General features: G+C 47.5%; 3 protein-coding genes and 1 long non-coding RNA gene across 19 annotated transcripts; 1 reads left to right on the forward strand and 3 right to left on the reverse strand.

Moving 5' to 3' along the window:
- Positions 1-2,614: 2,614 nt before the first annotated feature.
- BIN2 (bridging integrator 2) lies at positions 2,615-37,869 on the reverse strand. 3 transcript variants are annotated; one of them, XM_047065578.1, is made up of 13 exons: positions 37,763-37,869; positions 29,129-29,209; positions 18,960-19,014; positions 18,579-18,673; positions 17,904-17,999; positions 16,122-16,229; positions 15,497-15,582; positions 14,037-14,112; positions 12,508-12,590; positions 8,094-8,811; positions 5,572-5,652; positions 3,894-3,965; positions 2,615-3,102 (listed from the first exon to the last, which is right to left on the reverse strand). In XM_047065578.1, exons 1-13 carry the CDS (start codon positions 37,841-37,843, stop codon positions 3,079-3,081), a joined length of 1,656 nt encoding a protein of 551 aa, XP_046921534.1. In that variant the 5' UTR covers positions 37,844-37,869; the 3' UTR covers positions 2,615-3,078. The 3 variants fall into 3 exon arrangements, with proteins under 3 accessions (XP_046921534.1, XP_046921533.1, XP_046921535.1); XM_047065577.1 differs by having other exon boundaries at positions 8,094-8,814; XM_047065579.1 differs by lacking the exons at positions 2,615-3,102; positions 3,894-3,965 and having other exon boundaries at positions 5,572-5,651; positions 8,092-8,814.
- A 569-nt stretch (positions 37,870-38,438) lies between these two features.
- Positions 38,439-52,558, forward strand: LOC124501413 (uncharacterized). 5 transcript variants are annotated; one of them, XR_006959752.1, is made up of 5 exons: positions 38,439-38,547; positions 44,307-44,427; positions 48,476-48,562; positions 51,625-51,741; positions 52,176-52,558. It is a non-coding gene; the product is annotated as an uncharacterized LOC124501413 (long non-coding RNA). The 5 variants fall into 5 exon arrangements; XR_006959751.1 differs by lacking the exon at positions 52,176-52,558 and having other exon boundaries at positions 51,625-51,864; XR_006959749.1 differs by lacking the exons at positions 48,476-48,562; positions 51,625-51,741; positions 52,176-52,558 and adding an exon at positions 47,627-47,666.
- Positions 40,933-63,633, reverse strand: CELA1 (chymotrypsin like elastase 1). 6 transcript variants are annotated; one of them, XM_047065580.1, is made up of 10 exons: positions 61,635-63,633; positions 59,754-60,006; positions 58,353-58,495; positions 57,591-57,673; positions 56,341-56,441; positions 55,341-55,466; positions 54,418-54,554; positions 53,021-53,166; positions 41,883-42,032; positions 40,933-41,090 (listed from the first exon to the last, which is right to left on the reverse strand). In XM_047065580.1, the coding sequence occupies exons 3-10, from the start codon at positions 58,390-58,392 to the stop codon at positions 41,073-41,075; spliced, it is 801 nt and encodes a 266-aa protein (XP_046921536.1). In that variant the 5' UTR covers positions 58,393-58,495; positions 59,754-60,006; positions 61,635-63,633; the 3' UTR covers positions 40,933-41,072. The 6 variants fall into 6 exon arrangements, 3 of the variants coding, with proteins under 3 accessions (XP_046921536.1, XP_046921537.1, XP_046921538.1); XR_006959747.1 differs by lacking the exon at positions 40,933-41,090 and adding an exon at positions 51,439-51,638 and having other exon boundaries at positions 41,950-42,032; XR_006959746.1 differs by lacking the exon at positions 40,933-41,090 and adding an exon at positions 50,400-51,638 and having other exon boundaries at positions 41,958-42,032.
- Positions 63,634-66,224: 2,591 nt separating this feature from the next.
- GALNT6 (polypeptide N-acetylgalactosaminyltransferase 6) lies at positions 66,225-103,158 on the reverse strand. 5 transcript variants are annotated; one of them, XM_047065547.1, is made up of 13 exons: positions 103,051-103,146; positions 102,520-102,600; positions 94,684-94,806; positions 89,332-89,925; positions 87,575-87,747; positions 75,966-76,115; positions 74,675-74,909; positions 72,364-72,481; positions 70,766-70,966; positions 70,128-70,259; positions 69,212-69,313; positions 68,045-68,197; positions 66,225-66,538 (listed from the first exon to the last, which is right to left on the reverse strand). In XM_047065547.1, the coding sequence occupies exons 4-13, from the start codon at positions 89,820-89,822 to the stop codon at positions 66,425-66,427; spliced, it is 1,869 nt and encodes a 622-aa protein (XP_046921503.1). In that variant the 5' UTR covers positions 89,823-89,925; positions 94,684-94,806; positions 102,520-102,600; positions 103,051-103,146; the 3' UTR covers positions 66,225-66,424. The 5 variants fall into 5 exon arrangements, with proteins under 5 accessions (XP_046921503.1, XP_046921501.1, XP_046921504.1 ...); XM_047065545.1 differs by lacking the exon at positions 102,520-102,600 and having other exon boundaries at positions 103,051-103,158; XM_047065548.1 differs by lacking the exons at positions 102,520-102,600; positions 103,051-103,146 and adding an exon at positions 98,634-100,093.
- Between the last annotated feature and the right edge of the window lie 37,911 nt (positions 103,159-141,069).

Genomic DNA, 141,069 nt, shown 5'->3' on the forward strand with positions numbered 1-141,069 from the left:
TGGTCAACAGACCTCAGGGGCATCAGGGCAGGGAATAAGAGATACTCATCTCTGCCCAAGGTATTGGCTTCTAGCCCCTTCTTGTGCTGCTGCCAGGATGGCAGTCTTCTCAATCCCAGTCTTTCCCCTGGACAACTTTACCGTTTTGTAAATCAGGGTAAACGATTTGGTTCCTCGTCGGGACTATCTTGCCTAAATAAGCAAAATTCTTCGTTAATGCCCAGCATACTGGCCCTTTCCCCTGTCTTCCTGGAACCTCCTGTAGGACCATATGCAGATGAAGTGTCCATCTCACAATCTAGTAAATATCTGCACGTCAGTAGTGCCTCTGTGGTACCAGTTACTTTGGGTGCTTCCCCCCGCCTCACCCCCCCCCCCCTTAAGACTATAAGTCCCTAGAAGTCCTCTCTGGCACACCCCTTTCCTAGGCAGGAAAGCCTTGCGGAGAAAAGGCATGAATTGGATTTTGCCAGATGAATGTGGGAGGGGCAATTCCAAGCAGGTCATGGAAGGCCTTGGACAGCTAAGGGCCTGTATTCCCAGCGTCACCCCTGCCGGTAGCCCTGGAGCATCGCTCCTGGTTGTGATTCTGAGTACTGCAGAGATGGGATGCCTTGTAGGAGAGGTGTTAAAATATAGGCAGTAGGGCTCCTACAGGGCGGCATGCAACCTCTTGTCCGTTTTGGCAGGAGCGACCTTTTGAAGGCTTTCAAATAAGACCAGCAGGATTAGCTCTTAGAAAAACAACTCCTAGGGGTGCCTGGGTGGCACCTGGGTGACTTCAGCCAGGTCGCGATCTCGCGGTCCGTGAGTTCGAGCCCCGCGTCAGGCTCTGGGCTGATGGCTCAGAGCCTGGAGCCTGTTTCCGATTCTGTGTCTCCCTCTCTCTCTGCCCCTCCCCCGTTCATGCTCTGTCTCTCTCTGTCCCCCCCCCAAAAAAAAAAAGTTGAGAAAAAAAAAAAAACAACTCCTAAATACAAACACTGATTTCCAGCTCCCCAACAGACGCATTTGCTGGAAGGTCCTGCAAGTTCTCGAGCTCCTTGTAGCCCGTGGTTGTAGGGGACACCCAATAAACCGCGCAGAAAGCATACACTTTGATCAGTTCTGACGTGTGTGGGTACTCATTAAACGATCACAATACCGTGGATGTTTCCATCGCTCTAGAAGTGTCCTTGTGCTTCTTTGTCTTCCATCTTCATTACCACTGCCTCGTCGTCCCACCACCCCCACTGGTCTCCCTGTCATCGTAGACGCTAACCTGCCTCTCCATCAACTGGGCCAGATTCTTTCTCCAGGCAGTCTGAGTCTGGAAAGGACACAGTGGCGGAAGGTGGTGGAGGCTGAGTCCTCCCTAAAGGACAGTCCACACATTCCTGCCACAGACACCCATGGGCTGGCTCTTGTCTTTTCCTGTTCTTTCGGTTCTGTGAGCTGCCTGATATCCCTCCAATGTTGTGTTTTTGTTTTTGGTTTTGTTTTTTTGATGTGGAGCTTGAACTCACAAACTATGCGATCATGACCTGAGCTGAAGTCGGATGCTCAGCTGACTGAGCCACCCAGGCGCCGCCCCTTCCAACGTGTTCTTTATTGCTCAATTGTGGCCGTTTGTTGTTTGCAACCAGAGAACCCGCACGCGGCAACGGCCTTCCTCCGGGGTCACCATTTCAGAGAATGGCACTCCCAAATCCTTGTCTCTCAAGCCTAACCCAGAGTAATTCCTGAAAAACTTCAGTCATGTGTCCTCCTCTAACCCATTGCTAAATCCTGCCCATTCTGCTCCCTGCTTAATATTCTGTCTCTATAAAGTTTTAGCTTCTCCCTCATCATTATTTGTCTAGTACCTAGTACAGTACTTGGTGCAGAGTAGGTACTCAGTAAATGCTTGCTGAATGACTGAATTGTGCCGTTGTCCATAACCCCAGACACAAAAGCAAAGATGTAGGAGTGTGCGTTTTTAGCCTGGCAGGAAGTCGAAGTGAGTTTTTAATGTTTTCACAGAAGTAAATGATAGGACGTGAATCCTGGATTTCGGACTCTAAATTCAATGCTGTTTCCATTATATTATTGTATTTTGCCGGGAGTTCCATTTCTTCTTCCATCCTGCTGAGATGCTTTTTTTTTTTTTTTTAAGTTTATTTATTTTTGAGAGAGAAAAAGAGCATGCAGGCCAGTGGGGGAGAGACAGAGATGGGGACAGAGAGAGAATCCTAAGCAGGCTCCGCAGAGCCCAACGTGGGGCTCAAATTCATGAACTATGAGATCACGACCTGAGCCGAAGTCGGACGCTCAACCAACCGAGCCACCCAGGCGCCCTTCAGATGCTTATTTACGCCAAGGACCACATTGTAAACACTAGACACAGCTCTAAAATGCAACCCCTTTCCAAGGGCATTTGCTTATTAATTGAAAGTGAGAGAGGGCATGCAGTAAAGCGTCTGGATTGAGGAAAGGAACCTGTGCACCCCCCCTCCCCCCGCAGCATTCTGACCAAGCTGGGGGTCAAGGATGGGACTGACGCTTTCTGAACAAGGGGTACATGCAATACGACCTAAGTGGAGAACAGTGTGCTGGGCTGGAACAACTTTGTGTTAAAATAAGGATCCACACACGGTTCGAATGATACTTTTATTTATTGTCTGCAAATCTGTTCTTCTGGCTCGAGGTCTTGCCAATGAGTGGTGAGTCAAAGATTTGTGTGCTGTTCTTTGAGTACGTGTGGTTATGGGTCTCTGTGCGGACGTGTCTGTCTATAGATGCTTTTGCTAATTTATGGTCATCTTCCGCCTACTTTAATTAACATATAAAGTCTTCTTATTCTGACAATGCTAAAGCCTGAGTTAAATACTCCCCGAGTCTAATGGTTTCTTCTCCCAAGCCTGCCTCCCTCCCTCTCCTAAGTCTGCTCCTCAGCCCCCATTAATGCTAGATCTTTAGAGACCATCAGCATTCACACGGGTGGAGAACCTAAAAATGAATGCTAGATCTTAAGTCCCTCTGACCTGTATACCCTTGAGCTGAGGAGCTTCTTGGGGAGGTGTGTGCTGGGGGGGGGGGCTCGGCAGTCCCTCTTCAGAGTTAGTCATTTTGCACTGTAGATACCTGGAGAACAAACAAACGTGATTGGGTTAGATGCCGACCTGCCCTCTCACCAACCACTCCCGGGGAGGAGGGGGTGGAGGAGCTCAGTTTGCTTCTAGCAAATTGTATTTCTTGTAAGGCACTGGGCTGTACCCAGGGAGGCGATGTAAAACTGGTTGCTGGGATTACTGTAAAGACTGGGTGCAGATACTGTTCATCGCATCATTTGCCATCTCTTTACGAGGACTCACAGGGGAAACTTCTTTTCGTCTTAGTAACAAGAGCTGTTGCTCTCTTGAGGAGTGGGCAGCACGAACTAAATGAGCTGGTCATATTTTCCTCTTCTCCTTGGATGTTAGAAAGTGTTGCAACCACCTTTGTGGTCCACCCTGGGTACTTTTATTTTATAGAATGCTTTTTTGTCTTTCCCTAGTTCATGGCTCCATTTTATGTCATGGTTACTAATATACTTCTGAGTATGCTGTGCGTGTGTACGTATTTACCTTTTTGTGTGCCTTTTATATATATCTCAACTCCTTTTTGAAATAAGTTCCCATACAACTAAACACATATTTAGGAGATAAGGCTACGGCAAGAGGTCCAGAGGTTCAAGGTCAAGGGCTGGGAAATGGGCACAGAAACCACAAAGGCCCAGGTTATTCTTGGTTCCTCTGGCTCCCACCTGCCTGACTTTGCCCGGAGGATACTGTTCACTGCTGGCTTCCCCCTGTAGCCGACTGTAACCAAACCTCTGTTCACCCCTAGTGCCCAATCTTCCCACTCATCCCATTCTGTGGATCTGGCCTCCTTACCTCTTCTTGAGGCTCGGGTGCCATGACGTCACTCTCTTCTGGAACTGCGGAGACGTGAAGCTGATCTTGGCTCTACAAAAAGAAGAGTTCTGCTGGTTAAGAGGTGGATCCACCTCCCCAGCCTCTCCCCAGCTTAGAAGGGTCTTCTGTGCGCTACACTTTACAAGGGGCAAGGACAACACAAAGGGCAAACGTACAGTGTTGTTTCACTATGGCCTGAGAGCATCGGGGAAGGCTTTACTGTCATGCTGTGTTACAGATCAAGAGACCCAGATTCAAAGGTGAAATGACAGGGAACCGGGTCTTGGGACTCCCGTTGTCTCCCTGATCAGACCCTGTGTGATCCGTGTGACATGCATCTGTATATAAATCTATGTGGGAATCTAGGAGGGTATAAATGTAGGTCTTTTTTTTTTAATTTTGAACGTTTTATTTATTTTTGAGACAGAGAGAGACAGAGCATGAACGGGGGAGGGGCAGAGAGAGAGGGAGACACAGAATCGGAAGCAGGCACCAGGCTCTGAGCCATCAGCCCAGAGCCCGACGTGGGGCTCGAACTCACGGACCGCGAGATCGTGACCCGAGCCGAAGTCGGACGCTTAACCGACTGAGCCACCCAGGCGCCCCTAAATGTAGGTCTTAAAAACACTACCCACCACTTTTAGACTAACCCTCCTTGAGAATGCACTGCGGCTCTCACGCTGAGATGATCGTCGGCTGTGCCGGTTTGGAAAGGCCAAGTGGTATGATGGTTTCTTTGGGGAAGAGTTCTGGGTTCTGAGATGGGAACCCGAGGTACGGAAAGCCCTGTCCAGGAACTGCTAAGCCAGGGGGAGACCTTGGCATTCTAAGGTTTGGAGTGAATGTATTTTTTTAATTGAAATTTAACCTACACACTATAAAATTCACCCGCTCGAAAAGCAGGACCAACTTCTAACAGTCTGGGACAGCCACTTGGAAGTCTGTGGTTTCTGCTTTCAGGGATCCTTCTTCTTCTTCTTCCCTCCTCCAGTTCCAGGCTGTGAATTACCCCAAAGGTAATACTGCCTCCCAGAAAAGTACTATTCTTTCAGAGACCCTTCATTCTCTCTCAGGCGATTAAGCAAAAATATGCCTCCTTAGCTGAGGACTGAGCAATCCCCCAGGAGAGGCTGGGAGTAAGGAAATACTATAAATCTCAAACATAAGGAGGGGAGGAGCAGGGAGCAGGTTGCGTCCTATATCTCTTTCCCAAGGAGGACAGTGTTACTAGCGCATTCCTCAAAAATAGACAGCATCTCGGCCCCTATAATCGCCCCTCCAATAAGATTACTCCAAAGAGGCAAACCTGTTTTATCCTCCAGAGCCAAAGAGGCCATTCTATTGCTGACCCCATACCAAAATCATGTAATATGTTACAGTCACACTTAAATTGATCTTGGACCTTCCATGCCATTGAATTGCTCTTTGTGGTGCAGACAAGTGAAAAGTGGCTACACTTTACCCATTCAAAATCCCACAGTTAGCCTGCACTTATTCACCGTCCACAAGTCCTGCCTATTTCTCCCAGTCAGCATAGCTTCCTCACACGAGAAGCCAACAAGGGGCAAGTTCTAGATCTTGCCCCGTTAGGACCTTCAGTGCCTCACGTGGATCAAGACCGAGGGCATAAGGGCGCTGACGACTTAGATGTTAGTACCTCAGGGGAGTCAGCGAAGCCCAGCTTCTTGTTCTCTTCCTTGTCTTCTATCTTCTTTGCCTTGTCAGACTCTGAAAAAACCTGTGGATCAAAGCGGACAATGTATGAGGAAGTCCCACGCCTTCACACCCTGGATGCCACCCTGGATGCTTTGTCTGTTAGCTGGTGCCCACAGTACTGGCATGGTGCCTATGTCCAGATACCAGGAGGCTCTCAAGGTAGCCTGGTCAGCCCTCAGTGAGGCACAGGCAGTCACGGGGTGGTGTGAACCGAGGGGCACCGGGAATCTCAGACTCCCAGATATCCACGTGGCTCATGCCCCAGCCTCCTTCATTGCCCAAATGTTTCCTTTGGCCACTCCGTTTAAAACTGCAATTTAGCCGGGGCGCCTGGGTGGCTCAGTCAGTTGAGCGCCTGACTTCGGCTCAGGGCATGATCTCACGGCTCCTGGGTTTGAGCCCCGTGTCGGGTTCTGTTGCTGACAGCCTGGAGCCTGGAGCCTGCTTTGGATTCTGTGTCTCCCTCTCTCTGCTCCTCCCCCACTCATGCTCTGTCTCTCAAAAATAAGTAAACATTAAAATTTTTTTTTAAAAAAACCTCCAGGGGCGCCTGGGTGGCTCAGTCGGTTAAGCGTCTGACTTCGGCTCAGGTCATGATCTCACGGTCTGTGAGTTCGAGCCCCACGTTGGGCTCTGTGCTGACAGCTAGGAGCCTGGAGCCTGCTTCGGATTCTGTGTCTCCCTCTCTCTCTGACCCTCCCCCATTCATGCTCTGTCTCTCTCTGTCTCAAAAATAAACATTTAAAAAATAAATAAAAAATAAATAAAAAATAAAAAAACCTCCAATTTAGCCTTCGCTCCCTGTGCCTTCCCCTACTTAATTTCTCTCTAGATCTCTTATCAACACTAAATTGTAATTTTACTTATTTATCGTTTCTTGCCTATCTCCCTTATTCTCCCTACCCCCAGCCACTAGAATGTAAGATGCAGGAAGGCAGAGAATTTTGTGTTTTGCTCACTGTAATATCCCACCTCCTAGAAGAGTGCCTGGCACATAGCAGGGACTCAGTAAGTAATTATGGAATGAATGAATGAATGAATCTTGGTGCCATCTAGTGAGGTGTCTCACCATAATCTTCTCTATAATGCACCTGACAGGTGATCATATATTCTTAGCTTTCAACAGCAAGGGACGGGGGCTATTTCTCAAGGTGGCCTATCCTATTTTGGTTTTTGGAAGTCCCTGTGCTTCCTTCTCCCTATATTTGAAATGGGTTTTCCATATCATTTTTTAACAGAGCTAATCACTGAATGTTTACCTTATATTGATCCAAAATGTACTTGAAAAAAAAATTACACACAGTTCTGCCCTCAGAAATCTCATAGAACAAGTCAAATCGCTCTTTGATATGATATAGCCTTTCCGTGTCATTTGAATAGAATACAACTTGATTTCCAGATCCTTTACAGAACTGGTCGCTCTCCACAGGTCTCTTTCTCTATTTTAACACAATCCTTTTCTCATCCATATCCTCACCTTTCAAAAGACCATCCCTTTTGCCTTACTTTCCCCTGTGAGTTCCTTCTTCTACGCCTCTCTCATCACAGAAGATGCACCTTGGAAATTTGCAGATGCCATTTTTCTTACTGTAGTCACAAGTATGATGAACTGGAATGAGACCCTCCTCCCTGTCCCTACTAAAAAATGTAAAGCTCAGGGTGCCAGTTGTAGATTCTTTTTCTTTAAAAAAAATTTTTTTTTAATCTTTATTTTTGAGAGAGAGAGAGAGACAGAGTGTGAGCAGGGGAGGAACAGAGAGAGAAGGAGACACAGAATCTGAAGCAGGCTCCAGGCTCTGAGCTGTCAGCACAGAGCCTGACACGGGGCTCGAACCCACAAACTTTGAGATCATGACCTGAGCCGAAGCCGGACCGTTAACCGACTGAGCCACCCAGGAGCCCCGTTGTAGATTCTTTACCTTGGGAACTCCCAGAACTTGGGAGCAAAAGAAAGAAATGAATAAGAATCTGTTCATAACAATAATAATAACATGAGAGATAAGCCCTTTGCAGAAGTCAACCACCCTGAGAGTACAGGTCACTAAATTAGTCGCTATGAATCTGTGAAACGATGCCCAGGACCAAAAAGGTGTCCGAGAATATCCTCGAAACTGTAACCTAATGACAGAAGATCTTATCACCTGGGGCAAGCTGACTGTAGTAAAGGTGATCTACATGGAGGATGTAAAAGGGAATAAAGACTCAACCAGGGGGCGCCTGGGTGGCGCAGTCGGTTGGGCGTCCGACTTCAGCCAGGTCACGATCTCGCGGTCCGTGAGTTCGAGCCCCGCGCCGGGCTCTGGGCTGATGGCTCAGAGCCTGGAGCCTGTTTCCGATTCTGTGTCTCCCTCTCTCTCTGCCCCTCCCCCGTTCATGCTCTGTCTCTCTCTGTCCCAAAAATAAATAAACGTTGAAAAAAAAAAAATTAAAAAAAAAAAAAGACTCAACCAGACCCAATCTCACCTCAGAGGACATCAAGGTAGGGGAAGTACAAAGTTCTTCTGGGTTCAGATTGCCGATGTTCTCCTTTTCTCTGGCCTCAGGAGTTCTTGCTGGCTTCTCTGGTGGCTGGGGGTCAGGAGAAGCCTCCAAGAGGGCCCTAGGACTGGTGGGCGAGCCCTGTTCAGAGGCTGGAGGGCTGGAGGGGAGGTTCCCCAAGGAGTGCCTGGGGCTGGGAGTGGCTCTGGGCGGAGGCGGCCTATTAGGAGGTGCGGAGGTCCTCTGGACAGGGGCTCTCTTCTTCGGTTGTTCGGACCCTTCACTTGAGGTGCGGGTTCGGAGGACCACTTCTGGGGGAGATGAGGGCTGTTCTGAAGGGAGAAGGGGTCCGCCCGGTGATGGAGATGGGGAGCCGGGGAGCGCTTCCTCTTGGGACTTGCCGTCCTCAATGGTGGGAGAGGGCTGGGCCTGGGCGGGGCCGTGGCAAGCTGGCAGAGGCTCTTCCTCCTCGGAGGAGCTAGCTTCAGACTCTTCCACTTCTTCTTCCTGGTCTTTTAAGGGCTCTTTAATCTCAGCATCATCTTCTCGCTGGGCCAGATCAGATGCCAGCTCTTCTTCACTTGCTGAGATGGAGTCCCCTTCATTCTTCAAAGCAAGCGCGGAGGGACTGGTAGGTGAGGTGAGAGGGCTGGAGACTGCCGATGTTCGAACTGGGGAAGAGATGACTAAAGAGCGTCTGCTGCTGCTAAAAAAGTAAGAGCGTTCAGATTCAGAAGAGCTGAGACCTGGAAGCAACCTAAATACCCCCACGTAAATAATGATGCATGCACATCATAAGAAAATAGAACAAAGCCATCTAAGATACGGGAAAGCTTGGGGACGCCAGGGTGGCTCAGTCGGTTGAGCGTCCGACTTCGGGTCAGGTCATGATCTCACGGTTTGTGAGTTCAAGCCCCGCGTCGGGCTCTGTGCTGACAGCTCAGAGCCTGGAGCCTGCTTCCGATTCTGTGTCTCCCTCTCTCTCTGCTCCTCCCCCCACTCATGCTCTGTCTGTCTCTCTCTCCTTCAAAAACATTAAAAAAATTTAAGACATGAGAAAGCTTGTATACTTTGCGATAATGCTTCTGTTATATGGTGCAAAAGAGGCTATAACATGTTATATATATCACGATCTCAATTACGTAAAAAATATATATAAAGAAAGCAAGACTGGAAAGAAACATAGCAAAATGCTGACAGGATGTTTTCTCTGGGGAAAAGATTCACAGGTGATACACAGTTGATTCTTGTGGACTATTTGCAAATTCACCTGGTCCCCAAAATTGATTTGTAACTCCAAAATGAACACTCACGATGCTTTCTTTTGCAGCCAGCCATGGACACGACGCGAGCTTTGAAAAGTGGGTGCCTGAAGGGCACTTTCCCAGCCAAGGTCTAACCAGGCAACCCTCCGCCTGGTTTCAGCTCTTACAACCACAAACATGTCCTTTTTGCCATGTCTCTCACAGTGTGCTTTTCGTTGGTGATTTTGCTGTTAGAATGGCCTCCCAAGTATAGCAGTAAAGTGCTTAGAGCGAGACGACTGTGATGTGCCTCACAAAGGAAAAAATGCCTGTCAGATAAGCTTCCCTCAGGGAGGAGTTATGGTGTTGTGGGCTAGGAGTCAACAACAAGGTGTCTTTCAACAGAAACACACACAAGAAGACAATGTTATGTACTGATTGGCTGATGAAAATGCTAGGAGTGGGGTCTTATGGGAACCTAACTCCGTATCTCCCTTAGGAGTAATGGTTCAGTGTTCACTAATCCAGTGGTCACGGTGACTTTATGGAACACAATGACCATGAATAATGAAAACTGACTCTATGTATTCAGTAGGCCAGACACTGTGCCGAGTGCTTGTATGGCCAACGTCAGCTTGAGTCCTCCTCACCTCAGGGGCCTCCTATGTACTGTCTACAAACTGACTAAGCAACCCACAGATATTTACTCGACAGATACCAATTATGTTGGCACAAGGATGGGAGATGGGAATAGGCAGAGAAAGAGAAAAACTTCGTTCTGGCCTTGTGGCAGTTTCTGATGTGAGATAATAAGCTGAGCGACAGAGGTTATTTCTAACACTGACATTCTAGGGTCAGTAGCTTTAGAGGCCCAGGACATAGCCAGAAAAAAACCACATTTCCCTACGAGGTTCTGGGACATCTTGGTGTCAGTGATAGTAAATTTCAGACAAATGGACCACTACAGAGAATTCTGTCTCTAAATGCTGAGAAATGGAGAAACAGAATTTTTGGAGCAAAAAGGGAATTTGTCTAGGAAATCTACATTGACCCTTTAGTGATGATTTGTAATCACTAAACAAATTGCTGTAACAGATTGCTAAATGGATAATACAAATAACAAATGTGAGCCTGATGCTTCCTTTAAGTCCCAAGATCAGTTTCACCACCTCCTTTAAAAGTCTACCCTGACCATCCCTGCAATGGCAGATACTTACTTCTCTGGAATTCCTACTGGTCTCATTGAGTACTTATGTGTGCAAGCTTATATTGTTCCTTGTCTCCATGGGTACATTTTCTGTCCTTTCAACTTTTGGTAAATCACTTCAGGGAAAGGACAAGTCTCCTATGTCTTTGGGTCTCTAACTCTCAACATAAAACCTTGTACATAGAAAGAATCAAAGGCTCCAGAATGAGAAAGTGATCACATTCTGAGGGACCACTGAACTGCTTATGTCTACCAGCATAAAGAATGTATGAAGGCAATAGACAACACACACACACACACACACACACACACACACACACAAGAAGAAAGTCATAAAATTGAGAAGATATTTGCAATGCATAGCATTAAAGTATTAATATCCAGAACAAACACAAAAAATACCTCCTACAAATCAATTTTAAAAAGGGTAAACAGGGGCACCTGGGTGGCGCAGTCGGTTAAGCATCCGGCTTTCGCTCAGGTCATGATCTCACAGTTTGTGAGTCTGAGTCCCACACTGTGCTTACTGCTATCAGGGCAGAGGCGGCTTCAGGTCCTCTGTCCTGGTCTCTCTGCCCCCTCCCCAGCTCACGCACTCACTCTCACTTTCTCGAAAATAAATACACATTAAAAAAATTTTAAGAAAAAGGTAAGCAATACAAGTGAAAAATGTGAAAACAAGGTTAAACTGGAAAGTCACAGAAAGGAACGTTAAACGGCCAGTAACACGAAAAGATGCTCAAGGTAACCAGCGATTGTGGAGTGTGAATTAAATTGCAAAAATTCCACTTCATACCCATTAGTTTAGAAAACTAAATAGGTCTGACAATGTCATATGTAGCAAGAACATGGAGCACTGGGGGGCTTTTACTACTCCTGGTGAGTTGTAAATTCCAGCAGTCACTTGGGAGAGCCATTTGACAATGACAATCCCTAGCAAGGCTGAAGAAGCCCATGCACAGACTATGACTCAGCAATTCCCCTCCAAATGTACACCCTAAAGAAACTCTTGGTGATACACACAAAGAGAAATGCAAGACGTGTCCGCTGTAACATTATTTGTAATAGCAAGAAACTGGAAAACAACCCAGATGTCTATCAGCAGGAGGACAGAAAAATAAATTGTGGACAGCCACACAACAGCATCCATCACAGTCAGGGGAAAGGAAAGACAAGAGCTGGTAACACGTAGCAACAGGATAAACGAATGTCACAAACGGTATGAAGAGAACAGAAAGAAGTTGCAAAAGAACACGTCAAGTATGATTCCAGTTTATAAAGTTTGAAAACATGCAAAACGGTATTTTCTGTGCGTGCGTGTATGTGTATAAGAAAAGTAAAAAGACATGCATGGGAAAAAGAAATACGAAATTGAAGACAGTGGTCACCTTTGGAGAGGGGGCAGGAAGAGAAAGTGAGTGGGGAAGGGACACCGTGTGCTTCAATAATACATATAATAGCTGATTTCTTAAATCTGGTGGTAACTGTATGGCTATTTATTGTATTATTCTTTTTTTATTGTATTTTTTATACCTTTAGTGATAGCTGAAATATTCCATACAAAAAAAAAAGAATTTATAGGAGGCATAATACAAACAACAAAGTGGGGCGCCTGGGTGGCTCAGTTGGTAAGGGTCTGACTTTCGCTCAGGTCATGATCTCGTGGTTTGTGAGTTTGGGATTCTCTCTCCCTCTCTCTCTGCCCTTCCCTCCCCTCTTCCCCCCGCTCTTTTTCTTGCCTGTGTGTGCACTCGTGCTCTCTTTCTCAAAATAAAAACAAAAAACAAAAAAAACAAAAAACCAAACCCAAACTCTTTACAAAAAACAAGTAACAACCAACATCATGCACATGACCGTGAAGGGAAGGCCAGGATTGGGGATGGAAATGGGAGTGCTGCGAGTGTTCACAGGACAAGGGAAGCAGCCAAGAGTCTCAGAAGTTGCTCACCTTGATACTCCCTTCACCACAAAGACCTTGTTGGAATGTTGCTTCTCCAGTTTGCTCATCACCTCGTAGAGACTGTGGTTCAGCTAGAGCCAGCAAGAGAGACGGTTGCTAGCCAGAGGGAACCTGAGACTGGCATATCCCTTCTCTTCTCCCTTTCAGACAGTTCCCCAGATAAAACCTCCCCACCCTTAACTATAAAACTCCTCCTCATCTCTTTTGCACTAGTGTCCAGGGTCCTGTCCTGCCACCCCTTCTTCCTTGACTTGTCTGTGTCCTAAGTTCTGTCTCTTCCATCAGACTGGCAGCTCCCTCCCTCAAGGCTGGGTCCTTGATGTCTGATGTTTGATTTGAGGTTCTAGCTTCTCTCAGGTAATCCAGGCAATAAAAACCCATTGTAATATTAACGAGGCAAACCATAATTTAGCTCAAGAAACTGCGGACAGGAACATGTGGTTGTGTGCACGAATTCAGTTAGTGTTGTAATAGCAAAGAGTCTTGGAATCCCAGGACTAGAAAAGACCCCATGAGGTCATGTTGTGTGGCTGCCTGTCACTGCATAGGACTGGCCTTCTCCATTCACGCCCAACTACCTGAGAAACCGACCTGTGTTTAAACACCGCCCTCCTTGGGGCGCCTGGGTGGCTCAGTCGGTTGAGTGTCCGACTTCGGCTCAGGTCATAATCTCACAGTCTGTGGGTTCGAGCCCCACGTCGGGCTCTGTGCTGACGGCTCAGAGCCTGGAGCCTGCTTCCGATCCTGTGTCTCCCTCTCTCTCTGCCCCTCCCCCGCTCTCACTTTGTCTCACTCTGTCTCTCAAAAATAAATAAATGTAAAAAAAATAAAAAATAAATTAAAAAAACCACCGTCCTCCTTGCTCCCTAGCAACAGAAGATAAAGATTTCCACAGCCTGGGACTCCTGGCTGGCTCAGTCAGTAGAGCATGTGACTCTTGGTCTTGTGGTCGTGAGTTTGAGTTCTGCATGTGGCACAGTGTTTAAAATAAAAAATAAAGGGGCGCCTGGGTGGCTCAGTCCGTTAAGGGGTTCGTGAGTTCGAGCCCCACATCGGGCTCTCTGCTGACAGCCCAGAGCCTGGAGCCTGCTTCCGATTCTATGTCTCCCCCTCTCTCTGCCCTTCCCCTGCTTGTGTGCGCGTGCTCTCTCTCTCTCTCAAAAATAAACGTTAAAAAAAAATAATAAATAAAATAAATAAAAATAAAAGATTTCACAGCTTGGTTCCCCATGTCAGCTATTCCTTCCAAAGGCCCACCTCCTTTATTCATCTGAAGCTCAAGTTTGGCTGCCATTATTCAGTTGTTAATGGAGATGGGGAGGGGCCTCTGAGGTTGTGTACAGGTGCTTTAACCCAGTTCAACAATGTCAGTCAAGTGCTATTATCTCCTCATGAGAAAAAGGTAAAAACCCGTGCTGCCAATATCAATATTTAATGAGCTTATTTAAGTTAGGGCTACTTTCACATTTCCTAGGAAGACCCACCTAGCTGTCCAAATTCGCCATGATGTTTCTCACCTTGCTCATCTCCCTGTAGAAGACATCCCTCAGGTTGGAGATGTTCTGGAAGATGGTCACGTAACAGCCAATACGACTATCAGGGGCCAAAAAACAAAAACAAGACCACATGCAGGTGAGCGATGGTAAAGGAAGTCTTTGAGATACAAGGGAGGAGCTTAAGCCAACACCAGTGGACACGAAGAGTCCTCAGAGAAAAGCACCCTGCACCCTAGACTCAGGATGTGATCTGGATTTGTCAGGGTGAGGCCAGCAGCACACTGGGCTCTCAGAAGAGTGGGAAGGTCAGGGGAGACACTTATCGGCCCAGCCTGATGCCAAAACATGAGACCTCTAGGTGCGTGAAGCTATCTTGATCCAGGCCCTTTAGGTACTAACGTAGATATGAAAGTACTCTAAAGACTTTTTAAAGTGCTGTAAAAATATAAGGCCATACCATTATAATTATTATCATAAATAATTATTCTTTCTCATTGTGCAATACCTGGGCTTCGATGAAGCCGAAGGCACATTGGCAGAATTCTACCAATGGGGGAATGAAAGTGAGTGAATGGGGGAAATTTACATTTAAAGAAACTGTATGAAATTGCAACGCTATTTAAATTAGGAGTCACATAACTGGTGTCTTAGAATACGTGTAGTGATTAAAAAGGCTCCACCAGGGGCGCCTGGGTGGCTCAGTCAGTTAAGCGGCCGACTTCGGCTCAGGTCATGATCTCGCGGTTCGTGAGTTCGAGCCCCGCATCGGGTTCTGTGCTGACAGCTCGGAGCCTGGAGCCTGCTTCACATTCTGTGTCTCCCTCTCTCTCTGCCCCTTCCCTGCTCATATTCGGTCTCTCTCTGTCTCAAAAATAAATAAACATTAAAAAAAAAAAAAGGCTCCACCATAGAGACTGATATTAAGTGGCAATATAAAATACCGACTACAGCTGCCATTACAGCATATCTCGTGCAATGAAAAGTCAGATACAAAGACAATTTCTACTCAGACGCCTCCTCCCAATGTGGGAGATTTACGTCTACAACATGTTTACCTCCTGTGAAGCAAAGACATCATTAATAGAAATAATCATCCCGGGGCTTAGCGTCTCCATCGAGCCGGATGTTCGTGAGCCAAGCTGGCTTAAGACAGCACACACCGAGGCACGGAACCATATACTCCTGGCTCGCGTGATGACGGCCATCTACTTGCCAAGATCGCTCCTGTCCAAGAAGCACCTTGCCTTTAAACTGGAAAAGCTGGCAGGGCAGGCGTGGTTAGCTCCGTACCGCCTGTGAAGTAAGCAAGGTCTGGGGCGATAAGGCAGCTTGCCTAATGTCACCCAGCAAGGCAGTGGCAGGGCTGAGGCTACACATCCCACTCTTGCACCAGAGCTCAGGTGACACGTTTGGGTTGCCAGGTAACCCCGGGCCTCCAGCGGCCCTGGGGGTCCAGGCCTTTTCTGAAGGTCAATCATTACCTGTGATACAGAGCGGGCAGTTCCTCCAGCAGTTCCTGGTTCAGGTCTTCAAACACACTCTGGGCTTTGTTGAACTCTTCCTCTGCCTAGGGGGTGAAACAGACAGGGCCGTTGCCCTCGGTCCCGGGTCTAAGGCTGGAGAGGCTGTGCCTCCTTGATCCTCTGCAGCTTTTCAGGGACTTCCTGGGAACCGAGCCTCTCTTTCCCCAGACCCGTGCCCTCCCAAGCCATGAGTGTTTGACTATCCTGAGAGCATTGGTGTCAGGGAACACAGGATTTCCTTCAGGACACGCTGGATGCTGGATTTATCGTTTCTTTTTTTTTTAATTTTTTTTCAACGTTTTTATTTATTTTTGGGACAGAGAGAGACAGAGCATGAACGGGGGAGGGGCAGAGAGAGAGGGAGACACAGAATCGGAAACAGGCTCCAGGCTCTGAGCCATCAGCCCAGAGCCTGACGCGGGGCTCGAACTCACAGACCGCGAGACCGTGACCTGGCTGAAGTCGGACGCTTAACCGACTGCGCCACCTAGGCGCCCCCATGGATTTATCGTTTCTTAAACCCAGCCTGGCCCAGCGGGAGGACAGGAAGGTTTTATCAGGTTTTTTTTTTTTTTTTTTTTACCTTGGCAGTCTTGGCCTCATCTTTCTTCTTGGCATTCTGCAACGCCTCCAGGTGGTGTCGGGCACTGTCATAGTCCACAAGTTTCCGACCCCGCTTGGCAATTCTTTCCTAGCCCAGAGGTAGGAGAGAGGCCTCGAGAGTCACTTTTCGGTGGCCAGGATGCAGGTGACAGAGTGTCAAACGCAGAGGCACGATGACTGGCTCCTATTATCGCACTGCACTTTCTAACAGTTTTGTGCCCAAGGGATCTCCCTCGCTCTTTGGAAAGAATGGGAATTCTCGGGGGGGGGGTGGTGCAGAGTAAAGGGAAACCCTACAGAGCATGTGGAAGCCTGCACTAAACATCACTACTTCCTATAAACCCACTAGAATCTGGTTCAGCCTCCAGGAGACATGGCCTTGAGAATCTAACTAAATTCAAAGTCAGGGGTGCTGGGTCTTACTCCCAGTGCTGCCACTTATTAGCCCCGTGATGGAGGGCAAGGCACGTCTCTTTTGGACCATCAGCAGCCTCATCTGCCCCTACGGTGTTATTTGAAAGCTCAAACGCGGACCATAAAGTGCTTTGCAAATCCTGAAGCATAATAAAAATGGTAACTTGTTACGTGCACTGAGAGACCGTCTACTCAGTCTCATCCAAACTACATATTCAATCATGGATTTTATTTTATTTTTAATTTTTTTTAACGTTTTTATTTCTCTTTGAGACAGAGAGAGACAGAGCATGAACGGGGGAGGGTCAGAGAGAGGGAGACACAGAATCTGAAACAGGCTCCAGGCTCTGAGCTGTCAGCACAGAGCCCGACGCGGGGCTCGAACTCACGGACCGCGAGAGCATGACCTGAGCCGAAGTCGGCCGCTTAACCGACTGAGCCACCCAGGCGCCCCTCAATCATGGATTTTCAAAGGACTAGTGATGATCTGGCCCAGCTTCCTACTGAACACGTGGAGCTGCAATATCCCAAATAAGTAGTTTACCAATTTCTGCTGGAACAGAGAATGGACAATTCCCAACTTCACAGCAGATTTCATTTTTTGAAAGCTTGATGACAGACTGAAGTCAGGACCCCTCTAATTTCTCCCTATTAATCTAAAAGCAGTGCAGCACCTGACAGAGTAGATGTTTAATAAATAGGAGTTGGGGCGCCTGGGTGGCTCAGTCGGTTGGGCGGCCGACTTCGGCTCAGGTCATGATCTCGCAGTCCGTGAGTTCGAGCCCTGCGTCGGGCTCTGTGCTGACAGCTCAGAGCCTGGAGCCTGTTTCCGATTCTGTGTCTCCCTCTCTCTGACCCTCCCCCATTCATACTCTGTCTCTCTCTATCTCAAAAATAAATAAACGTTAAAAAAAATTTAATAAATAGGAGTTGAATGAATAAATGAACTCTAACTCTGCTTTCTGGAACAGCTTAGAAGAGGTTGCATCCCTTTTACCTAGCAGACTTCCAAGTATCGGATGTAGTTATCATGACTCCTCCAAGTTTCTTCTTGTCTACAATATACAGATGGGCTGGGTTTTTTTTCCACAAGTAAAAGGGATGCCCTGACCTAGATCTAATTCAAAAACAGCTCCAATCTTCTTCACCCAAATCTAATTCTAAACATGCCCTTCACACAGCTCTAACCTTCCACCTTAACCTCCCATCTGACCCCAGACTTTTAATCCTCTTTCCTGAGCTTCACTCCCGACTGTGGGCTCAAACTCTATGTAGGACGTTTACCCTGTATGTTTTCTAACCTCCAGGGGCCACCCGTGACCCATCCTTGACTCTGCAAACCGATTACCTTGATCTCGCTGAACTGGGCTACGTAGTTTTCCATGGTTCTCACTGCCTGGTCAGCTAATTTCTCTTCGTAGTCTTCCCAAAGGAGATCATTGTTCTGTGAGGGCAGAGGCAGAGGGCAGTGGTGAGGGCCCCACTTCTCAGCAACAACCGCCTACCAGGGGAAAGCCCAAATTCTGCCTGCCACAGACTTCCTTTTTTGGAGCTCTGTATTTAGAATATCACGTTGGGTTCCGGTGAAGAAGTCAGGTGAAGGAACAGCCCTTCCCGAAGGGGCTGCCCTATAAGACACTGGACGTACATTCAGGGATTAAGAACAGGAAGAGATGGTCAGAGTTTTGGACTCTAGAGCTTGGAGGACAGGCAAATTTGGGAGCACAAAACTGCATGAAGTTAACTTTCAAAACCAACCACTTGGGTTTTATGGAGCGGAAACTTCCGTAAGGTTTTAGGAGGGGGAGAAGGGCAACAACGGAGGAATCCGTAGACTAGGGAAAACTTGTTTTGACCTCCATAGTTATTGCTTTTTGCTACCGCCCGTGACCAACGCTACATAAATGAACGATGTGGATTGGCTCCTTTGTTTACCCATTTGCTGGGATACAGAAGCAAAGATGAGGCTGAGATGAGGGCAGGAGTCAGTGCCAGAAGAGGTGTCTAGCCCAAACGCTCTTACCCCTACGATGGCCTTCAGCTCGTCGTGACCGTCCCACTCGTTGCTGTAGATCTCCTGCAGGGTTTCTGACACTCGTTTTGAGCTTTCATGCATCACTGAGAGGAGAGAAGTCACGTCTACCATAAAGTTTCCCCCAAAGTAGGCTGGTATAATCATACGGGTGGACAGGCAAAATCAGTGGGTCTACTTCAGAAGGACGCAGACCAAGAAGGTTTGGGTTATCCGTGAGGAAGGTTTGGGTTATCCGTGAGTTGCTCTTGCTCTGCCCACAAGCCCCAGGACTCAGGGGCAGGCAAGTAAGTGATCAAACGCCTGAGAATGGTTTTCTTTCCGCGCTCAGACTTCTCAGGAGCTCAAATCCCCTGGCTACGCAATACCCACCTTTGACGGCGCTAAGGAAGTTCTTCAGGTCCTTGTAGAGCTTCTGGCCTTCTGCCTGAAAGGGAGAAGTGCTTTCAGTGACTGAACAGATACGTTTGGAAAGACGCCTTAGAGGTCAAAGTTGAAAAGTAGGTTCAAAGCAGACGTCAATCCTGGAATCTGCAAATGTTATAAATGAGCCTCTGTTCTCTTTACCAAGAAGTTGTAGGTTATCTTTTTGGGGGCGATCTTTAAGTTGGGAGATTGTTCCCATGGCACTGGCAGATTTTCTTTCCTCTGTTTGTTCTCCCATCCAGTGAACAAAAGCCTACGCCCCGGGTTCCTCTGCTGGAAATATGTGTCCTCCGTGACCCTGTGGGTTATACCTTCCTCTCTGGGTTAAGTACATTGCTACCATCTTCTTAAGACAGTAGGTCTTCTCCCTCCTGTGCACCCTGACCATTCCTCTCCTCTCCTGATGTCCTTCTCTGCCTTGCCTCACTTTACCCTTCCCTTCCATCAGTCACATGTTTTACACTCTCCTTCAAACAGCCTCATCACTGATTCTCCTCCTGTTCCAACATCAATAGCTTCATCCATAGCTCTATCCATCTACCCAATTCTTTCTTTGTTCCCGTGTCTGAATTCTCATTTATTTATTTTATTTTATTTATTTAAAAAAAATTTTTTTTAACGTTTTTTATTTATTTTTGAGACAGAGAGAGACAGAGCATGAACGGGGGAGGGTCAGAGAGAGAGGGAGACACGGAATCGGAAGCAGGCTCCAGGCTCTGAGCCATCAGCCCAGAGCCCGACGCGGGCCTCGAACTCACAGACCGCGAGATCGTGACCTGAGCTGAAGTCGGACGCTTAACCGACTGAGCCACCCAGGCACCCCTGAATTCTCATTTTTTAAAAATGTTTATTTAATCTTGAGAGAGAGACAGAGACAGAGAGAAAGTGTGTGAGTGAGTGGGGGAGGGGTAGAGAGAGAAAGAGGGACAGAGGATCCAAAGGGATCCAAAGTAGGCTCCGTACTGACAGCAGAGAGCCTGATGTGGGGCTGGAACTCATGAGCCATGGGATCATGACCTAAGCCGAAGTCGGATGCTTAACTGACTGAGCCACCCAGGTGCCCCTGAATTCTCATTTTTTAAGGCTAGGACTCCCAAGCACAGATTAGATCTCCTCCCTATTAAAAAAAAAAAAGGGGGGGGGCGCCTGGGTGGCTCAGTCGGTTAAGCGGCCGACTTGGGCTCAGGTCATGATCTCACGGTCCGTGAGTTCGAGCCCTGCGTCGGGCTCTGTGCTGACAGCTCAGAACCTGGAGCCTGTTTCAGATTCTGTGTCTCCCTCTCTCTGACCCTCCCCTGTTCATGCTCTCTCTCTGTCTCAAAAATAAATAAACGTTAAAAAAAATTAAAAAAAAAAGGGGGGGGAGAAAAGAGAGGAAGGTATCATTTAAGTTTGGAAGTTTTTCTCTCAACCCCACAGGTGACCGACCCACTTCTGTTTTAACTCTGACAAATGTTCATTGAGCCTCTGCTTCTTGAATCCAGCAACCAGAAACTCGTGACTTCTTGCTGAGACTGTGCTTCAATTTAAAATAGCCCTAGGGGCACTTGGGTGGCTCAGTCTGTTAAGCGTCTGACCCTCAATCTCAACTCTGGTCGTGATCTCTCAGTTCGTGAGCTCGAGCCCCGTGTCGAGCTCTACACTGTCGGTGTGGAACCTGCTTGGGAGTCTGTCTCTGCCCTTCCCCCTGCACTGTCTGTCTGTCTGTCTCTCTCTCAAAATAAATAAATAAATTTCAAAAAAAAGGTTCTATTAGAACTTTTGCCCACTGGTCTTAGGCTGGCCTTCTGTATTCAGAGTAGATCTGCTTTCTCTTGCACATATGTTTGAAGACATCTGTCACATACCCCGCACCAAGTCTTCTCTTTCAAAGGCTTCCTCTGTTGTTCCTCATGGTGTTATTTAAAGCTCCTTCCGACTCTGGTCTCTTGCCTCTGTGTGAACTCCAGTTTCTGGGAGTTGAGGCTAGACCATTGACCTCTTGGAGCCTGACTTCAGGAATGTGGGCTTGGACTGAAAGGTGCAGTCCACTTAAGGGGGTTTCCTGGGGCCAGACCTGTGGGTCAGGACAGTGACCTTCACGCCAGCTCAGGTGAAGGGGTATTTAAGTTGTGATGCATTATTATGAAGTATACCCATAAGCTACTTGTGAACTTGCTCATTTATTTTATTTGTTTGTGGTCATCACTAGATAGGCTATTGAGCATACCAAAAGTATAAAACAAATGTATGGGAGGAAAAACTGAAAATTCAGAAAAGTCTAACAACTTAAACTTTTTTTTTTTTTAATCTGTGGAAATCTTTGCAGGAAGGATGATTACTGTGAACACAGCAGAAAATCTAGGTCAACTCGGGGTCAAAGTAAACTGGACTGATTATTTCATCCATCTTTTTGCCTCCAGCGTTTACTTCTAAGCCAGTCCAAACTTAAAAAAAAAATTTTTTTTAGCATTTATTCATTTTTTGAGGGACAGAGAGAGAGCATAAGTGGGGGAGGGGCAGAGAGAGGGGGAGACACAGAATCCAAAGCAGGCTCCAGGCTCTGAGCTGTCAGCACAGAGCCCGATGCGGGGCTTGAACTCATGAAACGCAAGATCACGACCGGAGCCAAAGTCGGATGCTTAACTGACTGAGCCACCCAGGCGCCCCAGCCAGTCCAAACCCTTCACCATACTTCAGGTTGAAAGTCCTGGGAGCTGGGATGCCTTTAAGCATCTGACTTCAGCTCAGGTCATGATCTTGCAGTTTGTGAGTTTCAGCCCCACATCGGGCTCTCTGCTGTCAGCACCGAGCCCACTTTGGATCCTATGTCCCCCTCTCTCTCTGCCCCTTCCCTGCTTGTACTCTCTCTCTCTTAAAAGTAAATAAACATTAAAGAAAAGAAAAGAAGAGAAGAGAAGAGAAGAGAAGAGAAGAGAAAAGAAAAGAAAAGAAAAGAAAAGAAAAGAAAAGAAAAGAAAAGAAAAGTCCTTGGAGCTGAATGCCAGGGCTCTAGGGACATGAACACGCAGTCTCAAGGGCGTCTAAGACACTGTCAGGGAGGTGGGAAAAGAACCTGCATTGTGCGGTATTTCACAGCAAGTGAGGATCAGGAGAACATCAGAGAAATGACCGGGGTGGGGGGTGGTGGGGAGGTGGGTTCAGATGTTATAGAGAGGTTAGAGTGCAGGAACAACTGGTCACAGTAACTGGACTTGGTAACTGGAGGTCACTGGTAATCTTGAGAAAGTGCTTTCAATAGCATGATGGAGACGGTCAGTCAGCCACCAAAATTCAGAAACACTCAGCATTCATCAGGAAGGATGTTTCACTTCCTTCTTGCTTTTTCATTCATGGGAAAAAAGTTGACACAGCCTAAGATGTTAAACGTGCATAAAAGCTTTTAAAGATGGAAATGGTAGGTGGGTGCAAGTTTGAGAGTTTTAAAAATGTGACAGCCAAGGTTTGAAAGAGTTTTGAGGATTATAAAAATTAACAAGGATTTCAAGTTCCTTTTTGAAAGAAAACAAAATGAACTCAACTTTTTACCTCACCATGAAGATTTGGTCTCCAAAGTACATATTGGAGTAACAAAACCTGTTAAACCATCTTGCATAATTTCTTTTTTTTTAAATTTTTTTAAATGTTTATTCATTTTTGAAAGACAGAGACAGAGCACAAGCAGGGATGGGGCAGAGAGAGAGGGGGGACACAAAATCCAAAGCAGGCTGCAGGCTCTGAGCTGTCAGCACAGAGGCCGACGCGGGGCTCGAACCCACGAACTGCGAGATCGTGACCTGAGCCGAAGTCGGACGCTCAATGGACTGAGCCACCCAGGCGCCCCCATCTTGCATAATTTCTACAAATGAAATTCAAATTGGTTTTATCCCATTAGACATTATATGGCCCGACAAATCCGATCAGTAATCAAGGCTACCGTGCGTGACCATGCACTTGTATGTATGCTGTTCAAAACCAGGGGGTTCTACTGATACCAGAGGCCATAAAATGTGAACGCCTTCTGCCTTCCGTGGCACCTCACAAAAGCCTAACTCCCCTTCTGTGCTTTAGGATCAAGCTTCCAGGTCAAAGTTCTTCCTTTAGGCTCTTGCTCTTTCCTTTGAGGAGATGAAGTGTGTGTGTGTGTGTGTGTGTGTGTGTGTGTGTGTGTGTATGGGGGGGAAGCGGTAATGGGAAGTGGGGTAGCGGGACGCCAGTGGGTGTCGTTTTATTTCACTGACCTGTCTGCCCTCCTACCCTGAAATGTCTCCAGGCTGAAGAATCCTAGCCTTCTTCTTCAGGTGTGACTTTTACGGTCTTAGGTTCCTCCCTGTCTGTGAGTCAAAGACTTGCAAGTTATTTCACTTTTCCGGTTCCAGTTTCCTCATCTATAAATGTCGGGTCAGACCATTTCTAGCCCTAAATCTTATCATTTTAGCACTTCCGCTCTCTGAATACCCGGCCAAATTCTTGGCATCACCATAAAGAGTCTGACTCGATCCTTCCAACCCCTATATAAACAGCCCCAGCCCTCAGGTCATGGACCATTCGCTGTGGAAGCTTGTCCTAAACCCTCAGGTAGACAGAGCTGTGTCCTAAGAGACTGCGGTACTGCGGATGGAGAAGAAAGTCCCTGTCCTGGGGCTCTCCACTTGCTGGAGAGAAATGGACTCAGAGAAACCCAAACGCTCAGCACAATAGTAAGTAGCCTGAAGGTCCAGGAGCAAGCTCTAGAAATGCTCCATCTAATGGAGGCCCAGAGGGGAGACGAGAAGCTGGATTGTTGGGTTTGATTTTAAAGGCAATGAATTGGAAGCAGCTGTCACTACCAGAAATAAGAGATTAAAATGCTGCTTGGGGAAAACAATTCTTCCTCTATAATATGTTTTGAAGGGCGGGGGGGAAATGGGGAAGTAAACAAAGCCTTCAAAGAAAACTTACCTATGGAAATTTGATTAGGAACCTGGGCAAGCGGCCAGGCCCTTGAAATCAGGCTGGGAAGTTTGGGAGTGATATTTATTTATTTATAAAAAAATTTTTTACGACGTTTATTCACTTTTGAGAGACAGGGAGAGACAGAGTGCAAGCGGGAGAGGGGCAGAGAGAGAGGGAGACACAGAATCCGAAGCAGGCTCCAGGCTCCGAGCTGTCAGCACAGAGCCCGATGTGGGGCTGGAACTCACGAACCGTGAGATCATGACCTGACCCGAAGTCGGATGTTCAATGGACTGAGCCACCCAGGCGCCCCTGGGAATATTTATTTATTGATAAAAAATATACCTACAAGCTGATTGCGGTAAGGGACTGGGTACATGACCAACTGGTCCAACTTCTGGAATACTTCACTTTCAATCTCCTTGACCTTGTCTTTCCCCCCTCTGTTTGTCTGAGCTATCCGAGGTCCGGTCTCAGAGCTGACTGTATTGTTACTGTCTTTTTCCTTAAACGGTGAATGCCTGAGGGCAGGCGTATTGTCATATTTGTGTTGAAATACCAGGATCTAGCCTAGCATACAGCAGGCTCACTTGTTAAGTGAACTTTTCAGGCAGGCTCAAATACCAGTCACTACGGGTAAATCATTCTCTCAGGAGAAAAGCTTCCCTTATTCCTAATCTACCTCCATTTCCTTTCACAAACAGACCTCCACCCCCCCTTCAAGTGACGTTCAGCTGGTGGGCTCACCCAGGAGATTGAGGGGACTGTCTCATCTGATCCTCTTATTCTTCTAGATGGCCCTTCCTTCATCGCTGACCCTTCCTTCCCACACACCTGCCATTGGTAGATCCAGCCTTTAAGGCCGAGAGGAGGAGAAAGGACCGAGCTACAGAAACCTTTCAACGTGGGTGTTGACTTACTGACTCCTGTTCTCATACTGGGGTTAAAAGCCGAAGGGTAACCTTGATTGAGCAGAGGCCCAGGGAGGCCTCCTCATGCGGTCCTGGGGGAAAAGCACAGGGTTCACGTTTGAATCCTCGCTCTGTAGCCCTTGTGCTTTACCTTGATTAAATCACCTCCGGGGCGCCTGGGTGGCGCAGTCGGTTAAGCATCCGACTTCAGCCAGGTCACGATCTCGCGGTCCGTGAGTTCGAGCCCCGCGTCAGGCTCTGGGCTGATGGCTCAGAGCCTGGAGCCTGTTTCCGATTCTGTGTCTCCCTCTCTCTCTGCCCCTCCCCCGTTCATGCTCTGTCTCTCTCTGTCCCAAAAATAAATAAACGTTGAAAAAAAAAATAAATCCCCTCCCTCTCAGATCCGATTCCCCGCCCTCCGCCCCCCTCCCCCCCAATTCAGACTAAAATCAGTGGTTGCCAAATGCTGTTCTCAGACTGGCTACCACCTCATAATTACCAGAAGCTTAATATACAACATAGACTCTCCAGTTAATGATCAACTATGGCTGTTAGTGTCACATAAAAAAAAAGACAAGAACACGTTATGTGCCTCCAGATGAGAGAATATCCCACCTAGAAAAATATCAAGTATTCCTGCCACCCAAACAAACAAAATCTGAATCTCATCAAACCTCTAAATCTATTCATTTATGGAAAATACAAGAGACAGAGGATCATGTTAAACAGTACCAGGGGGATTCAGTCAGCCTGCAGGAAACTTCAGGAAAACAACCCGGGATCAGCAAGTAAACCGCAAAAAGGGAGGGATTAGAAACCTGCAGATGAAGAGATTTAACTTTAAGGGACTTAAACATGTCCACAAGTTGCTGATTTAAACAAATCAGGGGAGGGGCGCCTGGGTGGTTCGGTCGGTTAAGCGTTCGACTTCGGCTCAGGTCATGATCTCGCGGTCCGTGAGTTCGAGCCCCGCGTCGGGCTCTGTGCTGACTGCTCAGAGCCTGGAGCCTGTTTCAGATTCTGTGTCTCCCTCTCTCTCTGCCTCTTCCCTGTTCATGCTCTGTCTCTTTCTGTCTCAAAAATAAATAAACGTTAAAAAAAATTTTTAAACATATCAGGGGATTAAAAAAATAGGGGAGTGAACATTGGACATTTTGAATTATGAAATTATTGCTGTTTTTTAAAGGTATCACTTAATCTTATGTTTTAGTGGGGTGATTAACCTGAAATATCTGAAAAGATATTTGTATTACGTTGTTAACTGAAAAGGGCAATTATGAAACCATTACAAACAGAATAATCTCACTATTGTGAACCTTATATTTATTTATTCTGGATTTACTTGGCTACCATACACATACATAGCACAGTGACCGTAAGGATATGAAACAACAGTGGTTGTAGCATGGGAGGGTGCAAAATCATGATTTTTTAATTCATGTTTTTCTTGTCCTTTCTGGTTTGTTGTAATGAGTAAACGTCTTATAGAAAAATATTTTTAGGCGTGATAATGGCTTTGTGGTTATATTTTAAAAGAGTCCTTATCTTGGGGGCAACTCAGTGGCTTAGTCAGTTAAGCCTCTGACTCTTGATTTCAGCTTAGATCATGATCTCACTGTTAGTGGGTTTGAGCCCCATGTCGGGCTCTGTGTTAGCAGCATGGAGCCTGCTTGGGATTCTCTGTCTCCTTCTCTCTCCTCCCCAGCTCTCTCTCTTGCTAAATAAATAAATAAACTTAAAAAAAAATGTAAAAAACTGGGGTGCCTGGGTGGTTCAGTTGGCTAAGCATCCAACTCTTGGTTTTGGCTCAGGTCATGATCTCACAGTTTTGTGGGATTGAGCCCCACATCAGGCTCTGCACTGACAGTGAGGAGCTTGCTTGGGATTCTCTCTCTCTCCCTCCCTCTGCCCCTGCCCCTGCCCCTCCCCCTCCCCCACTCACGCTGTCTGTCTCTCTCAAAAAAATAAATGAACTTAAAAAAAATTAAATTAAAATAAAAAAAGAGTCCTTATCTTTAGAGATTAATAATGAAATATTTATGGATAAAATGATATGATATGCAGAATGTCCTTCATAGTAATCAAGGATGGGGGAAAGTGGGTGGAGACATAAATGAGTTGATTAATTATTAAAGCTGGGTGATGGGTACATGTGGATTAATCATACAGGTTTTCCTATCTTTGTGAATATTTGAAATCTTCCATTAAAACAAGTTTAAAACTACGGATTCCCAAGCCCTACTACAGGTGACCTTGCATTTAAAAATGTTTCCCAAATGATCCTGATATACAATCAACTGCTGAATTAGATTATAGCTAGGGGCATCCGAGTGGCTCAGTTGGTTAAGTGTCTAACTTCGGTTCAGGTCATGATCTCATGGTTCACGAGTTTGAGCCCCCCATCAGGCTCTCAGCCCTTGGGGCAGAGCCCACTGCAGATCCTCTGTCCCCTTCTCTCTCTGCCTCTACCCCACTCATGCTCTCTCTCTCAAAAATGAACGTAAGACAAAAGATTTCTATAGGCTATAGCTAGTGTCCCTTTAATAGCATCATAAAGAATTACTTTCCATATAATTCGATGCACTGATATTGTGCAAGAATGAATTTGGCTGGTCTTTGTCCCCAGTCCTGGGCAGTTAACTTCTAAATCCTTGGGAATTCCCGAGTGATGGGAGTGTGTTCATTTTTCATGGTGGGCCTCTTCAATCACGTGTGACTTTATAACAAACAATGGCTCAGGATGGTGGCTGGTCAGGCTGGAAAGATGAACCATGTGATTAGAGGGCTGGGGCTTTGAGACAGGTGATATCAGCCTGACCTCCAGCAGAAGGGAGGGAAAAGGGAGCTACGGATTAAATTCAATCATGTGGCCCATGATTCACCATGTAATGAAATCACAACAAAAAACTCTAGACACCTGATGCTTGGGTGAGTTTCCTTGCTGGGTAATCCTATATCAACGTGCTGGGAAGGTGACACATCTTGAGAACACAGAAGCTTCTCGTTTGGAATTCTCCTGGACCTCACCTCATGTCCCTCTTCACTTGGCTGGTCCTGATCGGTGTCATTTATAATAAAAGTGTAATTGTAAATAGAGCACTGTCCTGAGTTCTGTGGGTTGTTCTTGTGGATTACAGGAACTGAGTGGCTAGTAGGACCCCCCCCAAAATTTGTAGCATTGGTCAGCACTGTGGGTGTCCTGGGAGCTCTGGAGCCTGCAGCTGGTGTCCGAAGTGAAGCAGTCTTGTTGGGGACAGTACCCTTAACCTGTGAAATGTGGCCGAACTCTGAGCAGTTAAGTGTTAGGACCACATTACAACTGGGTATTCACGTGAGTCAATAACCCCCTTCTGTTACAAAGAGGGGACTGCGATCTCCAGGGCTCATGTAAGAATTAAGTGAGATCACGTGTGTAAAGCACCATGCACAATGCCTGGCACGTGGAGATGGAAAGTGAAATATCTTGGGGCACCTGGGTGGCGGGGGTGGGGTGGGGCTCAGTCGGTTGAGTGTCTGACTTTGGATCACGTCACGATCTCATGGTTGGTGAGTTTGAGCCCCGCATCAGGCTCTGCACAGACAGGGCAGAGCCTGCTTGAGATTCCCCTCTCTCTCTCCCTCTCTTCTGCCCCCCCCCCCATTCGTGCTTACTCTCTCTCAAAATAAATAAATAAACTTAAAAAAAAAAAAGTGAAATATCCCATGGAAGCCTATACCTATTGCCCACTTCTCAATGTAAATTTTCTGTAAGAGAATTACCCGTAGCAGCCAGTGAAGGTAGAAGGAACCGAGACAATAGGAGGTTTGCTGGTGAGAATGACAGGTGAAAGATGGACGGATCATTTAGAATTCTGGGCTTCGGCGAGGTAGATGTAGTGGCCAAAGAGGCAACAAGGAAAATCGGGGGCTACTACGATGGGAGAGCCTAGTAGGGTGGGAGAGAGGCACCCTGAGGAAGTGATCAGCCAAAGACTAAAGTGGCAGGGGCTCGTTCCAACTTTGTCCAAGGACCTAGGGATGCCACTGTACCCCGGGGGAACCACTAAGAGGAAAGAACACTTGTCTGTCTCCCAAAACCCAGGGTCGGTGGGAACAAGAAGGGGAAGCGTCTCTGGTTCCCAGAGAAACAAGACGCAGCAGGTTACTCCGTGGCCCTTGCCCCCCAACCCCGGGGGGAGGGTGGGGTAGGAGGGATGCCTGTTGGCTTGCCCAAACCTACTGTTCTTCTGCTACCCGGCCCTCAGGTCTCCCTTCTTCCTCCAAGCTCCCCCTCCCCACCCTCCAGATTACCTGTTGCTGGTGGAAGTTGTTGGCACTTTGTTCAAACCGTTCATCTTTGGTTTCCACAGTCTTCCCCAACTTCTGCAGAACCTGGGAATATAAGTTGGAAAGGTCAGTGAGGTGGAGTCAAGTCCCTCTCATCTGTTGGCCTCCTATGACCTTAGCTTCTCAGAGTCTTGGATGCAATTAAAGGGCTGTACTCGTATCAGCCCAATGGAATTTTAAAAATATAGAGTGCACTGTTGGAAAAAAAATCGTATTTGGTGGTTCTTCTCAAATTGGGGTATGCCTGAGGGTATCTGGCAGTGTGCAGGGGTGTATATACAAAGCCCAGAATAAATATGGCATACATGCCTGGAATGACATTATTATTTACAGTGGGGTTCCGGGGGTGGGGTGGGGTAAAGTATTATATTAAAACAAGGATTAATAAGAATGTAAAACATGCAGCCCTAACGATAAAATATGAGCCTTGGGGCGCCTGGGTGGCGCAGTCGGTTAAGCGTCCGACTTCAGCCAGGTCACGATCTCGCGGTCCGGGAGTTCGAGCCCCGCGTCAGGCTCTGGGCTGATGGCTCAGAGCCTGGAGCCTGTTTCCGATTCTGTGTCTCCCTCTCTCTCTGCCCCTCCCCCGTTCATGCTCTGTCTCTCTCTGTCCCAAAAATAAAAAAATAAAAAAAACGTTGGAAAAATAAATTTAAAAAAAAAAAAATATGAGCCTTGAAGGTACTTTTCACTTGAGAGATGGTCTTCCAGCCACAGCCCCAGATTCCTCTAGATAGATGAGGTTAGAGGCAGGCAGGAGACTGTTCTCTTAGGAGAGCCCTTGTGGAAAACGCTGAAGAAGACCGACACAACGCATTTAGAACCCAGCTCGAAATGAATGCTCTCTATCTCCTCTCTCCTGGGAGCCAACCACCATAGTGGTCTCAGCACTAATATAAAGGACAGGAAAATGAAAAAGATACGGTGCCTCTTCTCACAGGGGACACTCACTTGTACACAAGCAAGAAAGCCCTGCATCTTCCACCTGTAGCCCCCATGTTGGGAGGAGGCACTGTCATCACGCTGCCCCCGGGCCGAAGTTAGAATCTCAGAAGTTGCCCTCAACTACTTCTCCCTCACCTCCTTCATCAAATCCCTCAATATGTCCATCTCTGGAAACCATCCCATGCTTTCTAGTCTCGCGGTCATAACTGTGTTCCGGGCCCGTGCTGTTGCTCTCCTGCATCTGCTTAAAACCTTCTAATGATTCTCCACTTGCCTGCTCAACAAATTTGCATGAAATGCCCAATACGTGTCTCAGTTACTCTTGATCTTGGGGTTGTGAGTCTGTGCCCCACGTTGGCTATAAAAATTATTTAAAAAAATTTTTGAACATGTATTTATTTTGGGGAGACAGAGAGAGACAGAGCATGAGTGGGGGAGAGGTAGAAAGAGAGAGGGAGACACAGCATTGGAAGCAGGCTTCAGGCTCTGAGCTGTTAGCATGGAGCCCAATGAGGGGCTCAAACCCATGAACTGCGAGATCATGACCTGAGCTGAAGTCAGATGCTTAACCGACTGAGCTACCCAGGTGCCCCTAGAAATTATTTACATACATACACACACTTTAAAAAAATTAAAAAAAAAATTCATACTCTATATCCTTTATGACACTTAACCGCTTTATCCCATTAATCGAGTTAATCACTCCCTTCTAAGTGTTTGCAACTTCTACACCTTGTAGACATTTCTATTACCGTTTTTTTTTTAATTTTTAAATGTTTTTATTTATTTTTGAGGCAGAAAGAGACAGAGCATGAGCAGGGGAGGGGCAGAGAGAGAGGGAGACACAAAATCTGAAGCAGGCTCCAGGCTCTGAGCTTAGCACAGAGCCTGACGTGGGGCTTGAACTCACAGTCTGTGAGATCATGACCTGGGCCGAAGTCGGACACTTAACCGACTGAGCCACCCAGGCGCCCCTCTACTACCATTTTATGATTTAGGTTTATCTAGCTATGTCTCCTTCTAAACTGTAGGCTCCTTGAGAACTGGGTACTTGCCTTACTCATCTAGATTTCTCAGTACCCAGCAAAGAGATATTTAATACTTCTAACAGGAGGGAGAGTGGGACTGACAACGGGAGGGGACCGACCAATGGGCTGGGACTTGAATTAAGATTTCGCTAGACTGGAATAGAGTATAAGGGGGGAGGGTGGAAAGAGGACAAAGTCACGGAAATACCCACCCACATTCACACCGCTTTGTGAGATGACTCAGCATGGCTGGTTTAGGGTGTGTTATGGGGAGTAGTGGGTAAGGGAGCCAGAAAGGGAAACTGGAGTCTCATCGTGAAGGGCTTTGAATCACGTGCAAGCGTGCCCAGGTCTTGGGGAGTGAGGAAGGCTCTACATAGATACTTGGGCCCACATGTCCCCATTCTTTCATTTTTTTTTTTTTTTAGAGAGAGAGAGAGCACACGCAAGCTGGGGAGAGGGGCAGAGGGGGACAGAGAGAGAATCTTAAAAAGGCTCTGCGCTGAGTGTGGCTCCATCCCACGACCCTGGGATCATGACCTGAGCCAAAATCAAAAGTTGGAGGCTCAACTGACTGAGCCACCTAGGTGCCCTGACCATATGTCCCCATTCTTTTTTTTTTTTTTTTTTAATTTTTTTTCAACGTTTTTTATTTATTTTTTTTTGGGACAGAGAGAAACAGAGCATGAACGGGGGAGGGGCAGAGAGAGAGGGAGACACAGCATCGGAAACAGGCTCCAGGCTCCGAGCCATCAGCCCAGAGCCTGACGCGGGGCTCGAACTCACGGACCGTGAGATCGTGACCTGGCTGAAGTCGGACGCTTAACCAACTGCGCCACCCAGGCGCCCCATTTTTTTTTTTAATGTTTATTTATTTTTGTGAGAGAGAGAGAGAGAGAGAGAGAGACAGACAGAGCATGAGCAGGGGAGGGGCAGAGAGAGAGGGAAACACAGAATTGGAAGCAGGCTCCCGGCTCTGGGCTGTCAGCACAGAGCCCGACGCGGGGCTCGAACTCATGAGCCTTTGAGCCGTGAGATCATGGACTGAGCAGAAGTTGGCCGCTTAACCTACTGAGCCACCCAGGCGCCCCCACCCCGCCATGTGTCCCCATTCTTTATTTTTAATTTTATTTTTTATTTTTTTTAAATTTACATCCAAATTAGTTAGCATACAGTGCAACAATGATTTCAGGAGTAGATTCCTTATTGCCCCTGACCCATTTAGCCCATCCCCCCTCCCACAACCCCTCCACTAACCCTCAGTTTGTTCTCCATATTTATGAGTCTCTTCTGTTTTGTCCCCCTCCCTGTTTTTATATTATTTTTGTTTCCCTTCCCTTATGTTCATCTGTTTTTGTCTCTTGAATTCCTCATATGAGTGAAGTCATATGATTTTTGTCTTTCTCTGACTAATTTCACTCAGCAGAATACCCTCCAGTTCCATCCACGTAGTTGCAAATGGCAAGATTTCATTCTTTTTGATTGCCGAGTAATACTCCATTGTATATATATACCACATCTTTATCCATTCATCCATCGATGGGCATTTGGGCTCTTTCCTTCCATACTTTGGCTATTGTCGATAGTGTTGCTATAAACATTGGGGTGCACGTGCACCTTCGAAACAGCACACCTGTATCCCTTGGATAAATGCCTAGTAGTGCAATTGCTGGGTCGTAGGGTAGTTCTGTTTTTAGTTTTTTGAGGAAACTCCATACTGTTTTCCAGAGTGGCTGCACCAGCTTGCACTCCCACATGTGTCCCCATTCTTAACCCAGTGGTTAGCATCTCCAACTTCTGGAGCTCTCTCTGTAGTGGTTACGATCAAGGGCTCTGGAGTCTGACAGATATATGCCCCATCTTGGCCTTTCGATTTATGGCTCTAAGCCTTTAGGCAAATAAGCCTATCCGTCTCTTGAGCCTCTGTTTACACAACAGCATCTCCTGGAGTTGTCCGGAGAATTAAATGACATACATTCTCAGTGCTGCCCTTTGGTGAGTGCTCAATACAAATCCATTAGCATTATGTCCAATTGCACTCCCTTCCCTATGAGTGCGTATTTCCTTCTCAGTTCAGCCATATGTTTGTCTGTCTCTCTGACTCCAGCTCATTGAACACCTGACCCTGGGTACACCCGGTCTGCCATCTTCCCTGCACCCCCCCCCCACCCCAAACAGAAAGTTGCAAAACCACCTTGTCTAAGTGGTAATTGCAGCTCTCACTTCCTTCCTGCTACTCCTCCCTTCCTTTGCCTGGAGGGGCTGGGGGGGTGTTCTTAGGTGGAAGGGGCTGAGAGGGTAGTCAACCCCGGCTAGAGTAAATGTGGCATGCCCAATATCCCCAACCGCCAAAAGGCTCAAGGCAAAAAGGCTTAGAAGGGGTGTGAGTATGTGAACTGAACACTCCCACCTTCAACTGTGAAACTGAAAGATGAGTGTGATCGCATAACCTGAGAGCATAACCAGTGCCCTGGGCCCAAAGTCCTTTGTTGCCATAAGCAACAGGGCTGCGTATCCAGGCACTTACGCCGTGTTGTAGATGCTCTCCCGCAACGAAAGTTCTCTGACGAAGAGAATGTAGAGTGCTGAACAAACATCTGAAAGAATTAATACATTCTACCTTTGGTTCACTTCCTAATGACAGTGCACCCAATGCGAGTTCTCTAAAGTTCTACACTAAGAATTCTGCGTTTAGAGAGAAAGAAGAGGAACAAGAGAAAAAGCGATTACAAAAAAAATTCACTGCAGATGTTTGGTGGCTATAGGTCCCTACCAGGACCCTTCCCCCTAATCATTTATGATATTTTAATTAACTCTCTCAATTGGGGTCATTTGAATAGGGCCTGGCTATTAGAGATGACAGATTTTTGTTAAAATTTTTTTCTTAGGTGTGATAACAATATTGCAGTTTCTGTGAGAAATCCTCATTTTCGGGATATACGTTAAAGTAGGCTTTTCCTGGGGCACCTGGGTGGCTCAGTCAGTTGGGCGACCGACTTCGGCTCAGGTCATGATCTCGCAGTCCATGAGTTCGAGCCCCGCATCGGACTCTGTGCTGACAGCCCAGAGCCTGGAGCCTGTTTCAGATTCTGTGTCTCCGTCTCTCTCTGACCCTCCCCCGTTCATGCTCTCTGTCTCAAAAATAAATAAACATTAAAAAAAAAAAATTAAAAAAAAAAAGTAGGCTTTTCCTTAGCGTGGTCCTAAATTTCCTCTCCCGTCTTTTCTGCCACCGATCCCTGTACTCCAGCTCACCTGCATTTCTCACTATTCTGCCTCAACGGTTTTCCACACTCCCTGCCTGGCTCATGCTGGCACTTCCTCAGCTAGAATGTTCCATCCCCCCCACTTGCCTGAGGAACTACTAATGGGCCATCATTCCTACCTCAAATTCCGCCTCTGCTATAAAACCTCGTTCAATTCTCCTCAGTCTTTCTCTCCTCTGAATTCCCACAGACTGCAGACCTCTCAGGTGACTCTTCACCAATTTTTTTTTTTCTTTTTTTAACTAGACTGTAAGCTTCTGGCAGGCGAGAGGGCCTCTTATTCATCTCTAAGTTCCTTCCTGGGTCCAGCCCAGTATCCCGGGCAAAGGAATTTCTCGGTTAAGTATTGTTGACAGAACCCTCTGGGAGACCGGTTGAGTAAAGGAAAAGACCAGCAAAGGAGGGGTAACACAATGCCCCTTCCGAGCCATTTGCCACAGAGCAATCGTGGATGGTGAAAGCACTCATCTGAACTGTGAGGACACATCTTCCGGTAAAGACACAACTCAGTCTCATGTTGCGTCTGGGTGGAGACTGGAACATAAAACAAGAACGCTTCATCTCCCTCGTGTGTGACGGTCACTGGACCTTCACGCCTAGATTTTCAGAGGAGAGGGACTGAGCAAAAGGTGTTTCTACTCCCAGCTTTGCTCCTGAGAGAGAGGGTCAGCAGGAAGTGGGCAGGCACAGATGTCACAGTGGTTTATCAGGAGGCTTGTAGAGACAGCGGGCCTGAGGTTGGGATCCAAAGGCGGGACACGTGGGTTTCAGTGACAGTTCTGCCATTTGCCGATCTCTTTTGAGCCTCGCTTCTTCATTTCTAAAATTGGGATATTAATAACATGCACAAAGGGCGGCAAAGGTGAAATGAGATCCTATCACGAGAGCGTTGGCTCCATAAAGAGAGAGAGATCGTGTCTTTCCTGAAGTCCTCTGCCTCGACCATAATCGGCACTCGATATCTGACACATCTATTTGACACTGTGGTTGCTACGTATTACTTAGAAGATTACAGCCAACTGCTTATACAAAAACTACAAATTGTTCCAGGGAGTCCTTTCTTTTGACTGTAACTTTCTCCCTCTCTCTCTTGCCTTCAATAACGTGTCAAGACTCAAGGACTCTGGCAGGCTGGGCTGAGCTCCTCCTCACATTCCAGGCCATTCCCACTCTATCCAGGCAGCAGCCGCTGCCTCTACGGTGCCAACTGTACTGCTCCAAGTTCAATGTCTGCCCGCCCTTGTGTTTATGTCTAGGTTCAGAGCATCCTCCCGTTTTCTGCCTTAACCTGGAAAGGTCCCCAAGGCAGAGGTGAGGTAGCTCCTCTCTCTGCATTCTCAGGGTTCAGACCAGGAAGAACAGGTTACCTGGGTGGCTGGTTCTCCCTTTGGGGAATATTTGCTTCTGAGGTTCAAGGAACCCTCTCCTGTTCTCACTTTGGCATCCTTACCACATTGAATTTCCAAGTCACTAAGCATCACCACTCTCATTTTTACATGTGCAGAATCTGAAGCCCAGAGCAGGGATGTTACTTATCTAAAGCTTTGGAGTCCATGCTTAGAAAAGGAGACAAATCCCCAAGGGCATAGTGTTGATGATAGGCTGGATGAGGACAGAAGGTGAAACAGTGAGGTAAAGTCAACTGCTGTGTCTTTTAAAAATAACTATTATCGGGGCGCCTGGGTGGCTCAGTCCTTTGGGCGTCCGGCTTCAGCTCAGGTCACCATCTCACGGTTTGTGGGTTCGAGCCCCACGTCGGGCTCTGTGCTGACAGCTCAGAGCCTGGAGCCTGCTTCGGATTCTGTGTCTCCCTCTCTCTCTGCCCCTCCCCCGCTTGTGTTCTGTCTTTCTCTCTCTCAAAAATAAATAAACATTAAAAAAAAATTAAAAAAAAAAACCAAACTATTATCCATGAATTTTTTTGTCTCCTGGGTTTTCTTGTTTTTTCCAACCCGTCACGTAGCTGGTAGCTCCTTCTCTTCCACACCACTTCTAACTAGACCTTTCCACAGGCTCTGATCTCTATCAGATTTGTAATGAGACAGCCTTCGAAGAGGCTAAAATCGTGATCAAGGTGAAATCAGAGCAAGGTGAAGTAATGAAGTCGAGCCACACAAAATCTTGCCTTTTCCTCCACTCTTTCAAATGACCCCGGCTTCCTCAAAGGCAGAAAAAGGAGATCCATCTATCAGAGTGTTGCTACGTGGAGAGCAGAGGTTCAGGTTAAAAGGGAAGGACATACCCTGGACAGGTGGAAACAAGAATGTCATGGGGCGCCTGGGTGGCTCAGTCAGTTAAGCGTCCAACTTGGGCTCAGGTCATGATCTTGCAGTTTGTGGGTTCAAATCCCCACCTCGGGCTCTGCGTTGTCAGTGCGGAGCCTGCTTTGGATTCTCTGTCTCCTATCTCTGTCCCTTCCCCACTTGCACTCTCTCTGTCTCTCAAAAATAAATAAACACTAAAAAAAAAAAAAAAAGGAAGAAACAAGAATGTCACTAAAATGTGTCGAGGAGCGCCTTGGTGGCTGAGTTGGTTCTGCCTCAACTCTTGATTTCAGTTCGGGTCATGATCCCAGAGTCTGGGACGGAGCCCTGCCTCAGGCTCCAGGCTCTGGGCTGGGTGTGGAGACTGCTTCAGATTCTCTCTTCTTCTCCCTCTGCCCCTCCCCAGCTCATCCTTTCTCTCTCTCTCAAAGTAAATAAATAAATAAAAATAATAATGTGTAGAGAAGTTACAGGCGGACAGCCTACCTCAATGTTGACGCTGGAGTAAGGCCACCCAGAGCCAACCAAGGACCCAATCTAAAAAGAGATGCTCCTTCATCATCTTGGACCGTGTACTTTCCAACGCACAGAAAGCAGATACGGGCTACTGCTCACATCAGCTTAAACACTGCCCAGAGGCCAGGCGGGGTTAGGTTACAGAGTCCTTGTGGACTGGGCGGTCCCCGCTGGCAGCACAGCTGGTCATCGCTGTCGTCACTTTGGGGAGAATGCCCTCTTGCAACCTTCAATTTCATCCTCTGTGAAAGAGCACCCTGGCTGGGTTGCTAGGACAAATCTGCCAACGTTGGTTCCTTTCTCCCACCTTTCCTGGGTCGCCTGAGCGTTACTTAGGGTTCCTGAGGGAGACTGTGGTCTCCCCTGCTTCCCTACCCTTGCCCAAGAACGGGTAGCTTTTTTCTGTTCTCTATCAACTCTTGGTAGTTTAAGGAAAATCCACTCCCATTCCCGTCTGCCTGGGACCTTCTGTTCAGCCCAGGCCCCCCGGACACCCCCCCACCCCCACCCCCACCGCACACCGCTCTCTCGCAGAGCCAGGCCGGCCGGAAGGGCAGGTGGTGCGACCCGGCCACATACCTTCTCCTGGGCCCTGCTGAATTTCTTCTGCACCTGCTTGGCGAAGAGGCCGGCGGCGCCACCCGCCTTGCCCTCCGCCATCCTGCCGGCTCCGGGTAGACTGGGCCCAGCGACCTGTGGTTTTCTGGAGGCCCCCAAGGAGGAAGTGCGGTTCCCAGCATGCCTCGCATCCGGCCGTGGCCGTGGCCGCCCCGCCCCACGCCGCTCGAGACCCCCACGGGCTCTCCGAGAAGCCCCCCCCAGCGCCGCCACGGTGGCCCTGAGGCCCCCACGCCCACCGCCGCTCAGCCCCCCCCCCCCCCCCCCGAGGCCACCGGACACTTCTGGAGCCCAGGCTGGGGGCTGCACCTGTTCAGGAGGAGGCTGGAAACTTGGGCCTGCCCTCAGGCGGCGCTCACTCAAGCCCAGCGTCAGTGCTGCGGGGCCCCGAGGGACGGGCGCGCCAGCCCCAGGGAACCGAGTTTTCTCTTGCGAGCCAGGACACGTTGGCGCCAGAAAGCCGATTCGCCGAAACCCTCAGCACCGGGAAGCCACTGGACCGATGGGGTAGAAAAGATCGCGATCTCCACTTAGCACGGGGATTGACCACATCGGGGAAACGTGTTTCACGTCCGCGGGCACGTCTCCTGGGTTGTCGAGTAAAATGCGCTTCTGGTGCCAGGGATTTTCAAGATGGAAAGCCTCTGCGGAGAGGTTGGCAGTAAGCCTAGAACTGGAGGGATAGAGCGCGGAAAGGGACAGGACTCCACAGGCGGATTTGAAAGGGAGCAACAACTGAGCCAGAGGTAGAAATGGGGGTCCCCGGGAAAGGAGAGGATCTTACTGGAAAAGGACTGGGGAGGAGAGAATGGAAGCTCATGCTGGGGTGGGGGGGGGAGGGGGCAGACTTTCTGGCTGGACAGACTAGGGCCTGTACTGGGTGGAGGCAGAGTGAAGACAGACCAGGAAAGTGGGGACGAGGCTGCTGAGATTACATCTGTGCCTTCCCGAGGGAGAAGGTTCCCGAAAGGAAATTACTTCCTGTCTCCCTTGAGGGGATAGCTGGAAATTAGGAACAGTAGGTTTGGAGGAACCGTTTACTCATGGATTTTACAGCGGAGGTAACATTCCTCCAGGAAGGGAAGAGGATCAAAATAATTTCCTGAGGAGTGTGGAGAGGGAGGCTTGTCTTCGATTGTTTTACAGGCCATTCCCCCAAACAGACATACTGCCCTCAGGGTCAGCTGTGTGCCGGGCATTGCTGGGTGTTGGAAAACCAAGATAAAATTAAAAAAAAATTTTGGGGGGGCGCCTGGGTGGCACAGTCGGTTGGGCGTCCGACTTCGGCTCAGGTCATGATCTCGCGGTCCGTGAGTTCGAGCCCGGCGTCGGGCTCTGTGCTGACAGCTCAGAGCCTGGAGCCTGTTTCAGATTCTGTGTCTCCCTGTCTCTTTGACCCTCCCCCGTTCATGCTCTGTCTCTCTCTGTCTCAAAAATAAATAAACGTTAAAAAAAATTAAAAAAAAAATTTTTTTTTTAACATTTGTTCATTTTTGAGAGGCAGGGGGAGAGGCAGAGAGAGGGAGACACAGAATCCAAAGCAGGGTCCAGGCTCCCAGCTGTCAGCACAGAGCCCCACGCAGGGCTTGAACCCATGAACTGTGAGATCATGACCTGAGCCGAAGTTGGACGCTTAACCGACGGAGCCACTCTAGCGCCTCAAGATAAATTTTTAAAAATGCAGTCTCTGACCTCAAGATGCTTGAAGTCTGAAGGTGGAGATGGGCTGGTCATCAGACGATTATAATATTATGTGTTTAATGCATTTATAGGGGTGGATACAAAATTGTCAGGTTCTACATCATTAGGGTTTATTCTGGATGTTCATCGTGGGGCTGTTCTAGAAGGGGTGAGAGTACAGAAAATGGAAGGACTTGATGTTGGATGGGAAGAAGAGGGGAGAAGGCCAGAGGATGGCGGTGCTGTGGGAACACTGAGAGAAGATGGTGATGATAACAGGTCTGTCACTAGCAGAAGGAGGGCAACACCGATGTCACTCACAGGAGTCCACGGCATCCTCAGCCACACAGCCCCCAGCCACTGCTTCCTAAGAAACTCTCTTCCATGCCAGTCTCTTGGGAACTGAAATTGATGATCACCAAATCCTGTGGTTTTAGAGCACGGACGATCTTCAGAAGTTAACTAGAGGAGGAAAGTGAGTCAGAAAAAGCTGGTGACTTGCCCAGAGGCTCCCTGGTTCCTCGGTGTTGGAATTGAGATGGGGACGCAGACGTCCTGACCCAGCTTCTTACAGTGCATGCCTACGCTGTTCCAGAGGCCTCTGCTGACTTTGCAGCCTGCACATTCCAGGACCAGTCTTAGCCGGTTTCTCCTGTTATAATGTTAACTACCTATTCCTTCCGGTCTGGTCCTCTGTGATGGCTATGAAAAGCTGCTTCTCAACCTCTTAGCCTTCTTTCGGTTCCCTGTTCGGTCGATTGTAGGCCACTCTAACAGACTGAGCCCCGGCCAGGATGAGGCAGAATTATCAGCTTCCCAGTTCTCTGTGGTTTACAGAACCCTGGATCCGGTGGTCTATTTCAGTCCTGGCCTTGACATGCTGACTCACACTTAGCTGGAGGCTCTGTATTGCGGTCTCTTCTCCCTTTTTGTTCTGCTCAACCCTTTCCTTTCTTCGTTCAGTATCTTCTCCTTTTTTTTCTATTCTCGCCTCCCTAGCCTCCTTTGTAATTTGTCACTTTCTTTGTCTGCTGGCATCTGACCTACTACTGAAGCCTATCCTCCGATCTGTAGTGTTTCCTAGCAGTTACCATCGCCCAGAACCGTGGGACGAGCGCCTGTTCTAGGCACTGGAGGGGGGAACAAAAGAAGGATGAGCCCACAATCTACCTGGGAGAGTCAGGGCACGCTTTGTCACTCAAGAACATTCGAAAGCACTCTGTGCCTTTGCATATAGCAAATGTACATGGGAGAAAATACCGGGTGGGCAGATTAATGGCTAGGTGGGTCCTAAAAGGATGCAAAAAAGAGTAACGTAAAACCACTCCCACTTGGCGTAGTTTGTGAAATGGCAGTAAACGGAAGATCCAGCACAGAAATGTGAAATCCAACTTGGGTCCTATAACTCCATTTCCTCTAGAGGGCCTAATGGCGAACAAAAAGACTCAGGATGATCATGCATATTCAGTTTTATTTGCTTTTCTGGATCTGGCTCAATGGCCTCTCAGAATGTTTTTTTTCCTTGATGGCCTCAAGTCCTTTCGTGGGTCTAAGCATCATCTTGGGAAGGCCATGGGATTCAGGAAGACGTTCAGTTGGAAGCAATGACCTGAAGGAAAAGCCAATATGTCCACAGTCAGTAATTTCTGCCTCCCTCCCTTCTGTTTTCTTCAGGGTTCCTGGTTGAGTGTAGCCCGGCCCTGGGCTTCTGAGGGGAGTTGAGGGAGTTGGGGGGGGGGCAGGGGAGGGAGGGTAGGGGTATGGTAGGAAGTAGGTCTCAGCTGTGTCAGGACAATTCAATGTTCTAGGCACATATGTAGCACCTAGTGGCAAGAATAGGCCTTGAAATGGTTGTGAATCAAAGTTCACGCCACGAGACTCCAGAGTGTGTTTGAAGGCTAGAGGGCATAGGTGTGATGATTGTGAAGCTACCACTAGGTCAGTGTAGGTAAAGCCTCATCTAACCTTCAAGCATCATCTAAGGTAGTAAAACCTCTTGCTAAAGGGTAGAGCAGATTCTCATAATGCCCTTAGAAAGAGCTCATGGGAGAAAATGTTAGTGACTCTTCCCTTTCCCAGGTGCCCGCAGGACTTTCTGAAGCTGTTTTTCTCTTGGCTTTGACTTAGGACAGCACTGCCATATGCCCGGTTGAGGTCTGCTGTTGTCACCACCTTACCCTAAACAGTAAGCACTTGGGTGATGTCGGCTGAGCGGGTATGCAGAGGGGAACTTGGGATGGCAGCATTATTGAGGGGAGATGCATCATGGAGGCAAGGGAAAGGAGTAAACGAATGTGGTAAGGAAGATGATGGCCTCCCTGTCCAATTATCGCTCCCCAGCCCTGCCAGTGTATGGGTCTCCAGGTGACCCTGTTTCAACCTGTCATTTGAGAGCACTTACGTTATTGATCCAGGAGATGTAAGCAGAGACCCGTGTGAAGACTGTGGGCTTCCTGGAGACGTTACAGCCCAGACTGGACACGAAACTGGTCACTCCATGGACAGCATACTTGCCGTTCACAAGGCAATGGAGAGGGCCCCCAGAATCACCCTGCAGGGAGGAGAAGGAGGGTCCTAAAACTCCATTTTAAAATCTTTGCACCTTTGTTTTTGCTTATACCCCACTTCTGCTTGCAAACCCTGTGCAGTTTTAAAGCTCCAATTCAAATCCCTACTTCCTTCATATCCCCACAATCCAGATGAAGCTCATCTTCCTGTCCTTTCTTTTGCTGCACTTAGGTCATGTTCTGCCTTGTATTTTGGTTTCATAATTTGTTTCTACCTGCCACACCTATCTATGAGCTTTTTGAAACAGCTTTTTGAGACTGTGTCTTACTGACACGTTTCCTCTCCACAGTGCTAGCATAGAACTTTGAATATCTTAAGCTCAATAGCTTTTATTGACTTAAATCGAACCCGGGAGTGGGGGGAGTAGGGTGTCCTCATGATGTCTTCATCCCCAGCATTTAGACCAGTGGTTCTAATTAGACTTAGCCTTTAGACACAGGGTAAGTAGTCAACACATGAAACTAAACTGGGGTGAAGGGGAGAGAAAATGATACATTGGGTAATGGTTACATGCTCAGGCTTAGAATCAGAGGAACCTGGGTTTACCTGGACACGCTCCTCCTTACTCAGCTCCCAGGATGCCAGTTCTATAATTCCAGACAGAAAATCAAAAGATAGTTCTCTGGAAAATCTGACCAGCACAAGAAGGAAGACCTAAAGATCCTGCCATTAGAGGTCCTCCACTGAAACCACCAGACCTTCACTAGGTCACCCAACAGACCAGTTCAGCGTGGATGAATCCCACCGAAGGCTCACGGCTACTGATCAGCTTTTTATTACCTTACTCTGAAACGAAAGCAGATGGTCAAGGAGTACCACACATCTGAAGAAAGCCTCTAAGATAAAAATAGAATTCAAAACGAAGAGACAAAGAAATGAACAAAAAATGAAGGGGCAGCCAAGGGTATGCAGGGAGAAGGAAACAAGCAATAAAAACCTGTGATTAGTATTGCATCCATGATGCAAGAACAGCATACTGCAAAACGAAACATTCAGAAAACAAAAAGAGCCTTCGGAAATTATGAGTATGATAGTAGAAATGAAATGTTGCAAGGATTGGAAGATACAGTAGAACAAACAAACAAAATATAGAGAACCTAAGAAAATAAGAGGACCGTCTAAGGAGGTAAATAGGTGAATAACAGAAATTCTAGAAAGAGACTATAAAAAATGGAAGGAAAGAAGTCATCAACAAACAAACATTTTCAGAACCAAAGTTCTGGAGTTTCTAAAATGAGAAAACCCACCAAGGCTCTCTCACGACGACTGCAAATAAACCCATACAAAAACACAAAATACTGGGGTCAGGAGAGGGTAAAAGAAGTCACTTAACAAATTAGTGGGGAAGTGTGGGGCCGAATCAGTGATAAAATGGGCATATATTTTGCCGATTTAAAGACAGTTTTTAACTCCAGGGAAAACAAAGTTCTGCAGGAAATGAAAAGTGATTTTAGAATACAACATGGATAAGAGTTCAGGCCTTAAAACAGAAGGAAATCTTGCCATTTGAAACGATGTGGATGGACCTCGAGGGCAGTGTGTTCAGTGAAAGCAGTCAGAGAAAGGCAGATACAGGATGATCCCTCTTACTGGTGAAATCTAAACACAAAACAAAACAAGCTCATAGATACAGAGAACAGAGTGGTAGTGGCCAGAAGGGGAGGGGGGAGGAACGGAAAAAAAAAAACAAACCCAAAAACGCTTCCCTTTCTCATGAACTCACTGAAGGATTTGCAGCATCAAAGAAGAAAGAGAAATACAGGAACACAGGACTAGCGACCCACAATAAAGCATATGCGTGCTTGTGTGTGCCAAGCCTGTCTCTGAAAGGATGGAGACAGCCAGGAACAGCCGTCAACTCCATGAAGATATATGTAATCTCACTTATAATGCTGCTTTTGATCACAACGCACTCTTCCAAAACGTTCCAACTGTTAAAAAGGAGACAGCAGGCCCAAAATAAAGTCACTTATGCTAAACTCCACCAAGACTTAATACCTAACCTAACGGTAGCTTCAGTTTCCCCCAGAAATGTGACCTTTAACCAGCCAACCTGGAATTTTTAGGTCAATGCTAGGCGGCAATGTGCTGATAGACCCCTTAGGAGGGCCACTTTGCCTAAAACAAGGCATTCTTTGCCACAGCTCAGTGAAGCTGCTTTCTGTTCGCTCGAGGAGATGCTATCTGATTCATGAATCATTGAATGAAGCTACTTTGATCTTTAAATTTACTCAGCTGAATTTTTGTTATTTAACAGATTTGGTGGCAGAGGCCAGAGCAAAGGGCACTTCTGACAGCTTTGGGGACACCAAGAAACAGGCATAAAACTCTGCAAACACTGAGTTTACTGTCTTTCTCACCATTTCCAAGGGCCATGGGTAAGTCCCTTTGTCAATTCCATTAAGAATGAACTCTCATCACATCTTTAATAATGGGCATTTCTGGTCTTTTATCATGTACAGAGAGTTACTGTTTTACAAAAGCTTCCTGCAAATGTGTTTTATCCTCAGAGAAATTCATGGAAAAGAATCTAACGGGTACTCTAGAATACAGGTTCCTGATAACTTTCAGATCAAGGAACTGAACTGGGTGAGAACTTCCAGAACTAGTGGGAAAAATGGATTCAAATAGGACAGATGTTAATTACATGGGCATGAGTGAATTGAGGAGGAGAGGATGATTATCATTTGTATGACTTCTTGTTTAAAACACTACTGGTTGTCTAATGTTTTCTTTTCCAAATTTTAGGAAACCTTTTTATCTTTTCTCTTAAGCTATCAACAATTTGGTAAGATATACATTTGTGACCAAAGGTGAAACATTTACTTGTTTTTTCCCTACCTGATCCCTCCAGAATTCAAAAATTCTCAAGTAGTCTTTTCATGACAATATACAGTTGACCCTTGAACAACATAGGGGTTAGGGACACTGACTGTCCCTCCCTGTGTAGTCAAAAATCCCTGTATAACTTTTTATTCCTCCAAAGTATAACTACTAGTAGCCTACTATTGACCAAAAGCCTTACTGATAAGAGAAACAGTCAATTAACACATATTTTATATGTTAGATGTGTTATATATGGTATTCGTGCAGTAAAGTAAGCTAGAGAAAATAAGATGTTATGAAGAAAATCATAAGGAAGAGAAAATACACTTACTGTTGTATATTTATTGAAAAAAGAATCCACATATAATGGACCCACACAGTTCAAGCCCATGTTGTTCCAGGGAAGCTACAGTTAGTTGTTTACATAGGTTCAATGAGAATCTGATCTCCTTGTAACAAGACACAATTAGAAACATTGGTTATATTACCAAAGCTCTGACTGGAATACCATATTTGAGAACATTATGCATAGACTCAGATATGACCAGACACTTTCAAGAAACTAAGATCAACTCGGGGTGCCTGGGTGGCTCAGTTGGTTAAGCATCTGGCTCTTGATCTCGGCTCAGGTCACGATCACACAGTTCGTGGGATTGAGCCCCACATTGGACTCTGCACTGACAGCATGGAGCCTGCTTGGGATTCTCTCTCTCCCTTTCTCTCTGCCCCTCCTCTTTCTCTCTCTCAAAACTAGAAAGAAAGAAAGAAAGAAAGAAAGAAAGAAAGAAAGAAAGAAAGAAAGAAAAGAAGGAAAAGAAAAGAAAAAAGAAAAGAGAAAGAAGGAAGGAAGAAGGAAAGAAAAGAAAGAAAGAAAGAAACTAAGGTTGACTTTACAGAGCCAATAAAGCCTCATGGAAAGATTGACCTGGCACTTTACTTGTAAGATTCCAGCAAAGCAGTCTTAAAAAGAACTTACGTGGTCAGTCACTATTCTTGCTGCACTTATGTAAATAATCAGGTAAAGTTTAATGTAAACAAACTAATTCTTCTGTAAAAAAATGAAGGTAAGTGTAGAGAGAAGAACTTATGTTTACACTATCATCTGTATTAGATTCTAATACTGTTAATTGTCTCTGAGGTTCTATTATATACTTATAAACTGGATCCTGAATTCTAGTTTCCTAAAAAAACCTGGCTCTGACTCTTCAAATTAACATTTCCAATGTTCTCTCACCCTTTTGATTTGGAATCAATAAGAACACAGATTGCTCCTGAAAGTCCTTGGAAGGGACTACCCCAGGTCCTCCTCACCACCCAGATGGTGGTCAGACTCCAGGGACTTGGACATGCATCTCACAGCTGAAGAAGGTCCCACCTGACATCGGGTCCTACACAAACACTGGAGATGTTCCAGCCAAAGTGACTAGGAAGAGAAGTAGCTGACATGGAGGTAGACTTGCTTCCTCCCAAGATGCCAGATCAAGACTTCATACTTTAACTGACTAAATACGAACCGCTTTCTTCTTCCCTTTCTTTCCTTCACTCTGGAGCTGGCCTAGAAAGATAATGCCATCATCCGTATCTCCTGGGCCATGGCTAAGGGGAATAACCTCTGGAACTTAGAACAACTTCTTATTTCAGGCCGAGAGAAGACCTAACTGACCCCTGGCTTGAATGGACAAATGCAACAATCCCTGAGAATGAATCCATTAACAGTGCCATCTTACTGAGAAGTGTTTTGTGCCCTGAGAGGGGTTGTCTTTGTGGTAATTATCACTCCCCTTGGGCCTATGAATGACAAGATAGCTAGCACATAGCCAGGAAATGCCTTTTAGGTTATCCAACTGTGCCCCTAGGCTTTCCACAAATGAACTAAGACACCTCATTGTACAATTGCCCTGGATTTACATCACCGAGTTGGAGAAAGAATTGAGTTAGAAAGGAATCATCGAGTTAGATCATTGAGTTAGAAAGGAATTTTTCATGATTCAGGATTCACTTCCTTTGGCAGGGCTACACTTCCCTGGTTAGGAGTAAAGGTACATGAGCATATGATCAGAAACCTCTCTTTAACTCTTAAAGATATTGTAGAATCTGTTGCCAAGACAATAGCTGCCCAATAAAAATCCTTACACTCTCTAGCCAAAGTTCTTTTTTTTTTCTTAGGGAGAGAGAGAGAGGGAGTGAGGAAGGTCAGAGGGAGAGAGAGAGAGAGAGAGAGAGAGAGAGAGAGAGAAAGAGAGAATCTCAAGAGGCTCCACACTCAGCACAGAGCACAGAGCCCAATGCGGGGCTTGATCCCATGACCCTGGGATCATGACCTGAGCCAAAACCAAGAGTCAGACACTCAACTGATTGAACCACCCAGGCGCCCCATAAGTTATTTTTGATGATAGGATAGTCCTTAATTATCTTTAGCTGAGTGAGGGGATGTCTGTACCGTGGCCAATACCACCTGTTATGCTGGATTAACACTTCTGGAGAAGTTGAAACTCAATTACGTAAGATCACTGAGCAAGCCAACGTGGTTTACAAGGGTGACTGCTACAACAGGGTCTTTCTTTGACTTATTTGATTTTGATTGGTTTGGATGTTGGGGAACATGGCTCCAAAGTGCATTCTAAACACTGGGAATTATTCTGCTTATAGTAATCATAATAGTCTCCCCTGTCCATTGTTATTCTGTCAAATGTTTTATTTATTTATTTAAAAAAATTTTTTTTTAAACATTTATTCATTTTTGAGAGACAGGGACAGACTGCAAGCAGTGGAGGAGCAGAGAGAGACACAGAATCCGAAGCAGGCTCCGAGCTGTCAGCACAGAGCCCGATGTGGGGCTCGAACCCCCGAACCATGAGATCATGACCTGAGCCGAAGCTGGAGACCCAACCAACGGAGCCACCCAGGCGCCCCCTGTCAAATGTTTTAAATGCATGTTCACAGCCACTAACCAAGAAAATGATCTCCCCAAAACGGGAACATCAGAAAAAGAATGAAGAGAACAAACAACTTACAGATCGTTGAACCTGAAGTCATGGCCTGTGAATATCACAGAGATTAAGCAAAAAACCATATGACCTGTGAATACCACACAAAGGATCAACAAAATTTCACAAAAAGGTGTGAGAACTACAGGGCAGTTGCTGAGAGTAGCACTAATGCCATAAATTTTTATCGTACCTGTCAGCTGAGAATCTGATCAAAAGTGAGGAATTGTTAAGGAGACAGTAGATCCAAAACTGAGTCACTTGTGCTAAACCCCACCAAGACTTAACACCTAATCTAATTGCAGCTTCAGCTTCTTTCAGAACCATGACCTTCAGCCAGCCAAACTGGAATTTCCTGGTCAGCACAAGGAGGTAATCTGCTAAGAGACCCTCTCTGTTCCCCTTGGGAGGACAACCTTGCCTAAAATAAGGCATTCTTTACTAATAATTTCCTTTATTCCAGCCCCCTCTCTGCCTTTAAAGACTTTTCCTTTTCTGCAGCTTGATGGAGCTCTTTCTATTTGCTAGATGGGGTGCTCCCCAATTCCTGAGTCCTTGAATAAAGCCACTTTGATCTTCACATTTACTCAGTTGAATTTTTGTTATTTAACAGGTACCTCTGTGAAAAAGGAAGAGAGATCCACATCACCCATAATGCCTGAACTGAAAAGTAGGAATACAAGCGTTTATTTTTATAGAGGTATGGAGACCCCAAAAGCATCAGCTGACAAGAGTTGAAAGTGGTCCCTTCTGGGGAGGGAGATCTAGAAGAGTGGAAGGAACACAATGATTGTTCTTTTCCATCATTAAACTCATAGTTTTATTTGTCACCTTAAGCAATTTAATACATATAGCCTCGTGAAAAATTGAAGCTTAAAAGGAAAAAACACCAAAAGTTCAAATTGGGGATGATTCTTTTAAAAAGGAACTAGCCGTACCACACCCCAACTACTGCTTAGGAAAAGAGGATGTTTTCTTTAGACTACTGCACTCAAAACAAATCAAACAAAACAACCTAAAAACCTTCCACCCAAATTCTAATAGAGAGTTGAGAGTGTTTCTGGGCTAGAGGAATGGAAGGTAATTAAATTACATATAACACTATCATCTTATGTTAATTGCCTTGAAAAGAGACACAGGCTCTGGAGAGATAGAAGGTGTGGCTGAGGATCTGAGGGCAGAAGGAAGAGCTGGGAAGGAGCTCGGTGGGAATGAGTGGATCCATTCTGAGGTGAAGAGTTGGGGGACCCAGAAGTCTGAAAACCCAGAAGACACACTCTTGGGAAACTCTAGTGGCAAGGGATCTGGAGACACAACTGCCTCAGAGAATTGTCAGTTTAGAGCGGCTGCAGAAAGAAAAGTACTCTACTTATTCAGACTTTAAGACCCTGAGAGATGGGGCACCCGGGTGGCTCAGTCGGTTAAGCGTCCAACTTCAGCTCAGGTCACGATCTCGCGGTCCGTGAGTTCCAGCCCTGAGTCGGGCTCTGGGCTGATGGCTCAGAGCCTGGAGCCTGCTTCCGATTCTGTGTCTCCCTCTCTCTCTGCCCCTCCCCCGTTCATACTCTGTCTCTCTCTGTCTCAAAAATAAATAAACGTTAAAAAAAAAAAAAAAAAGACCCTGAGAGAGCAGAGGGAAAGTGAATTAACTCAGAAAGGTTAAACCTTAAGGTAATAGGGGAAGCTGGCTGGTGAGGACCTGGAAGAGAAGTGCTTACCTATCAGTCTCTATCTGCATGTAGGGCTCCCAGGATACAGGACTTCTATGTTTTCACACTAGGAAGGTCCTGGGCAAACTGGGATGAGTTGGTCACCTTACTTCCATGGTTCTAGGTGCTCACCAGAAACATTTGGTCCTTTGATTCTACTCTTTCAGTCAGCCTACCATCCTACAGCTGGCTTCTCTTTTTCCACTTAGCTCGGACCTTGCATTTGGTCTGCAGTCTTGTCCTTTAGCTCCAGTAATGCAGGAAAACCCAGCCCTGGATTAACGCATCCCTGCAACTGGGTCTTGAGTAAAATGGAGTGAATCACACGCTCACTTAGTCATTGTGCCGTCTGCAACCTCACTCTATCAGTAACATCTTGGAGGTCAGTCATCGTCCTACTCACTTGAATTAATCCAGACCCATACAACCTTTGTACCTTCATTATCAGCATCCAACCCGACTCCTATTTCATAAGTACATAGACAAAATAATGCAAACACCTGCCATGCTCCAGCCACCCAGCCTGCACACTCTTTCATATCTGCGCACATTTTGGTGTCTCTCTTCCTGTGCTCTTGGTTCCATCGCTCCTCCTCTGGGATCTTGTGCTATCCGTTATTTCCTCTCGCTGACTCTACAAGATGCTTTCTTCTCTGCCTATTAACACACTCAATTTTAACATACTATATTCAGCCCCTCCATGACTTGTCATCCTCCTTAAAGCTACCAGACTTTTATTTTTTTTTTGGTCCCTCTCTTTCACCCAAGATTCTTGGAAGAGCATTCTCCATTCCTTACTATGTTTCTTGTTGCCTCTTCATTTCTTACCTTCAGTAAAACTTCTGCCCCCTCCAGTCTACTGAAACTGTTCTTGCCAGTTACCAGTGACCCACCAACTGTCCAAGTCGGCACTTCAGTGATCTACTGTGGCTCCTGGATGCACTGTGTCATACTGTGTATGACACGTTAGTATTTCCTGAGACTCTGGAAAACCCTTATCACCTCTCATTCCTCTTAGGTCTTATGGGTTCTTTGTCCTCCACCTACCCCTGCAGCATTCAAGTGTTCATGTTATCATAGTTTTTCCTCAACTCACTATTCTTTTCTCATTCTACAACCTTTCCCCTGCAGGATGGGGGTGGCTGGGGTGGGGAGTGGAGCTCATCTTCTGTATCTCTAGCCCAGCTCTCCCCACACTCTCTTCTTCTTTATATCTAATTACTTACTGGTTAATTATACCTGAATGTCCCATTGGGATTTCAGACTCAACTTGTTCAGAATCAAGTTCATCACCTTCTTTCCCAAATCCTATAAACCTTCTGTCATTGGAGGCAGCAAACCCCTCCCCTAAATCACTTAAACCGGATGCCTGGAAGTCACTCCAGATCCTCCTTCTTTCTCCCTCCTCTCCACTGCCCTAGTTCAAGCCCTCAAATTTATTGCCTAGATAATTACAATAGTCTCCTAACCTGTCTCTCATCCACCCTTCCCCTCTTCAAAGACACGCTTACCTTGTCATTAGACGATACCTCTAAAAGGCAACTCTGATAATGCTATTCTCCTTTTTAGAACTCTTCAATGGTTTCCCGGTGCCCAAGAGATAAAGTTCATGTCCCTAAGCATGTGATGGAGATTTAGGGCAGGCTGCCCCAAAATATACCACCTTGGGACATCGATTATTTTGAATTAAAGTTACTTAAGCACAGACAATGTAAGAAGGATATTCTAACCCTACTTTGTTTCTCAGAAAGCAGAAAATAAATGTCCCATGTGAAATGTACCCCCCCCCCCCCCCGCACCAGGAGGTAAGGAGACATCCTTATGGCTGGATATAGGGAATTCAGGGCTATAGAACAAACCCTCTTACCTCACCTTGTTGGGTCTTCACTAATTTGCACCAAACCCAAACTTCTTTGTCTTGCCAATGCTTCACAGATGTATTATTTCTTTGTCTAAAAGGTCTTTGAGTCTCATATTTTTATGAGCTCCTGCACATATGAGATTAAATTCGTTTTTCTCCTGCTAATCTGTCCTATGTCAATTTAATTATTAGGTGAGCCAAAGAACCTAGAAGGAAGAAGGAAAAATTTTCTTCCCCTGCACATGGCACTTGAAGCCCTAAGTCATGTGGCTCCTGCTTGCCTTCAGTGTCCTCTCCAGACCTTCTCTGGTATGGTAATAGTTTATTTCTAGCCCAAGGGTCAGCCAACTTTTTCTATAAAGGGCCAAATAGTAAACATTTTAGATTCTGCAGCCCGTGGAGTCTTTGTTTCAACTATTCAACTCTATCAAAGCAGCCGTGAATAATATGTAAATAAACAAGTATGGCTGTATTTGTTCCAATTAAATGCTCTTTAATGAACATTAGAATCTTATATTTTTCATGTGTCATGACATTATTTTTGTACATTTATTCCCAGCCATTTAAAAATGTAAAAAGCATTCTATAGAATGGTTGCAGAGAAACAGGCCGTGGATTTGGAGGCTTGTGGGCTCTGACCTCTGCTCCAGCTGTAGGGAACGCCCTGTAATTCTCTAAGTGTTCTAGATGGTTTCTTGGCCCATGCCCTCATTCATGCTGTTTCTCTCTCTCTCTCTGAACAGCTTTTCCCCTTTATGCCTGGCTTTCTCCCATTTAACCATCAGGACTCACTACAGGCTCCACTTTCTTGGGGGGAAGCAAGTCTTTTCTGACCCCAACAGGTACAGGTAAGGGCCTATCTTTTGGGCTCCTATATCACCCTACGCGTATCTTTATTATGATACTTACCCACGTTGTATTACACGTTCTATCATATGTCTGCTCCTGCCATTCCTCCACTAAAACACTGTATTTGAGTCATCTTTGTATCCCTAACACTTAGCACAGTGCCTGGCCTCTAATAGGTAATCAAGAACATTTGTTGAACTGCATCAAGAAATCTATAAGATGGTACACTGCTGATTGATTTTGTCTAAATAGAAGAGGATCCCATGTATCACATATATATAAATGGTTATAACACTATTTTGTGCTCTCTCCCCTGCCCCATTCATCCGTATATATTCCTGGAAATACTACGGAGGTAAAGGGTTGGTGGAGAAGGAGGTACAAGGAAAGCTGGGATCGATGGGAACAGAGCTTTTCTTATACACAGTTACGACCACCACCACTCCAGGCTGTAAAAAGTCTAGGTGACAAACAACTTCCAAAGAACGCACACATACACGCAAATGTTGGGCCACATCCAAGCCTCTGAGGTCAGGGTGAATTTCAGGAGATTCCTTGAGTGCCGAGTTCCCGGCACAGACTCATTCTCACTGAGATGCCAGAGTAGCAAGCGGAGTCTGGACAGGGGGTGGGAGCAGGCGTGGAAAAGGGAGTGAGGAAAAGGTTGGGGGCGGGGCTTGGGAGGCCAAGAGGGGAGGGGCCCAGCCTGCGATTCCTGATGCCTCCTGCATGTGTTCACCTGGCATCCAGAGCGAATTCCGTCTCCTCCAGCGCACACCATGGTGCTCTTCACGGTGGAGCCCCAGTAGCTGGAACTGGAGCAGGTGGCGTAGTCCACACTGGGCAGGTAAGCCTGTTGCAGGGCTTGGGCCAGCTGCCCGTTGGCTGAACAGGACACACAGCGTTGGAGGTCCGCCCCAAACCCCCTCGGGGGCGGGGGGAGCCTTCCACACCCTCCCAAGCCTTCCCAAGCTCCAGTGAAAGCTGAACTCAGGGCAAGCTCCTTCCAGGGCGTGCCACAGATCCTCTCCCCTCCCCACTTTATATGCAAGCTACAGGCCCCTTCCTTCAGGGCTCATCCTTGATCACTGTTCCCAAGCTCCCAACCCCCAACCTCCAATCTCCCTACTGCTGCTTAAAAAAAGGAAAGCACTTTAAAGTCACCGGAATGGTCGTATTTGTCGAGAACTCCCCTGCTTTCACTTCACACTGTAAACCCCACGAAGCAGAACCGGGACCATACACCCTTCTTTTCATTTCCTAAGAGCTTGCTGCAGCTTTCCTTTATCTGGCTCTTTGGACTTTTCAAAGCCTTTGCACATGAATTACTTCTCTGCATCCTTACAACGATGCTTTCATGTTATAGAGATCAGGAGGTCGAACCACTATGATATTAAGTGAACTGAGAGCAGCTGCATTAGAAGCATCTCTCTCTCTCTCTCTCTGTCAGCTCCAGGTTTTCCCAGCAGACTGGCTGCTTGTGGCAAGGCCTTGCCTCTCCCCCAGAGCTCAAATACCGCCTCCTGGCTGACAGATGTCTGTGTCAGTCCTAATGTCCCTGCCCTTCTTAACCATCTCTGCTCATAGCCCGTCCTACCTTTCTGTGTTGTCTGGATGGCATTGCCTACCAGAACTCTTCCCGCGATGAGCAGAAGAGAGCTAGCTGAGTTCTCTTTTGCCTTCACTCCTCTGGACCTACGGCTACCTCTGGTTTATTCACCCCAACCCACAGCCCGGTGACTTTGGAGGTAGCGTGATGGTGTAATGACCACCAGAGTGGGAGCCAGGATACCCGGGTCCTGGCTCCAGCGAACTAGTTACTAACCAGTCATGTGGTCTTAATTTTCTTGGGCCTCAGTTTCCTCAGGTTATAAGATGAGAGGCTTGTAAAAATACACCGTGAGGGAAGGTGGTAAGTTTTGTTTTGTTTTGTTTCTCAGTTATAAGACTCTATGAATCTCTGACTTGACTGTTCCATGGCCTATTCTTAGCTCGATTTCACGCACCAGTTCTTCGATCTCTGGTTCCTCGTCCCTGACTAGGGCTGCGACCTAGGGCTACAGAAAAATGCTCCCTAGAAGCCCAGCTACCTACTCAAGCCCCATGTGGTGGATTTTGCCAACGCAGGCGACTTACTCTTGGTCATGCCCCAGCCTGTGATGTAGCAGGGATTGTTGTTGGCCAGGATGGTTCCCGCCGCTGGCAGGACACCCAGCTGCACATAGTTGTTGAGGGTAACTCTCTGGGCCAGGCGCAGCAGGGCAATGTCATAGCTGTGGGAGGAAACGAGCCTGCTCAGGCCTTCCGTCAAGGTCGGCGCGCGGGGCGGCCCTCACTAAGCCTTTGTGTGCCCATAGAATTCGAAAGGAACAACTCGGAGAAGGGGGGAGGCTGGTTTGCTCGGCCTCCGACTCAGTCAAACACAGCTGGATTGTAGGATATTACTTGTCGAACAGCAGCACCTGCTGGTGAGGTCTTGGTGTTGTGGTATAGCTGTGGCCTCTGCGACCTCGGTGGTGGTAGTGGGGCTTACGTCTCTCAGTAATGAATGGGGAATCAGAAAGGAGCCGAGTGCTGTGATCTTGGCCATAGAGAAGAATTCTCAGGGAAGAAAGACCTACCGTGCCGCGTGGGTCTGAAAACTCCGCGGCAATATCCCAGCTCCTTGAACCCGCTCCCCGCCCCTCACGCCCCCCAGCACTGACCACCATTTTAACTACCTCCTTTCCCAAAGCGTATGGCTCAGTCTGGCACGAGTTTTCTCAGATCAGATTCATTTTAAGACATTTACTTTTGCTGACGGAGTCGATTCCCTAAAATGAATACTAAGTAACAGCAGAAATGGAAACCTTGAAGGCTGCAGAGAAGGAGTTTCAGGTGACCCAATCACGCAAACCAGCCTAGATCAAACAAGTCACAAAGGCCTGCCAAAATTCTCAAGCCTCCCAAAAGCTAAATTCTCAGAGTCCTTCCGAATGAACGTGAGGGAAGCCAAGCCCCTGTTGCTGGCCAGTCAGCCCCCTACCTCCAGCCCAAGGCCAGCCCAGCCCTGTCCCTACCCGGCGGCCACGTTATTGCTGTTCCAGTAGGGATGCACCACGATCTTCTGCACACTCACACGCTGCTCGGTGCCATCGTTCTGGCTCAGGTTGTGTTCTCCAGCCACCACACGGAAGGTCATTTTGCTGGAGCGAGAGAAGAGCAGGAAGCCCTGAGTGATCCGGGGGGCTCTTTTCCCTCAGAGAAAAGTTGGGAAGCCATCTCACATCTTATCTTTAGAACAAGAACTCATCGTAACTGGCCCAGGCAGAGGGCAGATGAAAAAGCCTGGAAGACGAGGAAGTAACAAGCCCCCTCGTTCTCGAATTTACTAACCTGTGGCGGTGACAAAAACTACCAGGAACTTCACCGCCCCATTTTTAAAACCTAGCAGCAGAGGCTGAGTATCTCATAACCTGGGAGAGGTATGGTGAACATAAATGAAATAATGGCTCTCAGCCCACAGAGAGATTTTGAGGGAAGGATAAAGAAATAGTTTAAAGCATGATCCCTGGGCCAGCAGCACCAGCATAACCCGGAAACTTGTGAGAAATGCGGATTATCAGCCTTCAACCTGAACCCACCAAATCAGCTCTGATTTGTGCCTTCCAGGTGATTCTGATCCATGCTCAAATTTGAGAACAGTTGCTCAAGACACATACGAACAAAAATGATTGCCAGCCAGGCATTGACCAGGCACTTAAATATTTACCTACTTAATCCTCACAATAACTCGGCAAAGTAGGTATTATGACCCCATTTTAGAAATAAGAGAATGAGAGCTTAGAGAAGCTAAGGAAGTCATCCAAAGGCACAAAGGTAAAAGGCGAAACGGGATGGGAACCTAAGCTTGCCCGATGCCAAAATCTGTACCTTTCATTATAGTCTACTACCTCCCCACAGGCCCCCCAACACCCCCTTAAAGGCTTGTCCTGAGTGCTCAAAGATACATCTTCCTCCAGAAAAGCCAGACTTCTCCCCTTCCAGAGGCTCAGCAAAGCTGGGTTTTGTTTTTCTCACCGGTCCACGCAGTGAGCCGCTGTCATCACCCAGTTCTGTCTGATGAGGGTCCCCCCACAGGTGTGATACCATTTGCCCCCAGAGAGGTACTGGAGGGAAATCTAGAAGGGGAGGAGAGAAAGGAGGGAGAGGTTGGCGTTTCTTAAAAGGCTTTGCCCCAAACTGCATATTACACTTCTTTCCATTCCTTCCATCCTTCCAAACATTCTCCAGCTTTGTGGGCCAGAGATGGCAAATGGGTTTCATTTGACCTGTCAGTTTCTGCTGATCGGTCGCTATTGGCTCCTCGGAGTGGCGGTGAGAAGGGGTGTGGAGAAGGCCCCAGGATCAGCAGGGAGTGCTCCACCGTTGGGTGATGTTTGCTGTGTACGTGGACGGGGGAGGAAAGGCACACACACAGCGTATTTGACATCCCCACTCGGGGTTGATGCAAAGGGCCGAGAACCCAGGTCCTTTGACCTGCGTTCCCTCTTGGAAGGAAACGTGGCCATGGAATGGCTCCATCACCTAAGCCCACAGGCTTAGGTCTCCAGAGCTCCCCCTCCAATGACCTCCAGACATGTCCTGTCCCCCCACTTCAGGGAATACTCAGAACCACCACTGGAATATTCATTTTTATCAGTTCATGTCTTCCTCAGCACCTCGTATTCCACCATCGCTCTACTTCTGAAAATTCGGGTGCAAACTTCGGTGAACTGAATTGAATTCCAATTGGAGTGATTCCTCTCAAAGTGTGGTTATTCACCAGTTAATTTGCCAATTTTACGCATTTAGAATTGCTTAACTCAAAGCCTAGCTGCCCTGTGACGAAAGTAGAAACGCTTTAAATAGCCAAATAAGCTACATGCTCTACTTGGGGGTGGGGTGGGGGTGTGCTTGAATGCAGAGGCACACAGTGCGGAGTGGTGTGTGTGTGTGTGTGTGTGTGTGTGTGTGTGTGTCAGGATATTGGGACTCGGAGCTGTGGGTCTGGCATGCAGTCTTGCTCGTGCCACTGGGAACATAAATGTGGTTTGGGTTTGGGTGCGTGCCTGGGAAAGTAAGTGTGGCTGGTGTTCAGATCCCCTCCCCCAAACCTTTTGTATGCTTTTTCCACCTTAAGCCTGGACCCGTTCAACCTTTCACCTCTAGAATCCAGACAGTTAGAGAACTTGTGGGTAAGGATGTGCACAAACACACATGATGTTGTATACCAGCACACATGCAGCTCTCGTTTTGTTGGAAGTCTGGGGCTGTGAAGGAACACCCACCTGCGAGGGCCAGGAATTCTTCCGGGCCTCAGTCCCTCCAACTACCCGGGCGTTGGTTTCTGGAAAGTCCTGGGTGCTGTGTCCTTTGTGGGGCAGAAGAAAAGTGAGTGATGACTAAGCATGGGGTCAGCTCAGGGTAGGGGGCAGGGTGGCTGTTGTGCTTTGTCTGCGAATTCACAGTTCCTCCCTAGCAAGTGAGGGGCCCAGCTGAGAGTTATGGGAGCCCTTTCGCCAAACAGGGGAGTCTGAGTGGCTTCTGCTTCCCCCCACCCCCCAGGTGTCCCCAGAACTCTGGCATGCTGCGAAGGACCCATCTCACATCACTGGGCTAGGGCCCCAGAGGCTCCCTGTGGTCTCAGCCTTGCTCGGGGTCATCCCAATGGCCCGAGGTGACCTCTCACCCCTCTACCCACACATACGGTGCTTTGGCAGGATTCTCCAGGGGGCAAGGACGGCAGTGCACATCCCAGCCAGACACCTGCTGAGGATGTCTTCCTGTCGATGAGGGTGGTAAGGAAGCCCAGACCCATGAAAGGGGCTTCTCTGTTTCGTGGCTCAAGGCACTGCCATCCAGAGGGTCCTGCATGGAGAGTGGCCCTCACTGCTCCTACCCTGGATTCCAGGAGGGTAAAGTTTTTGCTAGACCCACAGGGTGTCCCATCTCACCCTGGGATAGAGAGCAGGCCTGGACTTCAGGATAGCTTTTGGCTCTGCTGTCCAAATCCTCCGCCCTATAGAAGTCAGGCCCGAGGACCCACTTACCATAAAGGACCAGGGTGGCGAGCACCAAGAAGCGTAGCATGTTGCCGGCCGAGTAGACCACTGCCCCCTTGCCATGAACCAAGCCCTCTTTGTACTCCTCTTATCAGCAGCTTTGCTGACCGTCTTGCTGCCAGCTGTCAGGGCTGCAGATGGAAGGCCGGGGAAAATCACAGGTGACGTGGAAATACAAATGAAAAGATGTATTTTCAAGTAAACTAATTTATCTGTTGTTCAAAGGCAGAACAAGGTCAGGTTAGGGCTGACTTAAGCATCTGCATTCAGTGGAAAGGCATCCAGTGAACTCTTTTTTCAGAAAAAAGAGAGGGAACCAGGGCTGGTCTTTCCATCAGGGTGCTCCCTTCACAGTCTGTCACTGCCTTACTGTCCTCAGTGACACTGTAAGTGCAGAGATCCATTCAGTGCATCAGGAGGTGGAGGCAAGGGGTGGGTGTGGAGGAGGGAAGAGTAGTTAGCAAAAAGAAGAGACCACGACCTCGCCCTGCCCAACGAGGAAGGTGGGCTATGCCTCCAGGACAGAGGTGTAAATGCAGGAGGACTAAACCAAGTAGGGATGGTGGAGAGAATTCTGGTGAATTCTAAGAAACGGGTTTGGGGAGACTCAGACAGAAAGCCAACCAGAGAGCTCCCAGAGAAGGAGACCATGAGGTGGGTTAGAAGGGGGAGCCGCAGGATAGGGAGATGGTCTGAGCGCTGTGAGCATGGAGGGCAGAGGGAGCAGGTGAGGAACAGGCCTGGCCTGTAGGTGATGAAGGGCCCTGACTGTCAAAGTCAGGAGAGGAGAAAGGAGGGAGGGGCAGGGCAGGGCGCCTTGAGGCGGGCAGAGGACTTTGGGTCGGGAGGCCCCAGAGCAGAGGGCCAAGAGCGGGGCTATGATTTAGGCAGAGAGAAGCCAGGAAGCCTGGAGGGAGGCAGGAGAGTCATCTGGTTCACCTGGGGGTCTTTGTGGCCTAGACACTTTCCAGAATCCAAGGTTCATGCCTGCAGTTGCAAGAGAGGCCTGGAAAAAGCTGTAGGAAGGAGCTCCGTAGGCCATGCCATAGAGTTCGGGGCCATCACATTATGGCTCTCGGGGCACCCGGAGGACCCCCTTTCCAGTCTGACTGCCAGGATTCCAATAAAAGCAGATGGGGAAGAGGCTGAGCTGAGCTGGGCTGGGGAACTGGGCCTCTTTGGCCATCCTCTCCCCACCTCCCTAGTTAAGAAGCCAGCTCTAAAAAAAAAAAAAAAAAAAAAAAATTAAAAAAAAAAAAAAAGAAGAAGCCAGCTCTAGCTCCAGGATGAGAAGCCCAAGAGGAAGCCTTTAGGGCCACCTAAACATTACCCCTCAATATCACATACTCCAAAGTAAGCCTCTAAGGGCGCCGTCGATGTCACACTCACCTCAGTACCCTTGGCCTAGGGCCACCCAATCTGTGTTTGCATAACAACCAAAGTCTTCAGGGACAACACTTAAGGCCCTCGCGACCAGCTCGACCAGCAACCGGTGCCTAGTCTGCATGCCCCAGCCTCATCTCCACTGCTGGTCACACTCCCATTTTCACCGTTCGGGCCAGACGTAGACAGTAGTTGTGGTTTAAATGTTGAGGCATTGTGTTTCTTCTGGCCAAGCAATTCTAATTCTAGGATTGCAATCCTTTTGAAAGAGACACAGGCACAAAAATAAATGTACGAGGACGCGGGTTATGGTAGAGGTTGTCACCAAGTTGTTGCAGGATTGGGAAAAAAAAAACCCCAAGTGTTCATCAGCAGGGAAAGGTGAAAGAAATTAGGTGTAACCAAATGATGGGGCACTCTCCAGCTGTTAAAAAGAATGAGTTAGACTTTAATGAACTGACATGAAAAGATGTCCTTGGGATATTAGATGAAGACATCAAATTGCAAATGATACGGTACTGGGTATGTGTGTACTTGTTATTCACAGAAAAAGGGTATGAAAGGGTTTATACCCGGAAGTTGGTACTTCTAGGGAATGAGTCAAGAGGTATGGAGGCATCGTGAGGATCAATTTCACTTCTTAAACTCATGTTTTTCGGTATCGTTTGGCTCCTCTACACCATTACTTTTGTAATTAACAATAAGAATCTCTCCTGAGGTATTTGGCTATTTTGGGCAATGGCGCCAATATTCTTCAAGTAGGAAATAGAGCCCCAGGAGGGACCAGCCATTTAATGCTACAATGAGAGTCTTCGGGAATCGGGATAGTAGCACAGCATCAAGGTTTTAAGCAAGATGTAAGCAAGGTGTTAAGGTTTTAGGTGAACTCTGAGAATGAGCAGAGGGGTGAATTTTAAGGAACAGTGCAGATACTGGGGTAGGGTGAGGCCAGCCCCAGCTAAGGGGAGGCCACGAAGTCTTGTATCACCCCATCAGTGCCCTCTCCCTCTTCTTGACCACCTATCTCCTCTAGTCCTCCCCTCACTCCCGAATCTGGACCTACTCTCTAGGTGTCGTATGTGGTTTCTTCCTCTCTTCTGCTGCACCTCTCATTCCCTGTGAGTTACTCTTAGCTGACTGCCTCTGGGAGAGATTATACTGCTTTTGCACAGGGGTGAGGAAACTTGGCACTAAACAGGCCACCTTGGTTGGGTGTATATCATAATATTGGCTGCAGAGCTGTTGAGTGAAGCCATAAGAGCATGAAGGATATGGGATAAATGGCAAACAATCAACACCTGATAAATGTTTGGATCCTTAATGCAACCAAAGATGAAGCTAGGATTAGAGTTGGGATCTCTGGCTCCCTATGGTTTACCCGAATTAGCATGGCCTTCAAAGTCTTCTCACTTGGGTCCCAACCCACTGTTCTGCAGGCCGACTTATCCCATAGGCACAGCAGGCACAGTGCCTAGGGCCCACAACACTTTTAGGGCCCACAAAGTTTTCATTTCTTTTAAAATCAGAAGAAATAAAATGAATACCATCAGCCTGGATTATATTCATTTTTATACCAATGCGGTTGTGAAACGTAATTAAAAAAAAATTTTTTTTTTTATGAAGACAAAAGGGCCTAGGTCCCATGAAAGTCACAATGCGGTCCCCATCCTCTAGCTTCTACATCCACCACTCCTTCACCCTGATGTCCCCTTGGTTTGTCAGATCCACTTGTACCTTTGTCTCTCTGTGACTCTTCTGAATCTCGATGGTTGCTTGTGTGGGATCCCACCTAAGGACCCACCCCTGAGGTCAAAGGTCAAATGTCACCATCTTTGTGAGGCCTTCCCTGACTCCCCTAAATGGAAGGAGTCGTTCTTTCCATCTCACCTGGCGCATCTCTGAACATCTCCAGGCTGGTCCTGACTTGCTTGCAGCTGCTTCGCCAGCTCTAGGGTATGAGCTCCGTGAAGGAGAAGCCACATCTTACACCTGCTCGTGTCCACATGGGCTTGACACACACTATGTAGGCTAGATTAGGGGCCACAGGGATGTCTGGGGACAAGAGACAGTGATGTGACAGGACTTTTCAGAGGTGATGTGTGTGGCTCTACACAGACTGAGCCAACTGATTCTCCAGCAGATCAGCTAAGGGACACTACGGGGGAGGAGGAACCAGTGGTAAGTTTCCTTTACCAATGCCATAAACCCTTTATTTTCCCTGGGACCTCATGTCCAATTTTTGCCAGCAAGGAGTTTTTACTTTCCCCACCCCTGGCCACATCCTGGCCACATCCTGGCCACTCTCCACTCTCCCTCTGGCTAGGCTACCCCCAGAATGTTTTCTCCACAGGGTCCTGAAGGCTCTCAGCAACTTAGGAGACCTCCTGCTGTGGGAGTTGTGCAGGGAGAGGCAGCTGCGGTCCCATGGCACCCTCATGTGGTAATGCCCAAGATGACAGCCTGCTATGGAAAGTCAGAAGCCCTTCTGGAAGGAGTGTGAGTCTTCCTCTAGGCAGCTGGGCTCTCTAGTTCAGACAAGGTGGCCACGTATGGTGGGGTCCAACTTGCTTGGAGAAGAGCTGACATGCATGCTGGGTCTGCTCGACGTGGAAACTTCATGTGGCACTCAAGGCCAGTTAAGCAGTCATGCTCAATTCTACACACTGTCCCTACTTCCTCAGACTTCCCAGGGCCTCAGGTTGCCAATACCTTGCTGCGTGGCATTGGACAAATTACTTCCCTTATCAGGCCTCGGTTTCACAATATGAAAACGATAGGGCTGGACTATAATGATGGTTTCAAATGGTGCTCACAGACCTTTAGAGGTTCAGGGGCTGCTGGGCATTGCCCTCACCTGCCCTCAACTTCACCCATTGCCACTTGGCTTTTCATCTACAGTATAGATGGGGCACTGAAACAAGGCTTCTAGGACTTAGACCTGAGAATCCCGGGCTCCATGAGCTGGCTTTCAACACGAACATCCCAGGATCCCCAAATATGGCCTCCCTCATGGCTACTTGGCTCCACCGGTCTAGGCTTTACAGAGACCCGCCAGTCAGAAGTGATCGGCATGGAGGGAAGAGAGAATGGGAAGGCTGATGGCTAGGTGTCTAGTGTTCCTGTGGTGTGGTGGAAGGAGCGCTGGCTCAGCTGGCACTCCAAATCAAGTCTCAGTCTCCGCTCCCGCCATCCACTAGCTGTGGGACTACAGACAAGCCCCTTTATCTCTCCCTGCCTCTACTTTCTTATCTGTAAAATGGGCAAGGTGCTTCCCCTCCTGTCTTTCTCACAGGGTTACTATGCAGATGAAGTAAGCTAAAGGATTCTTGTTAGAGTGCTTTCTGTAAATTACTCAGTTCCAATATTCGCAGGGAGACTGCTGTAGACCTCTGTACTATTTCACTAGTTCTGTGGCTGCTCTACATGACCAGGGACCCAGGACGTGGCCTCAGAGGTACTTTTCTTGAACTCAGCATTGCTGCCCTGGGCCCTACCCAGCCTGCCTTCCCTGCTTGGAAGTATGTTTCTAGGACAGAAGGCAAGCTCTAAGCCAAGTATCACATGTTCTGACTGTTTCTTCCATCAATGTGGAGCAAAGAGAATGGGCTCTGTGATGTTGCGAGGAATAGGAAGGTCCTGCCTTGATATCCACTGGGTTTACAAATCCATCTTTATACTCAACATGGAAAACCCGAAAGACTCCACCAAAAAACTGCTAGAACTGATACATGAATTCAGCCAAGTCGCAGGGTATAAAATGAACATACAGAAATCGGTTGCATTTTTATACACCGATAATGAAGCAACGGAAATCAAGCAATTGATCCCATTTACAATTGCACCGAAAACCATAAAATACCTAGGAATAAACCTAACCAAAGAGGTAAAAGATCTATACACTGAAAACTATCTAAAGCTTATGAAAGAAATTGAAGAAGACACAAAGCAATGGAAAAACATTCCATGCTCGTGGACTAGAAGAACAAATATTGTTAAAATGTCGATACTACCCAAAGCAATCTACACATTCAATGCGATCTCTATCAAAAGAACACCAGGATTCTTCACAGAGCTAGAACAAACAATCCTAAAATTTGTATGGAACCAGAAAAGACCCCAAATGGCCAAAGCAATGTTGAAAACAAAACCAAAGCTGGAGGCATCACAATTTTGGACTTCAAACTGTATCACAAAGCTGTAATCATCGAGACAGTATGGTCCTGGCACAAAAACAGACACATAGATCAATGGAACAGAATAGAGAACCCAGAAATGGACCCACACATGTATGGCCAACTAATCTTCAACAAAGAAGAACAGCCAATGGAAAAAAGACAGTCTCTTTAGCAAACGGTGTTGGGAAAACTGGACAGTGACATGCAGAAGAATGAATCCGGACCACTGTCTTACACCATACAACAAAATAAATTCAAAAAGGATGCAAGATCTAAATGTAAGACAGGAAACCATCAAAATCCTAGAGGAGAGAACAGGCAACAACCTCTTTGACCTCGGCCACAGCAACTTCTTACTAGACACGTCTCCTGAGGCAAGGGAAACAAAAGCAAAAATGAACTATGGGACCTCATCAAGATAAAAACGTTCTGTAAAGGGAAGGAAGCAATCAACAAAACTAAAAAGCAACCGATGGAATGGGAGAAGATATTTGCAAATGACATGTCGGATAAAGGGTTAGTATCCAAAGTCTATAAAGAACTTACCAAACTCAACACCCAAAAATCAAACAATCCAGTGAAAAAATGGGCAAAAGACATGAACAGACACTTTTCCAAAGAAGACTTCCAGATGGCTAACACACACATGAAAAGATGCTCAACATCACTCATCATCAGGGAAATACAAATCAAAACCACAATGAGGTACCACCTCGTACCTGTCAGAATGGCTAAAATTAACAACTCAGGAAAAAACAGATGTTGATGAGGGTGCAGAGAAAGGGGATCTCTTTTGCATTGCTGGTGGGAATGCAAGCTGGTGCAGCCACTCTGGAAAACAGTATGAAAGTTCCTCAAAAAACTAAAAATAGAACTACCCTACGACCCAGCAATTGCACTTCTAGGCATTTATCCATGGGATAAATGTCCATCAACTGACGAATGGATAAAGAAGATGTGGTGTGTATATATATATATATATATATATATATATGTATATATATATATATATATATACACACACACAATGGAATATTACTCCGCGATCAAAAAGAATAAAATCTTGCCATTTGCAACAATGTGGATGAAACTAGAAACGTATTAAGTAAAATAGTAAGTCAGAGAAAGATAAATATCATATGATTTCACTCATATGTGGAATTTAAGAAACAAAACAGATGAAAATAGGGGAAGGGAAGGAAAATTAGATAAAAACAGAGAGGGAGACAAACCATAAGAGACTCTTAAATACATAGAACCTGAGGGTTGCTGGAGGGGAGGTGGATGGGGGGGGGATGGGCTAAATGGGTGATGGGCATTAAGGAAGGCACTTGTTGGGGTGCACCTGGCTCAGTTGGTTGGGCATCCAACTTTGGCTCAGGTCGTGATCTCACAGCCGGTGAGTTCGAGCCCTGCATCGGGCTCTGTGCTGACAGCTCAGAGCCTAGAGCCTGCTTTGGATTTTGTGTCTCCCCCTCTTTGCCCCTCCCCTGCTCGCACTCTGTTTCTCTCCTCTCTGTTTCTCAAAAATAAACATTAGGGGCGCCTGGGTGGCGCAGTCGGTTAAGCGTCCGACTTCAGCCAGGTCACGATCTCGCAGTCCGTGAGTTCGAGCCCCGCGTCAGGCTCTGGGCTGATGGCTCAGAGCCTGGAGCCTGTTTCCGATTCTGTGTCTCCCTCTCTCTCTGCCCCTCCCCCGTTCATGCTCTGTCTCTCTCTGTCCCAAAAATAAATAAACGTTGAAAAAAAAAATTAAAAAAAAAAAAAAAAAAAAACCAGAATCTCTCCTTTAAAAAATAAATAAATAAATAAATAAATAAATAAACATTAAAAAAGAGAAAAGGACGGCATTTGTTGGGGTGAGTACTAGGTATTATAGTTTAAGTGATGAATCATTAAATTCTCCTGAAACCGTTATTACACTATATGTTAACTAACTGGGATTTATTTATTTTATCTTATATTTATTTTATCTTATATTTATTTTATCTTATATTTATTTTATTTTATTTTATTTTATTTTATTTTATTTTATTTTATTTTATTTTATTTTATTTTATTTTAATGTTTACTTATTTTTGAGAGAGAGAGACACACAGAGCACAAGCAGAGAGGGGCAGAGAGAGAAGGAGACAGAATCTGAAGCAGGCTCCAAGCTCTGAGCTGTCAACACAGAGACCGATGCAGGGATCGAACTCACGAACTGTGAGATCATGACCCGAGCTGCAGTTGGATGTGGCTAAGCCAACCAGGCACCCATTAACTTGGATTTAAATTAAAATTTTAAAAAATTATACAAAACTTGTGGAAAAAGTGTTTAATCACCAAGAAATGCACATTAAAACAATAATAAAATACCTTATTTTACTTAAAAAAAAAAAAAAAAAAGAAACCCATCTTTAAGGCCTACTGAGCAGCTGATAATCAGGTTCTCAAACATCAGGTTCCCCAAAGTCCTGTTTCCTGAGAGGCTTGTGGGAACTCCTGTGGGTGATGAGGAGCTTAGACGAAGAGCCAGTGCTGGTGGGGGTCACTGGGATTGCAGGAGGCCATGGCTGGCTTTTTGTTCTCAGATGTCAAGCAGGTACCAGATCCTGAGTTCCTGATTAACTGGTCCTAAAAGATGACACAGCAAAGGGTCAGCCTGGGCCTCAGATCTCTAACGGTGCTACTAGGCGGGGAATTAGACAGGGGGCAATAAATAAAAAGCAAGGGAAATGCAGCAAGGCCCAAAGAGGACATTTCCAAATTTCTTTCTTTGGATGCCAGATACCCTGACGGAATGCATTCCTGAGTTTCCACCTGTAGCCAGTGTCAATTCCCCACTGCTGGCTTCAGCCTGAGCGGCTGGACTAGAGGAAGGCAGGACCGTGGGGCTCATGCTTTCGAGAACCCCTCCTCTGGATGGCCAGGCTCAGAGCCCTGAGCCGCTGCTGCATACCCCCACTTTCTGCCTTTGATCATATTTTGACTCTTCCCTTCCATGCAGGCCCAAAATTAGGTTCCTTTTCCCCTAAGCCAAGGCCTGAAGATTGGGGTAGGGTGGGGTATGGAGGCTCACTGGCGGTGCTAGTCTGGGACCAGTGTTGTAGAGACAACATTCGGTACCCTGAGGCAGTGTGGTGTACTAGAAAGAACCTGTGCTTTTTAGCCAGAAGGGTCTTGGTCTGAATCCCAGGCCAGCCATTTACTAGTGACGGGGCTCGGGCCAGTCACACACTTGCTGAGCTCCAGCTGGCTCATCTAGACACGTGGGGGCACCACCCACTTGGGAAGAGGCCACCCACTTGGCAAGATTACCCACACCCAGTGTATGTACCGGCACACGGAGGCCAGGCGGGAACCATAAGTGACTTCACCTTCATCTAGTTGGGTTCGGCCTAAAAATACTGGAGCCACGACAGAGATGGCCATGGACCACAACTCCTAACCCCAGCTCTCTATCAGCCGGAACGAAGACTTCACCGGACGCTACCTGGGCCCTGAGGACCCTGCCTGTGACCGAGCCACTTTCTCCACACTCCCTCCGTCGTTTTTTTAAAAAAAAAAAAAAAAAAAAAATTTTTTTAACGTTTTATTTATTTTTAAAAAATTTTTTTTTTTCAACATTTATTTATTTTTGGGACAGAGCATGAACGGGGGAGGGGCAGAGAGAGAGGGAGACACAGAATCGGAAACAGGCTCCAGGCTCCGAGCCATCAGCCCAGAGCCTGACGCGGGGCTCGAACTCCCGGACCGCGAGATCGTGACCTGGCTGAAGTCGGACGCTTAACCGACTGCGCCACCCAGGCGCCCCCGTTTTATTTATTTTTGAGACAGAGAGAGACAGAGCCTGAACGGGGGAGGGGCAGAGAGAGAGGGAGACCAGAATCGGAAGCAGGCTCCAGGCTCTGAGCCATCAGCCCAGAGCCCGACGCAGGGCTCGAACTCACGGACCGCAAGATCGTGACCTGAGCCGAAGTTGGACGCTCAACCGACTGAGCCACCCAGGTGCCCCTCCCTCCGTCGTTTTGATCCACCACACGGCATCTCAGGCACAAGGTGCAGAAAACGAGGAGGGGGTGGGGGGGCAGTCGCGGCCTCAGGTTCTAGATTCCGAGCCTCCCGGGGCTGCTGACTCACCTGGGTCAATTCCCACTCCTCATCCTTGGGGACTTGGCTGTTTTGGCCAGTGAAGTGACAGCTCCGCAGGCCCAGAGTGCCGGCACTGGCGTGTAGACACAGCTGCTTCGCGATGTTATGGCGTAGGTCCCTCTGGGTTGTGTACTCAAAGTACTAGGAGTCAAGACAAGGGGAGGCAGAGAGTTTGCCCACTACCTTCCGGGGCCAACCGCCCTAAGATTCCAGCCAGAGATGGCCTCTGAGGGAAGAGAGTGACTGAGTGCCAAGACTGCCGCGATCCCCGCGCCACCTTCGGGTCTCTCTACCCTATCGAGGCTTTACCGGAATAATCATTGCTTAAGATTTTTTCTTTAAAATCATTAAAAACTGAACTCCATTTTACATGCGATCTGTGAGATCATGGGCTTGATATGCTAGTTCCTTGGTTTAAAATTAAAAAAAAAAAAAATGCTCGCCAACGTACCACCTCAAATCATAATGCAGGCCAGCGGTACAGGAAATGGCTTATAATGATTTTGTTTGGATTGCGTATGTTGGCAGCCTGTTCAGTGTCCCTTGCCTTGCTTTGGCTCCGTGTCAGGTGCCTCTTACTTACCAAACACTGAGGGACTGGGGGTGGGGGAGGACTGAGGACTAACTATTGCTCAGGGAAGCTCTGGGCACTGGAAAGCACGGGGTACATTCCCAGGATGCCAGGTTACTGTGACATGTCGGTAGATGGTTGTTTTGGGGTCACTGCTGGGTGACAGAATCAGAGCGCTAGCTTCTGGGCAGGGGAGGCTTTGAAGCAGAGCGCGGGGGAGAGCAAGTGCTCAGAAAGTTTCCACGGTTCCTCTCAAACTTCGCTCAGTAGCTGGCACCCTCCAGAAGGGCTTCCTGATTGACAACCGTCCCCTCCCACTCCCTCTCTAGCACCTACCACTGATGCCCAGTGCTCCCCAGATGTCCCTGCTTCATCCTTCAGACCTTGTCTGCCTGCATCATATATTCCCCCTCGGACTGGGAGCTTTCTGAGGGCAGGGGTGGTATCTCCTCCTTTCCCTGGATCTCCCCGACCCCAGTCCTCAGGAAAGGATGATTCTGAGCGGAGAAAGGGGTCTGTGAAAAGAGGAGTTGTTCAAGAAGCAGGCTTCTCTGGGGCCTGCCCGGTAAGGTGCGGCTGCGTACCTGGTTGCCACCAAGGCCGTGGCAGGTGTACATGATGAGGGGTTTCCCTCCATGGTTGTTCTCACCCACATCCAGGCACTGATCGACGCCAAGGTTCCTGATCTGCAGAATGGTGAGGACAGAGGGGAACGAGGATAACACGGTTAGGAATTTTCTGGTGTGCGGTGTGGGGCTCAGCTGGAATAAATTTGCAGGGCTGGATTTCCCCTCTGTGATTTTCCTCCTCTGCTCATCAACCCAGATGCCAGGAGTTCATAGCGAAGTGAGGGGCTTCGCCTAAAGGCTGGGCACAGGCAGGCTGGGCAAGCTCCCGGGCTGCCAGGTCTCTGGGAGAAGCCCCTCAGCATGTGTGAATTTCCTTATGAGCAATGGTTCTCAAAGTGGGATCCCCAGACTGTCAGTGCCACCTGAGGACTTGTTAGAAACGGAAACTCTCAGGCCCCGTTCCAGTCTTACTGAATCAGCATTCTGTGTGTGTGTGTTTTGGGGGGGTGGGGACAGAGGGAGAGAGAGAGACTGAGGGAGAGAATCCCAAACAGGCTTCGTGCTCAGCGTGGAGCCCGATGTGGGGCTCGATCCCACAACCCTGGGATCACAGCATGAGCCAAAATCAAGAGTTGGATGCTCAACTGACTAAGCCACACAGATGTCCCAGCAATCTGTGTTGTAACATGCCTTCCAGGTGATTCTGATGCAGGTGAATGTTTGAGAACCACTGCTTATGGGCTGTTTCCCCCTTGCAAGGTTTGAGCTATCTCTAGAAGCCCCAAAGTGGCCTTCCAGTACTCCTTTGGATAAAGGAGTGTAGAAAGTAAAAATCAATTCTTGTTTGCCATCCGTCTGTGGAGTAAGTGGTCTTGGACCACTCCCAGGGCTTCTGTGATGATGGGTGGGCAAGCTGGTTTTTAAGACTTACAGCTCCGTAGAAGGTGGGCTTCAGGTCGGGAACAAACATCTCTGGGTAGATGTTGTGCAGGAACCAGGAAAAGTTGCGACAATGTAGTCGTTCCTTCAGCTGCAGTCGTTCCGAAATGTCACCGAAGGATTTCTGTCAACCGAGCCAGCCCCCAAAGGGTGAGTACCACCAGCCTTGACCTTCTTGTATGGTTGAAGTAGGCAAGAGTTTCTGGGGCCACTTTCTCCCAGAATGGGTCTCCTGCTCATCCCTGCTCAGATCCTGTTGGGGCTACTGGCTTAGCCCCACATCTAAACCCAAGCTCCCTGTCTTGGCTTTGGGATGCCCACCCATAGCTCCCTTCCTCCTGCATCTCCTGACTTTCCTATCAGTTTTCTCCCAGACCTCAATTCCGAGCCTCTCAGAGCAAAGCCCTTCTTAAAATGCCAAGACTCTCTCGGCGGGACCAACAAAAGCTCCTCCCATTCACTACCCTTCAAAATCTGGCCTCTCTGGGCTCTAGCTCACAGGGTCTGAGGGGTAAAGGGAGGCACCAGATGGTAGCGATGGGTGGGCCTCCACCATTCAGCCCTTGACTATGGTCTGGGATTCTGCACTTCTCTTCACCCAAACACATCCTGAGCACCATTTCCTCTCACCTCTTGGGCCATCTTTGCTGCCTGCAGATTTCTCCGATAGAAGATCTCCTTGTAGCTATCCATCCAGACCTCAGCCAGGCGCACTTGGTTGCGAGCAATGACACTGATGCCCTTGGGGAAGGTGTGAGGGCTCTTGGTGCGGAACACGTGGCCTACCACAGAGCAGGGGATGATTTCCATTTGGCCCCCACACTGCCACACCTGCCACAAGAGGACACAAGATCGGGCCTTCAGGGGAGTAGTGGGTCACTGTCCCCTCCCCCAAGTAGCTCTGTTCTATTCCCAGGGTACTAGGGTCCCAGGTCTAAGAACTCAGGGCAATGTTGCTCTCTCTCCCAAGGGGGGGGAGAAAAAAAAGACATTGACCAGGATTCTTCCTAGGCCGTGACTATGCAATTCCTAGGTCTAGTGTTAGTTCAACTCTGATTTAAGTAAATGGAGATTTGTGGGGTCCTGAAGGTTGTCAGGGCCCACTTTAGAAAAAGGACAGTCGCCTGACTTTGTGTCTGAATACCTCCTCTAAGCTCTAGGCGCTTGGTGTGTTGACCTGGGAATGCTGAGTTTATCCGCTCACCCAGGCGTTACTGAAAACTCAAGCTCCCTCAAACCAAGAGGCTTGTGACCCCATCAGAGCCCTGGCGCATCAATCATAGCAAGGGTAGTCAACTCCCGGGTGCGCTGTGGTAGTCGCCCGGACTTCTAGCACATTAGCTGCCTAGGAAAGAGACTGAACAGAGATCTGAGGCTCATGGATGAACCTGCAATCAGAATCTTCTGATTCTGGTGACTGATCTGGTGACCCTTCTCTATGCCTGTGGGCTGGTTTAAGACATCCCTCCCACCCGTGTCCTCTCTTTCTTAGGTTTTAGATTAGTAAGCATGTTGTTATTCGTTTTAGTATAGCAGCGGCAGAGCTCCATGCCCACAGTCACAGTCACACAGGCATCAATGATGTGATTAATCTGTGCAGGCACGGCGAGAGGTGACTTCATGAACGAGCTCATCTACTTGCTAATTACCTCTCCCCCGGTGCGGGGATCTGTGTGGATTTCACGGAGAGGAAATTCTTTCTTCCTAACCTAGTCCTGAGTTGCCTTATTCCTGGAATCCCTCAGAGTTCTGGGGTCCACGAGAGTTTGGGCCATCACCTTCAGTAACACAGAGCTTGCTGAGCAGAGGGTAGGAAACTTCCAAGGCTACCAGGGCCTGTGCCCTCTAACCTGGAAAGGGAAACCCGACTTTTCCTGAGAAAGGACAGCGACTGCTGACTGCCCTGTTCCACCTTCATGCTCACACTTTTCCCACAGACCTCACAAAAGATGTCTCCAGTCCCCAGGTGTCCAGGTCCTTTACCACTAGTATCCCTTCTCTCTGAGGAGGTCTGCCCAGTAATTTGGTCCACGTTGTCCAATCTGATTGCCACGGACGGGGGTGGGGGAACCGAGGAAAGGGGACGGACACCAGGACAGGAAACAGCCACCCTTCTAAGTCCACCTCCAGATGTGATATCCCCGAGGCTGCCGCTGCCTGAGAGACAGGGCCTCAGGCTGTCCCCCCGGGACACCGTGGCTCCCCCATGAAGCCCTCTTCACTCTCACCCGGAAGGACATTTCCACGTTCTCCCCTCCCCAGATCTCCATCTGATTATCATAGGTACCGATGTGCTCAAAGTAGGACTTGGAGATGGAGAAGAGGCCGCCAGCAAATGTCGGGGATCTGGGGAGACAGAGGCAGAAGCATCTTTTGGCAGGGACGACACGTAGAAGCCTGGTGCGGAAAGCTGAGGACCCGGTGTTAGCTAAAGCCCGGCCACTCCCCGCCTCCTTTCTTCCTTCCTGGGATATGTAGCCCCTCTTCCATGGACTCATTCCTTCAGCAAATATTTACAGAGCTCTGTTGTGTTCTCTCCACCTTCTGGGACCAGGTCAAGGAGAGATGTGATTATCATCACTCCTTCTGAAAGGCACTGATGCGTTCGCTCAAGGTAGGATCTATTAAGCACCGGCCACCAGGGCCCATGTGCACGTTAGTCACGCAGCCTAGAAAGCTCTCACTGTCTGAGAGCTCAGTCTAGAAGCAGACGGCAGAAGCACCATTGTCTGCTTTGGGGCAGCAAAGTTCCTAGAGCACAGTAGTAACTCCGTTATCAGAAGCCGGGTGAAATGGTCTTTGGAAATAGGATTCAAACCATGAACGAACGAATATGACCTGGATGGGCCCCCTTCTGTTTCAGAATCCCCGGTCCTTTCTAGGGATTAGAAAGGCATGTTAGTAGGGCCTAGTCCTTCCGCACCAGAAATTTTAGCTTTCAGGAAAGCTGCCAGCTGCTTTGAACAAAGGAAACCGGTAACAGGTGCTCCTGGAAACAGAGTAGGAAGTGAGGTGAAATTAAGCTCAATTTGGACTAACGGGAGCATTTGGAGGTTCCAAGGAGCTTCTGGCTTTCAGACAAAGGCAGAGAGGTACAGATCCACTGTAGGGGAAATTGGTAGAAACGTCCCATTTCTAGAATTCAGATACCACGTTGCTCATAAGACAGGCGGGGCCAAGAGTTGAAGGCAGGGTCGGAGCCTGAGGAAGACAAGGGCAGGAGTCTATATATAATCACTAGCTGTTGGCATCTGCACCCTGGCCAGCCTGGCTTGGATAGGGCTTTGCTGCCCTCAGTGGGCGGCTCCATGTGCTACAATCAAGCATAAAGATCCTAAAACCTTCTCTATCCACCTAGAACCTATCAAGGTGCTTTCTATGCAGCAGGGGCTCAGTCAGTGCTCACTGGACTGATTGGTCAAGGAGCCTGACCTTAGTGTTACCCTATGGATGCTCTCGCCACCCTGAAGTAGGAGTTGGCTCCCAGAGCCACTTTCTGGAAGGACTTTCAATCAGGAGTCATGCTCAGGCGGGCCTTCTGTCACTGCTTCTGACCTCTCCCAGGCATCCTAAGCCATCCCAAGTAAGGCCTGGAAAGCCTCAGAAAGCCCTGGGACTCAGGTGAGCACTTCAGAGCTAACCTACTTCTTCTTGAGGGTCTCCCTCAATTTATTTATTAAAATAAAATAAACTTGTGGTCTCTAGCAACACCAACCGGCAATCCGGAGAGGGAAGGGCAGGAGGTGAATGAGGGGCAGACCTAGCTGGGCATTAAACAGAGGGTAAACTTTTAAGCATCCACCCTATAGCTCAGGGGTGGGCAAACTATGGTCTATGGGCCAGAGCTGGCCTGGCTTCACAAGGCTCTGGGCAAAGAAAGGTTTCTACCTTTTTAAATGGCTGTTAAACGAAAGCAAATGAACAACAACAAAAAAACCCCAAACCAACAGAGAGTAACGTGCAACAGGCTGCATGCAGCTGGAAGGTCCTAAATTATACGCTATCTGGCCCTTTACCAAGAAAGTTCAGGGCAACTGTACCCAACTGCAGAACACTTGTCCATTTTCTTTTAATACGTTTTCAGTCTTTTCAAAGGTGGTGACCTACAAGGGCTATTCAACAGTGACCTCTACCCACCATCTCTCAGCACCTCTGCAGGCGCCAGTCACAGCCTTCCACGTGTGGGCAGGAATAAACAGAGAACCTACAGAAAGCCTTCGGTCAGCGCCTGGCACACACTAAGTGGTGAGGAAGAGCAAGCAGCTACGGCGTGAGGCAGCGCGCGGTGTTGCAGTTAGCAGCATGGGCTTCAGGTCAGGCCGGCCACGATGGCTTTCCTATTCCACCAACTGCTAGCTGCCTAATCTGAGGCTGATTGCTCATCACTAGGAGACTGTACAGCAGCCCGTACCCACCTCAGAGGGGGTGAGGATTAAGGAAAATATGTCAAGTGCTTCCTAGAGTGCCTGATAAATGTGGACGTAAGACGGTCCAGGTCCCCCGGGGCCGGTGTGGGGCTCAACAGGCCATGGTCCTTACTTGATGGGGTAGGTCTCATCTTTGCGCCTCTGCTTCTCATGTGCGGGCAGAGCCTCCCAGCCAAAGGTCAGACTCCAGTCAAAGTTGCCACGGCTGTGGACCCTGCCCCTCGGGACGGGCTTGGAGAACTCGAAAGTGTTCAGGTCGATGGTGACAATGTCTGGGCTCACCACCACCGTCTCGTCCTCAGCAATGCGAGCCAGGAGGGGCTCCAGCCAGCCATGGAAGCACTCGCCTGCAAGCCGGGACCGGGAGACAGCAGTCAGGGTCGCACCCACAGCCAAGCCCAGGCCCCACGCCCACAGGGAGACTCGGGAGGACGAGAGAACCTTCCACACACTCCCTAGTGTTAGAGAAACATAGGCAAGCTCCGCAGCTATAGGAAGCAGAGAGAGGTCTGCTCTCCGGCCCCCACCCCCAACCAAAAGGCGGAGGTAACTCTGAAGACAAGGATGGAGGGCTGGCGGGGAGTAACATGGTCAACTCAAACGATCCAAAGCACAGGGAAGGCCCCAGATGGGTGACTTCAGGTTTCTAACTATCCACTGTGTGGATTTCAGAAGGGGGTGTCTCCTGTCCCAGAGGGACTGCACCCCAAGCTCCAGCTCCACTTGTGGAATAATAATCCCTTTCACTTGTCTGGCCCTTTGAGATCTTCAGGGAACTGCATAGATTGCTTTATTTGGACTTTGGAGTAAATCTGTTGGTGAGTAAGGTCGACATCCTCGTTCCCACTTTACAGATGAGGAAACTGAGGCGGTTAGTGACAGAGTCAGAAGGCAAGCCCAGGTGTCCTGACTCCCAGTCTAGAGCTTTCCCTAATACATATCACCACTTCTAGGGAACAATTTCTTTCCAGACAATGGCGGGGAGGTGTTTGGGTTTGGGGCAATGAGGCGGGGGGGACCTTTTTGTCCCCATGTGGCCCTGCGGGAAAGCTCCACACAAACCGCTTCCCAGGGGTGACGGGAGAGGCCTGAGGGGCTGAGCTCAGAATGAGGTACAGAGCAAGCAAGGGAGGGAGAGAGGAATCTGGGGCTCCAGAGCACAATGCCAGCAATTGTGGGGTCACCGTTGTTTTAAGGCCATGGGTGCCTGCTGATTAAACATCCTTGGGATAGGGACGAGAAGAGGGCACGAGAAGCCGAAGTGAATCCCAAGCCACCTCCAGTCCCAGAACGGCAGGGGCCTCGGGGATGCCCCGGCCCTGGCTCCTCGGTCCACCAGGGGGCGGGGGAGGGGAGCAGACACTCCCCCACCCCCACCCCCTACCAGGTCCCCCCATACTTACAGTGGGCGTCCAGGAAGGTGAGCACCTCTGCCTGTGCCACGCTGGCGCCGAGCAGTCGGGCAGTGATCAAGCCCTTCCGTTCCTCCTGCCGCACCACCCTCACGATCTGCAGCTTCTTTACATACTGCTCGAGTTGTTCCTTTAAGTACTCTGGAAGGGACAGGGGCATCGGTGCCAGCTCACTGCCGTGTGGCAAACCTAACCCCCTGTGAGCGCCAAGCCGGGTGCTTTCGGGCCCCCAGCAGGCCTGAACCCCTACCGACCTAAGCAATTCCACGGGCGCCGAGGATGGGAGGGGGTGGAAGGAGGAAGTCCCGCGTGTGGCCAAGCAAACCCTGCCACCCCGAGCCCACCGTGCGAGGAGACTGGCCGTGCCGTGCCGATCCTGTGCCTGTTGGCCTAGGAACCTTCCCTAACCTCCGAGCCGGGGCCTCCGAGCTGTGTTTCTTTGGTCTCAAATCAAGTTTAAACTTCCGACAGAGGCTCCCAGCTGCCCCTTGGTCTGCATCCTCTGGGTCACCCTCTCTGGGAACCGTGATTCCGGCTTCCTTTCCACACCTGGAGGTTGTGGCAGTCATGTCTCGGTATGTAGGACTCCCCGTCTCCCAGGCTCCTCTGAGCGAGCCGACAGGTAGAGCACACACCAATGTTGATTTCTGGCTTGCTGGATCAGCAGCCAGAATCGTACTCGAATCCTCTCTGTTACCTCCTCTGCATGGAGGAATCTTTAAGAAGATGAAGACACTGAGCCGCTTTTCAATCGAATTTAAAAACCAGGTACCAAGGGCCGGCCCTGTGCTGGGCACAAAGGTGAGCCTGTTGCCCAGGGAAGTGGCGATGACAGGGCAGGTAATCAGTGACCTGCCGGAGGTAAGTGCAGGGCTGGGGGTAGCCTGCAGCCGTTGCAATCATCCTGGATTTGGGGAGAGGTGGGGAAGGCTCTCTGAAGGGAGGGAGGGACGGCTCTGCTGAGATCTCCAGTTCCTTCTGAGTGCGGGCTTACTTCACGACCCTGTTATCCATTCTGAAATCCTCAGGGCTTTAAAAATAGCTCTATTCTGAAACAATCCATCCTGAAACCTATTCCAGATCCTCCTTATGTCTTATTAACTGCTATACTGCAGTGGCCTACAGTTTCAGAAGAGGAGGTTGAAGGCAGATGTGACAGATGAGTGTGTCCTTTCTGTTTTGGGCTGTGGGATCAGCCCAGGGCTTAGGCCTTGCTTTACATGCAGTGTTATACAAATTGTGGGGCCCCAAATCAATTTTGGGGGTGTGTGATTGATATCTCTCTCTCTCTCTCTCTCACACACACACACGCTATGCCCAAATACCTGAGCGCCTACTATGTGCCAGTCATTGAACTAGGTGCTTGCACGTTGACTTTCTTACTTAATCTTTTCTACAAAGATTAAAATGTTCTGAAATATGGAGTACTGTCCCTGATGTTTATAAGTCAAAATTAGCCTCATTCGGCAGCTTGAGTCTAGCACTCACTCAGCAAACACATGCTAACACACTGCCCAGGTGTCAGACATTATCCAGGGCAGAGTCGGGCCTGGTCTGGCTCTTGCCCTCAAGGGGCTCCTAGACTCATCATCTAACCATAGCCCCAAGGGTCGGCTCTAACAGGAAGGAGGAGGGAGGAACCCCAACCAGGAGCCTCACCTTCTCAGCATGGCTGATGTTTCCCCTTAGGGCTTAACTGCACTCAGAGGAAGTTCATGGTGGTGGAGATAACCCAAGGACAAAACATCACAGGAAGTGGGTTTTGTGGTAAGAGACTGCAAAGTGCTGAGCTGTGAACCCCACGGGGTGCTGAGCTCTACAAAGCCCTTCTCCCACGCCTTCCTTCCAGTCTCAGGTGGTTAGGCTGGACCTGGGGAGTCTGAGCATCACCCTCAGGCCCTTCTAGGGGTGGGAGACAACTCCCCTCCTTCCTGTCATACCCTTGGACCCACTGGACACATGCCCCAGAGATGAGTATAGCAGAGCTGAAGGTGGAGACGCAGCTGAGCCCATCCATACTCTCTTATGTCCCCTAGATGTTATCCTCCTAATTCAGGTTGAAAACCCCACCACCCCAACCCAGCTCCGTTCCTTATGGCTGGAGTCTATGAGACCCCTGTGACCTCTAACACACCTGCCTGACTCAGTCCCATGGTTTGAAATACCATCTCTCTGCAGATGGCTCCTAGGTCTTTTTCTCTCGGCCCTGCCTTCTTCACTTGGGTGTCTAACAGAACCACAAACCTAACACGCCCAAAATGAAACTCCAGAACTCCCCTCTCTAGTCTCCCCATGTCAGCCTGTGGTAGCGGCATCTCTCCAGCTGCTTTAACCTAGGAGTCATGCTGGACTCTTCCCTCTTCTCACCCACCACAATCAGTGCATCAGCCAATGCTGCCAGTTCGTTCTCTCCACCCTCACGGTCACCCCAGCAATGATGTCTTAGCTGGTCTCCTGGCCTCTACTCTACACCACTCTTTCCAGTCATTCTTGACATAACAGTCGCAGTGAGCAGCAGAGTTATCTCTTCAAACTATAAATCAGATCATCACACTACTGTGGCTTAAAATTGCACTTAAAGGGGTGCCTGGCTGGCTCAGTTGGTGAAGTGTGCAACTCCTGATCTTGGGGCTGTGAGTTTGAGCCCCATGTTGGGTGTAGTGCTTACTTAAGAAAAAAAAAATGCACTTAAAAACAAATCTGAACAGTATGGGGGCTCCTCAAAAAATTAAACACAGAATTACACAAGATCTAGCAAAGGGTGGATGAATCAATAAACAAATGTGGTATATACAAGCAATGAAACATTCAGCCTTTAAAAGGAAGGAAATTCTGCCATAATCAATTGAGATTTACCCCAGGGATGCAAGGATGGTTCAATATATGCAAGTCAATCAACAAGATACACCACATTAACAAAAAGATGGTTAAAAATCATACAGTCATCTCAATAGATTCAGAAAAAACACTTGACAACATTTAATGTCTACTCATGATAAAAATTCTCAACATTAAGTCAGTAGAGAGGGAATATACCCCAACACGATAAAGACAATACATGACAAACAGACAGCTGACATTACACTCAATGATGAAAAGCTAAAAGCTTTTCCCCTAAGATCAGGAATAAGACAAGGGCACTCTTACCACTTTTATTGCACACAGTACTCGGAATCCTAGCTGCAGCAATTAGACAAGAAAAAGAAATACAAGACATCTAGATTGGTAAGAAAGAAAGAAATCTGTCACTGTTTGCAGACACGATATTGCATATAGAAAACCCTAAAGACTTCACCAAAAATCTATCAGAACTGATAAGGGAATTCAGTAAAATTGTGGCACACCAAATCAATGAACAGAAATCTGTTCTGTTTCTATACACTAATACTGAAATAGCAGAAAGGAAAATCGCAAAGACAACCCCATTTAACACTGCATCAAAAAGAACAAAATACCTAGGAATAAATTTAACAAAAGAGGTGAAAGATGTGTATTCTGGAAACTATCAGACATTGTTGAAATAAATCAAAGATGACACAAATAAATGGAAAGATCTACCATGCTTATGGGTTGGAAGAACTAATATTGTTAAAATGTCCCTACTACCCAATGCAATCTTCATTAAAATACCAAAAGCGTTTTTTTTTCACAGAACTAGGACATATAATTCTAAAATCTGCATGGAACCACAAAAGATCTCAAATAGCCAAACCAATATTGAAAAGAATAACAAAGATAGAGGTACCACAATTCTAGATTTCAAACTATACTGCAAGCGATCGTGTTCAAAGCACAAAAACAGACACATAGATCAATGAAACTGAACACAGAGCCCAGAAATAAACCCATGCTTATATGGTAAGTCTATGACAAAGGAGGCAAAAATATACAGTGCAAATAAAATAGTCTCTTCAATAAATGGTGTTGGGAAAGCTGGACAGCTACATGCAAGAGAATGAAACTGGACCGCTTTCTTACACGGTACACAAAAATAAAATCAAAATGGATTAAAGACCCAAATGTGAGACCTGAAACTATAAAACTCCTAAAAAAAAGGACACAGACAGTAATCTTTTGGACACCAACTTTAGCAATATTTTTCTGGATATGTCTCCCCAGGCAAGGGGAACAAAAGCAAAAATAAACAAGTGGGGCTACATGAAACTACAAAGCTTTTGCACAGAGAAGGAAACCATCAACAAAATGAAAAGGCAACCCACCGAAAGGGAGGAGATATTTGCAAATGATATATCCAATAAGGAGCTAATATCCAAAATATATAAAGAACTCCTATACCTCAACACCAAAAACCCAAATAATCTGATTGATTAAAAAGTGGGCAGAGGGGCGCCTGGGTGGTGCAGTCGGTTAAGCGTCCGACTTCAGCCAGGTCACGATCTCGCGGTCCGGGAGTTCGAGCCCCGCGTCAGGCTCTGGGCTGATGGCTCGGAGCCTGGAGCCTGTTTCCGATTCTGTGTCTCCCTCTCTCTCTGCCCCTCCCCCGTTCATGCTCTGTCTCTCTCTGTCCCAAAAATAAATAAAAAACGTTGAAAAAAAAAATTAAAAAAAAAAAAAAAGTGGGCAGAGGACCTGAATAGACATTTTTTCCAAAGACAGATGGCCAACAGACATATGAAAAGACACTTAACATCGCTACTCATCAGGGAAATGCAAATCAAAACCACAATGAGATATCACCTCACACCAGTCAAAATGGCTAGTATTAAGAAGACAAGAAGTGGGGCGCCTGGGTGGCGCAGTCGGTTGAGCGTCCGACTTCAGCCAGGTCACGATCTCGTGGTCCGTGAGTTCGAGCCCCGCGTCAGGCTCTGGGCTGATGGCTCAGAGCCTGGAGCCTGTTTCTGATTCTGTGTCTCCCTCTCTCTCTGCCCCTCCCCCGTTCATGCTCTGTCTCTCTCTGTCCCAAAAATAAATAAAAAAAAAACGTTGGAAAAAGAAGACAAGAAGTAAGTGTTGGTGAGGATGTGGAGAAAAGGGAGCCCTTAAACACTATTGGTGGGAATGTGCACTGGTGTAGCCACTATGGAAAACAGTCTGGAGATTCTTCAAAGAACTAAAAATACAAGTACCAAATAATCCATTAATTCTACTTCTGGGTATTTACTTGAGGAAAACAAAAACACGAATGCACCGTTATTTGCAGCATTATTTACAATAGCCAACATATATATGGAAGAAACCTAAATGTCCACTGAATGATGAATGGATAAAGATGTGATATATATACACAATGGAATGTTGCTCAGCCATAAACAATCATGAAATCTTGCCATTCGTGATAACCCAGACGGACCTAGAGGGTATCATGCTAAGTGAAATAAGTCAGTAATAGAATACTAAGTGAAACACTGTCTGATTTCACTCATGGGGAATCTCAAAATCAAAACAAACAAACAAACAAACAAACAAACAACAGTAACAAAAAAGAGAAAGACTCATAGACACAGAGAACAAACTAGCGATTGCCAAGGGGAGAGGGGTGGAGGAACAGGTGAATAGGTCAAGAGGATTAAGAGGTATAAACTTTCAGTTATAAAACAAGTCACAGAGATGAAATACAGCATAAGGAATATAGACAATAATATTGTAATAAATTTGTGTGGTGATAGATCGTAACTATGCTTATCGTGGTGAGCATTTCATAATGTGTATAATTGTCAAATCACTATGTTATAAAACCTGAAACTAACAAAATATTCTGTCAACTATACTACAATTAAAAACTTAATAAGGAAGGAAATACTGACACATGCTTAAACACGGATGAATCCTGAAGACATTATGCTAAGTGGAATAAGCCAGAAACAAAAGAAGAGATAGTGAATAATTTCACTTACGTGAGGTACTTAGAGTAGTCAAATTCATAAAGAAACAAATGTGGAATACTGGTTGACAGTGGTTGGGGGGAGGAGGGAATAGGGAGTCATTGTCTCATGGGTACAGAGTTTCAGTTTGGGAAGACGAGGGAGTTCTGGTGATGGACGGTGGTGATGCTTTCACAATAATATGAAGGTATTAAATGCCACTGAATGGAGGGGCTCCTGGGTGGCTCATTCAGTTAAGTGTCCGACTTGGGCCCAGGTCACGATCTCATGGTTCGTGAGTTCGAGCCCCGCATCGAGCTCTGTGCTGACAGCTCAGAGCCTGGAACCTGCTTCGGATTCTGTGTCTCCCTCTCTCTCTGCCCCTTCCTCACTTGCACTCTGTTTCTCTCTGTCAAAAGCAAATAAACATTAAAAAATATTTTTTAAATGCCATTGAATGGCACACTTAAAAATGGTTAAGATGATAAATTTTATGTTATGCATATTTTACCACACATACACATACACACATGAAACATCCAAACACTGACCACTCTTTACAAAGGTCTTGGGATTCAGTTTTGCTCATCTTTGAGCTCACTCCGTACCGGTGTTCTTTTTGTCTCCTTGCTCACTTCTCTTCAGCCACGCTTGTCCTATTTCTGCCCTATTAACACACCTAGGCTGAAGGCCTTTCTACTGGCTGTTCCCTTTGCACGGGACCAGAGTAGCCTTTCCTGGCTACCTTGACTAAAAGAGCTCTGTAATTATTCACGAGCTTATTATCCTGCATCTTTTCTTTTTTTTCCCCCCTCTAATTTCTTCATAGCCCTTACTACCCGAAATTATTTATTTTCTGTCTTTCCCATTAAAAAAGTAAGCTCTAGGGGCACCAGAGTGGCTCAGTCTGTTAAGTGTCTGACTTCAGCTCAAGTCGATCTCACGGTTTGTGGGTTCGAACCCCACATCAAGCTCTGCACTGACAGCACAGAGCCCGCTTTAGATCCTCTGTCTTCCTCTCTCTCTGCACCTCCCTCACTCATGCGCACACACGTGCGCACTCTCTCTCAAAAAAAATAAAATAAAATAAAATAAAATAAAATAAAATAAAATAAAATAAAATAAAATACAATAAGGGTGCCTGGGTGGCTAAGTTGGTTAAGCTGTGGACTCTTGGTTTCAGCTGGGGTCGTGATCTTGCGGTTCCTGAGTTCAAGCCCCACGCTGGGCTCTGTGCACATAACACAGAGCTTGCTTCAGATCCTGTCTCCCTCTCTCTGCCCCTCCCCCACTTGTGTTCTCTCCCTCAAAAATAAAATGTTAAAAAAATTAAAAAAAAAGAAAAAGTGAGCTCCAAGAAGATAGAGTCCTTGCCAACCTGTTCACTGCTGTACCCCCATGGCCTGGTGCCTGGTAGATAACTAAAAAAAATACTTATTAATAAGCAAATCAGTGAATGCTGCCTTTATTTACTGTTTTCTTGTGGGCTGTCCCCCTCTTCCTTGGCTTCTGAAAAATCTAGAAAAGAACAAGAGAAAGCCTTTCTTTTTTTTTTTTTTTTTAATTTTTTTTTTCAATGTTTATTTATTTTTGGGACAGAAAGAGACAGAGCATGAACGGGGGAGGGGCAGAGAGAGAGGGAGACACAGAATCAGAAACAGGCTCCAGGCTCTGAGCCATCAGCCCAGAGCCTGATGCGGGGCTCGAACTCACAGACCACGAGATCGTGACCTGGCTGAAGTCGGACGCTTAACCGACTGTGCCACCCAGGCGCCCCGAGAAAGCCTTTCTTGTAGGGAGGACTTCCTCACTAATTTTTCCTGTTTTGTTTTTATTCTGTGTTCATGCCCATCTGTGTTTTATTCAGCCTTGAATCTAACTGCAACTGGGAGGTTTTTCTTGATGAATCCATTTGGAAGGATAAAAGGAGAAGTAAACGAGTGTGACACCCCATGGGAATATCCTACAATTCACGGGTCCAGATAGAACATGTGGACACAGGGCTGTACCTTCAAACCTAAATCAAGATTTGCTGTCGGCCGCTTTCCGTTTCCAGGTGTAAGGAGTAGACTGGCAGATGAAATTAACATGTGGGAACAGAATTTCTTTAGGGGCAGAAACGGAAGAAAATATGGAAATGGAAACCTTCCCAGAAAATCCAGGACATAGAGTTACTACGGAGAAGTCTTCTTATATTATAAAACAAGGACAGAGGTAGGAGATAAAGGTGATAAAGCAACTTTACCTGTTGAAATACACACCTGAAGTTGTAATTCAACTAAAATCAGAGGCTTTGAATAGTTTCTGACTTGCATTGCTTAGGAGTTTAGGAGGCCACGAGACGACCTGCTACTTCAGTTCTGAGCGGCAAGTGGAAGTGAGGGAACTCTTGGGCTAAACCAAAGTGCTCCCCAAATGTCTCCTTCCCTGGGCTTCGCAGTGTATTTCCTGACTTCAGGGCTGCCCTTCACCTGCTTCCCTTCCTACAGCACCCCCTGCTGCCCAACGGCACCTCCTAACTCCTCTCTCCGTGAGCAACTTGCTCACTGAGAGTCCTGTTCATTTCCTGACTCTCTGGGTCCTAAGTGTGTCTGATTTCCTCCCATCCATCTAGCAAATTCCCACAGGATGAAGGTGGAGGTTCTCTCCCCCTCCCCCTCCCCGAGGGGCAGGGCAGGACTTTCAATATAGGGATGCCCGGTTGGGGGCACAGTAGACCCATGGGCCTCGAGGGCCAGTTTCGAGAAGCTTGTAGAGCGTGCCAGACCGGGAGTGGACCTGGCCGCTGACCTGGCCATGCAGGAATGAAATATGTGTCTGGGCTTCAGACTCCAAAGTGGGAAAGAAAAAGTTCCCCAGCCTGGCACCAGGCCTCATCTCCCGCACCCTAGTATCAAATGCCTGTATAGTCATGGCCATAAATCTGCTGCCAGGTGCCTGGGTAGAAGGGCAGGAGAGCATGGACATTGTGTTTCAGCAGAGACACAGCCCTTGTTTGTGCGTGTGTAATGAGAGCCAGTTAATCTGATCAAACGGTCAAACACGGGAAATTGTATCCCGCGGTGGACTGTGGAGATTTCTGACCACGGATCTGAGTTTCTTCCTTTTCCCCGCTGATCTGAACGTTGAAAGTATGTCTAAGAGTCCGAAAGCCCTCAGGGTGGGGTTGTTTATCATAGGGTCCACAAATTCCCTGGAATCCCCTGCAAAAATGTGGGTGTGTGCACACTGATGTAGCAATTGTACACTATTCTAGGGAGGGGGCATAGTTCTAACAGATTCTCAAAGAGGCCAGGACATAGAAAAATAAGAATGACTGCCTTAGTTTTTCAGGCAGGTGATTCTGAGATACTGGACCAGGCTCTGAGACAACCAGAGAGAATGGGAGCATGCATCTGGTGGCCGGCGAGGGGCAGGCCCTTTGGAGGAGCCACGGGGGTTACTGCAAAGTCCATCCTACCAGGCATAGGCTGCTGTGCCGTTCGTTCATTCATTCATTCATTCATTCATTCATTCATTCATCAGAGAGAGCACAGGCAGTAGAGGGACAGAGAATCTTAAGCAGGCTCCGAGCTCCACACCCAGTGCAGAGCCTGGCAAAGGGCTCAATCTCACAACCAGGAGATCATGACCTGAGCCGAAATCAACGGTCAGATGCTCAACCGACTGAGCCACCCGGGCACCCCTGCTGTGCCCTTTAGACACCACCGATGCCAGGCTGGCCTGATGTTACTTGTCTTGCCTGGTCGGAAGGGTTGTCCTTTACGGACGCCCAACATTCTGGGTGGCAAGGTGAAACAGTTTGGAACTGCCACCGCATGTGAGTCAAGCTCAGCAGCTTCTGCGGGATGGGCAGCACAGGGTTGGGGGGAGAAGGGTTTCCTGTTCGAGAGGAAGGGCAGCTGGTCCACCTGCTCTCACTCCAACCATTCCATTGCTACCGAGTTTCCCTGCAGGAATCTATCGAGATGCCCCTTCCATCTCTGCTAAACTCTTTGTTCCTCCCTTCTGGAAGACCGATCTCTAGCTCCTTGTCCACTAGACCCTCCCGTTGCATCCCTGAAACGGGCTCGGTCCTTGCTTTGTTAAGTGCTGCTGCCAGGTGTCTGTTCTCCCCGGGGAAATGCGAACACCCTGACTCAGTGGGGCTCACACTCAGTTCCTTCTGCTGCCTTCCCTGGCCCTATTCCAATTTTTGGCATCAGTCCTACTCGAAGGCAGGAAGGAGACTGGGGAAGGTAAGGGGACAGCGGCTCTACTGGAATGGCCCCCGGGCACACACTGGGAAGCGTGGAATCAGTTCCTGCCCTTGAGAAGGGAGTGCGGGCCCTGGAGGCCAAGCTGGGAGAGCCACAGATGGCTGTGTGCCGCAGAAGGAGGAGGAGAAGATGCCCAGTGCCACAGTCCCTGTCCTCTTCTGGCCCATCATCCCACTCTCGGGTGACTCTAAGAACTTCCTCCCCAGAGTTGGGGTCCTCTGCCTCCCTTCCTGACACTTTCCCTCCCCCCAGAATGGCCACCCTTCTAAGACAAGGTCATTCTCCAGCTTAAACACCTTCATTGAGTCCTCTTTTTTTCCTAAATACTTTTAGCATGGCACCAATTTCAATGCATTATCTTTTATAGTGTCATTTCCTACAACAAACCTAAGCTTCGGCCAAGGCAGACCTCTCAATTTTTCACAAACACACCTATGTCTCTAGAACATTCTGCTATGCCATTCTCTCTTCTAGAAATACCCTTCAGTGCCTCTTCTCTCCCTAGACACTCCTGCCTAAGGGCCCAGCTTCAATCTGGTCTCCGCTGTGGACGGTCCCCGGCATGCCATGCAGAGATAACATCTGGCTAGGTGCTCCCACAGTGCAGCGTTCCCATACAAAGGGTGAACCAAAACTAATGCTTACAGAGCCCTTCCTCGACACTAAGCACTCTTTGGCACACGGATTGTCTCATTTCTTCCCCATCTCTGATTCCTCGCCCAACATGTGAGGGAGTCAACAGTCTTCATTTTCAGAAGAGGAAACGGAGGTTCAGAGAGGGTAAGTATCTTGCCCAAGGTCACAGAGCTAGGAAGAGTCAGGGCTAGGATCTGATTTCCTGGGTGTCAGACCCTCAAGTCCATGCTCTTTCATGCGTGTTAAGGCCGTGTTATGGGCTGTATGCCACCGTGACTGGTGTTATAAGAGGCCATCTGACCTGTGGGGGTTGTTGGCCTTCTCACGGCAAGATCTGTCCCATGTCATTCGCCACTGCAGCCCCTCTGCCTAGGTCAGTGCCGGGCAGCGTATTCAGTGGCTGTCTGCGGAACTGCTTTGAAGGGTGCAAGTTTGGAGAGCAACCTCACCTACCTCTTACCAACTACCGCAAAGAGAGCTTCCGAGGTAGATTCTCCCAAGAGTAGAAGAGGAGTTTAGCAGGTAGGAGACAGCGGGGAAGGCCCATCCCCACCGTCTGCCCCGACTTCTCCCCGCATTTCTGACTGGGGGTTGGGCCTGGCAGCTCCAAGGGAGTCTTAGAAGCCAGAACTGCAAAGCTCTTGGAGCTCTTTGGCTGAAGTGGGAATAAAGTCCAGGCTCTAGGAATGTGGTCTACCTGCCCCCTGTCCCCTACCTTCCTGTCCCTCACCTGCCTTCTCCCTGCTCCTGGACTTCATGGTGAGCAGTGACGCCAGGCAACAGGTGGTGAGGGTGCCTGCTCCCTGGAGAGAACCTGCCCTCCTTCCCCGAGGACCAGGGGAGGCACTGGCCCCCTCCCCAGGGCCCCCTCCGGCCTTACCGTCGGTGCTGGCATCATCCACCAGTATGATCTCCTTCAGCAGGATGGCGGGGCTGGTGTGCAGGACGCTGTACACGGTTCGCAGCAGCGTGGACCAGGCCTCGTTGTGGAACACAATGATGACGCTGGTGGTGGGCAGTGGAGGGCAGCGGCGGAACTTCTGGTCGACACACCTGGACAGACAGAAGCATACAGATCGAGCTCTCCAGGTCCCTGGGAGTTCCAGGGGCGGGAGGGCTCTGTCCGTAGGTTTCCGTAAGCATCCTCTGCTCTCTGCTGCACTTGGGCATGGCTGTTCCCTGTTCCTGGCTTACTCTGGTTTTCTACCTGCCCTGAGCCTCTGCACAGGTCCTAGCCGACCCACTCCAAAACCTGTCCGCCCCACAGCTGGCTCCGTGCACCAGCCACGATGCGGAGGGGCTCCCCTGCCCGCTCCCTACCCCCCCCCCCCCCGCCCCGGCTTCTCTCATCTGCTCTAGGAAGTCCCAGGGCTGACTCTCTCTTCCTCAGTAACGTGCGTACTGCATAGAGTGTAATCCAATCCAGAGGTCCCAGGGGGGGAGTAATAGAGCGCGAGTTTGACATCCGAGAAAAGCGACTACAATTTCCACACTCAAGGAGAGAATAAGGCTCTTCTCTTTGCAATGTACGGTTCTTCTCTAACCCATTTCCTCGTTAATTACCTGTCATCTGATGCTACTATCACACATGATTTCCTGTGGCCTCTTCTCCGCCTTCATCTACTCCAGCTACGCTGGGCACGTGGCCACACCGCTGCCCTCCTGACATTCCGCCTTGGGTGGGAGTGGGAATGGGTGAATCCTTGGATTATCAAGGAATCACGTGGCCTGACAGCCTCTCTTATCCCCCTCTGCGGGTCACAGAGATTTCTCATGGACCCTCCAGAAGAGCCTCCCCAACTTCCTCCACTGGCTGCCCTCATGCCCGACGCCCCTCCCTGCTGAGGAGCTCCCGATAACTCCGAGTGGCTCCTTCTAGGACTAGACTAGCTGGTCCAAGTCCGAGGAACCCTAGGTTCACAGCCCGGAGGAACCCTGAACCTGAGGATGGGAGCTGCCACATGAGAAAAGGCCAAAAGGGTGTATAACTCTTGCGTTGGGAAAAAAACAACATCTTTGACTTAAGGGCGGTGTGAACACGGCCACAGCAGCCTCAGTGTGAGGTGGCCGAGCAGGGATCCAAGTGCTGGTCCACTGCCCAGGACTGGAAGTACAAATGGCTTCCTAGAAAGGCTGGAATGAATTCATGGCCCCGTGGGCCTTCATGGCAGGAAACCAGGAGGTGCTGGGACAGTCCTGACCATCTGGGCTGCCGTCAGGAAATGTCCCTTTCTCAGCAGCTCAGCGGCAGAGTGCTCCAGGCTCAGGTAGGCCTCAGCAGAGGGCAAGGCCACCGACATTGCAGCCTGGAACCAGCCCTCCCAGATACCCTTATGTCAGGCCCTGGCCCCAGGCCCTGAGTCCCTCCTTCTGTAACCTGTCACTTTCATAACTGTAACTTCATAATTCATCATTTCACTCGTACAGTATCCCTGGGCCTCCGGCCTGACCACAATACCAACCACCAGCATAAGGGCACTGGCCAGGAAAAGAAGGGAGGGCTTAGAGGAAATCCTTGCCCACATCATAAGATCACCATCAGCTCTTTAACCTGGCATTTGGCCCGTGGCCATGACCATACCAGCCACGATTTTGGCGGAGCCCTGGCCTCACCCCAGGACTTTGGGTGCTACTTACTCAGGGGGTCGGGTGTCTGGCCCCAGGGCCCTCTGCAGGGAGATCCGGTCACTGGCAAACGCATTGAAACAGTGTTTCTTATAGCCTTCTTCCTTCTCCTGGGTCTCCAGACTGGTCCACTTGTCCTTCTGAAATGCTTTTCCATCTGCCCCAGGGCTATTGGGATCCTGTGGTGGCCGTTCCCAGAAGGGCCTCAGCTCTGCTGGGGTATAGAGCCCAGGTAGGCAGGACCGGTTTATGGAGACCGGTGTCTCCTGGGGCTCTGGGGCCCGGATCTGGAGCTTAGGCATCGAATCTCGAAGGTTGTTCACTGCCCCCAGCATGAGGTCCAGAACATGGTCCTTCTGGCTCACCAAAGACTTCAGCCACGGTTTCTCTGTAGCCTGTTCCGTGCTGCTGACATCCCTGTGCATGATGAAGAGAAAGAGCACGAAGGCACTGCCCACCATGGCCAGGCGCATGGGCATGTGGCGTCTACGGAGGAGACGCATCCTCGGGGACCGATGGGGACCCTGGCTGGGTCAGCTCTGAGTGCCGGGCCCGACCCTGGAAATAGCTTGATCTGTTGCGATGGCCACACCTTGGGGCCTCAGCCTGAGAAGGGAAGGGATGAGAGAGAGAAATGAGCCAAGGCACAGGTGTGGAAGGGGCTCGAGGTTTGAGGCCAGGCTCTGTTGCTCAATGCTGACAACACCCTGGCCCAGTCACTTCGCTTTTCTGTGCCTGACTTTGCTCTCTCCGTAGAATGAGGAGGCCAGACTCAGTGTCTCTTTCCTGCTCTAAGACTGTGCCACTCATGGGTCTAGGGCACCGAGACTCTGCATGAAGAGGTTTAATCGACGTAACCACCTTGGGAAACAATGTGACATTATCAAGCAAAATCGGAAATGTACACATCTATGACCCCGCAATTCTACTCCTGGTTTTACATCCCAGATAACCTCCTGCACACAAGCCAGGAGGCACGCGTAGGAAAGCGTCTAGCAGCGTTGACTCAGATGGCAAGAAGGAGAAACAATCCAAGTGTCCATCCACAGAACGAATAAGTGTGAAATACCCATAGAACAGAGGATTCTACGGCAGTGACACAGGACGAGCTGCTTCCACAAGCAGCTACATGGTGTAACTGGTGAGTCTAGACAGCAGGCTGCAGAAAGATACATACGGTATGAATCCACTTACAGAAAATTCAAACACCTAAAACTAAACAATATATTGTTTATGAATACAAAAATGAACATGTAGCGGGGCGCCTGGGTGGCTCAGTCGGTTAAGCGGCCGACTTCGGCTCAGGTCATGATCTCATAGTTTGTGAGTTTGAGCCCCGCGTCGGGCTCTGTGCTGACAGCTCGGAGCCTGGAACCTACTTCCAATTCTGTCTTCCACTCTTTCACCTTGCCTACTCACACTGTCTCTCTCTCTCTCTCTCGAAAATAAATAAACATTAAAAAAAAATTTTTTTTTAAATGAACCTGTGGTAAAGCTATAAAGAAAAATGAGGGGGAAAAAGAACCCTGAAGGAATAACAAAACCAAAATTTCTGGAGACGGAGGAAAATGTATGGGAACAGAGGCGCACAGTGGACTTCAAAGTATTTTTTTTTTTAACTTTTAAAAAATCTTTATTTATTTTTGAGAGAGAGAGACAGAGTGTGAGCAGGGGAGGAGCAGAAAGGGAGACACAGAATCCGAAACAAGCTCCAGGCTCTGAGCTGTCAGCACAGAGCCAGACGCAGGGCTCAAACTCACCAACCGTGAGATCATGACCTGAGCCAAAGTCAGACGCTCAACCGACTGAGCCACCCAGGCGCCCCACAAAGCATTTTTTCTTAAGTGGATGGTGGCTGCTGGCTGCTGGTAGAACTGTTATTCTTTATACCCTTACATATGTTTTATAAATATTCTTTTCTATCTACTCATATTTAATTTTTTAATGTTAAGTTTTGAGAGAGAGAGAGAGAGAGAGAAAGTGGGTAGGAGGGTAGGGGAGTAGGGGAGGAGCAGAGAGAGGGGGGCAAAGGATCTGAAGAGGGCTCCACGCTGACAGCAGAGAGCCTGATGTGGGACTTGAACTCAGAACCATGAGATCAAGTCCTGAGCCGAAGTAGGATGCGTAACCGACTGAGCCACCCAGGCACACCTATCTACTTATATTTAGTTAAAAACAAACAAACAAACCAACCCAGGGGCGCCTGGGTGGCTCAGTTGGCTAAGCGTCTGACTTTGGCTCAGGTCATGATCTCACGGTTCATGGGTTCGAGCCCCACATCGGGCTCTGTGCTGACAGCTCGGAGCCTGGAGCCTGCTTCGGATTCTGGGTCTCCCTCTCTCTGCCCCTCCCCCGCTCACGCTCTGTCTGTCTCTCTGAAAAATAAATAAACATTAAAAAAAACCAAACAAACCACAAAAAAAACCCCGAAGGTTCTATAACATCTTCCAGACAGAGATGGGCTTATAGGTTTACCAGCTTCTGTCCTCAGGCACGTGGTCCCATGGCTCAGAGGATGAATGTTTGCCAAACTTTCTGTGGAGAACTCTAGATATTGGTGACAGTAGACCTGGGTACAAATTCTGTTCTGCCTCTTCTAGCAATAATAACACCTACCTTCTACGGTCGTTGTAAGGATTAAAGTACCATGTAATAATTCATGGAAAAAGTTGAGCAAGTTCTCAAAAAGTGTTAGTTTCTGTTACTAGCATCTTGTGTGACCCTTGGACAAATTCATCTCTCGAAGGCTCAATTTCCTCATCTGTAAAGTGGGAGGTAACTAACACCTAACGCACAGGGTCACCATGAAGATTAAATCAGCGATAACGTAGGTACAGTGCTCGGCAGAGTGCCTGGCACGTACTAAGCCCTCAATAAATGCTATCAATTATTTCTATTATTACAATTAATAAATCCCTGCTCAGCTTCCCAGCAATTATCCTTGAGTACCTGGTCCTTGGCCAAAGCCACACTCATTACCCGTAGCATGTCTTGTTGAAAAGTAATTCCGGTTGAGCTACTTAATGCTGTTATTTAAACACACAAGCTCCTTCCTGCCTGTGGGGAAAAGCCTCGTGTCTGGAGTCACTGGGATCTGTGGAATATGCATCCATCGTGATCTCCAGAGGGAGCGGGGCTACAAAGGTGGTTTTCTTTTACAACGTCAGATTCGACAGCATCAGCAAAAGTCACATAAAACGAAACCTCTTTGAGCAACTGTTTTGTATCAGGAGTTGTCTAGGAGACAGGAGAGGAAATGTGTTAATTCCGCCAGCAGTGATCGAATAGGGCAGGTACTCAGCCAGCCAGATTGGGGATGGCGAGAAGTGGGAGCTGGTGCACTGAAAGAAGAATATGCGGATTATGACCTGCGGAATGAGGTGGCCCAGGCCACCCACATGGCGTCTGTAGGTAGCTCCCTCAGCATCTGAGGTCCCACTTGGGGGAAGTGAAACCCGTGGGGTTATTCTGATTGAAGGCTGAGTTTCAACACACCCACACAAAGGAAGCAGAGGCACAAGATTTGTTATTACTTACAGGTCCCAGAAGCGAGGGGGCGCAGTGAGCCAGGGGGAAGGGCTGTCCTCTGTCTGGGGTCACCAGGAAGCAGGAGACAGACATAGCTAGCTAGCACCTATACTTAAAGGCGACCGGGGCAGAGGTCACTATCTTCTCCCAGGCTTAACTCTAAGTAGTTATTATTTTTTTTAATGTTTATTTTTGGAAGAGAGTGGGAGCAGGGGAGAGGCAGAGAGAAAAGGGGGACAGAGGATCCCAACTGGGCTCCACGCTGACAGCAGAGAGCCCGAGGTGGGGCTTGAACCCAGGAACCGTGAGATCATGACCTGAGCTGAAGTCGGACTCTCAATGGACTGAGCCACCCAGGCGCCGCCTAAGTGGTCATTTTAAAAGGTGCCCTGCTAAAAGCAAAGTGGGAACTTTTGGCAGGCATCCTAAACTCGAGTCCTTATCTAAATGTCCAGGCTGTGGATGTGAGTAGGGTTATCATACTATAAAATGCCGAGGCAGCAACTCAGAAAAACAAAGCCTTCTTTCTCGAAAGTTGTTTTTCGCATCACAGTAGGGGAGGCAGAGATGGGCAAGTCCAGCCTTCAAGGAGCATACAATCAATTGGGGAAGTCAGATTTTTTTTTTAATTGAATTATAGTTGACCTGGGAAGTCAGATTTTCAACGGAGATCAGCCCATGAGACAGGCATCCTTGGTGCCCAGGGAGAGTGGATGCAGGAAACTCAGCAAGTGGGGGAAGGTGACGTCTGTGAAGAGGTCTCACGGGGGGAGGAGCTTGGGCTGAGCACTGACTCACAAGTAGGAGCTGGCCAGGCCAGGTGAGTATCTTTCAGGCAGAGGGAACAGCACCAACTACAGCCTGGAGGTGGGAGAGAGCATGGCCAAGCAGAAAACTGCCAGTAGTTCGGTATGGTGGGAGCATGAAAATAGCCGAGGATGGGCCTGGAGAGGTGGCTGCAGGTAGGTCCCCATGCCAAGGAGTTTGCCCTTGACCTGAGGTATGGGAACAACAAAAGATTAGCCAGGGCCCAGCATTACAGGAAAACAGTATGACAGCTGGTGGAGGGTGTCTAGGAGATAGATCTGATTGGCAGGTGGATGGCCAACCGAGAGGCGTGTCGGTGGCGGTGAGGGTCTGACCCAAGACAGCAGGAGTGTGGATGAGGAGGCAGGACCCGGTGCTAGGAAAACTCCCTTGGGTGACGGGACGGGACAATTTGCCCCAGTTGGGACACAGAGGGGTACAGAGCGGTATGAGAGAATTCCTCTCTCCAAGAGATCTTAAAATCTAGTTGGAGAATAAGAATTGCCAGCACTGGGTCCAGGTAGCACCTGTCCAGGGAAGACACGGGAACAGGAAAAAAAAAAAGAAAAAAAAAAAAGGTCTTTCACTGAACACCCTTCTGCACTTTGAACCCTGACTACATTATCTATTCAAAAATTAATAAAATTAAAACTTCATAATAACAGCACAGGCAGTAAGGGCTAAGCTGGGAGACAGATCTCTCTGTGGGCTTGAAGAAGGCTTCAAGGAGGGAATGGGGATTCAGCGCAGACACAGGTTTCTGCCCTAGAGGTTGAGCCGCGCTGGACCAGCACAAGGGGTTGAGCTAGACATCTCCTCAATTCTGGAACTGCCCCAGCTAAACACAAACAACAGGGCCCGTAAGTGGGGAAGTGTTTGCCATGACAGTGTTGCCCCATCCTGCAGGCTGCATCTTCCCTGATATTTTCTGTGTACCTTCCGACTCCAGCAAGAAAGAGGGCGCACAGTTAGGAACAAAGGCTTGGTAACAGCTTAGTTACCAGCTGCTGCCAAGTGCTCAAGACTCACCTCCTCCAGGAAGGCCACCCTGACTGATTCACTCAGAATCACCCAGGTCACTCCAACTCCCTCATCCTGGCATTGCCTCGTGGTCCTTTGCAGTGGGGTTCACCTTTGCTCCTTTTATTTCCCCTGGAGAAAGAGACCTAGGGTTAAATTGAGTCCTTCCCAGGCATCTGCTCTCTCTCAATCCAGTCTGCCTGTCTAAGCCTTGCTCTCCGAAGTTTGCAGTTCCTCAAGGTACTAACCACATCCTGAAATGAAACGAGACACCTGTGATTAGCCATGGCAGGAAGGGACTAGGTCTCTAGTTTGCTTGCTCAGCATGTGGGCAATAGGAAAGAGTCCCTTAGAAGAGACACACAATCCGATGGAAACCAGAAGACTTTGGGATGAAGGATTCCTGGCCTCTGTGCAGGAGATTCCCAGAAGTGTGGTTAGCAGGACTGGGGAGTCAGCCCTCCACTAGCCTGGTGAAGGAGTCGTCCCTATTGTATGCAGTACTTGGTGAAGTCCAGGGCTTCCCAGGATCCTCACCCCAGTGTCTTCTATTGCCCCTCACCTTGAGGCTCCCACGCCTGACTTTGAGGCTCCCACGCCTGACCTACAGGACCACTGGGCAAGGGTGCCCATAGCCCTCGTCCACTCATTCCCCTCCTGCTACTGCTGCACATTCATTCCCAACTCTTTTCCCTCCAGCCACCCTTGGTATTGCCACACATAGAACCATCTTGGTTTCAGTACTGAGATGACGCCAGAAATCCTCTTCTTCCAGGAAGCTTTCCTAGATCGAACAAATGCAACCTGCTTCTCTGGCCCCACCAGCCAGAACACGAACTCACCTTCTGTCACTGGTATAAGGGAATTGAGGTTTTACCCACCCGAGTGCCTGTCTAAGCACTGATTACAACCCATCATAGGATTGTGGAATAAATTTCAGGTGTTGCAAATCGGCATGAAAAACATTCTTTAAAAGATCAGAATAAAATAGAACAAAAAAGAAAGTCTCAAAGTGCCTCATATGCAATAGGGGTGAGTATTGTTTTGTTAAAATTTCATGTCAGTTATTACATATACATAGAGTACAGCGAGTGTCTTAGCAGTTTGAAGCTTTAACAACTTCAGAAGGGTTAACTACAAACTTAACATCAGTTGAAAATTTTTTACCTGATTTTTATGAATTTTGAATAACAAATTTTTGTTTTCATGCTATTCTCCACCCATTGGAGACGATAAACATATCCCGACACAAAGTTAAAATGAAAAATGTGTTATTTAGGGGCGCCTGGGTGGCTCAGTTGGTTAAGCGGCCGACTTCGGCTCAGGTCATGATCTCACAGCCCATGAGTTCGAGCCCCGCGTCAGGCTCTGGGCTGACAGCTCAGAGCCTGGAGCCCGTTTCAGATTCTGTGTCTCCCTCTCTCTCTGACCCTCCCCCGTTCATGCTCTGTCTCTCCCTGTCTCAAAAATAAATAAACGTTAAAAAAAAAATTAAATAAAAATGTGTTATTTAAAATTCATAAAACTTTGGGGCGCCTGGTGGGTGGCTCAGTCAGTTAAGTGTCTGACTTCAGCTCAGGTCATGATCTTGCGGTCTGTGAGTTTGGGCCCCACATCGGGCTCTGTGCTGACAGCTCAGAGCCTGGAGCCTGCTTCAGGTTCTGTCTCCCTCTCTCTCTGCCCCTCCCTCACTCACTGTCTCTCTCCCTTTCTCAAAAATAAATAAACATTAAAAATTTTTTTTAATTCATAAAACTTAAAGGTTAAGGAGATTTAAATTATTACCTTTTTTTTTTAATTTTTTTTTTTAACGTTTATTTATTTTTGAGACAGAGAGAGACAGAGCATGAACAGGGGAGGGGCAGAGAGAGAGGGAGACACAGAATCTGAAACAGGCTCCAGGCTCTGGGCTGTCAGTACAGAGCCGGATGCGGGGCTCGAACTCATGGACCGTGAGATCATGACCTGAGCCGAAGTCGGACGCTCAACCGACTGAGCCACCCAGGCACCCCTAAATTATTACATTTTATTTTTTTTTTTTAATTTTTTTTTTTTCAGCGTTTATTTATTTTTGGGACAGAGAGAGACAGAGCATGAACGGGGGAGGAGCAGAGAGAGAGGGAGACACAGAATCAGAAACAGGCTCCAGGCTCTGAGCCATCAGCCCAGAGCCTGACGCGGGGCTCGAACTCCCGGACCGCGAGATCGTGACCTGGCTGAAGTCGGACGCCTAACCGACTGCGCCACCCAGGCGCCCCAAAATTATTACATTTTAAATGAGGCTTTTTCTAGGGGTGCCTGGGTGGTTCAGTCGCTTAAGCGTCCGACTTTGGCTCAAGTCATGATCTCACAGTTTGTGAATTCCAGTTCTGCATCGGGCTCTGTGCTGACAGCTCAGAGTCTAGAGCCTGCTTCGGATTCTGTGTCTGCCTTGTTCTCTGCCCCTCCCCCACTCAAGCTCTGTCTCTCTCTCTCTCTCTCAAAAATAAACATTAAAAAAATGTTAAATGATGCTTTCCTGTTAGTTTGTAGAATTCATACCTCTGACGTGATTACAGTGTAAAGGTGAGACTTTGGGGATACGCTGTCACATGGAAGCGGGCACTAGGTCTTGTAAAATGTCTTTCTTAGGGGTGCCTGGGTGGCTCAGTTGGTTAAGCGTTGGACCCTTGATTTGGGCTCAGGTCATGATCTCCTGGTTTGTGAGTTCGAGCCCCATGACTAACAGTGTGGGGCCTGCTTGGGATTCTCTGTCTCCCCCTCTCTCTGCCCCTTCCCACTTGTGTGTGCATGCTCTCTCTCGCTCTCTCTCTCTCTCTCTCTCTCTCAAAATAAATAAATAAACTTAGGGGCACCTGGGTGGCTCAGTCGGTTAAGTGCCCGACTTTGGCTCAGGTCATGATCTCATGGTTCATGGGTTGGAGCCCCGCATCTGGCTCTGTGCTGACAGCTCAGAGCCTGGAGCCTGCTTTGGATTCTGTGTCCTCTCTCTCCCTCCCCCTCCCCCACTTGTGCTCTGTCTCTCTCTCTCTCAAAAAATAAATAAACATTAAAAAATTTTTTTAAAAATAAACTTAAAAAAAAATGTCTTTCTTATTTTGGCCCAGTCATAGAAGTTTGAAAGCAGGGCTGCAAGATCTGTTCTGTCACACCTTTGTGAACTCCTGGGCCAGACAGGCAGGTTGTTTTCACCTTTGTTCTCACTTGCAAAGCCTAGCACAGGGTTTTTTTCTGGAGTAGATGTTCCATAAACTCTTGTTACATGAGATGATGCCTGAGGGGTTAAAGTGAGCTGTTCAAAGCTCGGAGGGAATGCACTGCACTGGCTTCACTGAAAGATATTTTGGATGCGTTTACCACAGCAAGCATGTGAGTTACAGGATATTCTGTGGTCACACATCAGCGTGCCGCTTTGGCTAGGTCTGCCCGCGAGCCCAGCACCCTCATTTTACAGGAGAGGCCAGAGTGGCCAGGTGACTTCTGTAGTATCACACAGCCTGTGGCTCCCGGGGGCCAATGCCAGTCTCCCAGCTCCCAGGCCACTGCTCCGTTCCCACACTCTGACCTCCCGGTTGCAGGTCGCCTGGGGGAACTGGAGACCGGTTTAGGCTCTTCCGCCCCAGGGGCCAGGCTGTTCCCGCCCCCCCCCCAGCCTCCCCACCACCCACTGCTCCGCTCTTACACCGCCCCTCCCCTCCCTGGCACCTGCCCTCCCCCAGATCCTACCTAGGACTACCCACAGATGCTTTAAAGATGCCAAAATTCTAAGTCCCAGGCAAAGGCTCAGCTTTTATGAAAACCAGCGGCAGCCAACCAGAACACGCCCTGGCCGGCCAGGTGGCCTTTTTGTAACAAAGTTTCTTTCTGTTTATCAGCAAAGCTGCTCACCTCCGGGAGACGTGGCAGCCAGGAAGTAGGCAGTCGACACCACCACCGGGATGTTTGCTCAGGTTACTCACCCTACAGCTCAATTACAGGTTCTTCGACAAGTGCCGACTGTTGCCATTCTCTCACCGAGGGCACAGGTGTGTGGAGCTAGACATCCCGCTGGGGAGGGGACAGGTCAGGCTACTGGCCAGGGGGAGGGGGACCCGAGAGGCCGTTTTGGGCCAGAGGATTCTTTCTTCGCCACCAGCACTTCTTGCCATCAAACACAGCACGCATTTCACTTCCTCTGTTCTCATGAGTAGCAAATTCTCTCCTCCAACCCGCCCCCCTGACCCTTCAGATTACAGAAGGCTGGGAGGTTTTCACTTTCCCCATAATTACACCTTCAGGGCACTTCAGTTGTTCCTTAAGACTCAGGCGGCAGTCCTGTGGCTTATTTTCCCAGAAAGATGCCCCGAAAGTTATTTCTGTAGCTAGTCTATCAAGTTTTTTTTCCCCATGGTGTCTAGGTTCGTTTTATGTTTGCATAAAATGTTAAGCCTAAATTACCCAAACACGGATATTCCATTGAAAAACCCACCCCAAACTGGCTCACAGGGTATACCTCGAACGGTGCTCGGCGAATGTTCGCTAATTTACTCCGAGGCTGTAAAAGCCACTGCAAATCAAAATAATACGTGACCGTAGTTGAGCAGCTCACAGGTTTTTCACCGGAGGACCTCCAGGCCTGTCGGGTGGGGGCAGGGATGTGCAACTGTTCTCACACTGAGCCTGGAGACTGCTGGCTCCTTCGAGGGGTGGGGGGGAGGGAGGATAGAAGGGGGGAGGGGTGGGGGAGGGGTTAACCGGAAGGGTACTCCCGAGGGCTTGGGCTGGTCCCCAGATTTGAGGAGGGGGTGGTGAGGGGAGAGGGCAGAATGGAGGTTTTTCTTTCCCTCCTCACCGCACGCTTTGCTCCAGGCTGTAGGACTGCGGTCCAGGACCACCTATCCTCACACACACCACACCCTGAACTCAGGGTCTATACCCTGCCCCCTCGGTGGGCCGGCCTTCCCAATTTCCCCAAGGCTGCCAGGAGCATCGAAATCTTTGAAACGGTCCCTGCCCTTGCCCCGCTCCCAGGCAGGTACAAGGGCTCTCAGTGCCTTCTCAACGTCAGGTTCACTCCACGCCCACTCCCGGGTCCTGCTGATTCATTCCCTGCCTCCTGGATCCTCCTCTTCCTCTCTCTCACTCAAAACCGTCCTCTGAGACTGAATCCTTATCTCCCAACATCTGGAGGATAAGCAGAAGCTGCTGGCAGCCTCCTTTGCCTCAGGCCTCTCTCCCTTTTACAATCTGAACAGCTGTATTCTTATTCCTTTAGTGACATTTGATTGTAGCAAAGACAGGGTCTGGGCTGTCAGCTTCCTGCTTGCCACTCACCCTCATTGGCCTACCTTTTCCTCCTTACAGCCTTTTCCTTATATTCTTTTTTTTTTTAATTTTTAAAAAATTTTAAATTTTTTAATATTTATTTTTGAGAGAGAGAGAGCACGTGCGCGAATGGGGGAGGGGCAGAGAGACAGAGAAACAGAATCTGAAGCAGGCTCCAGGCTCTGAGCTGTTAGCAGAGACCAATGCAGGGCTCATGAGATCATGACCTGAGCCCAAGTCGGATGTTTAACCGACTGAGCCACCCAGGTGCCCTTCCCTTATATTCTTGTTCAACAAGCTGTGTTCTATTCTCTTTCAAATTCTTCCTCAGGCTCCCCTCCTCCAAGAAGCCTTCTTAAGACTAAGGTGCCTCTTATCACCCTCAGGATCCTGGTGCATTCGTTTCCAAATTTCACTGCCCAGGCTTCCCCTTGTGGGACTTCCCCACTAGATTTTGTGAGAGAGGGAGAGCCGGTAGGCCTAGACTCAGGTTACCTACATCCTGTTTGCTTTCTCCTTCCTAGTCCTTAAATCTCCTGGGCCTCGGTCTTCTGCCTCCAGAATGGTTTTCCCCGACAAACCCACCGAGCCTTCTAAGCCCCAACCAACCCATCTAAGCCTTCTAAGCCCCATAGCATCCCACAGCCCTGGGGAATTTGGTTGTGCTATTCTACTGCCTTGTTCTGTCTGTCCTTTGTTCTCTCTTATGGGTAGAGCTGAGGGTGAGGATTGGGTTTCTTCCTTCCTTCCAATCTATCTAGGGCTCAGGACTAGGTTGCCAAGGGTGTAGGAGAATAATGTGACCCCACAGGGCTCTCAGGTGCCACAAAAGAGTCTTCTGACGGTCCCTTTTCTCCCCAGACTGAACCCAACCTTGTTCACTGTGCAAGCCTTTGACACAGCACAATTACAGCATTGAGCACAACACAGAGACAGGCACTGCCCTGCACTTGACCTCTCATTTATTCAAACCCTCACTCTCATTCCCATTGAATGAGAACGGACATTTTGGGCTTTCTCAGAGTGGGCCAGAGGGCTGGATGAAGAGCCAAGTTCACCCAAGTCTTTGGCACGGCCATTCATTGGGTCCCTCTGGTGTACGGACACCCTCTCTGATCTTCAGCTTCACTTCCAGAGCTGGCGAGGTCTGCATGAGCCAGAGGAGGCTAAGGGCAATACCACCACCATTTTTAATATCACCGCTCACCACGTCAAGTCAAGGGACAGTTATCTTTTCCATTTTACACAGAAGGAAACTGAAGCACAGGGAGGTTAAGTAACTTGACCAAGGTCACATAGCAAGGAAGAGGCAGAGGCAGGGTTTGCACTCAGTCCCACATCTCCAAAGCCCACTGTCTTCACCATGACCCCGCACTGCCTCCCATTTGGCTTGGAGCTTCGCCAAAGCACTTTCACATACACCTTCTCATTTGCTCCCCACCCAGGGAGTGTTTATGTGACTTGGCCAGAGTTAGACAGCTAAATTAGAGACAGAGCTGAGTCAGCCGCCTGGATCCACAATACCTACTGCCTCCCTGCACGGGGAGACCCCTGGTCCTAGGGTTAGCTGCCCCCTCCTATTCCTGACTTCGGTTCTAGGCAATGGCTAGCTGGACTAAGACTGTGGTCATATCTCCTGTTCGTTTATCTCCCACCTGAACCTGGGCTAAGATGTTTCTGATCTCAGAGGGCATCCAGCATGCATCCGTGCCTCCCCTTATCAGCCGTGATGTTCCTTCATGCTGCTGTGGGTGGGCGTCTGCTGTCCTGAGCAGTGATTACCAAGGACCAGGCCATCTCGGGCAGCTCAATATCCTTCACGGTTCTACCGGCTCCAGATGAGCTCTTCTCTGTCTTTGACAGTCCTGTCCTTTCTGTCCTGATACTCCTGAAAGTAGTTTGCTCTTGTTCTGTGTGTCTAATGGTTGAAGAACAGGAAGGAACTGTTGAGGAACTAGGGAAGTACCTGCAAGAATACTGGCTTCTGCAGGATAATTTGAACCAAAGTCTATTTCAACCCCCTCACCTTACCTTGTACTATCCATGGCATGAATTTGCCTGTCTCATCCTTTTTACCCTTCCTAAGAGGGGTAGGGGATGAGGCTCCTGTGTTGGAGAGGTGAATAGGGCCTGTGTAGTGCACACACATCTCCAGAGTTATTAACCTCACCCAGTGCCTGTGAACTGCATCTGTGGGTCTGGAGGGGCAGCATTAAAACCTTTCCTGGGACCGTAGCTAATAGAGGGGGCCTGTTTTAAGCTTTGCTGGTAAAATGAACCCCCCTTCCTCCATAGACACAGGACAGACCCATCCTACCCTCCGCAGAAGTCAGGGTCTGGGGTGACTAGCTTTGGGGGCAAGTAACAAACTGTTCCTCCTTTCAGTTAGCCTGGGGCTTGTCGGAACAAGTGACGGGGAAATAGGGAAGTTGGGGACAGTCACAGTCATGAACACCCATCAGACTCCCTTCCCATAAAAACCACACAGCTCCCACTCCCCAAAGGCCCAAGACTCCAGAGAGAGGACATCTGAGACCCCACCTCTACTCAGGAGCAGGTGGCGCTGGCAGGAGGATGCCTCTCTGAAGGATTTCCGAGGTGGAGCACGTGGGGTGGCCCACTCTGGGAAGAAGGGGGACGGAAAGAATACGGGGACGTGGGTGGGTAAAGGGAAAATGCTGTAGAACCCCGGAGGGGCCGCTGTGGCTCGTCCCTCTCCCACCCCACCCCTTCACGTCCCAAAGGTCTGAACTTTTCATTCGTTTTTAAGCGAGGCTCGGAGGTGGAGGGGGGGTCGTACCGAGGGAGGAGCTAGAGGCCGCCACCACGGACGACGACCCGTCTGGCCCAACCCCTTCATTTCACTACTGGGGGTGGCGAGGAGGAAGTGGTGAAGGAGAAGGTCGGCGGAGGAGGGAGGTGGGGAGCAAGGACCTGGCAGAAGCCAGTCCGACTGGGGGAAAGTCCCGAGCAGCGGGAGAGCTCTGAGTTCCAGGCCCGGCGGAGGGGGCGGGGGGGGGGGTCGTCTATCGCGAGGGCCTGCGAGGGTCGCCGGCAGCTTCTGCCACTTACCTGGAGCGCGGAGGGAGAGCCGCAGCCGCTCGGCGGTGTGGCTCGCGGGTTTCCCGACGGGACGTCCTAGAGGGCGGGGCCGGGGCGGGCCCTGCACGGCCGCTGGGGCGCGCACTTCCCGCCGCTCCCGGGCTAGGGGCAGGCGGCCACCCGCAGCGCCCGGAGCTCTGCTGCGGGCGGCCGGGAGGCCGGCGACCTGCTGGGGCGCGCCCCCTGCCCCAGGCTTCCCCCGCCCCCGCCCCGCCGCTGCTAGAAGCTTCTCCAGCTTCTCCTGGTCTCAGCCCACCCAGGGGTACCGTCCCCGCGGCCAGGCTCTCGGCGCCGAGAAAGATCGGAGGGTCCTAGTGGCTCCGAAGACTCCGAAGACGACAGGCATTAAGCCGAACCGCCGGCGGCGCGGAGCAGTGTGCGCAGGGAACCGCAACGTGCGGCGCGCCGGCTCAGAGCGCTTCGGGCCGGGAGGCGGCGGCGCCGGAGGGCCAGAACGCGGCCGGGCGGCGGGAAGCCCCGGGGCTCGGTCCCAGGTTTGCTTCTCATTGGCGGGGTGGTCTCGGGCACATGACTCCTCCCCTCCATCCCCCGACGACTGCAGGTGTTAACTGTGGGCCGCGAACAACGCTCGGGGCTTCTGACGCCAGCTCTCGAGTCAACCCCAATCCCAGCGAGCGCGAAGGTTGTGAGCCAGAATGTACCCGGGACGCGGCTGATCCCACAGCTAGAGTGCTGCCCTAAGTGTGGTTTCCGGAGCTGCAGCATCAGCATCCTCCGATAAGTTGTTAAGAGACGTAGATTGTTGGGTCCCACCCCAGACCTAAATAATAGGAAACTCTGGGGGATGGGGCCCAGCAACTTGGGTTTTTAAAGGTCCGCCAGGTAATTTTGGTGCATGCTCAACTTTGAGACCCACTGAGCAAGCAGGGGCAGGGCTAGAATTAGAATCAATACATTCAGTTCCGAAGCACAGGCTCTGAATCCCCCTGCCTTAGCCTGGGGCTGCCCCAGAATTTCCCTCCAGCTGTAGGGTCCTGTGATGTCATCTTTTGGGTCCTTTATCGCAGTAATAGAGAAGTAACGTGGATGACCACAAATAGCTAGTAATTTGGAAATTTTCTATGGTAGAAACTTGGACCACTAATTCTGGTTTTCTTTTTGTTCGAGTGTTTGTTTATTTTTTTTTAATGTTTATTTATTTTTGAGAATGAGAGAAAGAGGCAGAGTGTAAGCAAGGGAAGGGCAGAGAGAGAGGGAGACACAGAATCTGAAGCAGGCTCCAGGCTCCAACTGTCCAGACAGAGCCTGATGGGGTGCTCGAACCCACGAACCCCGAGATCACGACTTGAGCCGAAGTCAGTCGCCCAACCAACTGAGCCACCCAGGCGCCCCTTGTCTGAGTGTTTAAATGCATTTGTGTTTCTAAGTCTGTAAGACCTGGGAGCCATCGTGTACACAAGGGGGTAAATCTGAGCAAGAAGACTGCTCTCACAAGAACTGGGAAGGGCAGGGAAGCCCCTTGGGGATCCACAGTGCACCTGAGGGAAGTAATCTTGTTTTCAAATCTGGGACCCCGAGGCAGGATTGAGTTATTCAGAAGGAGGCCGGAGGTTTTTGGGTGATGGAGTCTGGAGAGATGAGATGAGGCCAGTGGAGGCTGGAGAAGACCTTGCCCAGCCATGAAGGATGGACTTCCCCAAAGGAGGCGAAAAGGGAGGCACCCATTCACTCTTGGCATGGTCCCCTCTCTCCTAACTCCAGGCCCTCCCATCCCCAACTCCCTTGCTTTCACATTAGACCCTGGGGTGTAAGCTTCTGAAGACAGATCTACAGAATTTACTTTGATCCTTTACAGACCCTCAGGGCTGGAAGTCCCATCGCTCCAGCTGCCACCATTCTTGTCACTTACCTTATTCGACAGGTGTCTTACTCAGACGAATGGCATCTCCTGTGAAAGACTGTGGGCTGTTGCCCCTCATTTGTGCTTTCTGGGGCTAGACAGTCCTGTACCATCTGACCCTTCGGTCTTTGGGGTTCCTCTAACCCTGCTCTGGGACCCTTGGGGTTGTGTGATCCTGGCCGGGCCCTTGGGCTTTAGTCGGGACTCAACTTGACCTGAGGGTGATAGGCTCGGCTGGACTCACAGCCTCCGTTCTTCCCCCAAGTCATGGCAGAGTCACAACCACTAACCCTAACCCGGAGTTCCCGAGAGGGTGGTGTCGGGCTTCTCAAGGAAGCCTCATCAGTCTGCGTCGTGTGCGCCGCATTCCAGAAGTAAATTACTCATCCCATTTTACTTCAGCTGACTCAAATTTCAGACATGACTTTGAGTCCTTAGAATAATTAGCTGCCTAATTTGGAGGTGCATGTAGTGTGCAGGATACGTGACCCACCCCTGATGTGTCATACACTGAGCTATTCTCTCCTAGCTGGAAGGATGGTGTGGAGGTCAGGAAGGTCTGGAGGTGAGCCGCTGCAGAATGATGACCGTGACCTCAGCCAGCCACTGGTTGCAGCCGCTTAAGAAAACAGTGTTCTTTTTTCTTTTTTAAAAATGCTCATTTATTTATTTTGTGAGAGAGAGAGAGAACACAAGCAGGGGAGGGGCAGAGAGAGGGGGAGACAGAGAATCCCAAGCCGATTCCACACTGTCAGCACAGAGTCCAACGCGGGGCTCCCATTCACAACTGTGAGATCATGACCTGAGCCAAAGTCAAGAGTCTGATGCTTAACCAACCGAGCCACCCAGGCGCCCCAAGAAAACAAGTTTTCTTTAATTGAAAAACTTATATAGGCATGTGGTTAAAATGTTTTTTTTTCAAGCACTATAAAAAGGTATGCGGTGCAAGTGACATTTTTTCCCTCCTTAGACCTTTAGTCCTCTCCTGAAATCACCTCTGCATGGTCATCCACTCTTCCCCATCACTAAGCTCTTCTGTAGAACAGGTCTGAATTCCTTGCTCCTCAAGAAATCCTGTGAATTTCATTATTTTCTCACAGTCTTGTTTTTATTTCTCGGTCATTTTAGATTCTGTTTCTGGGCGTTCTGAGTTTTGCTTTTTACATTATTGTGCTTTGGGGATTCCCCCCAGAAGGCAGGAAATGTGGTGGAGAGCAGATCGGTTGAAGCAAGTGAGACACGGGCAGCTGACAGGACATCAGCTCTGGCCCTTATCAGGTGTCTTCCTTCCACATGTAGTCCCTGGTGAGGGGGATGCCCACCTCTAGGTGGGGCAGAATGACCGAGACTTGCCCATTAGGGCAGGTGCTGGCTGCACTTCGCAGGCCAGGGTTACAGAGGAAGCTGCCATGACTTTGCCAGGCAGGTAGAAGTGGGGTTAATGATGCCCAACATTTCTGTAAAGCTTGAGCAAATAACTGATGTGAAAGCATGATAATTTGGTTCTTCTGTTACATCTGTTTCTTTATCTTCTCTCCCCATATTCCCCCTTCCTCTTTCTTATCTCATTTCCACGCCCCAAAGAGAAACACGCAAGGCCAGAAACGTTCTAGGATCCCAGGCAGAGCTGTCCCAAGTTCTGCCACAATCCCTCATGTGGTATAGTTCACTCACCTCCTAGTTCAATAGGAATTACAGATAATTTCCTTATCTGTAAAATGGGTACTAGGGTAAGGTGAGTGAGGTATTTGCCTTAGGTGCAAAATTGAAGGGGACATCAAACCTCAGTTAATCGAGTAATATTTAATATGATATTTTAATACACCCAAATTAGTGCAAAAAATCTATCTTGAACAAAGTATCAACAATGGTCTTTGAAATGTTAGAAAGTTTCTATTTTTTCTGTTTATTTAAGAGAGAGAGAGAGAGAGAGTGGGGGAGGGGTAGAGAACGAGAGGGAAAGAGAGAATCCCAAGCACTGTCAGCGTGGAGCCCAGTGCGGGGCTCAAACTCATGAACCGCGAGATCGTGACCTGAGCCGATGTCAGACACTTAACCGACTGAGCCACCCAGATGCCCCTGGAAATTTTTTGTAATTATGTTTTTTTTTTTAATTTTTAAATGTTTATTTTATTTTTGAGAGAGAGAGAGAGAAAGAGAGAGAGAGACAAAGTGTGAGTGGGGGAGGGACAGAGAGAGAGAGAGAGACAGAATCTGCAGCAGGCTCCGGGCTCTGAGCCATCAGCACAGAGCCCAACACAGCGCTCAAATCCACAAACCATGAGATCCTGACCTGAGCGGAAGTCAGGTGCTTAACCGACTGAGCCACCCGGGCGCCCCTAGTTATATATTCTTATTAAGCACCAGCTTAATATTGCAGAACATTTCAAATTATCTTTCAACAGCCCATTCTTCCCTCTCTCACCCAAATTCTTTATAATAAAGAGCTCTTGAGGTAAAGACATACTCCCTTGTCTCTGTATAACCCTTTATCAAATAAAGGCCAAGAGCCGTGTACATCCGCCCTCAAATGCTGCCCCCGGCTGTGGAGGCAGCGTCTGCCCAGACTCAGAGCCTGAAAGACTCTTTGTTCAGGAACTGTGTCTTTACAAAGCAGGTCCACCACTTGCCGGGTTTATCCTCCTGAAGGTCAAAACCTTTCTCGGCGTCTCAGAGCCAGAGTCCAGTCTCTTGCCTTAGCTGCTATACGTGGGCCCTCATCACTTCCCCTTCCCCTTTGTTGACAAGTTTGGCATAAACTGCATTAAGTGGAAGACCGGGTTTCCAGGCATGGGAAGACTAGAGATTCCCAGGGTGTGCGTTTCTCTCTCACCGTGGCTTTTGGAATCGCATTTTTGGGGTTCCTTGAGACACCAAGATGCTCCAAAATGTAGAGTTCTGAATACCAAGTTTCTGTCAGCCTCATTCTAATCTCACGGTTTCTGAACAAGACATGGCCTCCAAGCAATAGATGGCTTCGTCCGTCATATCTATATCCTTTTGTCTGTCTAGCGGTGTGTTGTTTGAACTGACTTCTGATAGGCAGCAGCACCATGATTCCAATGAGTTTGGTGCAGGGCTCACGACAGAAGAGTGATCAGCTGACATCTTGGGGGTGCCCCGAAGTATCAATTTAAAATAAACGATAGTGACCTGCTGGGCCGTATAGAAGCCTGAGGCAAAAAGAAAAGGTGTACCTCATATACATTTAAAAAGATTTTTTTTTTGGATGCCCAGGTGGCTCAATCCGGGAAGCATCCGACTTCGGGTCATGATCTTGAGTTTCATGAGTTCGAGCCCCGCATCAGATCAGGCTCCTGCTTGGGAGTCTCTCTCTCTCTCTCTCTCTCTCTCTCTCTCTCTCTCTCTCTCTCTTTCTCTCTCCCTCTCCCCCATTTGCATTTTCCCTCTCTCAAAATAAATAAATAAACTTAAAAAAAAAACAACTTTGAAGTCTACAGCATAGAAAATTTGCCTGAGTCTCCAGCCTGCTGGCCTGCCCTGCCAGTTTCGGACTTGCCAGTCCCCACAACTACGTGAGCCAATTCCTTAAAAGAAATCTCTCTCTCTCTCTGTATATCTTGTGTCTCCAGAGAACCTGACTAATACAGTGGTTATGCATGAGGTGAGACTGCGGACATCGGGCGAGTATGGAGAATCCACTGGAAAGTACGGCTGGTCACAGGTTTAGGCCCAGCCTTCTAGGCCTCTGCCCCGTTTATGGCAGAGCTGGCTGGCATCTTCATCCTCTGTGGAACCTGGTTTAAAAAGCTTTTTTTTTAAACATTTATTTATTTTTGAGAGACAGAGAGAGATAGAGCAGGAGCAGGGGAGGGGCAGAGAGAGAGAGAGAGAGAGAGGGAGAATTCCAAGCAGGCTCCTTGCCGACCTGGGGCTCAGTCTCATGAACCGTGAGATCATGACCTGAGCCAAAATCAAGAGTCAGATGCTCAACTGACTTAGCCACCCAGGTGCCCCAATCTCTTGGTATTTTATATTTGGGGTGCTGTTGTAAATATTACCTACTGCAGGAAACGCTTGGTCAGTTTGTCTGCTGTATAACAGAAGCCTCCTTCTATCATTCAATGAGTAATTTTTCTTCTCTTGGAAAATCACATGGGATTGGTGAAGGGTGACTATGGACTCTTCTAGTTACATCACACAAGGGCTTCTTAAAAGCACTAAATGTTGTATGGAAACCAATCTGACAATAAATTATATTAAAACAAAAAAAGCACTCAAGATGCCCAGGATCTATCTTATGTGGACCTTTGGCAAAAGAGAACTTTAATCATTGCAAAGAATAAAGCATCTAAATGCTCACAAGGTTTTGCTGTGAGAACATTTTCTGCCCCAAGTTAATGATATCTTATTGTTTAATAGCTTTCCTTAAAAAAAAAAAAAAAGATATGCGCATTGAACCTTCTGAGACAGAGGTAATTGGATCTTAGCCTGACAGTCATTTTACCCAGAGGGAAATAATAAAAGGAATAATAAACTGTCCCCCAGGTGACAGCAAAATCTTTGTTAATCTATTCCGAAAAGATAGAAGAGGTTCCTATCTTCTTAAACATTTGAAAAAACAGTAAATTTCATTGGAGAGGGTCGAAATGCTATCTGATATCATCTGAATGTTGTTTAATATTGTTTTAGGTTGAAAATGATTGAGAGGTGATAGAATAACTCAACAGTTTTTTTTTAATGTTTATTTATTTTGTGTGTGTGTGTGTGTGTGTGTGTGAGAGAGAGAGAGAGAGAGAGAGACAAGGAGAGGGGGAGAGAGAGAATCTCCAGCAGGCTCCACGCTGTTGGAAAAGAGCCCCATGTTACCTGAGCCGAAATCAAGAGTCTGATGCTCAACTGAGCCACTCAGGTGCCCCAACTCAACAGTAGTTCTAATGTCCTTTTATTTTTATTTTTTAAAAAATAAAAGGACATGATATATATATTTTATTATTTTATTTGAGAGAGAGAGAGAGAGAGAGAGAGAGAGAGAGAGAATGAATCTCAAGCAGGCTCCACACTCAGTGCAGAACCCTGGATGCAGGGCTCGATCTCACGATGGTAAGATCATGATCTGAGCCAAAATCAGGAATCCGGCGCTTAACCGACTGAGTCACCTGGGTGCCCCCTAGTGTCTTTTTAATATCCTGAACTTTTAAAAAAGTTTTTATTATTATTATTATTTATTTATTTTTTTTAGTAATCTTTACACCCAATGTGCAGCTTGAACTTACTACCCTGAGATCAAGAGTCATATGCGCTTCTGACTGAGCCAGCCAGGTGCCCTGCACTTTTTGGCTCACTGCTTATTAATCCTGTGGAATTTTGATTTTCAATAGGTTACACATTCATATAGCACAACAATCAGACATTGAATAGTGAGGTGTGAGTTTCCCTCCTACTCCATTCCTGGTCGCTTAGGTTTGCTCCCCAGAGGCAGCCACCGTTACCAGTTCCTTTTGATTCCTTCCAGAGATAGAGCCCAGAGAGGGAGTCACCTTGATTGTAGCAGTTACCTTACATAGTAAATTGTTTCACTATATTGTCTGAAATGGTTAAAGTTGTTATTAAAAGAAGTCCGCTAGGGGCGCCTGGGTGGCGCAGTCGGTTGAGCGTCCGACTTCAGCCAGGTCACGATCTCGCGGTCCGGGAGTTCGAGCCCCGCGTCAGGCTCTGGGCTGATGGCTCAGAGCCTGGAGCCTGTTTCCGATTCTGTGTCTCCCTCTCTCTCTGCCCTTCCCCCGTTCATGCTCTGTCTCTCTCTCTCTGTCCCAAAAATAAATGAACGTTGAAAAAAAAAATTAAAAAAAAAAAAATAAAATAAATAAATAAATAAAAGAAGTCCGCTTACTGAGCTCTCTTTGTGGCTCTGCTTTTTAACGGATTCTCTGGGGGTTTCTATTAGACAGACATATCAACAGCATATAATATTGGCAAGGTGGAAACAGTTTTGGAGCGAGAACTGGGTTGAATTCTGGCTCTCCCAGCTACCAGATGTCTGATTTTTAAATCCAGCCTTCATAAAATGTAGTGCTCTCCAAAGGCAGTGTGTAGGTACAAAGTGGTCCTTCCTTCCCAGGTGTGGTAAGGAGTAGGCAGAGGCCACACAGGGCCAGGTCCCACCCCTCCACCCCCTTCTGGGTTTGTTCAACGTGGACCTGTGGATAAATCCGGGGCGCTTTGATCTCAGTGATTTCTAAACACCCTGAGATCAAGAGCGGAGCCTGAAAAGGCAGCCCTAAACTAGAATAACCTTTTCTTTCTCCGTGAAAGAGTGGCGGTCACGTTTGCTGAGAGCAGGTGAAAGTAGATTTTATTGTTTAAAATTAATTTACAGAAACTCGTTGAAGAGCTACTGATTATCAGTGAGGCCCTATGAACTCCCCACAGTGGTAAGTGGGTAGAACAGTTGGACACAGTGGGAATGTGCATGGGTTTTCTTAGAGGTGGGACCTATTGCCAGAGAGGGGGGTTGGTATTTAGTGAGGAATGGCATAAGAAAAATCCATGCTTAGTGAGGGGAAAAAAAAACCCCACATATTCTTACTGGTCCGTGGTGTTTTATCAACTTGAAGGGATGCTCCAGAACATCTCAGGGACTCCTGATCCCTTTAACCACTCCATGGTAAAAAATGATCTGGGATGTAGATTATCTCGCTTGCCTACACATGATTATTCTTGCAGAAACTCAGAGAGGAACAGGAATGCACTTCTTCATATCTTCTACTAAAGAAGACGGACCTGAAGAGGTGCCTTGATATATGCGCATTCTGCCAGACTACAGTAAGATGTGACAGGCGTTTTGCCACAATAAGGGGTGAACTCAAACTTTGAAAAGGTACTGGCTCCACTTATGAATGATCAAGACTTAAAATAGCCTGGGGTTCAGCTGTTCTAAGAGGTTCATGGAAAACTATTCCAGGCTTAACCAAACCCAGTGACTTAGCAGGTACAAAACAAGGATGCCTCAACCATAGAGGCAGCGGGCCCCCTGCAGGGAGCTGGGGAGGGAGTTTTAGGGCCCTGATGGACTCTGTGATGTGTTATCCTGTCCTGGCATTTGATATCTTGCTGAACCCACAGGTGCTAAGTTTCAAGGTAAATTAAGTTCTTGGCCCCACTTCCAACATACGCTCGTACATGCATGGGCGTGCGTGCGTGTGTGTCCGTGCATGCGTGCATGTGTGTGCGTGTGTGTAGGCTTCCTCCCACCAACAAGTGGTTCTCAGACACCTGCTGGGTATCCTGCAATTCAAGTCAGTTCTGAAGACAGTGACAGTATCAGATTCACAGGTTAGTGGTTCCATCTTGTAAGACTGCCCCCTCCTCCACTTCAGAAGCCAGTTGCAAGCCTGTGTTGTTACCTGTGCTTCTGATGGACTGGTTTTAAATCAGAGGTTCCCAAGACCCCCTTTCTGGCTTTGATTAACTTGCTAGAATGGCTCACAGAACTCAGAAACATGTCACTTGCTAGATTACTTGATTATTGTAAAAGGATATAACTTAGGGATAGCCAGAAGGAAGAGTTGCATAGGGCAAGGGATGTGGGAAGAGGTGTGGAACTTCCAAGCCCTTTCCAGGCACACCACTCTTCCCAAATTGTGTGTTCACCAACCTGGAAGCTCTATGAACCTTGTCCTTCCGGGATTTTATGGAGGCTTCATGATACAGGCAGGGTTGATTAAATCATTGACCATTGGCGAAATGATTCAACCTCCAGCCCATCCCCCCTCCCTGGAGGTCACAAGGTAGGACCGAAAGTTCCAACCCTCTGATCACATGGTTGGCTCCCCTGGCAACTAGCCCCCATCTTTAGGTGCAGTGCAAAAGTCACCTCATTAGCATTACACAAGAGACACCTTTAAGCTCTCAACACTTCCGGAAATGGCAAGGGTTTTGGGAGCTGTGAGCCAGGAACCATGGGTGAAGACCAAATATATCTATTTTTTCTCTCTTTTTTTTTTAAACTTTATTTATTTATTTATTTATTTATAGAGCATGCTCACGAGTGGGGGAGAGGGAGAGAGAGAGAGAGAGAGAGAGAGAATTCCAATTCCAAGCAGGCTCCGCACCATCAACGCCGAGCCCAATGTGGGGCTCAAACTCATGAACTGTGAGATCATGACCTGAGCTGAAATCAAAAGTCAGACACTTAACCGACTGAGCCATCCAGGTGCCCCCCCCATATATATTTCTTATCAATCATAATATCTAGAGTGGTCTGGGCAGTTTACCCCTTGGCATTTATTGGTCCCTTGGTGATTAAGCTCAACCCTGTGGTCCCATTCTCCTTGCCAGGGATGGGCAAAGAAGAGTATCTGCTGGGGACCTCTGAGAAAGCTCTCATTCCTTTTGAAAAAACAGATTCAAGAATAAGACAGCCCCTCAGAAGCCTACCTGAGAATAAAGCCCACACAATGTCAGGGTGGAGCAGAGGGACAACAGAACCGGGGTCCCTGTTGACACTGTTGAGCTGGAGCTGATGCTGCTCACGGGGTCCATCCCTCCCTGGTGTCTCTGATATGAGAGAACCCAGTGGGCTGACTGGATCAAAGGGAAAACTGAGGGCACCAGCCTAAAGGACTTAGACCTCCTCTGTGGGCTTTAAGATTTTGCCTTGAGTCTACGAAAACTAGAATTATCTACAGAACCCATAATGCAACGGGGGAAACAATCCTACTTGGGGAGTCAAAGGACCTCAGAGCCCCAATGGCTCAGAAAGTCATGTCTGAATGGGAACTGTAGCCTGCTGCCCATGCGAGCGGCTTCTCTGAGACCTTGTGGAGGAGTCCATCCTGGAACTGGGGCTCAGGCACTTCTCGCCTTTGGAAGCAAAGAGTTCGAGTCCAGGGAATGATCTAGAAGAGCCAAGTCACTTCACCTGGGTTATCCCATGGCTAGATGCTATGGGAGAGGCACAGCTCGGTATATGGGGCTGGGTGGGGGGGGGGCTGATAGAACTCCCCCCAATTCAAGGAGACAGAGAGTGACTGCATGAAGTCCCTCAGTTGCTGGTGGTTCTGTAATGTGGGCAAGTTGTTTAACCTCAGAGATGATAAGGGTCTGCTGTGAAATTTAGATGAGATAATATTTACAAATCGCTTACTTGCTCAGAGATGATAAACACTCTGTGTTCAACAACAACAACAACAGCAACAACAACAACAACAACAACAACAACAAAAACACAGGCACACCAGGCCACTCCTCTCTCCCCACCTAAGGAGAGCCATTGAACTCTACTAAATCTGCTGGGGCCACTCAAGCCTGAGTAGGACAGTCAGTGGAGCCAAGGTGTGGCTTTCTTGGTAGGTGACTATAACTCCACCCGAAAGTTTTATTTACTCATTTTCAGAGTTTCAGTAGGAGCCTTGCAGCTCCATGAGCTTGACTGGCCCATGAAGTTTGGTCTGGGATTGAGAGTGGGCAAGAATGACCACTTGGATCCTGCTCAAAGTTCTTTCATTTTGGTTTACTCCTAAAGCAGCTGAAAGCAGTGCACAGGAGGGAAATGAGACAAAGGTACATCCAGGTGGGTGGCTGCCACTCCCCATGGCCTCTTGTGTCAATTCCCAGGGAAACACCTCACTCCAGAGTTTGGAGGTGTCGGCAGTCAATGGGGAGCAAGACGTTGGCCAGACCAGACAGCGCAGGACCGTGGGGTTCGTTACCTTTCTACCTCTGCCACGTCATACCCAGGAACAACAAAGATATCTCATAAAGCAATCATTCTGATACTCGAACCATGTCGCTCGGGTCTAAGTCCAAGCCTTGAAATTCTTCCTGTATCACCCTTGGTGCAAGCACTCCTTATCTGTACCTATGTTGCATACAGGTGCTTATTAGCCTGGAAGGAGCCTGGTGAATTCTTAAAAGCTGTATGAATTGTGAAAAATTCCCCCTTCCTCTGGGCCAGTGCAGAACTTTGTCAGGACACAAGCTGTACAACCACATGTTGGACAGAGTTCCCATTTCTGTCCAGGGCCTGCCGTCGTGGACTCGGTCTCCGGGTAGACAAGGGAAGCGGGCTTCACTCAGGGTGAAGCCTGACCTACGGGCAAACTCTAGGAATCCCACTGCTTAGTCAGTGTTGCTGTTTCCCTAAGAATACACCCAAATCTGGGGCGCCTGGGTGGCTCGGTCGGTTAAGCATCCGACTTCGGCTCAGGTCATGATCTCACGGTCTGTGAGTTCGAGCCCCGCGTCGGGCTCTGTGCTGACAGCTCAGAGCCTGGAGCCCGTTTCAGATTCTGTGTCTCCCTCTCTCTCTGCCCCTCCCCTGTTCATGCTCTGTCTCTCTCTGTCTCAAAAATAAATAAACGTTAAAAAAAATTAAAAAAAATAAAATAAAATCTCCTTTAAAAAAAAAAAAAAAAAAAAAAAAAAAAAGAATACACCCAAATCTGATGTCAGGAGCTGCATGGAGCCTGATGACAGCTTTGGAACCCGGGGCTGCCTGCTGAGCACAAAAATGTTAGTCTGTGGAAGTTGACTCCTGACCAAATGCAGGAGAGATTGGGAAGCTTGACTATGCACAAGGACACACAGGGATTGGGACAGTCAAGTGTAAAGGACCACACCTTCTTTGTCTGGCATATCATCAGGGGACTACCTCCCTTTGATTCTTAGTCCGTGAAATTCAAATGAGGCCCAACTCACTCCCCAGCACCAACAGTGAACCTGTGATCCTTTGGCCACAGTGTTTGGGTTAGGGTTAGGCATAGTACCCAAACCAGACTACTCAGAGCCCCCTCTGAGATATTTCCTGAAACCAGCATAAAAAACAAAACAAAACAAAACAAAAAACCCTTCCCTCCTGCCCATACTTCCTACCCTCCACCCACGTGACCACTGTGGAATCATTAGCTGAGAAGAGGATTAAGTTGAGAGCTGCTAATGGCTAGCTATCATGGCCGTAGCAGGAGAAGGGGAGTCAGCCTGAACATGAAGCCAATACTGAGAAAGCAGACAATAAAGGAAAGAGTGAGAGGAAGTGTGTCTGAAGTCATTTATTCCTAGACTTCTCCCTTTTCAACTTTGCTTTCTTTTTCTTTCTTTCTTTCTTTCTTTCTTTCTTTCTTTCTTTCTTTCTTTTCTTTTTCTCCTTCCCTCCCTCCCTTCCTTCCTTTCTCCATCCCTCCCTCCCATTCTCCCACTCTCCCTTCCTCCCTCACTCCCTTCCTTCTTTTCTTTCTTTTTAGAGAGAGAAAGCACTCACAGAGGGGCAGAGGGAGAGAGAAGAATCCTAAGCAGGGTCCATGCTCAGCTCAGAGCCCAATGCAGGCTTGATCCCATGACCCTGGAATCATGACCTGAGCTGAAATTGAGAGTTGGATGCTCAACCGACTGAGCCATCCAGGCCCCCCTTCAACTTTCTTTTCTTTCCTTTTTCTTCTTTCCTCCTTTCCTTTTCTTCTTTTTTCCTTGTTTTGGTTGAAATTTTTTTGAGTGTGTTTTTGTTACTTGCAACCCAAATAAAGAATCTGACCAATAAATAGTGTGTGCACTGAATTAATGTATTGCTAGGGCGGGGAGCTATGTTCACTTAAAACCAGGCCTGGCAGGGAGGAAGCAAAGAGAAACTCCCAAGAAAAACTTAGAAAATGATGCTTTTGGATCTCTAGGGAGCAGAGGTAGGGAGCTGAGTGGTGACTAATAGTGGAGAAGGTGAGGACATATTGGATTGGGAGGGATGGACCACCCATCCTTCTAGGCTTTATCCTATGAGATGCCCTTGAACCAGCCAATCTCCCTGGTAGAACTTGGAGATACATGGGAAGCCAGGAGAACTGGTTGACTTTCCCTTGGGGGGTGAGATGACCCCAAGACTAGAGAGGCAAGAGCCTGGTCAGGTGTCTGGCCTATCTCCAAGCCTCTCAGGGCATGCTGCACCTCAGTCCCTGTTAGTGCTGGCCAACCTAGGGACATCACCATTTTCTCTACTTCATTACAACCTTGGGCTCAAGCCTGTTGATGTTCTATGGCCAAATATGTCCCTCATGTTTGCTTTGGAAAGGTTATACCCAAATTCCCCTCTAGAATCTCCTCTGTTGCATGTAAATAGTGCTGCTGTAAACCCCCTGGGTGCATGGGTCTGGTCATTTTCCTGGGGTAAACTTCTAGAAGTGGAACTTGTTGGGTCAAAGGTTATGAACATTACCAAGGTTTTTGATTCTCATACCAGCAGGAAATATTATCCATTACTAGAAAACAGACATACAGATTTCCACCCTTGTCAACTAGGAGAAGGCTGATGGCCAAATAAGCAATGTGAGAGGTGACCTGTTTTTCAGAAATACAGACTCATGTCACAATGTCTGTAATAAATTAAATTAAGACCATAATATGTGCTGTGGATGCAGCAGGTCACATGGCATTAAACAAATTGGACTGCCTGGTTCCCTGGAGACAAGGGCTAGAAAGCACCGGAGAGAAGTAACGGGGTTCTCAGGGTGCCTTCTTGGAAGTAGGAAGTGTTGCAGACAGCAGCTGTGGTTGCATTTCCTGAGGGTAACTTCAGTGCAAGTGGGGGTAGCACCAGAGGAAGGCAAAGGACATTTCTCTCAGGGAACTCTTTGATGAGGGAGATCACCAGCTACAAACAAAATGATCTCAGGAGAGAGATTTTGTCCTGGAACAGGCGAGAATGTTCTACCATTCTGTCCACAGTTGGAAAGATTAATGTATTTGACAATGTCTTCAGAATGTGGGAAGAGCTGTAACAGAAGAACGTATGTAGGGGATCTGGGGGTGGCACAAAGGAGGGAGCCATTAACTTCGCCTGTTGGAGAAAGAGGGGCCATGACCTGGTTTGTGAGGAATGAGTAAAAGTTTGCCAGGTGGGTGAGTGGGAGAGACGCAGGTAGAGTGAGGGGCGTATGTGTCACCCGGGTGGCCCTTCCAATTTGGGCTACAAAAAACATGCCCCGGCGAGTCCACAGAATTTAGTGCTCCAGGCACCATATGCAATGATGTCAGATCCCGAAGTACAGTCTGGGGTCCTCTGAGGCCCACTCTCTCCCCAAGACCCTTGGGTTACCAATGTTGAGTAACCACAGGGCCAGTGTGGTGCTGGCCCAGCAGCCTTGCTGCAGCACAGGGCTGGTAGTCAGCCAGGGACTGACTTCCACCCGTCAGTCCTTAGGTGGAAGCTGGGTGAACTGGAGGCATTTGAAAGGACAAAGGTACTGGGGTGATGTCATGCCCTGAGTGTATGTCTCTCAAGCTTGGGCTCCTTGCTTAGGAAAGCACACTCTTAGCTGAACTGGTCAGCATTCCCTGTTTAAAAGCCTCTGTTTTTCCACCAGGAGCTCCGTTTCCTGCCCCGGTGGGGGAGAGTGCAAAGCTTCTGATTGTAGACATGTGTGTTAATTTCCAGGGCTGCTATGAGACAAAGTACCACAAACGAGGTGACTCCAAACAGAAATGTATTGTCACACAGTCCTGGGGAAATCTGCAGGGCCACGCTCCTTCTAAAATCTGTAGTTGGTGGGGGGTTGGTGCCTGCGTGGCTCAGTAGGCTGTGTTCGCCTCTTGACTTCGGCTCAGGTCATGAATCCAGGGTCCTGGAATCAAGCCCTGAGTTGGGCTCTGCGTTGAGTGTGTAGCCTCTCTCTCTCTCTCTCTCTCTCTCTCTCTCTCTCTCTCCCTCAGCTCCTCTCCCCTGCTCACATGTGCTCTCACTCTCTAAAATAAAATAAAATAAAAAATAAAGCTTGTAGGAGAATGCTTCCTTCTTTGTGGTTCCTAGGACTGTAGACACAACCCTCTAATCCTCAGTGTTCACGTGACTGTCTCTCTGTGTCTTTATATGGGTGTCTTTTTATAAGGACACCAGTCATATAGGATCAGGGGCCCACTCTACTGCGATGCGACCTCATCTTAAATAATCACACCTGCAGTGACTCTATTTCCAACTAAAATCCCATTCTGAAGGTACTGGGAGTTAGGACTTCAACATATTTGGGGGAGGGTGCGGAGGGCACAATTAAACCCCTGACAGCGTCTCTCAGACACAAGGCAGAGCTTTCCGATGGTAAGGACTGGAGCTCCCCGTGCTCTAAAGTGTCGCTCAGAGGTGGCAGCTCGGGAACATGGTGTTCCAAGGCTGTTACAAGATCCAAGGCTGTCCAGCATTGTGGCCACAGGAAGGTGTGGGCCGCAGGGAGCTGGGGCTCCCAGAGCCAGACCTCGGTGCTGTTGGGTCTGGAGGGAGAGGGTAGAGTTGAATTCCCGTCAAGGGACCCATCGCGGGGCCCTTTCTCAGGTGTTCTTCGAGGAAAGAGGCTCCCAGTGTAAAGCTCATTCTGAAGCATATTCCTTCCAGAACTGGTAAGGAGTGAGGAAGGGATCTCACTAGATACTTGGGTTTTTTTTGTTTTTGTTTTTGTTTTTTTTTCTGAGTTTCCTTGGATGTTTTTGCCCTTAACAGAAATAGAGAAAAAAAAAAAAAAAAAAAAAGAAATAGAGAGTATTAGTATGGGGTACAGTGCTGTGTGCTAGGGAGCACATATCAACCCAGCTGGTAAGTTTATTGTGTTCTAAAATTTATAGATGAGTAAAAAGAGAATTAACATCTTTAATAAAATAAGTTTTTCCTTCCAAACAGGGTGTGCCTTTTGGTTTAGTCAAGACTTTTGCGCCACTCGGCAGTACTTGATTTTTTCCCTATAGTTCTTGCATATTACTTGTTTGCTAAGACCTTTGATCTCTTTGCTTATTACTGTAACAAGAATCTTCTCTTGTTCTAATCAGTTGTGCTTTGTGTTAATAGGAAAGCTATTGAGTTTTGTATAATAATCTTGTGCCCAGCCACTTTTCTGAATTGCCTTTTTGTCTGTGGCAGTTTTCAGTTGATTCTTGTAGGTTTTCCAGGTTTACGATTACATAGTGTATTCCTTTATGATTTTTTATATGTTTTATGTTTTTCTGTTATTAGTGTCCATTGGCTAATCCCTCCTACCCATTAAGTAATGAAGGTGACTGTGATCATCCTTAACTAGTTTCTGACTTTCCTGGGAATACTTGTAGTATTTTCCTGCTAAGAATAATGTGGCTTTGTTGTTCTGGTTAGAGTCACACATGAATGCATCTGGGCTTGAGTTCATTCATCTTTTTTTTTAATGTTTATTTATTTATTTATTTATTTTTTTTTTCAACATTTATTTATTTTTGGGACAGAGAGAGACAGAGCATGAACGGGGGTGGGGCAGAGAGAGAGGGAGACACAGAATCGGAAACAGGCTCCAGGCTCCGAGCCATCAGCCCAGAGCCCGACGCGGGGCTCGAACTCCCGGACCGCGAGATCGTGACCTGGCCGAAGTCGGACGCTTAACCGACTGCGCCACCCAGGCGCCCCTTTAATGTTTATTTTTGAGAGAGAGAGAGAGTGATGCATGAGCGGGGGGAGGGGCCCAGAGAGACAGAGAATCCGAGGCAGACTCCAGGCTCTGAGCTGTCAGCACGAAGCCGATGCAGGGCTTGAACCCATGAGCTGTGAGATCATAACTTGAGCCAAAGTCAGATGCTTAACCGACTGAGTCACCCAGGTGCACCCCCCCTTTTTTTTTAATGTTTATTTTTGAGAGAGAGAGATGGAGTGTGAGCAGGGAGGGGCAGAGAGACAGGGATACACAGAATCTGAAGCAGGCTCCAGCTCTGAACTGTCTTCACAGGGCACGACTTGAGACTCAAACTCACGAACCATGAGATCATGACCTGAGCCAAATGTGGACACTTAACCGACTGAGCCACCCAGGTGTCCCTCATTCATCTTTTCAGTGGAGAGTATTTGAAACTTTCTTGTCTCTCCCTCTCCCCACTGCCATCCACTGGATTTTCTTTTTCTTCTAACAGTCTTCCTTTTTATAGAGCATTTACCATTTAATTGATATTTTTACTTACACAGAGTTGAGCAAAATTTCTTCGCATCAAAGAAATAGTCTCATTTACATATTCTTGTTTACTATTTTTTGCATTTATGTTTTCCCCTTTACCTACCCTTCCCCCATGCTATGATTTGGTTAGCTGATGGTTTTTTCCCCCCTAAAGAATTAGTTTTGAGGGGCACCTGGCTGGCTCAGTCAGAAGAGCATGTGATTCTTGAGCTGGGGGTTATGAGTTCGAGCCCCATGTTGGGTGTAGAGATTACTCAAAGGAAAAGAATTAGTCTTGAGTATATATTTTCCCAGATTTATTGAGATATCATTGACATAAAACTTTGTGCAAGTTTCTGGTGTACAACGTGATGATTTGATACATGTATATATTTACAAAATGATTACCACAATAAGGTTAGTAATACATCCATTACTTCACATAACTTTGAGGTATATAATACAGTCACCATGCTGTACCTTAGATCCCCAGAACTTATGTATCTTATGACTGGAAGTTTGTGCACTTTGGCCGACACTTCCCCATTTTCCTTACCCTCCAGCCCTTGGCAACCACCGTGGTACTCTGTTTCTATGAATTTGGCATTTTTAGATTCCACACATAAGCGATATTCTACAGTAGTTGTCTTTCTCTGTCTGACTTATTTCACTCAGTGTAATGCCCTCAAGGTCCATTCATATTGTTACAAATGGCAGAATTTCCTTCTCTCTTTTTAATGGTTATATAAGCTAACTAATATTCCAGTGTGTGTGTGTGTGTGTGTGTGTGTGTGTGGTGTGTGTGTGTGTGTGTGCACATGACATTGTCTTTACCCATTCATCTGTCTATGGATACTTAGATTGTTTCCATGTCTTGGCTTTTGTGAATAATGCTGCAATAAACACGGGGATGCAGGTATTTCTTAAACATAGTGATTTCATTTCCATTGGGTATATATCCAGAAATGGGATTGCTGGATTATATGGTAGTTCTATTTCTAATTTTTTTCTTTTGAGGAAGTATCATGACTCTTTTCCATAGTGGCTGCACCAATATATATTCCCACAAACAGTACACAAGAGTCCCCTTTTCTCCACATCTTCACCAACACTTATTACTTGTCTTTTTGGTAATAGCCATTCTAACAGGTGTGAAGTGATAGCTCATTGTGGTTTTGTTTTGCATTTCCCTGTTGATTAGTGATGTTGAGCATCTTGTCATATTCCTGTTGCCCATATGCATGTCTTCTTTGGAAAAAAATGTCTGTTTATATCCTTTGCCCATTTTTAATTGGATTTATTTATTTATTTTTTGCCATTGAATTGCATGGATTCCTTATACCTTTTGGATATTAACCCCTTTACCAGATATATGGTGTGCAAATATTTTTTCCCATTCCCATAGATTCTACTTTTAATTTTTTGAGATTTTTCTCCCATTGACTGCCTTTTCCTTTTGTTGATAATTTGTTTTGATGGGCAGAAGCTTTTAAGTTTAATGTAGTCCTACCTATTCATTCTTACTTTTGTTGCTTGTGCTTTTGGTGTCATATCCAAAATAATCATTGCCAAGACCAATGTCAAGGACCTTTTCTCTATGTTTTCTTCTAGGAGTTTTACGGTTTTAGGTCTTACATTGAAGTCTTTAATGCATTTGGAGTTAAGTTTCGTGAATGAAGACTTTCATTCTTTTGCATGTGAATATCCAACTTTCCCAACTGCATCTGTTGAAGAGACTATTTTCCCCACTGAGTATTCTTGGCTTTCTTGTCAAACGTTAGTTGACTGAATATGCATGAGTTTATTTCTGGGTTCTTGATTCCGTTCCATTGGTCTATGTGTCTGATTTTATGCCAGTACCATACTGTTTTGATCGCTATAGCTTTGTGATATAGTTTGAAAAGTTCCCAAATACATTTATAAGCTCTATTGTTTTTCTGTTTTCTCATTTAAGTTTCTAGTTTTATCTTTAGGAAGTCTTTAGTTTTTCTGTGGCTCCTTTTTTAACTTTGTGAGTGGGATGTTTAATTCATTTATTTTCATTTTCACATTTATGTGTTTTACTATTTAAATCAATAAAATATTTTTGTCTCCAGGCTTCTGCAATTTCAGTTTTTTTTTTTAATTTTTTTTTTCAACGTGTATTTATTTTTGGGACAGAGAGAGACAGAGCATGAACAGGGGAGGGGCAGAGAGAGAGGGAGACACAGAATTGGAAACAGGCTCCAGGCTCTGAGCCATCAGCCCAGAGCCTGACGCGGGGCTCAAACTCACGGACCGCGAGATCGTGACCTGGCTGAAGTTGGACGTTTAACTGCAATTTCAGTTTTAATTTCTCTTCTTATGAATTAATTACTTAAGACTTTTTAAAATTCCATTTAGTAGAGTTTAAAAAACTTTGTGTTACCTATTTCAAGTTTAATTACATTATCATAATAGAATGTCTATTAAGCTATAGAATTTATTCAGTTTTCTTTTGGTCTAATAGTCGATTCTGCTGAATTTTCCACAAGCCCTTCAAAAGATGTATTTTTTGTTTTCAAAGTATAGAGTTCAATATATATCAATTTGATCAATCATTTCAATTTTGTTACTCAAATGTACGTCTTTATTTTTTTGTATTGTTCTGTCACAGGCTAAGAGGGGTAAAATAAACTCTTACAATAATAATATGTGTGTTGATTCCTTCTTTTTTCAGTAAACTTTGTTGCTATGTTATTTGGTTGCACAGGTATTTGTTAAATCCTCCTGGTAAAGTAAATCTTTATTGTTATAAAGTGCCTATAATTTTTACCTTAAACCAGTATTAGCAAGGTAGGATCTTGCCTTCCTGCTTTTCATTCCTTCCATTATTCCTTCCCCCCCGCCTTCCCCCACATCTTTCTTTATTTCGTCTGTGTGGTATATTTTTTAATGCTTTTAAAAAAAATGTTTATTTATTTATTTTGAGAGGCGGGAGGGAGGGGCAGAGAGCGAGAGGGAGACAGAACCCCAAGCAGGCTCCTCACCGTCAGCACAGAGCCCAATGCAGGGCTCGAACCCACAAAATGTGAGATCACGACCTGAGCCAAAATCAAGAATCGGACTCTTAACTGACTGAGCCACCCAGGTGCCCCTGTGTGGCATACTTTTGCCCATCCTTTATCTTTAAAACGTACTGAGTCATCTTGCTTTGGGCGAGGCTCTTCTATTTCGGTGGCAATCTGTACTTTTGTCCTTTGGCCAATTCAGGGCAGCGATGTCCTGAAGTAGTGCCCACTGGCCTAGGGATTTGGCTGTTTGATGGAAGCCTTTTTTTGTTTGATTATTTGTGTTTTTGAAAATGTCTTTATTTCACTTTCATCCCCTGCCTTTTTTTGGCTATTTCCTGACATTTTTTTTCCCAGGAGAAAATTGTGTTTTAAGAGCTAACGGTGTGATTTTAATATTTAAAAAAATTGCAGTATAGTGGATATAAAATATTACATTAGTTTCAGGTGTACAATATATAATTAGATCCAACAATTATATACATTACTTTACAACTTTTAATTATGAAAATTTCAAACATAGTGGGGAGATGAAAAACAAGGACAATGGACATCGGTAAAGCCTCCTCTGGATTCCAGAATTGTTAACATCTTGCCATATTTACTTTATTCCTCTCTCTCTCTCTTTCTCTCTCTAGGCATATCTGTTTCTATATCTATATTGATCTATCATCCATTTTTAAAAGTTTATTTATTTACTGAGAGACAGAGGCAGAGAGAGGAGAATGAGAGAGAAGAGAGAGAATCCCAAGCAGGCTCTCCACTGTCAGCGGGGAGCCCGATATGGGGCTTGAACTCATGAACCGTGAGATCATGACCCGAGCCGAAATCAAGCATTAGATGCTTAACCGACTGAGCCACCCAGGCACCCCTGTATTGGGTTATCATTTAAAAGTAATTTGTATAAAATTTACATACATATGTTTTGTAAGTCCCTTCCAACAATTCTTAGGGGACAGGGACCAGAAGTTCTGGAGAGACCCAAACTAATAGGTTACAATTAAATTGTGCTGGCATTAGTTCATTTTGCTTATGCCAAACAAAGTTGATTGTTTCTATATCTGTTTTAAGGCTGGATTTTTTTTTTTTTTTTTTTCTCAGCTCTTCATTGGCTGGCCATCTCATAGCTCTGGGTGTCCTTGGTAAATCTAGCAAACATTCTTTCTTATATTTTATGAGAAAAGACCAGAGAACCTCTGCCTTCTTTAAAGAGGAAGCTGACCTTTTCAATGTGGCACAAGATTAGGGGTAGAAAAAGACATGTCAGGGAAATACGTTCAAATTCTGTGTCTGTTCCCTTTTGCCCCAGCCCAAATGTCTGAATGGGTCTCTTTTTTTTTTTAATTGTTTTTTTTTCAACGTTTATTTATTTTTAGGACAGAGAGAGACAGAGCATGAACGGGGGAGGGGCAGAGAGAGAGGGAGACACAGAATCGGAAACAGGCTCTAGGCTCTGAGCCATCAGCCCAGAGCCTGATGCGGGGCTCGAACTCACGAACCGCGAGATCGTGACCTGGCTAAAGTCGGACGCTTAACCGACTGCGCCACCCAGGCGCCCCTGAATGGGTCTCTTTTTTATTAACTGCAAAATAAAAGGCCTCAAGGGATGTTTCCCAAGGAGCAAGAGTAGCTTGGCTTGGATTCATATCTATGTCAGATAATGCGATTCTAGAGATAAGTAGGTAAGAGTTATGTCCCTATTCCAGCCACACTTCAGCTTTAGAATCTGTCAAATGTTCTGTGTGCATTTACAGATCCGAATAAATAAATAAATAAATAAACAAATAAATAAATAAATAGAACTACCATATAATCCAGCAATCCCGTTTCTGGATATATACCCAGTGGAAATGAAATCGCTATGTTTAAGAAATACCTGCATCCCCACGTTTATTGTAGCATTATTCACGATAGCCAAGACATGGAAACAACCTGAGTATCCATAGACAGATGAATGGGTGAAGACAATGTCAGACAGATCCAGATAAGGGGATACAGAAAAGTTAAGAGTATATAGAATTCTAGGAATGTGAGCTGTTGAATGTGCTGCCACCTTAAGGATATCCTAGGCATACTGGCTAAAAGGGAAGGGAAGAACTTCCCTGCTTAGTATAATAACAAGCTCGAGAGGTCTTATCCCCAAGCAGATAAGATGTGGAATGAAACTGCCTGATTTCTAAGCATCTGCGTTTGACTAGAAACGGATAAGACAGATGTATTTCATTAATACAGATGTGTTTGGATCTGATATCAAGGACTTGGCAAATGGATCTTGGTTAACACCCACTTCTCCTAAATTCCTGAATGATTGCCCACCTGGATCTGGAAATCTCAAGGCTTCTTTCCTCAAAGGCCTGCTTTTCTCTTGTGGTCTGCTCCTTCCTACCTCTGCCTCTGTGTAAATATCTTACTCGTGATTCCACATGAGGCAGAGTGTTGGTTTTTGCCATCTTATGGGCGTTCCCTCTACTTGGTCTGGAGCAAGGTGTGAATGAGTACAGTCTGGGGAATTTCTGTGGACCACGTTGATGATGACGAATGGCGGGGGAGGGATTTTCCCAGTCAGGAGTCCACTTTCGTGGCGTTTCATTGTTCTTCCCTTATGATGTGTAGTGTTTCAGGCTGGCAGCAGGCTGTGAACAAAGAAATTGTATGCGGTAGTCTCTTCCGATATGCTGTGACTTGGCAAAGGGCTGAAGGCAAAACCATGCACCTGCATGACCTTTTTAGCTAGACAAAGAATCCTCTCTCCCCCCAGCCCCCCAGGAAATACTCCCAGACCACAGCACAAACAAGCCCTAATTAAGTCTTTCCTCGGATCCTGATGTCTTTTCCTCTAACCTTTCCTTGGGTTTAGATGTGTAATTAAGAAGAAAGGGTGGGGGAGAACAGAATCAGGTATAAGACACAGCTGGGAATTGGGAGCTACTTAATAGCAAGTGAAGTCTGGAATCTGTTCTGGTGGCTCTTCTGATGGTTTGAACACAGCAAGGGATATGGTAAAATGATGGGGAAATTAAGAAGCTTTTGATGAAAAAATTGGTTACAGTTATGTGACTGAGCAATTTGCTCAGACATTTTGAGTTTCTTGTGTTTTTGCCTTTTTGTTTCTGCATAAAAGAATTTCAATGTTTTCCAGCCAATATTTAAAGATAATATAGGTGCTTGGTGCTTCCCTGGGAAGGCTGTGAACACACCCTTACAATTATATGCAAAATTTGAGGCTTTGTGTAGTTATCTGAAAAGAGAGTCCCATAGATTTTAATCATGTCCCCAGTGGGTTCAAGACCTGTTCTCTTCCCCCAAAGTTTAAGAACTACTGGTATTAGGGGCACCTGGATGGCGCAGTCATTTAAGCGTCTAACTTCCGCTCAGGTCATGATCTCAAGGTTTGTGAGCTCGAGCCCCACGTTGGGCTTTGCGCTGGCAGTGCGAAGTCTTCTTGGGATTCTCTTTCCCTCTCTCTCTGCCCCTCCCTGCTCGTGTGATCTCTCTCTCTCTCTCAAAATAAATAAATAAAAGCTTGACAAGAAACCCCGCTGGTATTAGAGAAGGATCTGGAGACAAAATCTGGAAGGATAGCCATATTTGGAAGCCATGGAGGCATGATGGAGCCTATAAAAGTTAGGGAAGGAAGGAAGCCCGGGACAGACTCATGGGAGGCAGTGAGTGGTTAAGCCTGTGTACTCTGGAATCAGATACACCTGAGCTCAGAGCTTAGCATCCTCTTCACTTATTAACCGTGCTGGCTGTATGATGGGGCAAGTTGTATCTCTAAGCTTCAGTCTTCAGTTTTCTCATCTAGCGAATGGGATGATAGAACCTACCTCGCAGAGTGATTGCAAGGATTGAGGCCATCCATGTAGCATGCCTCCTTGCTTCCCTGTGTACGTGTGTGTGCATGTGTGTGTGTGTGTCTTTGTCTCTACTCGTACTTTGCTTTTTCCTGTGCATAGTATGCCTCCTTCTGGGCCAAGCACCTGTATAGGCCTCAAGAGGCCCTGCATTCGATCCCACTGTTTTTTCTGCTTTCTTTGGAAAAGTGATCATTGCGACGTGGTGTCCTTGGCTGAATATCCTCCTTCCAGCTCCTCTAGAGACCGCTTTGCTGGCCGGGTTGAGAGCTGCATATTTGCACTTTTCCAAGCAGTTTAGGGAGAATTAGAGCCTAGGAGCCTAGAGCCTGGAGCGTGGAGCCAAGTGAGCCAGCCTCCTCTGGGAAGGAGAGACCAAAATAGTGCTGCTAGGGGAGAGCCTGTCTTCTGCAGCGCCTCAGATAGTGGCTGCCTCGGGCAGCCTCAGAGGCAGGTTCTGTGGCCTAATTCCTTTTGTAATTTGCACAACAGACCAGAAGATGGGGCTCTTGACCTTGGAGTCAAGGGCCAGAGGCTCTGACTTTTTCCACATTTGAACTGCAAGAAAATAGACCCACCAGAGCTCCCAGGAATGGTCTACCTCCTTAGGCCTCTCCCTACTCTACCCACTCATGCCCACTCCCATGGCTGGGAGCCGTATTTCTGGGGAGTGGGCAATCTGGGGGCACATCTTCCCTTTGAACACCGTTCTTGGCCCCTCCTCAATTACCATGTTGCCAGAGTCCTTCCATCTGACCTCCTGCCCCAGGTTTTCCCCTGCAACCCACCTTGCCCCTGTGGCGGATCCCAGCCGTGTTGCGTAGTGGCCAAGAACTCCAGAGTCAGACAGGCTCATCCCTGACTCACGTCCTCCGAGGAGCTCACCCTACCCCCCCTTGCTAATTACCATCTATCACATAGCCTTGCTATTGAGTTCCTAGCAGCCCTCATGATCTGTGATTACTGTTTGTTTACTTGCTTACTGTCTCCCCACTAGATCCTAAGGCTCAAGAGGGCATGGCCCTGTTTTCTTATTCTTTCTCTGCCGTGTAATGCAGGCCTGAATACACAGGTTCTCGGTAAATGTATTTTGAATTAATAAATGACCAAAGCCCAGCTTCACACCTGCCCGACCTTAAGAAAGCTGCTGAACTTCTCTAAGCCCCAGTTTTCTTACCAGTGAAACGGAGAAATAATGGAGATATTGTAACTATTACATAACACGATGCATGTATACCACAAAGCCTGGGGCCTGGTACACGGAAGCACGTTCCAAAACCTTTAGCAGTGTCTTAGTTGCTATCATATGAGAAAAATAAAGTCTGAATTAATTAGCTAGTTCTCCATAATTTGGCCATAGGTTTTATTTATTATTATTATTATTTATTTATTTTTTAACCACAATTGGTACTTCACTACTACTCTTCTCTATAACTTTTTGCTTTGGCTCAAATCATGGCTACTCTGAATGGGCCACGTACATTCCTGTTATTAAGCCTTTGCCCAGTAGCTGAGATGCTTGCTCTCCTTACCTTGGCTCAATTATTTGCAGATTTAGCTGTAACCCATGTCCTCTGTGTCATGTTCCTGAAGTGTCCCAAGTCATAAAGATCATTTTCTTTTCTTTTTTTTTTATTTAAAAAAAATTTTTTTTAATGTTTTTTTATTTTTGAGACAGAGAGAGACAGAGCATGAACGGGGGAGGGTCAGAGAAAGAGGGAGACACAGAATCTGAAACAGGCTCCAAGCTCTGAGCAGTCAGCACAGAGCCTGACGCGGGGCTTGAATTCACAGACCACGAGATCATGACCTGAACCGAAGTCGGACGCTTAACCGACTGAGCCACCCAGGCGCCCCGATCATTTTCTTTTCTGACTGTTTATTACCTTTGTTGTCGACATTACTCCTATCACTCTTATTTTTGTGAAAAATTTTTTAACATTTATTTATTTTTGAGAGACAGAGAGAGACAGAGCGTGAGCAGGGGAGGGGCAGAGAGAGAGGGAGACACAGAATCCGAAAAATTGAATTAAAAGCACGTCTATTTGTTAACTACTTTCTGTATGTCTAGCCTTCTTTGAGACTCTGTGGAGTATAGAAGGACATAAAAATAATTACTATCTTCAAAATACTTACAATATTATTATAAGTTAAAGTCAACATATACTAAAGTACTTAACTAGGGGCACCTGGGTGGCTCAGTCGGTTAAGCGTCCAACTTCAGCTCAGGTCATGATCTCACGGTTGGTGGTGTCGAGCCCCGCATCAGGCTCTGTACTGACAGCTCAGAGCCTGGAGCCGGCTTCAGATTCTGTGTCTCCCCTCTCTCTGTGCCCCTCCCTCACTCACACTCTGTCTCTGTCTCTGTCTCTCAAAAATAAATTAAAAAATAAAGTACTTAACTAACCACAGCATGGTAACTGATAGAAGAAATGTATGGAATGCTATGAGGATTCACAGAAGGGAGAGATGACATCTCTAAGAAGTGTTGGAGAGAGTGGGATAAAGAAAGGTTTCTTGGAAGAGGTGGCCTTTGAGATTGACTTTGAAGGATGCTTAAGATTTTGATGGGCAAAAATGGGCGGGGAGGGGGGTGAATTCCAAATTCAAGACAGGATTAGTGAAGAGATAGAGACTGTGGCAATGAATGCTAAGGCTCAGAAACAGGACCAGGGGCTTATACAGGAGATCAGAAATATGGTTCTGCCCCAGGGACACTGAAGCACAACCTTGTTTCAAATTTTAGGGCCAATGCAAGGTGTGGTATGCAGGGGTTGAAACTTTAACATGGACCCGACTATGTTCTCCAGATGGAGTTTCTTTCGGGGCTAAGGATTATTTGCAACCTTTTTTCCTCCTCTCTGATAATATGGATTCACCTACAGTCTGATGTTATAGTGCATGTAAAGCAGAGACTCCTTTCCTCCTCTTGGGGACAGAGGGTTGGTCGGATTATAGCCAGCCTCTTTTCTTTCAAGCCCAAATCAAATTGAATGCATTACTTACGGTTTTCTAACCTTGCCTTAGATCAGTAGTTCTGTTGTTAAATCATAATTTGTCTTACATCATTTCTCGGAAAAGTTGGAAGCGTTTTTGTGGAATTATTTCAACCATCAGCCTGAGCTCAACTCTGTGCTTTTTTCCTTGCCAACCTAAGACCCACGGAGAAGACCTAGGTCGTACGGAGTCTGTGGAGGGGGGTCGGATCACTGCCTGCCCGCTTCTCTTTAATGCTCTTTCGTCTATCTGGCCACTAGTTCAGAGATTGACAAGTAATTTGAGAAGGGCCTTTCCCCTCATCGTCAGTTACTTCCTTCTTCAATTCCAAGGGATGCTTCCCCAGAATTTAAGAACCCTTACCTAAGGAATAACATCAGAATTAGACAGAAACTTTCTCCGTTTTCAAGGGTCAGGTGCAGCCGCAAACAGAAGCATGAGATTTTCGATTTCTAGCAAGCGGTTGGAAGGACCTTTAAGCCTAGAGGCCCCTGAAGGGAGGGAGGCGGTTTCCAAGGCAACCGGGCCGGGAGCGGTAGCCTCCCCGGGCTCCCTCCCTCCTCCTCCTCCTCGCGGTAGCCCAGGGTACCGCCGGACAGCGTCCTCCCGTGCTCCGCGCGCTGATTGGCCGCACAGGCCGCACGCTGATTGGCTGCGGCGAGGCCTCGCGGGCCGGTGGCAATGGAGGCGGCGGCGGTTGATGGTTGACCGTTGGCTCCGGGGTAGGGGTCGCCGCTCGGGCGATCGGCTCAGAGCCGAGCGGAGCGCACGGGCTGCTGACGCTCGGCCTGGAGCCCGCGGGCGAGACCTAGCTGGGTTCCGCCATGCCGGCCGGGAGTAACGAGCCGGACGGCGTCCTCAGCTATCAGGTAGGGCCCCGCCTCCCGCCCCTCCCCGGGGCTCAGCCTCCTCATCCTCTGCCCACCCTCCCTGCCTCTGCCCCCGAGCCGGGCTCCGCAGGCCACTCCCTGAGGGCGAGGGGAGGCCGGCCCGGGACACCAGGGGGCGCTCCGGGCGTTTGGGGATCGGGCCGCGGCTGCGAGAGGGTGACCTTGGGCCGAACCTGGGAGCCGGCGGATCACTGCCGCATCCCTTGCGAGGCCGGCAGAGGAACCCTGACGGCGGCGGGCGGTGACCTCTGTTCTCCACGGGTACTCCCTCTCGGGAGAGAGGCTGGCTTCTGGCCTGGCGGTGTCCTGTTGGAACGTGGGAGAAAGGGTGGCCAGGGACCTCGCTCCGGTGGGGCAGGTCTCCTCTTTGTGTTGTTTCTGGAGACTTCTGGTTCCTCAGCGGCTCAGAGAAAGAGCTGGAAAGGCTGGAGGCTGGGGCCAGACCCCATTAGTGTGGCCAGCTTTATGAGTCTCGCCATCCCATTGGGCAGACAGCTGACAACTTCTGGCAGGGGAAGGGGGAATGGGCTGGGGAAGTGTTGAGAGGTCAGGAACAGGTGTTTATTTAAGGGAATGAGGAAACCAGGCTTAAGTAAGCCACAGCTCAACTGTTGGGGTGGCAAATGTAAGGAAAATCATCGGGCTAGGTGTCAGAGACTGCAGGCTCAAATCCTACATCTGCCTTGCGCTGGCTTTGTGACCTTGAGTAAGTCACTTGCCTCCTTGAACCTCAGTATCTCCATCTAGTAAAATGCGAATGAGAATACCTGCTTTGCTTTCACAGTGTCGTTTTGAGGACTGAATGAGGTGCTATTTGTCAAATGTCTATTGTGTGACAACCAGTAAGAGAGTGGTAGCTCACTGAATTCTCACTCCCCCCTTTCCTGTACCGTCAGGTGGTTGTTACTGCTCTGGAAAGAGAGATTGAAGGCGGGGGGCAAGTCTGAAGTGGGGGGCTGTGGCGATGATGATGGGCCTTCTTAGGAAGGATGGTAAGTCTTGGAAACAAGTGCCATGTTGATGTCAGGGATGGTTTCTGTAAGGAGGCAGGGGAAACATTCTGAGTTTGTACCAAAATAGGCATCAGGCATGGACTCTCCTCTTCTTCCTGGTACTAGTTTGCCTCTAGACGATCCATGATTCCCTCTTTGCTTGCTCCATCAAAAAAGGAACCACATCTAAGATTTTGGAAAATCTTTCCATATCTGATCCCCCTAAGGCCTAAAAGCGTACTCAATCTATGTGGTGGGGATACAGTGATGAGCAAAACTATGCAATGTTCTTGTCCCCTTGGAGCTTCCTGTCTTGGAGGGTGGGGAGAAATAACCATGTTTAAATCAAATAACCACACATGTGTATTATTATGAACTGTGATAAGTGTTTTCAAAGACAGAGAGGCAGTCTCTCAGTGTTTCCAGCCTTGGTCTCAGACGAGAGAAGATTTTGCTAAGGAAGAAAATTAGAGATCTAAAGAATAAGTATCAACTGAGGGAAGAGGGAGATCAAAGGACCTTGGAAACAAAGAGAATAGCAGAAAGGGAACACATCTAGCTAGTTAGAGGGCCTGAAAGAAGGTCAGCGTGGCTGGAGCCACAGAGCAATGAGGGGAATGGTGTGAGATATACTCTGGGGTCAAAACACAGAGCCATTATAGCCCGTCCTGAGAAAGTTGGTATTTATTTAAGCAGCGAGGGGAAGCCACTGAAGGGGTTTAAGCAGGGAGGGGAAGGAGAAAGCAAGAGCGAGAGCGAGAGCAAGAGAGAGAGAGAGAGAGAGAGAGAGAGAGAGAGAGAGAGAGAGAAAGAACGCTCGAGCAAGTGCATAGAGTGAGTGGGGAGGGGTGAGAGAGCAAGCGCCAATGAAATCATGATCAGATTTTCCTGTTGAAAGATTTCTCTGGCTGCAGTGGGGAGAATAGAATAGGCTGGAAAGAGTGTGAGGAGACAGTGTGCTTAACATGCAGAATGTGTACCAGTCGTATTGTCGAGATCATAATAACCCACAAGCTTCTGTTAGTGCTTTGTGAAATTGATAATTCCTGAGTGCTTCTGGGGTCGCACAGAAAATAATTATCTCCTTTACATCTAGTTCATGTAACTTTCATGATCAGTGGGGTGAGGAGACAAAAAGGAATAGAGTAGGAACAGTAGGACCTCATGAAGGCTGGGTCAGGTGATGGGCAAATGGATACTTGAGATATAGGGAGGAAAAGAAAGGAGGACAGGAGGGGGAAAGGAAGTAGGGGTGATTTGGGGGACAAAAAGTCAACCGATTGAAAATTGCCAATGAAGCCTCCTATGTGCCAACTAGGCTGTGGGGGGTGGGGTGGGCGGAATGGACCTTGCAAAGAGAGGGATTGTGCAACTTGCTGTAAAGAGATTCTAGGCATCACATCTAAATATCACAAGTCTAGGCTGTTTTTTCTGGTTTGGACTATTGCACTAGCCTCCTACACTTCCCTCTGCTTTTTCTCTTGCCCTTCTATAGTCCACTTTCCACATGGCAGCCAGAGAGAGCTTTCAAAAACACAAACCATGCCTGATCCCATCTTGAAACCCTTCAGTGGCTCCCCAGTGCATTTTAGAGTAAAATCCAATCTCCTTATCATGGCCTGCCAAACTTTAATGTGCTCAGGGTCTTGTCCACCCTTTCTGACTGCCTCTCCCCCATTCTCTCACCATGCACCCCTGCACTGGCTTTCTTTCTGTTTCTTCAATATGGCAAGCTCATACTTGAGGACTTTTGCTCTTGTTGTTTTCTCTGCCTAGGACATGATTCTATCCAGGGTTTTATGGGACTTAATTCTAATATTACCTCCTCAGAGCAGCTTTCCCTGACCTCCCCAGTCACTGTCTTTCATATGATCCTGTTTTATGTTCTTAATAGCACTTATGACTTGTCTGACGTGTTCTTGTTTGATTTCTATATTTTCTTTTTTGGAGAGAAGCTTGACGGGGGCAAGGACTAGGCGGAAAATCTTGCCATATAGCACAGTTCCTGGTATAAGATAGGCGCTCAGTTGCATGAGTGAATGAATGCCTTTCCTGTATCCAAAGTCAATGTGCTTCTCCTTCAGGAGCTCGCGGTCTTGGGGTTAGCACGGAACATCAGGTGCCCATGCTTGCTTACACAAAAGCTGTCCCTTGTGTGCGGCTGTGCCTTTACTCAGGTGTTCCAGCTGGGAAATCCTTCCCCTCCTCTTCACCTAGAATATCCCATTTAGCTTTCAGGATCTGGCTCTTTATCACTCTCAGAATTCATCACTCAGTCTTCTCTGCTCACAGCACCCACCAAGGGCTATTACTGTCTCCGAAGTATGTGCCTTTAATCACTCTGCATTACTGTAGCTTGGTCTTTGACACCTACACCAATGCCTGGCTTGCAGCGAGCACTTAATAACTGTTTGGGAAGATACATGTGGCAAGGTATACAAAGGTTACATTGGAGTGGGAAGAGACTGCACTGAGGGAGGCCAGCTAGGAGGCTGTAATTTAGGATGAGTTAACGAAGGCCTGCCTTTCTGAATTTTGATGGGATCTCTGGAGGTGGTTATTGAAATTTTAGGAGTCAGTGAACTCTTAAAGGGGTTAGGTAGTAAGGGAGGAAGAAGGGCAGGGGCGCCTGAGTGGCTCAGTCAATTGAGCGTCTGACTTCAGCTCAGGTCATGGTCTCACAGTTTGTGAGTTCGAGCCCCGTGTCGGGCTCTGTGCTGACAGCTCGGAGCCCGGAGCCTGCTTCAGATTCTGTGTCTCCTCCTCTCTCTGTGCCTCCCATGCTCATGCTCTATATCTGTCTGTCTCTCAATAATAAATAAACGTTAAAAAAAAAAAAAAAGAGCAGAAAGCTCTAGGGAGAGCCCCTAGTTTGGACTGGAACTGAGGACATCTTGTATCTTCTGAGTCCTCCTGATCAGCACTTTCAGAACTGAGCAGAAAGGAGTACTGGAGGAGAAGGCCGGAGTGGTTGGAACCATCAGCACTCCAGCCAAGTGGTTCTGGGAACTGCAGGGAGGTTCAGGGACGGTGTAAGTGACGGAGCGGGGAGCAAGTGAGTTTGGGTATTCACCAAGGTTTTTATGTGAATCAGGCCTGCTCAGAATGGAAAGCTTTGCAGAAATCTTCAGCATAGCGAGCCCTGGGAAATGGGTGATGATTGGGAAGGGTGGCCGATGAGAAGACAGTCACATTCCATACCTTATGGTAGACCTGAAAAAACTCCTCTAAGCCAAGAGTTCGTGACAGAGACTGAATGCTAGCGCCCAATGACTGGCACGTGTCGGAGCCCAGTCAACACCTGCTGAATGTTGTTGAATAAAAACATCAGCCATAGCGGTTTCGCCTCTCACTACATTGCAGTGTACAAATCCGTATGGCCCCGCCCCCTCCCGACAGACGGGAGGTGTTCCTTTCCTAGGAAGGAGTGGGGAAAACCGAACATTCTCTGTACCTGGCTTTCCCAGCTCTGCTGGGGAGCTTCGGTAGGGGAGGGGTGGGCGGTCCTGACAAACAGAGAACTGAGGTAGTCTGGGGGACAATGCAGGCTGCAAATTTACTTCCTTCAAAATTTGTGGATAATTGCCTTAGCTCATAGTTTGCCTTGGCAGGGTAGCCGGGGCTCTCAGTCAAGACTGCCATAGTAGTTAGTAATCATTAGGACACAGAAAGCAACCGTGTTTATTCTAGATGTGCTGCCAGGTTACGGCAACAAATCTTAGATAATGGGGAGGTTGGTTGTTCCCTGTAAGGTAGTAAGTAATAAGTTTACTCTGGTCTTGGTAGTTAGGGAACCCTAATGTGTGTATTAGTTTCTATTGCTGCCATAGCAAATTACCACAAATTTAGTGGCTTAAAACAACACAAATTGATTATCTTTCAGTTCTCTACTTCACAAGTCCAATGCAGCTCTCACTGGGCTAAAATCGAAGTGTTGGCAAGGCTGTGCTTCTTTCTGGAGGCTCTGAGGAAGAATCTGTTTCCTTGATTTCTGCAGCTTTTAAAGGCTACCTTGTTTCCTTGGCTTCTAGTTCCTTTCCTCCACTCCAAGCCGCCAGCATAGGGTGTCTCAAACCCTACTTTTGGTATCACATCTCTTTCTCTGACTCAAGTCTTCTGCCGCCGCTCCCCCCCCCCCCCCCCCCCGGCTCTTTAGGGATTCTTGTGATTGCATAGAGCCCACCAGATAATCCAGGATAATCTCCTTATTTTAAGTTCATCTGATTAGCAACATTACTTCCGTCAGTAACCTTAACTGGGGGGCCATTATTCTGCCTACCACAATGTACTAACTAGCAATCTTAATACAGAACAGGAGTTACTCTAGGTGGGGCTCAATAAAAGAATCATTTAGAAATTATAGCTACTTTGGAATTTGAGGCCCTAGCAGGCTGCTGAAGAGTCAGAATAGGAAGCTCATGGGTATTTAGGAGCTCATGGCCACTGAGAGGAGGTCCGGAACGGCTGCACGAGTCCTTGTGGAACCTTTTTTTTTTTTTTTTCCCCTCGCTATAGCAGTCTGAATTCAGTGAGGAAGTCAAATTCATGGGCATCTGTGGGCCAGATTCACTGACAGGGTGTCTAAGGGACCAGAATTCAGAGACTTTGCTGGCTAAAGAGAAAGGAAATGAGATGGAGAACTCTTGGAAGTCTGGTCAGTAAAAGGGCAAAGTACAAGTTTGAAGTACAAGGTTCTGACACACTATGGGTTTAAGATGGCAATAATGTAGATCTTGAACTGTGGACATGAATGCATGATTGGGTGACTTGAGCTCTCTGAAATGACTGGGTTCTTTGCTTTTGGCAATGATAGCGTGTAATGTTAATTGTAAGAATACAGAGAGGCTTGAGTTTGAGTTCCTCCCATCCCACTTACCTCTTGTGTGATCTTACTTAGCCTTGATTTTAAGACTGTTGTGAGGATTAAGTGGGGTAATATACATTTGTAAGGCACAACGCTAGGCGTATAGGAAGTGCTCAATAAATGTTTGTTCCTGATACTCACTGTGTCAACTCAATTTGCTGATCAGAAACCCTGGAAGTCACTTCTGTATTTGCTGTTTTAAAAATGGTTAAATGTGTCAGAACTCAATAACTGCTTGACTCTTTTTTGTTGGGGGTAAGGATGGGAGGGTGGAGGGGTGGAAGGATGTCATACACCATGTCTGAAAACATCGGATCTTTAGGAAAAAAGATGACAGGGGTCTCTGGAAGTGAAAAGTCGGAGACTGACTGCAGGCATGGAGGGGCAGTTGAGTTGGGCAGGTCCACCACCCCACAGGTCCGGAGTGGCGCTGCAGGGGGCACGAGTCAGAGAGAGGGCTCCAAATGGACTCCACTGCCTGCCACCTTCCCCCTCCCCTGCAGCCTCCAAGGCTGCTTCCAGGAGCTGGAGCCATTATGTAAGACTCAGCCCTGACCCTGCCTTTTAATTTGTCCATTAACTGTAAGTAAGAATCTGGTCTGCTACTCAGGTATAGTTCATTCATTTTTCAAGGCTCATAACAAGATGTGCCTTGAAATTTCAATGTTTTAATGTGTATTTAACCCCCTTAGTTCTTTTTATCTTATCTAGTCCTTGAGGTAGGCACCCAAATCAATTCACATTTACATAGTGGGTCATTGTCAGTGAGCTAGGAGGAAGGACAGAAAAGAGGAGACTTAGAAACATTGCCTTTTCTCTAGTTCACTCTCCTTTCCCTCCTCCCTTCTTTCCTTTTTCTCCCACACTTATATAACGTGGTTCTCATGATTTTAATCTTTTCTGAGTCACAAGCTTCCCTGAGAATCTGGTGAATGTTATGGACCCTCTTAAGAAAAATGTACACTCACACATAATCCTCTGAAGTTCATTCATGGGAACCCTGGAAATCTATGGATAAGAAATCCTCTCTGCCATAAATAATGGTGGTATCAGAGGACATAATAGCCAACTGGTGAGGAATCTGTAACAAGCACAGACCAATGAGACTTGATATTCTTTACTTTTTTTTTATGATTTTAAACAAACTTTGTATACACAGTACTTGAAATTTGTGGAACATTTCAAGCAGACAACGAAGTAGAAAGACTTGTAAAAGTGACTTGCTATGTACCCATGACCTGGCTTCAGCAATGAACACACACCTATGTTGTTTCATTATGTCCCCACACACTCTCCAAATCCCAGACAGCATATTATTTCATCAGTAAAAACTTCAGTATGGGGCGCGTGGGTGGCTCAGTCGGGTAAGTGTCTGACTCTTGGTTTCGACTCAGGTCATGATCTCTTGGTTCATGGGATAGAGCCCTGCAACAGGCTCTGTGCTGACAGCATGGAGCCTGCTTGGGATTCTCTCTCTCCCTCTCTCTCTGCCCCTCCCATGTTTGCTCTCTCTCTCTCAAAATAAATAAGCTTAAAAAAAACCTTTAGTATGTATCACTAAAGATTAAGGACTTTCTTTTTATGATATCACTACCATGTCACAATATTGTTATTATTTTTTTTAATTAACAGTTAACTCCTTAATACAATCAAATGTCCATGTAGTTGTTTAAATTTATGAGTGCCAGGGGTGCCTGGGTGGCTCGGTCAGTTAAACATCTGACTTCGGCTCAGGCATGATCTTGCAGTTCGTGGGTTTGAGCCCTGTGTTGGGCTCTGTGCTGACAGCTCAGAGCCTGGAGCCTGCTTCAGATTCTGTGTCTCCCTCTCTCTCTGTCCCTCCCCCCCCCCCCCACTCTATCTCTGTCTCTCTCTGTCTCTCAAAAATAAATAAACATTAAAAAATAAAAGATAAAAAAAATTAATTTAGGAGTGCCTTTTAATTTTTTAAATAGTTGGTTTACTTGAACCAGGATCCAAATGAGGTCCACACATTCACATTCAAGCCTGACATTTCAAATGCTTTGGCTAATGGTGTTTGACAGTGGCTCTGTTTTCTTTGGCAAGACAAAGAAAGTGGATGAACAATTATTCAGTGAATGTAGGCTGTGGTTAACCAATCTAAATTACGGAAACAAGTCGATTTTTCAACCTGAATATTTCAGGTGATTGACCTTGCTCTCCATATTTTGCTTTTATAGTTCTTAGAGTCATAAAATCAATTATGCCACCCTCCCCTCCTTCCTCTAGATTCCTGCTGTGTTCTATGTAATGCCAGGTATCTGTGGACAGTGCTAAGCATTGTTACCAATTGGTCCCTGTCCTTTGGATATTACAAACCTGCGGGGAAGCCAATACGAAAAATTATTCATATATATGAAGTTTTATGAGAAAATATATGATCATAGGATAGATAAAGAGTTCAGAAAACTAGTATTTATTCATCACAATTTTTATTTTATTTATATATTTTTTTAACGTTTATTTATTTTTGAGACAGAGAGAGACAGAGCATGAACGGGGGAGGGTCAGAGAGAGGGAGACACAGAATCTGAAACAGGCTCCAGGCTCTGAGCTGTCAGCACAGAGCCCGACGCGGGACTTGAACTCATGCACTGCGAGATCACGACCTGAGCTGAAGTTGGCGGCTCAACCGACTGAGCCACCCAGGCGCCCCTCATCACAATTTTTAGATACTTACCACATACCAGACATTATACTAGCTGCTAGGTACATAGTGGTGGACATAGGGACAGCACCCCCACTTCTGGAACTTACAAGCGTGCAAACTATTTACAGTGGTAAGCTACTGTATTGGGCTCTAAGAATATAAAGATGGCAAATTGTGGCTGGTACCATCAAGAAATCCATGATCTAAAAGGTAAGCTAGATAAACAAAGGACAAATCTAAAATAAAGGCAAGTTTATCCACCTAAAAGTTATTCCTTAGAAAGATCTTTACATGAGAGTTTTTAGAGCTTAGATAGAAGTGAAACTGACAAGCTTTGGAAAATTGACCCAAAGTGCCTATGGTGGTGGGGAAGACATTGATGTTAAAGATGTATTAGAAGGTTTTTTAATAATTTTAACTAATTATAAAATGTGAAAAATTAATATTTCTAAGTTAATATATTATTTTACATATCTGTAATCTTTCAGTTTTATTGAAATATTTAGTATTCAGTAAATATTTATGTATCACTCAAAGATAAGAGTTATTTTTTCAATTAAATTTTTAAAATTATTTTAATTTCCGTACAGTTAGTTTCAGGTATACAATACAGCAATTCAACACTTCTGCAAAAAAAAAGATAAAAATTCTTTAAAAAATAAGCATAGTATCACCTAAAGAAAAAATAGCAATTTCTTTACTATCATAAAAGATCTCGTCAATATTCAAATTGGCAATTGTCTCAAAAAAATCATTTAAAAAATAGCTAAAAAATTATTTGTTTGTTTGAATCAGGATTCAAATAAAGTCTGCACATTGAGATTGGTTTTTAAACCAATCTCTTTTAAACTACTGGTTTACTTTCTTTCTCTGTCTCTGTCTTTCTCTTCTTGCAATTGTTTGTTTTAAAAAAGGGGTAGGAGGAGGGAGAGGATTTGTTCTATAGCTTTATA

This window comes from Lynx rufus, unplaced genomic scaffold (genome assembly GCF_022079265.1).
Source record: "Lynx rufus isolate CCGP_SWC_20201006 ecotype Redwood Valley unplaced genomic scaffold, mLynRuf1.p SCAF_7, whole genome shotgun sequence".
Lineage (NCBI taxonomy): Eukaryota > Metazoa > Chordata > Mammalia > Carnivora > Felidae > Lynx > Lynx rufus.

What these genes read in the sequence shown, in the direction of transcription:
- BIN2 (XM_047065577.1), bottom strand. Translation starts at nt 37,843, where the DNA reads ATGGCGGAGGGCAAGGCGGGTGGCGCCGCCGGCCTCTTCGCCAAGCAG. An exon ending in CCCAGTTCAGCGAGATCAAG is followed by an intron (nt 16,230 to 17,903) that starts GTAATCGGTTTG and finishes CCTCTGGGCTAG; the next exon opens with GAAAGAATTGCCAAGCGGGG. An exon ending in GCTTCGCTGACTCCCCTGAG is followed by an intron (nt 3,966 to 5,571) that starts GTACTAACATCT and finishes TTCTTTTTGTAG; the next exon opens with AGCCAAGATCAGCTTCACGT.
- CELA1 (XM_047065580.1), bottom strand. Translation starts at nt 58,392, where the DNA reads ATGCTACGCTTCTTGGTGCTCGCCACCCTGGTCCTTTATG. An exon ending in AGAATTCCTGGCCCTCGCAG is followed by an intron (nt 56,442 to 57,590) that starts GTGGGTGTTCCT and finishes CTCCCCTTCTAG; the next exon opens with ATTTCCCTCCAGTACCTCTC. An exon ending in AGCAATAACGTGGCCGCCGG is followed by an intron (nt 54,555 to 55,340) that starts GTAGGGACAGGG and finishes TTCCTCCCACAG; the next exon opens with CTATGACATTGCCCTGCTGC.
- GALNT6 (XM_047065545.1), bottom strand. Translation starts at nt 89,822, where the DNA reads ATGCGTCTCCTCCGTAGACGCCACATGCCCATGCGCCTGGCCATGGTG. An exon ending in CACCTTCCTGGACGCCCACT is followed by an intron (nt 74,910 to 75,965) that starts GTAAGTATGGGG and finishes CCCGGCTTGCAG; the next exon opens with GCGAGTGCTTCCATGGCTGG. An exon ending in AGCCCACCTTCTACGGAGCT is followed by an intron (nt 69,314 to 70,127) that starts GTAAGTCTTAAA and finishes ACCATTCTGCAG; the next exon opens with ATCAGGAACCTTGGCGTCGA.